The sequence below is a fragment of the Coturnix japonica genome, chromosome Z, assembly GCF_054131305.1.
Source record: "Coturnix japonica strain WE chromosome Z, WE-NBRP24, whole genome shotgun sequence".
Lineage (NCBI taxonomy): Eukaryota > Metazoa > Chordata > Aves > Galliformes > Phasianidae > Coturnix > Coturnix japonica.
This window is the reverse complement of record NC_140702.1, coordinates 44,180,350-44,292,437: the sequence shown is the minus strand read 5'-3', so window position 1 is coordinate 44,292,437 and position 112,088 is coordinate 44,180,350. Positions and strand designations below refer to the sequence as shown.

At 37.5% G+C, this 112,088-nt stretch overlaps 1 protein-coding gene and 1 non-coding gene across 2 annotated transcripts; both read right to left on the bottom strand.

Annotated features, from left to right (window-relative positions):
- Positions 1–5,626: 5,626 nt before the first annotated feature.
- Positions 5,627–75,647, bottom strand: LOC146753955 (uncharacterized). The gene is given in 7 exon segments (XM_085530069.1): positions 5,627–5,767; positions 69,045–69,156; positions 73,883–74,032; positions 74,034–74,085; positions 74,088–74,246; positions 74,249–74,408; positions 75,621–75,647. Coding segments are annotated over 7 exon segments (801 nt in total).
- Positions 11,480–11,555, bottom strand: LOC146753956 (small nucleolar RNA SNORD36). The gene has a single exon (XR_014940135.1). It is a non-coding gene; the product is annotated as a small nucleolar RNA SNORD36 (small nucleolar RNA).
- Positions 75,648–112,088: the final 36,441 nt, after the last annotated feature.

Sequence of the window (112,088 nt, the reverse complement as noted above, 5' to 3'; positions counted from 1 at the left end):
AATAACTAGTGAGATTGTATCTTTCCCTAATAAATTTAAGTTGAAGCTCAATTTTAATTAAAAAACCCAGGAGAATTAGGACCAATTCATTCTTGTTCTGCATGTGGTCGAGCTGATCACAGTCCAGGAAATGGAATGAGTCTGAACAAAGGACTACAAAATAAACGTGTGCAGGCAGCTTTGGATTATCCATGGTTAGATTACCAGTGCCGAGTGCCACTAATAAGAAAGGTGCTCAATTCTCTTCGGCTCTGCTCTCCATGTTACTTCTTACTCAGTCATTGTTCTAGACAGGAATCAGTTTAAAAGCTCTTCTTTTTCCCCTGAAGCTGATATATCAAATACGTATTTTTATCCTAATTTACATACACTTTGTATGATATATGCCTCTGTTTTTAAAAAGCTTTCTCTATTTCAACCTCAACCATATTCTTTAGAATGATTGAGTTCACTGTTCCTTTTTCAGAACTCTTACAATTAGCTTTTATTTACAGTCCATTAGCAAATGGCTTTAGACTGCATATATGAAAATCTCTTTCTTAGTCCTAGCTACCATCCACGTTGGTTTCCCTGAAAGTTGGCAGGAGCATTCTGTGCTACTTAAAAAAACAGGAGAGAACTCACTTTGCTGTGTTGTAGGTGTAGGACTACCATGCATCTTGTACTTTTTTCTGCTTGGTCTGTGTAAATAAATTAAGGCCAAATCTACTCAGGTTAAAGAAGATAAATTAACATAGACAAGAGAAACATGGTCTCTATGCACAGTTTGTTCTCCTCCTGCATCAAAAGCATGCCATAGTTATTTAATTCCTCATCATTACTAGAAAATGGTGTGAAAGTAGATAGCATTGGTGTAACACATCACTAATCACATCAAATCTGATGAGCAGAACAGAAGAAAGAAGTTGATAGCTGTCTGCCAATGCCAGAGAGATTCATTCCAGAGGCAGCACATGTGGATCCTTCAGCTGCCAAGCTTGTAGTGACTGCTTCCAATCCTGTGGTAATCAAAGGTGAAGTAACAAAAGCAGTGCCATCTCACTTTGATTAGTGATATGGAAAAAATAGTTAATATTTACGAGGGTACTTTGGTTTTTTGTTTGTTTGTTTGTTTTCTCAGCATCCTTAAATTTGTTTTTTTACTAACATGAGAATATCCAAACATCTCAAACATCTAGAAATCAGAATGATGAAGAATATTTTTTCATATTTTTTTTTTTCTAGACCATTTTCAGTTAGAAGAAAACAGGAAACCTCATTATCTGTCTGACATAACTCCATTGCTGGACATGGTATGAATATGTTTCCTTTTCTCTTCCCCCTTGGTTTTTCTCATTTCCTTATACTTTGAAAAGCACTAATGAAATCTCACACATTTCAATTTAAAAATCAACATTATTCAGCAAAAGTTAATAGCTAAAATTTGAGTAAGAATTAAAAAATATTTAGTTCCCTTAATTACCATTAAATAAAAAGCTAATGCCAAAGAGATGAGTTTGTGAAAACTGATTACCAGTTTCCATAGAGTATCTTCTGTTTTGTACCTGTTATAAAAATCAAGTCAAATCATCAGAAATATCTAGCAACTTTTTTTAGTGAAGACTTTGAATGTTGGGATTGGAAACAGGAGGCTAGAGGGGAACTCAAAAGATCATTGAGTCCAACCTCCCTGCTATTAGCAGATTCTCTACAATAGGTCATAAGTTCCAGTGCTCTGTCACCCTCACCATAAAGTTCATCCTCAGGTATGTATGGAACTTCCTATGTACAAATTTTAGTCCATTGCTCCTTGTCTTATACCTACATACCATTGAAAAGAGCATGGTATCATCCATTTGCCTCCTAGCTCCCTTTAGATATTTATAAACATTAATCAGATTTCCCCTCAGTATGGTTTTCCCCAAGAAGACCCAGATTACTCAACCTTCTGTAATATGGGAGATGCTCCAGGCCCTTCATCATCTCTGTGGCTCTCTTCTGGACTTCTTCTAGGACATCTCTGTCTTTTTTGAACTGGGGAGCCAAGAACTGGACATAGTTGGCTTCACCAGGGCAGACTAGAGGGGGAGGATCACCTCCTTCGACTTGCTATGTTCTTTTTAATGCACCTCAGAATGCCATTGGCCTTCTTGGCCATAAGGGAACACTGCTGGCTCATGGCCAACCTGTTGTTCACCAGAATACCCAGGTCATTCTCCATAGAGCTTCTCTCAAGCAGGTTATTCCCTAAGCTGTACTGATGAATGTGGTTATTCCTCCCCATGTGCTAGACTCAATGCTTGCTCTAGTTAAACCTCATCAGCTCACCAGTCTGTCCAGTCTTGCTTAATTATGGCACAGCCTTCTAGTGACAGCCACTTTTCCCAGTTTATATCATCAGCAAACTTGCTGAGGATGCACTCTGTCCCTTCATCCAAGTACTTTAGGAGGATATTGAACAAGACCGGACCCAGCACTGACTGCTGGGGAACACTGCAAGTTACAGGCCTCCAACCAGACTGCACTGCTTATGACAACCCTCGGAGCTCTGCCAGTCAGCCAGTTCTGAATCCACCTCACCATCCACTTACATACTTCACATGTTCTATGTTTCATAACAAGGATTTTGTAGGAGACAGTGTTGGATGCCTTGCTGAAGTCAAGGTACACAACATCCACTGCTCTTTTGCTGTCTGCCCAGCCAGTGATGGGGGGCTACCAGGTTGATCAATCATGATTTCTCTACGTTGAATCCATTCTGACTACTCTTGGAGACAGTATCCAGAACAAACAGTTCCATCACCTTTCCAGGGACAGAGGTGAGGCTGACTGGTCTATAGTTTCCTGGATCGTCCTTCTTTCCCTTTTCAAAGACTGAAGTGGCATTGACTATCTTCCAGTCTTCAGACACCTCTACCATTTGGCAGTACCTTTCAAAGATGATAGTAGTTCACCTATCCCATCTGCCTTTTCTTTCAGCACATGTGAGTGCATCCCATTGGGGCCCACAGACTTGTGAACTGATTTTAGGCTGATACTCTCTGATCCAATCCTCCTTGATGAATGGGGAGTCTTCCTTTTCCCAGACTCCCTCTATTAATTCCAGGATCAGGGATTCCCGAGGGCTTGTCTTAGCATTAAAGACTGAAGCAAGTAAGGTATTCAGAATCTCCACCTTCACAGTGTCTCCTGTTACCAGCCCACCCACCTCATTTATGAGGGGACCCACACTTTTTCCGCAGGCTTCCTTTTACTGCTGACATACGTAAAAAAAACTTCCTTATCCTTTGCCTTCTTTGCAAGGTTTATTTCTAAGAGTGTCTAGCCTACCTCACTGTATCTCTGCAAGCCCTGAAAACATTACTATGTTCTTAACAGATGGACAGGTCCTTTTTCGACATTTCATGGATTGTCTTTTCTCCTTTTAGTTTATCCATGAGTTTCTTGTTCATCTAAGCAGGCCTCCTGCCACCTTTCCCTAATATCTTATTCTTAGAAATGCACTGATCCTGGTCTCAGAAGAAGTGGCATTATAGAGCCAGCCAGTTCTCATGGGCCTCTTACCTTCTAACTCTGTAGCCCACAGGATACCTCCAAGTAGGTCTTTAAAGAGGTCAAAGTCAGCTCTCCTGAAGGCCAGGGTAGCAATCCCACTTACAGCTTTGCCTCTTCCAGACAAGATCTTGAGCTCCACAATCTCATGGTCATTGCATCCCCAGCTGTCTCCAACCTTCACACCTGCAGTTAGCCCTTCCTTGTTAGTAAGATTACACTTACTGCATCTAGCTGTGCTTGTATCTTTGCAGGGGTCTTACTTTACACAGTTACATCTATTGTGTCCCTACATATATGCTGAATAATACTTAGCATTTTTAGCATACTTTAGGGGCATTAATTAACCCTTACACTGCCAGCGCATGCAGTGTATGGATGCAAGTATTCGAAATGAAGACACTGACATCGACTAGAAAGCACTACAGAGTCCTGACCTAATTTAATCAGGGCTTTGTACTAACACAGTGGATATGACAATAATGCTGACAATAGACATAGAATTATGGTAATTTAACTTTATACAAGTAGAAATTAAGAAATATTTTCAGGCTGCTATATGTACATATGCAGTGTGCATTTCATCCCAGTTTATTTCATTTCACTGAACTGAATTCCAGTATTCAAGAGCATAGTAATTATGAATCAGCTTTATTCTCACCACAGATACTTGTTGTAGGGAAGTGCTGTCCTTATTTAAGAATAAATGTGGATAAACTATTTGGCAGAGGGGTTGGACTTGATGATCTCTAGAAGTCCCTTCCAACCCCTACAATTCTGTGATATGATGTATCACAGACTAGACAGCATCATTGGCATAAAGTGGAGATTTTGTATCTTCAGATTCTCAATTCAACAGTTTTGCTAGACCAAAGACCACTTAGGAAATTTTGTTCTTATTTTTTTGGGTTTTTTTGTTTTGTTTTTTTTGTTTGTTTGTTTGTTTGTTTGTTTATGAATTCAACCACTATATGAGCAATTTTCTATAATAGCTCTAGTTAATAGCTACTGTAAAACCTGGAGTGGACAATGCTTGTATTGATCATAGCTTAAGGAGAGGAGTACTTAAAATGGAGGAGCATCTCAAAAACTGCTTAATCAGAAAACATGGTAGAGGTAAAACAAAGACATACTAGAGAACTAGAAATACAGAGTGGGTACTATGTGTTTCTGGACTGCTTGTAGTTTGGACTAAAAAGCCTGATCAAAAAGGCAATTACAGCAGCTGAGATCAAGCAAAAACAGTCTATGAGCTCCTTTAGATAACAGATATTGCGATTTAGCAACATGACGCTGGGTTCTCCTGCCAGGAAGATTTCCTTATTGCTGTGATGGTCATGATCATGATGTGTATCTGCATCACCTTGTGTATTCCAGCTTATTCTTCTAAGCAAGCCTTTAATGTTCTAACACATGTATTCAGAACATTTCTACTAATCATCAATTGGCTAGAAAGTAAGCAAGTTCCATAACGTATCTTCAGAATCAGCAGAGTTTATTTTATTCTTAGGTACGAAACACACCTATTTATTCAGAATTGTGTCTCCTTTCCAGAAATTCATTATCAGCAAGTCGACATTCGATGAGGCCAAGCTGACCTCTCCATCTCTCACACCTCCCCCTTCTTTACTAATGAAAAGGGTGTGATTTAAAGCACTTTCTATCATCTTCTGAACACACTGCAATAAGCAAGGAATGCATACTGAGACACTGAGAAAGCAAAAACTATTTTAACACTCCCAGGTTTAATTACACCAAGCAGAGCGATCCCCATAAGCAGCAAAACTAGAACTGACACAGTGACCTAATGATTAATTCTTTCCACTATAGTTAAAATACAAACAATAATCCATTTTAACCAAACCCAACAGTTCCACAACAGTGGCTGGGTCATCTTCGAGATGGCAGGATTCAGCGGTGTTGCTGCTGCAGGTGTCAAGTGTCGTGGTGATAAGTCCGAATCCCGTTTCAATAATCTGAAGAGGAGGTGAAGATCCTTTGTAGAAATTCCCACTAGGAGTCATGTTCAATTTATGTCATCTAATATCTTCTGCAGATCATTTCAGGTGCTGACTTTGGTACCCAAAGTTGGAGTCTAGGCTGGATTTGGGTCTGCTAAATCCTCCAGCCCAGACATAGCCAAGGTGCCTGTCTTTCGGACTTTGTCCTGAGCAGTCTGCAATCTTGCCTGAGTTGCTGCTGTTATGGTCACTGACACAACTTCACTGTCACCTCCCTTGGTGTGGCAACCAGAATATCATCCATGTAGTGATACATGCAGACACCAGGAAACCTTTGGTATACAGGAGATAAAACACCAGCAACAAATTTTTGACAAATGGTCAGGCTGTTCTTCATGCCCTGAGGTAACACAGTCCAATGGTATTGATGATGGGTTCCCCATTATCAGTGGAGGGAACTGAAAATGCAAAATATGATCATAGTATCATAGTCTCATACGCGTTGGAAGGGACCTTAGAGATCATCGAGTCCAACCCCCCGGGATTCAAGCCTCTGTGTAGCAGAGCGGCGCTTCTACCACTTGCGCCACAGGGGATTCAAACCCAGGGCCTCCAGTGTTGCAGTGCGGCATTCCTACCACTTGCGCCACCAGGGCACACATGTTGATGTTGATGCATCAACAGAGCACAGTGGGATGTTAAAAATCAGTCTTTTAAATGTATTACTATTAGCAACTAGAGCTGTGGAAGCATAGTGGAGGAAGGCAGCCCTGGTTGTAAAGAGCCCATATGTTCAGTAGCAGTGTTAATCTTTCTGAGATATGTAACTGTCTCTATTTCCCTGATCTTTTTTTTTATCACAAACACAGGGGAATTCCATGGGCTTGTAGTTGGTACTTTATGTCTGGTACAGAGTTGTTCTTGAACAAGGATATTTAATTGCAGCAGTTTTTCTCAGGATAGGGGCCTCTGGTCCACCACAGGATCAAAGGGATTGTTGAGGCCCTCAGGAGGGGAGGCATTAAGCCCCCATCCCCCATGGCAGTGGTAATGAGGGAGCTGCTGGCACAGCAGGTGAATCTGAGGGTCCTTCATTGTCAGGCAGACTGGGAGTAACAGGTGATGAGCCTGCATGACTTTTTAAAGCTTCAAAAAAATTTTCTCAGTTTTATGCAACCTGGATGTCATTGTATCACCTTTAGTGGATGCATCCCACAATTTCACCCCAATCCCTTTCCAAGTCTCTGGATCTTAAACTGTCTGACTGGTGATGGAGGGATCCTTCCTGGTTGCCCATGCAAGTATTTGCTGCAGATCAGGAGAGGATACTGATGCTCCCCATCATTTAAGGATAGATTGAAAGGTAGCTAGGACATTTTTTGGTTCTGAGGTCATTTTGTTCTTCATAGTGTGCACATTTACCTTTGCTTAGTGAGAGGCAATCGAAGTGGTAAGGAATGATGAATCCTCACTCTGCCATGTTTGTCTCAGTGCTCCCCTGTACAGGTTTTCCATGTTTTTCTCAATGTCTGCCATGTTCTTCTCAAAGCATTATTGCGCTCTGCAGTTATTTCAATGCCTGCTGAGTTTATCTCAATGCGTTCTGGACAGGTCAGTCTTCAAGTTAGGCCGAGTCTCTGGTTGAGTCCCTGTCCATGGCCCATGTGCGTGGTCCCCGTTCAGGCGCCAGTTGTTGTGAGTTAGCAACACGACGTAGGGTTCTCATGCCAGGTAGATTGCTTTGTTGCTGTGATGGTCTCGATCATGATGTGTATCTGCATCATCTTGTGTATTCCTATCATCTTGTGTATTCTTGCTTATTCTTCTAAGCAAGCCTTTTATATTCTAACATGTGTATTCAGTACATTTCCACTAACAATCCATTGGCTAGAAAGCAAGCAAGTTCCATAACAAGTCTTCATAATCATCAGAGAGTTTATCTTATGCCAAGGTGCAAAACATCCCTGTTTATTCAGACCTTCTGTCTCTTTCCCAGAGCACTGTTAGCAGTTAGCCGACATTCAGTGAGACCGAGCTGACCTCTCCATCTCCCACAGACAGGTGCTAGGACTGGGTTATCTTGTTTTCATCAGTGTAATATTCATATACAGCACATTACTTGGGGGTAAAAAACTTGCACATGGTAGGATGTGGGTTTTTTTTCCTACTAATCATAGTACATTAAAGAATGTTGACCATGGAACTTCTAGCCAATGGTCCCTACTTATTTCTGAAACTTTAATATCTGTAAAGACATTGATTTTGGGACCAAGCACCCTGAAAGAGAAGACCAATACTGTCTCAGATATTACCTTCCAGTTCTCCACATTCATACTGTAAGTCATAATTGTGCCAGTTCTGACTGCTTTCTTTATCTCCTACCAGACATTTATTTTTCCTACATAAAAGATATGACTTTATCAAAATCTGAAGAACATGAGGAAGTCAATGTTTAGAATAAACACCGGTTGTTCCTATTATTTGGTCCAAAACAATGAAAGACATCCTCCAGGGGATCAGTCACACTATTATTTTAATCTACTGTACTGGAGAAACATCACTGCTGGAGGCAGTTCTAGTCCCATCTTCACTCATGGTTATATATGCAGTTGACATTCATTCACAAATGAAATACTACTGGCAATAGCCTGACAGCAAATATTTTCAGCTACCTTTCCCAACAACATAGCATGAAGGAAAATGTAGCTAATTAGTCTCCATGGTTTCTTGTCTGCTTCTAAGGCCAACTGCCTAACCCACTTTATTAACAGTTATTTTTCCCTGTATCAATATTTTGCTGTTTCTTTCTTTTAATAGTTGTTAAAGACAGTGTCCTTACTGCTGCAGGCAAATAAGCAAAATACAGATTATTTTGAAAAGGTGGCATTTGAAGAAGATAGATAGTTTAAACCCATGTGTTCATTTCATCGTTGACTGCTTTAAATAATCATATTCTACATGAAGGCCACCACCTTCCTTCACAGACTCTGAAGCAGCTCCCACCCATTGTGTATCTGTACCAGAGCAGTGTCACAGTTTCAAATGACAAGAAAGTTGTCTTTTGCCTTATTTCCTGTTATATTGTTGATTTTACTACATTACCCTATAGATTACATCTTAAACTATTCTTATGATGAAAACATTGTATATGAAAGTAAACTGCTTCATTTTTGCACTGAATTATATATGCTTTGTTTTTCATGAACATAAACATAATCTTTTCCTCTTTTTTTAACAGAAACTGATGCAGATATGACATAATAAATTTGTATCTTTCGTATTCCATGTATTATCACAATTACTTTTTAACTGCTGAGGGTCTTTATTTAATACAGTAAAGTAATTTAATTGCAGCAAAAACAGATTTATTTTTCAAGTTCTCTTTACAGACGTTTTCTTTTTAGAGTAGCCAGTCATCACTGGCTACAAATGATATACATATTCAATAATCAAATATTATCTTCTGCTCTGTGAAAAAATGTGTAGGTATTCAGCTGATTTCAAACAGAATGAAACTCAAAAAATGTTAGAGGGACTGCTTTCATCACATTGCTTACGAGAGCAAACTCCATATTTATAAGTATTTGGTGAGGACAGTTTAGGACATTCACTTATCCTTCTAAGTCTCTGTGATTGTAGTGAACAAAGAAAACCTCTGTGTACTTCAAATACATGTGTGACATTAAATCAGCTCCATAGAGTTGGCTTATTATTCCTTGTTGCCCAGCAGTGACTTTCAGACAGCAATGCATAAAACCAAAATGGTGTCGAAAATCAATGGCTTTGCTGTAGCAATATTCCACAAGATGTTGTGCAATATTCCTACCCCTTTTCTTTGACAAGGCAGGGAGCTTAGACTGACTCACAAGGACATCTAATCTGAAACAGATTTCCTTGCTGTTCAACACTCATTGTAGAATGAGCTCACAAGAAAATTACTCATTAGTTCCAGCAACCTGCTTTTACTTTTATTTCTGTCCCTAGTCACCTTCTTTTCCATCATGTCATTACTCCCTGTAGCAAGTTATGCTGCCTGGAACACACTGCAAGTTTTAGCAATGCCAGCATGACATACCAGAACAACCAAAAGTGTAGCTTGAATTTATCACCAGCACAAAATGTAGCAAGTGACATTCTTGCTGGTATAAAACTTTCACAAGGTTTGGAGTATCTATCTTGTTTTAGATAGCCAGCACTCTTTACACTGATGGTTTGCTTTTATTTTTTTAAAGCTAAATTTAAAATTTAAAGAAAGAATACTTATTGGATTTCAGTTATTCCAGTTCTGTCTTCAGTGTCAGCTTTTAGGACTTGGAAAGGAATTTGCTGTTTTAAGTATGCACAGTAAACTCTATAAGACATTTTTAGAAAGCAGAACAAACAAAAAATGTTGTAAATTTAGGACTGCACATGCAAAACAATACTTCTCACGAGATACTTCAATCGTTTTGAATTTTAAGATCTGTCAAATAAATAAATAAATAAATAAGAGTCTCTAGTGCTAATTAATAACTGCCCAAAATATATTTTTCTTTATCTGTAGGGAGACTCTTCCAAATTTCAACAACTGTTCTGGGAATTTTCTGTCTTAAATGTGTTCAGTAGATGGTGCAGGGGATGCGATCTCTGGCTTGATTAGTGAAGGCTTTTACCTTTTAGCAAAACTGTTTAGGTGTGTACTATTACATTTACCTTGAGGCGTGTAAATATCACACCCAGTTCCTTTGCAACCTGAGCCTTAACTGAAAAAGAAATAAAACACCCTTCAAGAAGGAAGAGGGATGGATTTTTACTTGAAAGTAATATCTTCAGGGAACTACACGTATAAGTAACTTTCCATTCTCAAGGCAAGTGCAGTCTCCATTTGACTACATGTGAATAAAAAGACTCTTGAATCAAAGCAGTCATTACATTTTGAATTTTCCTCTTAAATGTTTGAAAATTGAACCTGATGGAAGACTTGCATTCCTTAATTTAACCTTTCTCAGTGTACTAAGGAACTGTTTTGGTCTACCAGCTTTCTTGATATGTGCTTAAGAAAAACATTTATGCAAGCATTTATTCTTGAACCCAGTGTTCAGTTCGTGCAAATGATGATGTGTGTATTTTCTGTTTCTAGATGGGAGACTTTCATCTCATGAGCAGAAACAGTGACAAAAAAAAAAAAAAAAAATAAAAAAAAATAAGAAAAATAAAAGAAGAAATCTTGAGAGAGAAAAGAGAAGAAAACGCTCTTGAAAAGGAAAGATCAGTCAATAAAACAGTCCAGCAAATTTTTGGTACTTAAAATCTTTTTCCTGTACATTTTTAAACAGGAAGAGGTTTTATATTCGCCTATATACAAGAATGCCAGGTTTAAAAATACTTGATCGCTTTCCCAACAAGAGAAAGATATAAACCAGATTTATTAGCTGCTTAATAGAGTTTATGTTCTCTTTTCTCATCACATTCCAATGGAATAAATTGGGAATATGAAGATTAGATACAACTAGGAACTTAAAAATAACAGAAAATACCTGTATTTTCCTTGATAAATTTTCAAGGACAGCACAGGTTTCATTTTTACCTCAGCATTTCAGAGAAGAATGAATTCTTTGGGGCTGTTTTTTGGCTTTTTTTTTTTCTTTTTTTTTTTCCTGTTGTTTTTTAGCTTGCTTTTGGGTGCGTTTTTTTTTTTTTAACTTTTTAAAATAATATTTCTGGGCTTATATTCAAGCACTAATTTATTAGTTTGGGCAGTTAAGTATGCAGCCTAATTTAAAATGTTATAAGCATCTATAAGTTGTGATGACATAAATGAATTCTCTAAGCACTCAGAACAATTAGTGGTTAACTGTAAGCATCTACATTTACAAAAGTTGACCTGTTTCCATATGGCAGGTTTAAATACAGCATCAGTCACATGTTCTTAAAATATTTACTGAATACTAAATGTCTGCTAAATATAAATTAAATACCAGAACATTCAGAAAATGTATTCTGTAGATTTTTCTCAGTGTTAAAACTGTTTACTTTTCTCAACATGTGACTATCGGGGGAAAAAAAGCAACAACATTACTGAGAAGCCATCAAGTATGTATAACTATCATTATAGAGTATTTTCCTAAGGATTTGAATGTGTGAAAATCAGCAGTGTGAAAGAAAACAGCAACACTGCTAGCTTCAGGACAAACAGGTCAAGCCTCTCTGTCCCTAAAAATCATGAGAATGGCTTAATTGTCTGTAGATAAAATAACACTTTTCCTGCAGCAGCTTATATTTCATTATATGATATTTTATACCTCTTTTTTTTTAACAATATAAATAATTTTTTATTTCTTTAAGTCACTTTTTTAGCCATCTATATTCATTCATTGAGGAATACTCCTCAAATACTAAGGATGCCTTGTAAATTTCCCATCCTGATAGACAGACACTGTAATTCACATTTTTAATTCACATTTTCTCAATATTTCCTAATGCTGATTCCTCAGTTTTAGTGGCCCATGCTTCAGACAAATCCAGGCTGATGAATCTGCCTTGATGCCATTCTGATATCACATTCACTGGAAAAAGAACCTGTCAGTTTTTATTTCTTCTTTAGTTCAGAAGTCGAGGGGAAAAATATGTTCAAAGGAGCTGTGAAAGTTGTATTTCCACTTGTACTTCAAAAGTAACACACACTGTTACCCACCAATGTGCCTGTCATGTCAGCATCACACCAAATACATTTGCAGCAGTCAGGCTGTTCTTTCACTGCAGCAACAGCATCAGCTAATCCTGGTTATTCTGTAGCACTTGTAGAGATTATGCAAGTTTGCTAATATCTCATCCTTGACTGATATTTTCATCTCACTTCTATTTTTTGTATAGACATATTTTTGATACAGTTTGCATCCTACAGGATTTCTCTGGTTGCTTCATTTCATACTTAGGCCACTTACGTTATTAAAAGCTACTTATAACTGAGTACTGATTTCTATTGACTATGATGACAACTGTAAAAATTTTGCATCTGGAATGATAGCTGCTGATTTGCTATTGTGATCTGCAAGAAGGGTTATCATTTCAATATATTAGGGACAAGCGTCACCAATAATCAGCACATGGTCAAGGTAGATGTAAAACTATCTACTGTACTCCTACTTCAAGCAGTTGTTTTTGTTTTGGGCTCCTTTAAGAACCCAAGATCCACTGAACTTGCAACAAAATAGAATTCAGTTAGCGTGCATGCACAAGTTTCCTTTCTTTCTTTCTTTCCTTTTTTTTTTTTTTTTTTTTAATTAAGCACTCAGACTTACTTCAAAAGTAGCACAAATATGCAAGTCAACCTTATGATTAATTACTTCAGACTCAAATGCTTTTATTCTTGGTCTTCATGGAGAATCTACTATTTCCACTGAGATTTTTTCAACAACTTTAGCTGTATTTAAAGTTAATGAGCTTTTTCAATTAAAGCTTCAGATATTTAGCCTTTGGATAACATTTAGAAGAGCCAGGGTGTATCTAATTACGTTGGGTGAATTCTTAAAAGGTTCTGCATGTATTTCATTCATAGTGAGCACATTTTAAGTTCCAGCCACATACTGGACTGGACTTCACTCTAGACTGAGTGCAAATTTCTCTTGTGAAAACATTATTACCAGTGGGACTGAGAGTCCAAGGAATGACTGCACCAGCAAATGCCCTTGAGAGCAGGTACAATATCAGCTATTCTTTGAGGCAGAGATGTCAGGACTACCATTAGGTTAAAAACTAGACAAGGAAAAGAAGGTTGTGTAAAGTGTAAGAACTTCATCTAAACTGAACAAAGCAAGTCAGAATAGAATACTGAAAATACGCTGCTTGCGTACAGAAAATAGCAGTGAAGTCAACAGAGGGATTGAGCTAAAAAAACCTCCACTCTACTATGAGCAGCAGAAAAAAAAAAAAAAGAAAAGAAAAAAAAAAAAGTTAGATATGTGATTTTCGAACAGCGTCCTTTGGTCCAGATGCACATAGGGAGGAAGTCTGTCAGAGCTGATTTCTGCTTTCCTGTGGGAGCCCTTTGTTTCTAATCGCACTTCCAGGCTCCTGAGGAGCAGAAGTCAGCACTAGAGAAACCTGACTGGCTCAGTATAAAGTGACACATCAGATTACATTACAGATTACTTACATTCAGGGTAGCTATTTCAAAGTGTTTTGTATCTTGTATGACTTTGAGAAGATCACTCATGCTAGCCCATCCCTTAAGTCCTGTAAAAGGAGGATGCCGTTCTTCCCCTATCCAAAAAGGCAACTGTGAGTATGTGTGCTGAAGCAAAGAACTGGCCATAAGGACAGACTGAAATAAACACCTAAGTAAGTAATAAACAGCATTAAACTGAAAAGTACATCTACAGAATGGAATTATAAGAATTTTAAACCAAGGAATCCTGACCACATATTCTACATAATGATATGAAACAGAGAAGCGATGGGAACGTAAAATCTGAGTTCAGGTCTCTACTACTCATACAGTGTAGAAGTGCCTTCACAGAGTATCTTTGTAAAAACACAGCTCACTTCTATGTTTAAAATTTGCAGATAAAAACCTCTCGATACCATTTGCTTAGTTTGATGTTCCAAACATATGCTTTTCTCTGTTCTGCTACGTTTCTGTTTCCAATTTGTTTATCCAGGCTTAACTCATGCTGTAGGAAATTCATAGTTGTCTTGGACTTGACCAGTTGGTTGTGCAGCCTCTTGCTATAGAAAGAGGACCGAACTGCAATTGTTTACCCTTCTGAGGGCTCTGATTTTAATTCCATCTTCCCCATCCTGCTGCCAGTTTTCAGAAAAGTCAGTGATGGTATAATAACCTTGATTCAATGAAGCTGACCACTCACTACACAACTGTTACAGGCAATGACACAAACAAGCAGAATGGTGTGGCTCCATAGAGCTTTATTTTCAAGCAATTTTGACTAAGAGAATGTAAAGGCAGGGAAGAAATTTCAAAAGCTACAGTAGATTATATGATTTAAAAAACAGTCACTAAAGGTCATGGTCTCATTTTTCTCCTTCTCCCCATTCTGTTTCATGCAAAACACAAAGAAGAAAATGCAGTATTGAATAGCTCTGAAGTCAACACTTGCACTGCATCTTTCTGACACTGTATTTATTGCAGTGACAGATAAAAAGGAAATTGCTCTTTTTGTGACTAAGATCTCAGTCTAAATCAGGACATAACAAAGCTGACAGCTGCTTCTTCAGGATTGTTCTGAGGATATATCTGACTTGAAAGAAAACTCCACCTTTCTCCCTAGTAAACTGTGGCATTAAAGGGGAAAAGTGGCAAAATTCCAACCATAGCTTGCCAAAACTGTGAATTTTAAGGTATTTGTCTGAAGAATAAAAATATCCACCATGTTCCCAGCACTGAAGTATGGCTGTTTTCCATCCATCCAAATTTCCTGTGTTTTTTATTAAAAACAATGTAGAAAAACCATACAGAGACCACAAAAATGCAACTTCATATCATTGTTTGCTTTGAGAATTTTCTCCACATAGAATTATTCAAATAGAACCTCACACTTCACTGAAACTTTCTTGCTCATTGTTTTCAGATTGACAGAGCCTATTTCATTACAGCTGACTTTTCATTTACCAGGTAGGTAAGTCACTTTTTCCTTGTCTGGTATGAGTCATCCCCATGGACAGCCTGATGCATAAGAGGGGTATGTACCATGCAGATGACCATTCTGGCCAGTTAAGACTCAAGAAGTAGCTGAGAGTACACACTGGCCACTGGACTGGGCTTAGCTGTTGGACAGAAATTCCTCATGCAATTATTTTGAGGAGGCCAGGCCTTTATTTGTACCTTTAGTCATAATCACCAGTTTGGCTTTTTGAAACAGTTCATGTGATTTGATTGCTTATAGTAGCTACTTGGCTTTGACTGGTACATATACTGAAAACACAAATATGTTAAAACAGCAAGCATAGTTGGAGCTAAAACAAATTTAAGAAGGTGCTTTAAGAACTTACCAAGATACCTTTGTCGCTCTTTTTTGGGCTCCTGTCCCAGTGACTTCATCTTGAAAGCATTAAAATGAGTTCTTTATACATGCTTTGCAGGTGAGTGTTCATTTCTTTTCTTTCTCTTCTCTTCTTTTTTTTCTTTTTTTTTTTTTTCTTCTTTTTTTTTCCTTTTTATTTTAAGCTTTAATTTGCTGTTTGATTCGCCCCGGGATTTTCAGGTGTTGCATGAAGGAGTAAAGTACAGAAAGTACCTCGGTTCTTGGTTGTCAGCCATTGGATGATGGCCACAGTATTATTAAACCATCCAAGCATGCTGGGTCTCAACCACAAAATTTAATTTTCCCTACTGCAGGGACTAATCAACTACCAGAAGCTCTAAGTCCTGAGGAGACTTTTTATCTGTTTTTTTTTTTTTTACTTCTAAAAACTGAAGCATAGTTAATTTTACAGTTTTGTCTATCCTCAGGCTTACAAACAATGACAGAAATGCAGCTTGATGAGAAACAGATAAAATGTGGAATTTATGCTTACACTATGACATAAATTAAAGAAAGATGAAAGGTCTGAGTAATTAATTGCACCTCCATAAGTTGGATAGAAGGACCCCACATTCCCTTGAGTGAAGGGGAAGAAAAAATATCATAAAAAGGAAAAAAATCAGCAGCTACTTCTTGCTGTGTGTAAACAAACAAACAAACAAAAAACAAACAAAACAAACAAACAAACAAAGCCTCAAGGAGAAAAGTAAATTCTTACTGCAATTACCCATTTCCACAAAACTATTTTTGTGGACAAACTGAATTCCCATTTTTGAGACTTCCCAAAACATTTACAATACATTCGTATCATAAATTTAGTATACAGAGGAACAATCAGTCATCGGATTCATCACGTAGTAACTCTTGAGATTCTTGAGCAATTCCTAGCACAATACTTTTTTTCAGGAGTTCCATGTGTGTGTTCTCTACCCTAGAAATGTGAGTAGGCAGTCAAGCCATGTAAGTTTCAGTTACGGAGAAGCATAAGGTCTGATGCTAAGAGGAAAAAGCAGAGAGGGAAGAAAGAAGAGAAAGGAAATAAATACTACAGCTCAGCACCAATGCAATATTCATCTACCTTATTTTTAATTGGAGAGGCTGTTTCTTGGAGTTCTCCCAAGAAAGACAAAGGGGGAAAAACTCCACAATGAAATAATGGTACCTCAAACTCACCAATACTGAAGATAAAGGCAGTACTGTGCACATGTTAAATTTTATCAGAAAAAGATGGTCACAACCAGCAGTTCACATGACTAAGACAGAATTCTTTCAAAATGACGGCTGTTCAGGGTTCATAGGAAACATTATCTTTACAGATATTTGGAAATAGAAGAAAGTTTCAACCAAAGAAAACAATTATAAATATTCTTAATTGCCTGGAAATAATTTGTCATACAAAATTGGACTGAGATACGTTTATACAAAAGTTTCAGATGCGTTGATGTTGTAATGTCTTTTAAGAGCCCAGCGTGTTTTTGCACAGAGTGTTCCAATAACACATTAAAGAAAAGGATATGACTTTCACTTTTATCCTCCACCTCCCTTCCTCACTCCATTCTCTCCTGCACTTCTTTCTCTTTAGTTTCTTTTTTTTTCCTTTTCTTTATTTCTTTTCTTTTTTCTTTCTTTTTCTTTTTTCTTTTTTTCTTTTTCCTCTGCACAGCAGAAGAGAGCATAAAATAACTGGAAGACTCTGTAACTGCTACTCTATTCATTTTGTTATTTCAGGAATTCTTTCCAAGTTGGGTTGCAATTACATTTAAAACTAGAGAATAATGGGCTATTGACATGTATATGGTTTTAGAAATATAAGGCCTCATTTTCTCAGCTGGAATTTCCCTGCAATGTGCATTTGCATTACATTAAAGATGCCCTTTTTAAAAAGAGCATAGCCTGCATTCAGACGTTTGACATTATCTGGGTCAGAGGCAATGTTTAAAAGCAATAGCTTTACATCTACTGTGAATCTCTTGCAGGCACACACAGTGCATTAGTGAAAATGGGGGAAACACTGAGAAGGCCCTCCATATTAAGCCATAGTTTATGACACACCTGCCTGCACCAGACATTAATCTGCAGGAAATGGATTGTCATGGTCATGGTCACTTGCTCCACTCCAAATGCATATACATTACTTAAACTGAAATCTGCACTTCACACCCTATGCAGTTTGATGTGACCAGAAGTAGTAGGATCCATAATCTAGCAGTTTTCATGGTACGTATAACTGTTGCTATTTTCAACATATTTACCTACACATATAGCAGCTGCAGTCTTTCCCTTTTGTCTTAACAATGATAGCATTATTTCCCTCTTGCTTAGCTGAGGTCTAACTAGCTTGTCAGGCTCAAAATCACGTGGCAGTGGTTAGGTATGTAAGCAATTCAGTACCTTTCTTGTTCCCAGAAGTGCCTACGACATAATGAAAAAGGAATGCAGAAGTTTTTCACCTGTTATAATTGTCCTATAAAGCCCTATACAATGAACTCTTTGTCATCTTCCAAGAATGGGTCATTTATGAATGGTAATACTTACTAAAGTGTGTTTTATGAATAGAAAGTGTAACTGGTGTGATAATGCAAATGAAATCCAGGGAGGTTGCACAAGATGTCTATAACTTTCTAATTCACCACTTGCAAGATTTTCAGATATCAGAGGTTTAATTTATCCTGCAGTAACATTCTACATTATAAATGAAAAGTGCTCCAAATTAGTACCATCCCACTGTAATTACTGAGAAATGAAAGTCAGCATATATGTTTCTAGGTTTTTTTATTATTATTATTATTCTTTCCTCTTTTCCGGTCTCATTTCTAACATTTCTCCCCACTCCCGCTGCCTACCACCACCATAAATTTCTCTCATTTCAAGTCCCCTGTATTAATGCCCTCTTTCTCCCCTTCTCACCAACCTGGTGTAACCTTTGCTGCTCACTTAACTCTTCATTTTTCCTAAACCTGCACAGTATCTCCTATACAATATGGCTCTCTTGGTATATTTTCTGCTTCCTTTAGCATTTCCCACAGGTTTATGGAATGCCTTGAGTTGGAAGGACAAAAACTTCTCCTTTCAAAGCCTTCCCTCACTTGTCCATTCTGTTCTGTATTCAAATCAGCAGACCACATTCTCCTGTCCCTTTCCCTCTAACTTTCCTTCTAAGTTTTTCTAATTTTCTTTGATAAACAAACCGTTCTCGATGACCTTTCCTCACCTCTCTTCCTCCAGCTGGCAACATCAAAAAGACATACATGATTGTGTTTGAATTTCCAGGCCAAGCTTTTCTAGACCTATTGAGTCAGGGCTTGCAACTCTGTTAACAATGCTGTGCATTTCAGTGACTTTTTGACCAAAAAATAAAAATAATTAAAAAATCCCTTCCACTCCAAATTTTAAACATATTTTACAGTTTCAGCACAGTCATTTGTGTCCAAAATAGTAAATCTGATTTAAATAATATTGCAAGAAAAAAAAAAAAAAAAAAAAAAAAAGAAGACTCAAAGATGGAAAGATGCAAGAAATTGTGTTGGTTGCTAAAAGCTACTGGGAATGAAGCAGGAATTGGGGGCAAGCAATAGTCAGAAGCTTTAGAAATAGCACTGCTTTATCTACTTTTGCAAAAGTTTTTGTCCTCTAAAAGAGAGTATATTTGCTTTTGAAACTTTTTAAAGGCAAAACAAAGTAGAAAGTTGTGTTATATATAATGCAATAGGAGAGAAATACCTCTGCAACTCAACATCTATTAAGTAAAGAAATACTCTCTCATATTTCTAGGATGAAGAAATATCAAAACCAAGCAAATGGTTTTTGATTTGCTGATAAGCAGCAGAAGCTGGTGTTTCCCTACAAATCTGTGATTCTGTAATGGATGAGGCCAGGCTTTTCTCAGTGGTGTGTAGCAATGGGACAAGAAGCAATGGCCTAAAACTTGTGCATAGGAAGTTCCATACAAACATGCAAAAGAACTTCCTCACAATAATGGTGACAGAGCACTGGAGCAGAGAGGTTGTGGAGTCTCCTTCTGTGGAGATATTCAAGTTCCATCTGACACCCACCTGTGTGGTTTATGGTAGGGTACCTGCTTTAGCACGGGGGGCTGAACTCAATGATTTCTTGAAGTCCCTCTCAGTCCCTGCAATTCTGTGATTCTATTATTCTGACAGCTGTATTGTAAATCCATAAATATTTAAACAAACCTGTAATGCTAGCACTTTTGCCTGATGAACCAAAGAGACTAGTTTACAGTTGAATATGACTTGCTAATGTAGAAAGTGAGTACTTTGGCACATCTACTGCCTAGTGTAGCAACACGGGTATTTCAGCAGTGCTTCACACAAGCACTGTGAGAACAAAACTTTAGCCATGCTGAAAGTGAACCATGACACTGAATTAATTTATAGGGCAAGCAAATAATTTGTTTAGACATTAAAACCTAGTATGATGAAGTTTGCTGTCTGTCTTGAGCCTGAATCTGTGCTCTGGAAACTCTGGACTTACACTTGAGTCTAGTTACATCAGAACTTTAAAACAGAACTTGTCATACCTCTACATGCAAACGTTGCTGAGGCATGTTTGTCTCCTAAGTGGCCCAGCTGCATGTCTGGATCATAAATAGTGGACAATTTACCAAGAGGATCTACTGGGAAATTAAGTCTGGAAAATGGTGAAGAAATCAGATAGCAGATGAAATCCAGTGCTGGGAAAGAGGCAATGGAATCAGTGTTTTCTTTATTGCTGACTGAGTTATTACAAAAACATTTTATATCTCTAAAGAGATACACATACTAACATGGAAGAATAATCACCAGTATTTGTTCCTATTAAACTGATAGAACTCCAGTATGGCCAGACTTTAACATTTTGCCAGGAAGTTCTTCATCAAAACAAATATGAAAAGTGTGTTCTATTGCATTAATATAAATTGTAACAACAAACTGAAAGTACTAACAATTTCTGAAGGCTATAGTTTTATCACATTTATTTAGAGCATTTAATTTTGCATTATAGACTTCAACCAATCTTGTAAGTTCTGCTTGAAACACTTGCAGACATTGGCTTCCAAGCTCTGGCTAAAATTGCCTTTTGCATTATAATAGGCTCCATGCTATTTCTTGGGGATTATAGTTGAGTAAAATATTTGCAGACACTTCAGCAAAGGAGATGTTCTTCCTACAAAGTGTGGTTTTGCAAGTATTCAGAATCCATAGTCAAACACTGTTGCTTTCTTCCATGCGCCTGCCTTCCCCAGGACTGCATGGTTCCTTCTAAATATAATAAATGCAACCTGAAAATTATTTTTAAAGACCAAATCAATCAAAATTTTCAGGCTACACATAGGGATACACATATTGTATATGTCTGTATCTACATATTTTTGCCTATATCTGTAAGTATGTACATCTGCACACCCACAATCACAGGGAGCAGAGAAGAGTACTGTTTGTGCTTTGGAAAACGTCCTACAACTCTCAGTTCTTGCATATTATTCCACAACAGTAGCAGCTCCCGAAACTGCAAGGAGAAACAGGCTCATTTGATAACAATCACCCTGTGAAGTATTAAATTGTAAAACTCCCCATGCAACCAGATGTGAAATCATCTTTAACTACCTCTAATTTTTAAACAGTAAGTTGCAACGAAAAGATACTTTATGTCAGATTGTTTACTATATATCTTACAAAGCTGAATGCTTGAGCATTTTAAATGTTGACTAAATAGGGAGTTGAAGACTTAGGAGACTTATACAACACCACTGAGATTGTTCCCTGATGTTGGCACACGGTTAGAAACCAACAGTACCTTCAAAAGAAATATATAGAATACAATTTTGCTAATATTTTTGAGTAATTAAGAAGGGTTCAAACAAGTTTACCTGAAATCCCTTTTTCAAGAAATACTGTGCATTAACTTATACTCCTGCCACCTGTGAGATGGTTTCACTTCCATTTGTCTGCTCCAACACCACTACTGCGGTAAAGGGAATAATCAACAGGAATCATAAATATTCTGTTGATTTATTTGGTTAGCACTTCTAAATGCATTTTTATAAAGAGTTCGGGTATTTCATAAAAGAATAGAGAATATCAGGCACACCACAGCAAAGCCATAAGGGGAATCTCTATACTTAGATTAAGAATTGGATCTAAAATATATAGAATCATTTAGGTTGGAAAAGAATTTTAAAGATCAACAAGTTCAACTATTCTAAGATCAACAAATCTGTTCTAGTCTGCTTCATATTCATGAACTAGTTTTCTGCAATCGAGTGGAAGACTTCCCTTATCAAATAACATCTTAAGAATTAAATCTTCAGGAGAAAACTATATCTGCCAAGCTTTTGTAAGCACTGTGCACTAGGCATTCCTTAGATTGTCTTGTGTATGAGGGATAGAATCAGATTGGTGAATGAGACCAGGTATGCAGTTACAAAAAGTATTAAAAATAAATAAAAAAAATAAAAAATAAGCTAGCAACTATGGCTCAGAAGGGGACTCACAGAGTAAGGGCTAACAGCAAAAAGGGATCTCCAGCCAAGACTGATGATCTGGGCCCAGAATGAGGTTTCAGGTGAAGATGTGGTTTCAGCAAATGATCTACAATGAATGCTTCAGATTTGCTTATCCGACTGAGAAAGTAAACTCAGAACAGATTAAAGCAGGAGTTGAATCAGGCAGAGGATACCAGACAATCATTAAAAAAGAGACGTTATAAGCAGATGTGGTTCAGGTGTGGGTTTGTAAGATACAGATTTACAGTCAAGTATGAGACCAGATGAACAAGCAGGAGGGGACTTTGGATATGAAGTTAAGCAGCAATAATAGATTTACCTTACCACAAAGGGTAGCATCTGGGGTTCACTTGAACTTGACACTGCATGATCCACCTAATAGTCTGTTTTACAGATATGACAGGAGCTGGGCTAGGTCTAGTCCAGTTCCTGGAAGGTGCCTTTGGCTGAATTTTATGGTTGCTGTCAATATAAGTGAATCAGCATTCACAACGCATTTTTCCTGCAAACTCAGCAGAAAATGTGTAGCAACTGTAGAGCATGATCTGTGCATTGCGGGACTCTGCTCATTGGTCTTGAAGTGTTGTGCCACAGTCACCCTAGCCCAGTGAAGATTCATGCCAATTATTCTTTTATAAATGAAGATTATTCTTTTATAAATGATAAAAGATTATTCTTTTATAAATGAAAGGAAGTATACATGAAAAACTGAATATATTACACATAGTCCAGGTAACCAAATAGCTAAACTAGCAAAATTCACAACAATTACTATTGCAGTTATTATAATAACTGTCCTTTTCTGCCTGAGTATGCTAGCTCTTCTGCTTACCTAAGAGCAGAGATGCAGTATGTAACTTGGGGTACAGCCAACTAGGTGTTAGCTATGAATACTCAGAAAACAGAGAGATCACAGAGGTATTAGGCCTTGAGCCTTTCTCCAAGAGTTCTTTATCTCAACCATTGCCTTCTATGACATGCCTAAGAGAATATGCCACTGCTGAGTCACCTGGAAGACAGATCTTGGCATAGTTTCTCCTTTCCTACCCCACATTTCATTATTTTAAAAATAAATAAATAAATGTTTTGAAGTGACACTTCTGCATACTTCTGATACTCATTTTCCCAAAGCAAAACTGTGTTTTCATAGGTAAATAAACATGCTGTTCAAATTAGGACACCATTTTTTGAGGACATGGAATGGGAAGGTAAGGTCAGAGGGAAAAGTGCCACAAGATATTTTTCTGTTTTGAGAAAAGATGGGAAAACAGCATTTGCTTCAGTGCAGCATTTGTTTCAAAATAAGAACACTATGTTTGTTGTCAAAGCCTAGGGAATTTGCAAACATAACTACATCTTTGAAGTGCTATGGAGTTCCACAATAAGAAAAAGATGTACAGATAGTCAGAAATGGAGAAAGCCCTTGTATACACACAGTGAGTGAATGCAAGTGAAATGCAGGAAACACAAAGCAGGAAGAAGGAAGGGAGAAAGTTGCATGGGAACTATATAACTGCTCCCTCAGCAGAGCTGCAACCACGTGGTGTGGGAGGGACAAGGATGACATGCTAGTATGGTTGAGCTAGATGATGCCCATTCAGCAAAACAGGCTGGTTTGTTTGCTTGCTTGTTTGTTTGTTTGTTTCTGAAGTAGTTTTAATCTACTGATTACCTTTTTTGGCAGCAAATGCTGTAGAACCACTTCTTGAAGGACATCATAGGCTGGATTAGTGCAAAATCTGAGGCCATCCCTAAATTAATAAAAGTTTTCTGTATTTTCAACAGGACCAAAATTTGCTCTGGTATAATGAAAAAGATAATTCCAGAATAGCATTAACAATTTATTCTCTTGCAGTTCTGGGTTTTTAATGCTTCTTCCTTTATGTTTTGGCTGGAAATGACTTAATTTTCCAGCTCTGTTGCAGCTATTGCTGCTGTATCTCTGCACCTTTCCTGCTGCTGTGCTGTGGGGACTTTTCTTTCTGTGAGAGGTTTTCCCTGGATTCATCAATTGGCTTTTTCTTATCAAGACATCTGGACCAATGTTTCTCTAGTGGACTGTTTTCTTTATAACTTTAAGAGCTCTTTGTAAAGCACTCTCTGTTCTTGCCTCTGGTGGGAAGGTGAATACAAGATAAGCCTTGCCCCTTTCCAGACCTCTCAGATGGAACTGGCTCCTGGCTGTTTAACTTCATTATGTAATTTAGCTTTTAGCAATAATTTCAATTTGGATGAAGTTCATATTTTTCATGAGTTATTACCTAACTTCAAAAGCAATATCTTCATAGTTGCATCAAGACACAAGGTCTTATACAAATACAGAAGCTATCACAGTGGAGACAAGACATCTTACAATTGCCATCTCTTAAGTTTGCTGTTCTCGTTTGTTCACAGTTTTTCTTCAATAAGGGCAAAACTTTCTCTTATTCATTTATCATATTATAAATTATGATTAATTTATGGTTAATATCACCTGAGGAACAAGTAGTTCTTTTTTTTTATGAACAAGGCAGCCTGTAAAAGGGCTTGATGATTAACAGTACAGAATGGTTCTATTAGAGAAAGACTGTGAATACTGAGGGCTTTGGCACCAGTACTGCCATCACACAGTATCCCTTGCCATTACCCCCCCGTGGTGGGTGTACTGTCCAGTCCACTGTGACCTGATGCCCTATGGTTGTTGAGTTTATCTGGTCTGTTCAGATCTCTAATGGTCCACAACTCACCCCAGCCATGGTCACTGCTGTGGGTAAAGTGGAACTCTTTCCCTTGAATCATGAGATCTGAATAGTTATGTATTCAGGTTGTCCTGGTTGTAGAAACACAACCCTACCAATTCACAGCTTTTGTGATTCTTGTACTGATGGGCTGTAACCTTCAGATCCCAGTTACTCTTTGTGGTGACATCAGAGTCTTTCTGCTTCATGACTCAAAACTTTTTCCTTTCCCCCCCCACCCCCCCCTTTTTTTTTTTTTTTTTTTTAATTTTGCTTTAAATCTTCAGATTTAAAGCTTGTTCAGCAAAAAGAACATCCAAACTTATCAATATCAATCATTAAATATGCTAATTTATTTTGTCTCCATTCCAAAAAATAATATTCTTGTCACAAAATCACTTCAAATGTTGCTCTTAATATTTTTCTCATGTGAAGAGAAATGTGAAAGACCACAGGCAGTGAAGGGTCATTTCACTGTAAGCAGTCCTTAAAAACTGAGCTTCACAAATACTTGACAGAATTCTGGTGCTTTAGTACCTCTGCTATACCCAGTTTTTGAATATGTGATAGATGTCAGTCTCTGAGTGTTTTGGTTTCTGAATTTTGTAAGAATAAAAGATATTTTAAAACTTGTGTTTGTGTAAACTTAAGTTCATTTTTCTTTACCCTGTATTTCTGTGTGCTATCATTGAAGACACACAGCCTTTGTAACTTTTCTCCCCAAATCCATCCATTATCCATTCTTGGTATATACAGCCCAGCTTTTGCTTGGCATTCCAGTGCTTTGGCAAAGAACACCTGTAGACTGGATGACTTCTATCATTCCTAGAAAGAAGACATTTACAGAAGTGTTCTCCCTAAAGTTTCCAAAATGTCTAGGTCTGTGAAAGGGGGATGGAGAGAATTCTTGGAGCAGTCTGCAGAAAAATGAAAATGCAAAATATTTGAGTATTTACATGAACCCATGTGTATTTATCCCCTGATAGGATCATCTCAGTGTGTTTTAGTATTTTTGCATGTAAAACAAATATTCAGTCTAGTGAGAAGTTAATGGGCGTTCTACCTGAATCTCACTAGTTAAATGAAGTCTTTAAAGCTTGTGAGAGGGATTTGTTTACCTGTTCCCATGAAGTTATATATTTCCTTCAACACATACTCAGTTTCAGTGTCTGTTATTAATATACGCTCTGTAGAAGTAATTTTCTTTTCAAAACTATTAGTGCCAGGTCTATATGATGTTTCTTTAGTGGTATTCCCAGAACAACAAGATGTTGTAATACAACAATCTTTATGGAAACTTGCAAAATACACAAATACCTGGCTATATTTTCAGCAGAAGCACCACGCTGCAGATAATAACTGAGGGCAGTCCTTGACATGCAGAATAGGTAGAAAAATAAAAGTTCAGATCCTCAGCTGAATGTATGTCTGTGGAAACTCTGAATGAAAATCTTATTCAGTTTATGTAACTACTAGCTACCTAGCTCTGTGCAGCTGGTTAATATTCCTATATGCACACATATATACAAATGATTCTACTTTTTCCATTATGAAATTCCCTTCGACAGAGCTTAATAACTGGGCTCTACACTCACTACTATTTAAACTGTAGTCAAATACAATTTATCTTCAGAGATTTGTGTTGCTGTTTGGTTTCTGTTGGATAAGATGTGATTGAAATTGATTTGAATAGTTTTCTTAACAAGAGAAAAGCCAAAATAAATTTTATTCTAAGCAAATTTTGGACATGACTTTTTCAACTGACTTAAAAAAAAAATCTTCATTAAGAGAAAAGGATTGTTAAAAGATCTCAATAAAGAATAAGGTCAATTTATTATAAAAAAATAAATTAATCTAATGACCATGCAAATTAACTTTTTTTCAAGATTTATTTTATGCTCAGCTGATGTATCAAGCAACTAAAGTCCAAATTCGTCAATTTTTTTGATGCTGTCTATTTTCCTGTTGATGGTACCAATTATAAACTGAACATGCAAAATCCTACAATTTGTGATTTTGTAATGAATAAAGTTATGATACTGTGTACCACTGTCCATTTACATTATACTGAGAATCTGATCCAACGCCTGTGTAACCCCATAAGAATGTCTCCACTGACCACAGTGAAGTACATAACTACCACAGTATCAAATCCAAACGCCCTAAGCTTTGAAGAAGGTTAGAACTTTATCCAAACTTTTGATTCAAATACATCTGTGGTTAAGCTACAAAGTAAATTCTTTACTTCATCCTAGACTGCAATGTGTATTCTAATTGTGCAGAATTTTAGCAAAGAAATTAGACTCATAATGACGTATAAGGAGCTGCTTGTCTGCCAGTGAAAATACTCCAGCCAGTATTTTCATTGGCAACCTATTAGAAAGCCTATTGCTATGTTTTGACATCAGTGGATGTTTCATTTCAAATTTATTATTTATAGTGCTATTCACATACACAGTGGTTATTTTTTGTCCATTTTGCTTTTGTTTATTTATTAAAAATATATATATTATGAAGTTTTTACCCTTCTGAAAAATAACTGTAATATCTGTGCTTTTATCATCAATAAATGTGCTTATTTGGTAGATTTAGACTCACATTATCTTAAATTAGGGACAGAAAGCAATGTTTTGAAGCTTCTACCAGCCATGCAGTATCATCAAACTTGACAAAAAGAGAGACTTTGGTGTAGATTCTCTTCTTTCTAATTGTCTAAAAATTCCTAGTAGGTTCACATAAGCAAGGAAAAGCATGAAGTACCTGTCAAAATAAAAACCAGGATAGAATTTGTTTTACAGACCATTATTATAAAGATGTCTGAGAAATCTTAGTAATCAGATCACAGTTTAAATTTTGAAGGGAACAACTGTCATTGCTGTTGTTTGGATTGTATATTTTTTCTTGACAGCTCAAGATACAATCTCACCATAATTTGCTGGGATACTTTCAAAAAATTCTTGCTTATTACAGAATAATTTTTCTGAATCACTTTTTAATTGTTCTGGCTTTGAAATAATCATATAAATATGATTATAAATTATAAAATTTCTATGCATGCATATCTTCCAGTATCACAGTCTTGAGCATATTCATACTTTATGTAAGAAGACAAAACCATTTTTAAATTTAACCTTCCTTGACCAATTTAAACTTGGTATGTCTTTCAGGAAGCAGAAATTTGTTGAAAGTGAGTGTATACAAGATCAAGTGAATCTTGAATTCATAATTTTGTAAAATCTCACTTTTGCCAACAAACACAGCTCTTCAACACAGTAAATAAGCATGTGGCAGAGCAAAAATATTTTTAAGCCTATTTTTTACTTAAGTATGTCTTCAAATAAGTGAAAATGACCACCAGTTTTGTTTCTAAAAAGAACTTGTGGTTCGTGCAAAATGCCAGATCCATGGCCACAATTTAATCCATGCACTTAGTTTGTATTTCTGAAAATATAGGAAGTCCAGTGATTTTGTCCTCATTGAACCTATTCAAAATCCAGTTGCATATAGAAATTTTAATTTTGTGGCAGTAGCCTACCTCTCCTTTTCATCATCTATCAAAAACTCCTGAACATCCATTTGTGAATAGATGAAAAGTGTTTTGAAATCGATATATGCAGTAAATGTAAGGGGGTTTACTCTTGTCCTGTCAATTTGTTGTTTGTGATCTTGTAAATTTGGCATGAAAAGTAATTATGTCTGTTCCTGTTTTCATTTAAAACTTACTGTTTTTGCGCATCCATGCATTATGAACTGCTATGCATCTACTGCACAGTCCAAAGCCAGCTGAAATGCTGTGCAATCTCATTCTCAGAACAGCACTTCTTAGAAATCTGGACAATACATAGAATACTTCTCTAGATGCCCTAAGATAAATGTTGCCTAAATGAAAGAAATCCTTGGTTCCTCTTCATTGCAGTGAGAAAATTAGTATGGTTAGGAGAATCTGGAAGACTGTCAGAAATAAACCATTATGGTCTGCTTTGAAACACATCAGTGAATTAAAAGAAAATCTTTGCCTCGGGAATGTTTTGTTGTTGTTAGGTAGGTTGGTTGTTTTGTTGTTTTGTTTTTTTTTTTTTGGGGGGGGGAGGGGGTGTGCAAAAAAACCAAGATGTGGAAATACTACCAAACACCGTTATATTGTTATATTAAATATATTGATTTCAGAATGCATCTACCTTGCAATACAACTCAGTTTTCATCTTTTCCTCAGATCAAAGGCATATTTTTCAGTATTTTAGTACAAAATGATTAGAATTATTCAGATCAATCTTGATCTGAATAGCACAAAATTTAGAGGTTCACCCAAACTGAACAGGGGATCCTTACTTATCACTAGTGACAGGTAGTTTCTCTAGACTGATACTCAGGTGGTCAGAGTTGTTACAGAAATATCAACAAAACTCTTAGTGGAGCTGGACATGCTTACTTCTTATTTTCCCATACACAGGGTTAGCATAATGACTCTCTAGTAAGAAGCTTTGATTTGCCGATGAAATGTGCCGTGTATTAATATTATTTATTTCAAAAAAACTCGAAAGAATCCAAACTGAGCACCTCCCAAACTCTGAGAGAATTCTGGAACCATATCTGAAATTGTGGTTTTAACTCGGCTGTAATTTACAAATTACATTTGACACTGAGCAGAAGAAGTACAAAGAGCAATGATATATTCTACTCAGCACCCAAACTGAAAAATGTGTTTTCTTTGAACTACACAACTCTTCCCCACAAAACAAATCAAATCAAAACAAAACAAAACAAAAACAAAAAGAGTGAGAGACAGTAAGAGGTTTGGGATTATTTGTTCCCTTCAGATAAAAAAAAAAAAAAAGACACTGACTTCAAGAAATAAAGCTTGCCATACTCTGTGGGACAATGTCCTTCTAAAATTTCAAAATAAACTGAAAAAGCTGATAAATGACAGTTCTGATTACAGCAACTGAGCAGAATTAACAAGTGAATTCTTTCTAGTGAATTCTAGAGTGAATTCTAAAGTGAATTCTTTCTAGTGAAAGAAAAAGGATCCAGGCACTAAAAATTGTGGAAGCCAGTTCTTAAAGACTCTTACAGCTTTAAAAGTCTCTCTATAAGTGAATCCATACTTTTTCCTATGCCAGTTTATCAGTTTAATCTTATTAATGACAATTGTTTGATGCACAGGTCATGAAAATTAGGAGGCAGATTTGCAACTGCTGGGTGACCTCACTTCCAATTGAGCTCAGTGTAAATGACACCTTGGATGGTACTTTGACAAATCAGGGTATTGAGAAAAGCATTAGAGAGCATTATTAATGGCTGGAAACAGATTCCCAGCGAAACAAAGAAACAAACAAAAACAATAAAACAATAAAACAATGAAAGAAAAAGGAAAGAAGGAAGGAAGGAAGGAAGGAAGGAAGGAAGGAAGGAAGGAAGGAAGGAAGGAAGGAAGGAAGGAAGGAAGGAAGGAAGGAAGGAAGGAAGGAAGGAAGGAAGGAAGGAAGGAAGGAAGGAAGGAAGGAAGGAAGGAAGGAAGGAAGGAAGGAAGGAAGGAAGGAAGGAAGGAAGGAAGGAAGGAAGGAAGGAAGGAAGGAAGGAAGGAAGGAAGGAAGGAAGGAAGGAAGGAAGGAAGGAAGGAAGGAAGGAAGGAAGGAAGGAAGGAAGGAAGGAAGGAAGGAAGGAAGGAAGGAAGGAAGGAAGGAAGGAAGGAAGGAAGGAAGGAAGGAAGGAAGGAAGGAAGGAAGGAAGGAAGGAAGGAAGGAAGGAAGGAAGGAAGGAAGGAAGGAAGAACTGGAATTCAGAGCCTAAGCATAAATTTTCTATGAAAATTCATAAAAACAATGATTTCATATGTCATACGGAGAAGTATCACTATAACTAAATATAATAAAACAAAGTATATACTAGATGCACAGCAAGCATATCGATACTTCATAATATCAGTTCTTCTCTACACAGAACACGACTGGAAAAGATGTTCATATCATAGGAGAAAAGAATTGTTTTCTGTGGCTTAAGCAGTTCATTCAGATCGAACTTCAGATAAAAGAAGCTGTACAACAAACCGAAACCATTATGTTGCCAAGAAGGGAGCAAATTTGAATGGACATGAGTAATGATGAAAGAAAGATGTTGTGGAGAAGAAATAGAACATGAAGACAGTGTACTGTCTGGGGCAAAGAAAAAAATGTTTTAAGTGAATTTATTTTTTACCCATTGCCAACTTGAGCATAAGTGGTGGCCTGCTTGAGCTGGACTTTGGTAGTCTGTACAAGAGAAGGTGTGTGTGTTTGAACAAGGTCATACCTTTCTCTTCAGACATCCACATTTCATTCCTCTTGGCTAGAATACGTATAGGGTAAAGTTACAAAAACCCATCCATGCCTAAATGCAGAATCACTTCCAAATATCTAGGCAAATGTATGGAATATAAGTGCATATAACTTTTCAGGTTTATTTATGAGCAGTGAAGAGCTATGAAACCTTTCAATTTCAATTACCACTTTAATTAATATAATAACTTAAAGTAGAATTATTTATTTCATTTTGGCTTCCCCCCAAGTCAAAACCACAACACTCATTCTATAGATCTTGCTTGGCTAACAAAGATCCTGGCTTTTCAGTTTTTATGTCTCGTTTGCGTTCTTTCAGTTTGCTGCTAGACTTCCTGTTTGCTTATATGAGACACCCTCCTCCATTTGCGATGTCATAACTATATGAAATGTAATAATTATGAGGTCCAGATGAAGTGTCACAGGCTTTGAGAAAGAAATACTAAATTTTAACATTGTAGGACTTGCAGAAATAGCCGTAAGAGAAGATACAGGAAATAAATCAGAAAGATGATGTGGTCAAAATTGCATAGAATTAGAACAGCTTTTTTGATTGGTTTCAAGCATAGAGAACAGAAACATACTTTAGAAGTTTACTACTGAAGGCATTCATTATGAATTTATTGTGTCCTGCCATTCACAAGAGTGAATAAACACTTTACAGGCTACTTAAATAACAGTGTATTTTCCCCACTGAAAAAAAAAAAAAAAAAAAAAAAAAAGTCATAGTACGAAGACACTGAAAAGAGTGCTGAAAAGGGAAATGAAACAAGTGCTTTGTCATTTTTATGTTACAAAGGAACAGTCCTGTTGCAAAACACCAGTATAAAAGAAGAAAATCTTAAAGTAAAACTTTGATTTTATTCATTCAAAGTGCACCAGAAAATAATTTCAAAACTAATAAGGTGTTTTGTTACAGAAACTGGGCACAAATACTTGAAGATCCTAACCTGGCAGGTGTTATTTCTGGAGCATTACAGAACTTCAGAATCACTTAAGTTGAAAAAAATACTTATGGATGTTCAGGTTCTTCAGGTGATCATGAACCTGGATCTTCGTTTACAGCAGGAGGGATGTTGCTTCCTAGTTTCCACCTTCTGATCTGTCATCTCACTCCTCATTAGTATCTTCCAACACAGGGTGCTGGCTTCCCTGGAAACAACTGACACCACTTATGAAGACTACAGAAAAATAAATAAAGTACCTCGGCCTGGAGATTCTCCTTTTCCTGTTGATGTATTTATGAAAGCAATTTTGATTTGTCTTTTACTGCACCAGCTATACTGAACTAGCTGTATTTCGGTCCTTCTAATTTTCTCCCCATGCAGATTCCTGACACCTCTATAGTGCCCTCCCTATCTTTCTGGAGTCACTAAACTCTCCTATTCTTCCCGAATTCCTGAAGAAGCTCTGTTCAGCCATGATGTCTTCTCTTACACCAGCTTGAATTTGGGTGCATTGATAAGGCCTGCTCCCCCGCCTTCAAAATTTCATTATTGAAGAAGGCCCAGACTTTCTGACTCTTTTGCCTTTCCAAACCACATCCCATGGTATTACATCGGTCAGGTGAGTCAAGATGCCAAAGTCTGTTCTCTGGAAATCCAGCTGCTTTCTTTAATTCACCATGGGTCAAAAACTTAGCTGAATAGAAAACAAGAAAATCTTGGAGTAAGGTTTTGATTTTATATTTTCAAAAGACATCAGAAACTAATGATAACCTAATATAGTTTTTATAAGAGAAACCGAGTCCCAGATACAGTTCACAAGATCAAGATCACAACCTTGAAAGTGCTGAGTATTCCTGGAATATTGCTAGCACTCACCCAGAACAATATTCAGAACAGTTCTAATGACAGTGATTTTTTTTTATTTTTTTTTCTGGTACTTAATCTAGTTATCAGTAAAGCCAAACTAGTCTGGCCTTCAGATATGTATTCTCATTATTATTATGTTTTTAGGCACAATATTTCTGGCCCATCAAAGAAGCACATTATAAATGTAAAGATCATTATTAAGTGCAGCACTGCACTAAACAAAAATAGTATAATTTAGGGACTAAGAAACAACATGCATACATACAGTCCTGTGATCCTCAAGGTGCGCTGGATTACTTCATTTTTATACACAGATCATGATGAACATGGAAATATAAAATAGTATATTTTAGGTCAGAGAAAACATATTTCCTGCAGAGCAAAATGGAAAGGAAAAATTACAGTCCCGACATTGCCAAACACTGAACTTCAGCAAAAGGGTTAGAAAATTAAAAGCAAGAAATGTCATTTTCCATAAGCAACATGATACAGTATGTGATATATTTACAGTAGGATGTGAATATTTGAGGCTGTAAGTTTGTGATGGGGAGACCATTTCTCCTTCTCCACTGATATAATATTTCAAACAGTGGATTATAATTTTTGGATGCTGTTCAAAATGTACAAAATTCAAAGACTGGTGACATAAGTTCACTTCTTCTATGGTTTCATTTAATAGACCTTGGCTGTATTATTTTTTATAACTATACTATTTTCTGCTTTATTGCTGAATCTTTCAGCTAGCTCACTTTATAGAAAATGTACAAGTTTCATGACTTTATAAATGAGCTATAGTGTTGTTGCTAGAGTGGCTGCATCTCTGTGTATGTACCTATCTATCTATACCTAGAAATATATATAACTATCTCAGAATACTCATTGTTTTAAACTTTTATCATGGATAAAAACTGTAAATTGCTCAGAGTTCAAAATGCCTCCTTGAGTGCGACAGAAATAAAATTAGAGTAGTTTTTGCAGAGTTTAGGATGGATCAACTGCTTAAAGGTACAGTGTTCCACTTTGCTGTGATAATCCCTGGAAATATAGCTTCTCTTCCAAACAAACTAAACTCTCCTAAAAAAGACTTTAGGAGTGTGTCAGCCTGTAGCACTGAACATTTTCCCTGATGCCATACTTCCCACCGTACATCAGAGTAGACCATGAATGCATTTCCTTGCTTTTGACGCTGTATTTAACTCTCACAGACTGAAGTGCACATCCAGGAAGCTTCCTCAAGGACTCGAATTCCCACACTTATCTTTCAGCCTGGCCCATCTTGAAAATGAAGAGACATAGGACAACTTCTCTTTGGCATCTAACAAGAACTGCTGATTTGCCAAAACTCCACATGCATAGCTAAAGAGACAGTGAAGAACTCAGTAAAATACTGTGGGCTGTGTAAGACAAAATGTGGAATTCAATTCCACACCTTTGCTTTATACCCACTTCCATGTCAGGTGCCATTCTGACAGACTGCCCCTCTGCTGCCATCTGTCACATGGCAACAACATGGAATGGAATATTCTCTGGAAGGTTCAACATCTACTGCTGTACCTCCAATACCCACCTTTGACTTTGTGGACCAACATAATAAAATAGGATACATTTCAGAGCAGCCTGTATAGTTTCAGCAGGGTAAAAGATTCATAAGGAGGGGGAAAAAAAAATAAAACAAGCAACAACAACAACAACAAAACAAACAAAAACCCACATTGTTTTGTGATTTAAATTAAGAATGTTTAGAATGTGGAAAATTATTTTAAAACACAATGATCAAAGAATCAGTTGCATACAGAGACTTCTTTTAATCTTACCAAGTGTGTCTATTGTAATTTCTTTAACAGGAGAAGCAAAGCAGAAAGGAATATATTTATCTGAGCATAGCAGGAATGTTTTAAAGGACAGAAAACAGCAGAGAAGCTGAAATTCCAGGCTCTCCCTAGAAGGTGGTATGATTTTCTACAACCTGTTGGAACACTAATTGCTAAATAATTAAAGTTCTTAACGAAGCACTGAAGAAAAGCTTACCTTCTTCTCCCATGCTTTTCAAGATTTTAGTCTGTTGCTATTGTAAAAAGTTTTCTTTATTGTTTCAGCCTTGCTTTCCTTATTATTAGGAAATATATTATCTCTCTGAGATATCTCAGTGGTAACCATGATCTCTTACAACATTTCTTGCAAAACTTGCCATGATCTTGGACTCCAAGCAGTAATGAACCTATAGCTGTCATTTCTTACCTTTTTTATATAGAAGACTATTTTTCAAAATCTTAAGTGGCACACTGCATTAGTGTTTAAAGTATGTGAATCTTTAGTAATTCATGCTTCCTGTCATGCATCTCATCAGACAGCAGCATAATAAGGTCCTAAACTGGTGACATGGTACACTGTAGACAGGGACTTGAGCTGGGGAAACAGCTCTCCATCTAGGCCCTAGACTAACAGAAGTGAGAGTCTGTAAAACGTGGCTTGCTTGGGGGCAACCTTTTCTAAGAAGAAAATGCTCTGAACATCTACAGGAAAGCTGGTATAATCAGTATACAGTGTTCTCTCAGACAATCTTAGGCTTTACAGTGGAAGGAAAAACAAAAAACAGCACCGCAACAGAAATCTTTTAACTCAGTGCATAATGTAAGAGGATTTTCAGACTCGGTAGGCAGAACTTTATCACACTAAAAATTATTATTCACATAAAGTAAAGCTTTGTTTTGTTTTCGGTGAAAGCAACCAAATTTTAACAACAGAAGTTCTGTTCTTCACTTTTTTTATCCCCCTTTCCACATTCAGTTCCTCTGTCCCTGCACCTGCTTCCAGATTTGGCTTCTTGGCAGTTATGCTTAAAAAGACATCAGCTGGCAGTGGCCAACTGTTAAAAGCTCCCCTGCAATGCAGCTTTGCAAGTGCCAGCCATTTATTCTCTGGTGCATTCCGGCTTAACGCAAGGTTTCTCTCCCTATCTTTTCTCTGCTCTCAGATTTCACTTCCAAATAACAGCAAAAGATGGCCTACTCTTTTTGAGAATGGGTGAAATGTGGTGGTTTCTGTTTGTTGTCATATTTTGATCTAATAGGTGTTGCAGAGAATTTCAATTACAACACCATGTCATCAGTGCGGGCATAGCTGTTGGACCACAAGTTTTGTTCTCTTTAAATGGTTTCTCCTTTCAGACAGATGGCAGGATAGCTAAGCAGCAGAGAGTTTTTATTTTCTTGCCTTTGTGTGTTTCCTCTTCTGCTTCTCCAAGTCCAGAGTACTGTCCTTGAAAAAGAAATACACATAAAGCAGGAAACAAAGACAGTAGAAGGCAGAATAAGTATTCAATACAGACAGATTGTTCTCATGCTGCCTTGGAGATCACAGTTCAGTCTGATCTCCAATGTACTAGAATAAATTTAGAGCTATTAACAACATCAGATTCATTAGACTGGCTCCAGAATTCCATGCATGGAGGGATAAAAAATTGGCACCAACAAGACATTTTTCAATTCACTAGATTATTTCAGCACAGAATGAGAAAGTGCCACGGATGTGTGAGAATTCCACAGTATATTTTCTTTGGAAATTTTGAACTTATCTATGTTGTGTGTTGTCTGAATTCTCTTTCTAGGCCATCTGGGGAGATAATAAAGAATGTGATTTTCACAGTCTGAACTTCCAGTGTTTCTTGCTGTATCTCAGACTCTCTGGAGATAATTCTGTGTGGGAAAGGATTGCTCCAATGCTCCCAGTATAGGTAGGGTTTGTTGTTGTTGTTTTGTTTGCTTGCTTGGTTTTTTTGTTTGTTTGTTTGTTTGTTTTCTGCAGCAGCAGTTTATCATGAGGGATGTATAGGAAGCATTAAGGATCTATTCAGCTCTGTTCCACTTTCAATAAACCCTAAGCCTATTCATGTATTCCTGATAATTTGAATATTTCGATTGACTATAACCAAGTTTGAACCATGTTCTTCCTTGCTGAAAGCTTCATAGAAGCAAGGAACAGGGTGGGATGAAAATATCCGTAAATGAAAAGTGTTTCTTTGGAATAGAGAAAAGGGATATTCCAGAACAGTTACAGTAAAGCCAGGGTAGAAATCAGTGTTGAGTTTTGGAAAATACATAACTCAGAGAGATAGAGCCAGTAGGAACAATATCCAGTTCAAAATGATTTGCTAGATTTTATTTCTTAATTGTGAAATGTTTAGATGCAATCCACAAAGTGTAGGTCAAGAATAGACACATTTCAAACCTCTGAGGATGCCTCTGTCAATTGACATATAAAACAATTGCATCCTTATGCTAGTTTGTGTTTGAGGAATTGTGGCTCTGAGAACTGATGCTTAGGATCTAAATGTATTGGCTTGGGAAGGAATGCCCACATGTATCCTGATCCATAGGAATACTGAGAGAATGAAAATAAGTTTAAGCATTATATAGTATGAGGTGAAATATTTTAAGTTGTGAGCAACTTAACTGTCTTCCGTTTGGTTCATCTATATTCAGGGGAAGGTAAATTCTCTCTTCTTTATAAATGAGAAAGATTGCATCAAAGGTGCATGACTCTAAATCATGGACTGACTTCCAATAACGTGATTTTTTTTTTGCTACATGCTTGGGTCAAAAAGGGAGGGAGGTAGCATGATATCATTAAGCACGTTTTTGCTTGCAACTCTGAATCTGAATCCAAATCTTTCTTTCATTAACCCCAGGATTGCCAGGAAACTAAGAAAAAGAAGGAGAAATCTACAAACACTTGGAAACTTCATATAACCCTCTAACTAAACAGCATGGAGTTGAATTGCTCAAGCACCACTTTCACTTATGTCTGTTCCAAAACTGCAGCTGCCCAAAAAGAGTGCAGTAATATAAATCAGGTTTTGTAAAGTTGATTTTGTAAGATACAGAAAGTGGATAATTCTTTCACTGCCTTGAAATGGAAGAATTGTTTTCACTGTAAAATATGAGCTTGGATCAAATTTGGTTTTCTTTCAGAATTACTTGATTATATATTGAATGTCCTTGATATAACAGATCATTCTGTAGTTTCTCAAAGCATTAAAACTTTTTTAAAGCCAGAGGCATCATGGAAAACTGAAAGAACTGACTGGCTTTGTTAACAAACAAAGCTTGTCCTGAAGGCCTGGAACAGCTTAAAATGCAGAGAGAAAATTGCAGGACTCTGAAACCTTGTGAACAGCTGACTAAAAACAACTTGAGCAAACTTCACGTTCCCTAAGTTGATATTATTATCAACTCTTTTGTCCTAACCTGGTCTAAAATAGCCATACTATCTATATACATGAAAATACAGCCTTCTTTACCTAATATTTAACCTGGAAGCATTTACTGCAGTAAAACAGAGTGGAGCTGAGGGTAAAAATATCTCTGATGTTCTATTTTTATTAATATTCTATTTTTTATTAATGCCAATTAATCTCAATGGAACTAGGAATAATTCACCTGATAGAAAATCCTCTAAAATGGAAAAGCCAAAAGTGTGAGTTGGTTCCAGTGTTATAGGCTAAAGAACAAAATAACTTTAAGAAAGGAAAAATTATTAAAATAAGAATGAGACTACACAGACACAATCCACAGAAAAATGACATGGAAATGGAATGTTATTTTCCACTGTCTTGATTTTGGTCTCATAATGTACAAGTCAGTAGAAAGTTTTATTGGGAAAACAAAAATCAGAAATGTGCATGCGGATGCACATGAATGTACAAACACTTGACAAAAAAATTCTGAAAAACTTTCAAACATCTTTCCCAAAAAAAAAATCTTTTTTGTTACTCAGGTTATTACTGCATTGGGTAAACCAGTTCTCCAGGGCCTCCCATTTATTCACTTCAGCTAACGTACAAAAACTATAAAACAAATTCATGGCCATAATTTTGAATGCAATGAAAACTTTGGGAGAAATGCTGAGTGTGTAATCCTCAAGTGCTACAATGAATTAAAGGATAGAGAAGTGGGAACAGCATCCAGATCAACACTGAGATCCCAAAATGCCTTGAAAGGATGGAATCCATAGTAACAGTTAGCCTTAATAGATAATAACATTTTACATCTGAGAGGCAATGTGCTGGAAGAGTGGAATTTAAAGGAACAGGCATATATAGAAATAATCATTTCTCCTTTCTACTCAAAGTCAGATGTCTTCAAGCAGGTGGAAACTGGGGATACTGGAAAGGAATGAAAGCTTAAATAATCTGTGAGAAAAGCAGCAACATTGTACAAGATTAGAAAATCCTCAAATCTGGTCTTTAATATCTTCTAATATAAAACACTGTTTTGAAAACAAAGCTTTCACAAGGAAGGAAAGACTAAACCAATATAGAATGTTTTCTACCTTTTAGGTCTGCAGTGAAGTCACTTAGCTCTGAATTAAAATCCACATGTCAGTGATAACAATAGAATAAGGATTCATTTCTTATTTCTTGGTCAAATATTATCATAAGTAGTAAGATTTAATCTAAAATCCTATTGCAGTATAAATAAACATGTTGTGCTATTAATCTCTCCTAATACACAAGGAAAAGTTAACTAGGCATTTCTAAACAGCTGTCATATTTTGCTCAAGAGGCTCAGGACCTCATACAACCTGCTGTAGGGAGCCTGCTTTAGCAGGGGGTTGGACTAAGTGATCTCCAGGCGTCCCTTCCAACCCCAATGATTCATAGACTCTGAATTTTGGTAACTGGCATAAAAGTGGAACATACTACTTAACACAATGTTTATTTTTAAAAATACTATTTTTAGAAGGCTCGTGAAGCATCACACAGTAGGGAGATGCCTTGCCTCTACCTAGCTGAGTACCTTACACAGATACAAAATCGCTTGAATAGCTTGGCAATAGATATATCCCTGATATTTGTAAATTTGTTCAGAGTATGTTGATTAACCACATTCCACATTTTCGAGTAAGAACATGTTGATCTCATTCTAAACACATTCATACTATTTAATCAATACTTGTCCCACACTTACATAGCCTTAACCTAGAAGGACTCTGAAGTACTTTGTAAACTTCAGAACAACTCCTTGTGAGGGAAACCTCCAAATCAGTCTCATGTTTTCTGCATGGAGAAGGAGGACAAAGGATGTAATCTAGATGTGAGGTACTGCTTTTCCTCTCTGAAACTCTGAAGAGTTTCTGCTTCTAAAGGGCCACTCTTAGGAAGTGTAATGAGAACCTGTATTCTGTTCCACTAATACCCACTTTTGCTGTCACATATGCTGTGTGGGGTTTTAGATACAAAATCTGCCCTGATTTCTATCTCATGTCCCTTTTTCCTTTGCACTCAGTGCTTCCTTTTGCAGTTATTTTCTGAGTAGGATAGTAGATGAGAACAGCCAGGATTCCCTTAAGCTGGCAACAGTGGGGCACAGAAGGTCCCTCAGGTGCACCTCCAGAAAGGTGGGGCCCCCTGAATACAAACAGGGCCATTTCCACCCTCACAGGTTTTCTGGGAATGCATCTAGAAATATAAAAATGTGCATTGAGTAGAAACTTCCTAGATCATATACCTTCTCCAGCTGGATGTTACTGGTTTTCCAGACCAATGGCTGTAACCCTCAAAAAAATGATGGAGCACAAATCGGACATTATAAAAACTTTCAGACTAAACAGTGTATAGCAGCATCCCGTGGCTTCTGTGAAGCCTCACTTTGCACATGGCTGGATTCTCAAGGCAATTTGCATTTCCTCTGTTTTTCTCCTCAAGGATGTCAACAGAGGCTGCAAAAACGTCATCTCTTCTGGTGCATGTTTTAAAAGAAGAATGTATCACCCTTTTTACTAGGGTCCAAAAATAATATTCTTTTAGTATACATTCTATTTAGTTTGGTGAATTGTATTTCTGTGTCAGCAACTGACCATTCCACATCTTTTTCTTTTAAATTTAACTTTCAAGCACAGTTGGAAATTCAGCTCAGTTCAGTCATAAACAAACAATCCATCATTTTTCATGTAACTAAAACAAAGTAATGCTCACTGAATAAATGCTCCTTTAATCAAGATCTCCATCTTTCTGCAAGTGTGTAGTCTCTTCTGTGTTTACAGCATGCAGTTAATACATTCAATTATTTATTCTGATCCTTTTACATTTGAGAACTTCAGATAAGTTAAATTCTACAGTGTCTTGTTTACTGCTGATATTTTCTGATGCAATACTGTTCACCAAAGAAAAAACTGATCTTGCACTCTTCTTAAAAAAAACAACTCTATATTTATATATATGCAGATATATACACTCAGTAGACACACAAATGTATACTGCCTAATAGGAAGGCTTGACCTCTACAACATACAGAAATATGTAGGTCACTCCAAAAGTAATGCTTCATATTTATTTGCATGGAAACTGCAATAGATACAAAGAGCATAAAAACACTATTTTATAGATAAAATTCTCAGCTACAAAATGTTGTTTTTCAACAACACCATCATCAGTACCAATGCATGTTTGAAGAGCACGCAGCACTTGTAAACATTTTCATCAGTGGAGGTGATCCACTATCACTATCACCATTACTGAAATGCACCACTCACTGCCTCACTGTGCTAACATTCACTGTTTGGTCTTCCTAAATGTTCAGCAAGTGGTGATGAATGCCAGCGACTGAAATTGATAAGAATCTTTCCATGGGTGGGAGTGAATTACTGGGAATGAAATTAAATGTTTAATCCTCTCCTTTTAGAACAAAAACTTCACTTTAAAGAATAGTATGCAAGAAACAAAACAAAATACTGATCTTGATTACATGTAATAATGGAAAGAATTACAATTCAGTTCTCAAAGTAAAGAAAATAAAGAATTCTTTGAGAAGTTATCCACCTCCCTTTCTTATACTATCTGATTGCTACCATGTTTACTTCCCCGGGTTTCTAGACTCACAGAAAGACCCTACCAAACCTACCTCAGACAAAGTACGCAGAGAATACTGATACTCCTTTCTCGGGGGGAAGGCTGGGACTGCCAATATCTGGCACACTGAACTCCTTAAATGTTGGGAAGGAATGGGAAGGCAAAGGAAGGAAAAGGAAAGGGAAAGAGAATATTATGTCTCCAGGATTCCCTATGTTTATGTTGGCAGAGTTCCTTGTTCATGGTGCAGGTCTGCAGGAGACCTCCATGTCATCGCCACAGCAACCTGCCCTTCTAATCTGCTGAATATATGTATTAAATAAATAAATAAATAAATAAATAAATAAACGAGAGAAAACAAAACAAAAACAGCGCAGAAAAAGAAAAGCCGTACACCCCCCTTCCTGCTCCACCCAGGAGACCAAAAAAAGGATATAGTCTCCAAGCATTCCTTATATTTCCCTAGCCATTTCCCAGGCAACAGCCACCAGGAGTTGGCGGGCCCTGTGGAGAGAAAGCCTTGCCTGTCTGAAGCATCACACAACCAGCTGCAGGCACCACCCTCCCCCTCCACAGGTCTCCCTGCTCCTTTTCCCTGTACTCAGACACGGACTGCATGTGCAGACTGGCACACAGCATGCTGGCCTGAGCATCTTATCCAGGCCTTCTACAGTGCAGCAGGGCAGGATATGAACACACACATTTCATCACCCTTGACTTTGCCTGACCTCCTGTCCCAGAATGCACACCTGAAAAGTCTGATGGAACATTTACGAAACTGTCATCACCCCTGCATTTATTCTGAAGTGACCCTGCATCCCTTCTGTTGTGGCTGTCTCAGTGTTCACTGTTGCCAGTAACAGGACCTAACTTTGTAAAGTTCAGTCTCCCATGAGAAAAATCTAAGAAGTTTTATGTTACGTGCTAATTGTTGAGCTCATATGATTGAACAGTCAGAGACTACAGCCATAAATTCTTCTGAAATGCCAGATGGAGACTCAGCATCAGCATTTGAGAGAGGTTATAAGAAGAGGGTTTTGGAAACCTTTGAAGATATTTAAATCTCCAGTCACCTTGCAGACGAGCTGTGGCGCTTGAAGTGTGTTTATCAGGTAGAGAAAGGGCTGGTGAGAGAATTCTCCTTATCAAAGCTGGTAGTTTAAAAAGCAAAGCCTTGCAGTTTCAGTTATGACAGCTGTTTCTGGGATGTGAAGAGGTTTTTTAGAACTGTGGGCTCACTATCCCGTGTATCCAGCAGTGAAAGCTCTCATTTGTCTTCCCACCATCGTGTTGATGCAGCTGGGTTTGACACTGCTTACCTCAGCACTTTTTTTGTTAAAAGGCAGAAGGCTTACTTATGATCCCAGCCTTTTCCTATCAAATGACACTCAGCTAGTGGTTTTGGTGACTTATTTACTGGCACTAGTCCAGCAAAAACAAAAATGGACATTCACAACTAATAAATCCTTGAGCCCAGATAGCTTCAGCTACATTGGTACAGTTACATCAAATTGTGCAGACTGATACTAGCACTCCCTGGGAAGCTAAATCTTTGCAATTGCAGGGGATGCTTCTTTCTATTGTGTCCTCTATGCTTTCACATATGCTGTACTTTGATCTTGGGGCATACTTTACATTTATATGCACAGTGCAAGAAAGAATGTGTCTTAAAAAAGAGGTTATTACTTCTTGCTTGTTGGATATATTGGGACAATTGTAGTATAAACTATACTGTGTATGGGTATAAGTAGCCTATGTAACACAACAGCATAAAGTCCACAAGAGTGACTAGACAGATGGGAAGAATGTTTCAACCTTTCTCAACAGCACTAAAGAAAACTATTTTATTACAGACAAAGGGTCAAAAAAGTTTAGCAGCTATAAAAAGTTTAATGCAACTGTATGCTGTGCACTGCTGCATACCATCTGAGGTCACCCCATCCATAACACCATAGGAAGTGAAAGCATTCCTCCAGAGCACTGGTGATAACATTGTTTAGCATTGCATTCATCTTTCCGATCACTGCAGCTTCCTTATAGAGCCAAAATACAGCATTACTATTTGTGGCAGGGCTTTGCTTTCCAAATACACAATGTAGCTCCCTGCAAAAACTTTTCACATTGTAATTCAGGAGAAATAATTTTGAGCAATTGTTTCTACAGTAATTCCCAATTAGATCTGAAGAATGATTCATTTAACAATGCACTGGGGAACTCTAAGTTTGCTAGACTAGGATGAAGGACTCCATCACATGAGCCTTGGTTTAAGATCAGGAGCTGAACTCTCTTTCTTGTGATAATATTTAATCAGAAAGTAACTACCAGATCATCCTGGCTTTTTTGCTTTCCAGCAAGATTTACCATATCCTCATGTTTTTTCCTTTAGTAGTGGCAAGGAGGGAAAAAAGCAAGATTACCCTGTATAGAGTTTAAATACTGTGGAATACTGTGGTGTTGAAGCTCTCTCTATAAAAATAATAAATAAATGATAAGAATAATAATCCATTGTAGCACAGAGAAAGTCCATCTTAAAGTTGTAACATATGCTGAGTGAAGGACAAAGTCTGAAAGTTAGACCTGCTACCACAGCAAGGAATCTAGGAAAATAGTGGGGAGAAAAAATGAGGGGGTTATTTGATGCTAAACTATCATCTAGAACAGCTGTGTGGGTGGTATGTGCGTGTACTCTATCTCTGACACGTTTTTTTAATGAAAAGTGCTTGATAAAGCATGCACTCTGCCACCCTATGACATCCACTTTACATGAAAGAGTTAAGAAGAGAGAAGCTGTCATGAAAAGAATAATGGTTCTGCAGTTAAGCCTGGCAGCCAGGAGGCCACAATTCAGTGCCAATAGTTGCCACAAGTTCCCTGCATGACCCTGGGCATGTCAAATTATTTAATTTTGTATTGACTCAATTTCCCATCAGTAAAGTATGAACTATTCTAATCCAGACTGTATTTGTTTTTTCTTTGAGACTATAAATTCAGCCTTTATTCAGACTCCTGGACAATGATTCATGCTCAAGTATCTGCATAGCTCAGTATAGCTTAGAATTCTAATTTTCAGTGGAATCACAGAATCATAGGGGCTGGGAGGGACCTCTAGAGACCACCTAGTCCAACCCCTGTACCAAAGCAAGCTCTCTAAACCAGGCTGCACGGGTAGGAGTCCATGTGAGTCTTGAACATCTCCAGAGAAGGAGACTCCACAACTTTCCCAGGCAGCCTGTTCCAGTCAGTGCTCCATTTCCCCTACTGTGCATTTCTTACACACATTTCAGCAGAACTTCCCATGCTTCAGTTTTTGGCCATTTCCCCTTGTCCTGTCACCACACATCATCGAAAAGTGACTGGCCTTATCCCCTTGCCTCCTGCATCTTAGATATTTATAGACATTGATTAGATCCCTTCTGAGTCTTCTCCACAGCAACCTGGGTCTGTTCAGTCTTTCCTCAAAAGAGAGGTGCTCAAGTCCTTTTATCACCTTTGTGGCCTTCCACAGGACTCTCTCCAGGAGATTCCTATCTTTTTTTTGTAACAGGGTGCCCAGAACTGGACACAAGTTCAGGTGAGGTTCTCCCCAGGTGAGGCCTCACCAGGGCAGAGCAGAAGAGGAGAATCCCCTCCCTTAACCTGCTGGCCATGTCCTTTGTAATGCACCCCAGTATGCCATTGCCTTTCTTGGCCTTCCTGGCCACACTGCTGGCTCCACAGTCAACCTGTCATCCACCAGGACCTCCAGGTCCCTCTCCACAGGGTTTCTCTCCAGCAGGTAATCACCCAACCTGTACCGGGTCATTTCTCCCCATGTGCAAGATTCTACACTTGCTCTAATTAAAACTCATCAGGCCTTTCTCTGAGCAACTATCCAGTCTATCCAGGTCTCACTGAATGGCAGCACAGCCTTCTAGTGTGTCAGTCTTTCCTCACAGCTTCATATCATCAGCAAACTTGCAGAAGGTGGATATTATCCCTTCATAAAGGTCATAGATGAAGATATTGAACAAGACCAGACCCAGCACCGACCGCTGAGGAACCGCCATTAAATACAGGCCTTCGACTGGACTTTGTCTGGCCAGTCACAACTCTCTGAGCTCTGCCAGTCAGCAAGTTCTCAACCTACCTCAGCGCCCACTCATCTATTTCACACTTCCTCAGCATCATTGTAAGGATGTTGTGGCAGACAGTGCCACATGCCTTGCTGAAATCAAGATAGACTACATCCACTGCTCTTCTCCATCCACCCAGCCAACCTACCAGGTTGGCTGAGTATGACCTCCCCCCAGTGAACCCATGCTGACTACTCATGACCTTCCAGTTTCCTGGAGATGGCAGCACCTGGAACAAGCTGTTCCATCACCTTTCCAGGGACAGAGGTGAGGCTGACTGGCCTGTGGTTTCCTACTTCTTGCCCTATTTGAAGACCAGAGTGACTTTTTGCTGCAGAGACTAGTTTCAGAGCAGGTAAGACTGTACTGGGCAAAAGACCTGGAGTAAAAAAGGCCAACAGAAAAGCTCTTCTTCAGGCTGCAGGAGGGAGGGTAAGTGAATCCTTGAGATGAAAAAAAAAAAAAAAAAAAAAAAAGCACTAATTTTACAAGTTTTTCAAATATATGAGAAACATTCTTATCAGAATCTGCAAAATATCATATGGAGCCTACCAAAGGCCCAAACTGATACAACTTTTAAACAAAGGCCCCAAATCTAACCTCCTCTGTTGTCCAGGCACAGCATGGAGCATTTCATTCAAAAAGGTTTTGCCTCTAATTGTTGTGGACCTGACTTTTTCCTCTAATGCAAAGGAAGCTCTTGTTCAAATTCAAGAAGAAAGCTTGTGCTTTATTTTCTAACTTCATTACAGCTCTTGCCCTGTCTCCTGTCTTACTTTGTAATTAGTTATGCTTCTAAACGTTCACCAGAAGTAGAACTAATATAATATCTTAAAAATCAGATAAAATACAAAATATCTTCTACTAAAACAACCTGCACCTGCACAATTATTCATTAATTAGATGTAAACATGAACACCAGTAAATCACAGCAGAGTAAGACAGGAGAGAAAAGCTGTATAATCTCACCTGCACTTTGTAATAGTATATGCTAATAAAATTGAAGGAGACATTCCACAGGCAAGTTGATACATTCTTGATTTGCTTGATATTACTTCTTTAATTATTACTGTGCTATATATCCATTATTCTCATGCAGGAGCAAGAATAGGTAAAACAAACAAACAACACAAAACTTCAGTCATCTCACTCTACCATTAAAACAGTTTACAAGTCAAATGAAAACAAATTTTCTTCCTGAAGGTTAGTGACATAATACTTCTGTTTCATCACATATTCCCTAAAATTGTCTGAAAAGCTGTAGTAGCAGACTGCTAATATCTCCCATGCAAGACAATTCACAGCTCATGCTCTCCTCTGAGCATATGACATTTGGAATACAGCTCAGATTACTAAATTTAAAGTTAACATTTGGCAGGTTCTGCAAGGCTCAAGTTTGGCAAGCATTCTGTAATTAACAAAGTGGCATTATTTTTCATCATATTTAAAAATATAATTCCCTGGAGATTAAAAGGTGCTTAGGGAAAGAGGCTATTAGAGGCTATTTGTTCTTTATTTTTTTTAATTTTTCTTTTTTTTTTTCTGTTTTTTTTTTTTTTTCTTTTTCTAGGAGAACACCCAATTTATACAAATTCTGCTTTAACGAGAGAGGCAGCAACACTTGTTTTTTTTTTTTTTTGACTCTTGCTTTTAATTGTTTGCAACTCCCTTTGCTAAAAGTGCTAAAAAGAAAATTCCAAAGAACAGAAAGAAAAGGGCCTAGTCAGTTATTTTGCTTTGAGTATGAGCTTTTCCAGACAGACTCTGCAGAGCTGACCACAGGGGAGCCAGTTGTCGAGCTATTATTACTTGAATGGTTTTCAGCTACAGTGTGTTCCCAAGGTTAACAAGACAGTTCAGTTAAAAATAACCTTATATACAAAGCGGGGGTAGGGGAATTAAATATATTAAAAACAACAACATCAAAAACTTCAAGGACTGGCTTGCACAGGGAATGCCCAGGACAACCTAAATTAAGATTAGAGCTTCAACTCCAATAAAATCATTTTGAAAGACAAATAAAAACACAGTAGGACAATTTAAGGAGAATGTAGGCATTGTACATTGATTTTCTGGCTTAAACTACCCTTTATCATAGCCTTAATGCTCCTAAGCAGAACTACTAATGGCAGAATGGAATGGAGCAGCTACTTTGTTTATATACAAAGATTTCACTTTATAGTGAATAATTCCAAAAATCCATGCAAGTAAAAGCTTCAGTGGTCCTGTACAGAGATACAGTTGGGACAGACTTCTACAGTTGACGTAAATGCTGTCTTCAGATAATATTATGTTACACCTGACTCAAGGTTGAAGGGCCTTTTATGGGTTTTCAAAGACTGAAATTGGCAACTGGTTTGTTACTCTCCACTGCACAAGCAGCAAGTACACTCTCAACATAAGGGCATGTCAGATCACACTCTTCAGGCATAGTTGAGATGCACTCACTTCTGCTTGAATGAGCTCTTTCCTAAATCTTTCATTCTCAGCAATGTTAACAAGTTCTCTATGAAACACACCTTAGCCCAAAATGTATTAGTCCAAGGGAAAGTTAACATTAGGACTCCTATATATACGTTTTCTGTGGTTTCTGTTATTATTCACTAAATAAGCTCTCATTAAGGTTTAAGCAAAATTTCCCAATATATACAGGGCAAGAGGCATTTTTAAATATGAAGTTGTTTAATCACAAATGCAAAATATTTAGGTTAGATCCAAGAATACATGATTCTAATATGGATGCTGCCTGTCAGCATGGCTCAGCCAAGAATGAAGGGCAAGATCTTGAGCGTAAAGGCAGCTCCTGAGCTCATAGTGAGAGTCCTCAGTATCTGAGTAGTATTAAGTGTCTGTGTTGAATAATAAATATCTTATTTCAAGTGCCACAACTAAGCAGTGCCATTGTTTTTGGAAGAAAGAACTGTGAATCTAGTAGCCTTCCATTATCTAGGCATCCAGGGTGTATCACTCAAAAGTAAGGCTGAAACCTGATCTATATAAGTATAATGTTAGCCATAACCACAGTGCACCACAGTTTCTTCGGCAGAAATTACACGTGAGACTGAAGATCCTTCTACTCTGGTCTTTTAGTCTGCTTCAGTTAAACATATCACAAAGCTTCCTGTTCAGGGGCCATATAACTTTTTAATCTTTGTAGATACTTTATCCCTTGTATACTCATTCTCTGCACTTCCTTCATGTATGTGTGCATTACGCTTTGCCTCTGTGCAACTTACAGAACTTACAGAACACTATCTCAGGCCTGTTGCTGAGTTGTATGGAGATGTTTTCCTTTCAGAATCATGACTCCTTCTCTCCCCTAGCAGTACTTCTCTCTATGCTATCATACCACATAAGCATAGAATGTCTTGGGTTGAAATAGCCCTTAAAGATCATCCAGTTGATGATCAACCCTGGCCAGGGTTGCCACTCAGAAATCAGGCTGTTCAGGATTATTAATTATAAATAGCAGGCAGACCAACTTTTTACACAGTCTGGAAGTGGCAGGAAAAGTGGGCATGGTTTTAAATTAAAAGATGAGAGATTTAAATTAGACTTCAGGGGGAAATCAACAAAGAAATGAAAGCACATATCATGCCTGAATTCTAAAATCATGGGGACTTTCCCTAGTATTCTTTTCATTTTCCTGGGCTACTATAAATACTCCATTGTCTTCAGGATTACATACTTGGTAGATTTTGCTTTTAAGTAAACTGGTATTCTGGTTAATGTGCAATTAAACCCATGCAGTAGCAAATTCCCGGTCTAGTTGCTAGAACAGTCATTAAAGCTTGAAAGAAAGTTATCTATTGCTTCAGATCTCCCTGGTTAATACTACTGATTGAAAACATAGTTACTGGTATGAACTCCTATTTTTGTTGTTGATATCATGTTGCTTTAATTAACCTTTGGCTTTAAGCGGAAATCTTCTGTTATAGGATTCAACCAAGAGGCTATTGGAAAACAGTTCATCAGGGAGCCTGATAGCTTCTTAGCTCCATAACAGTCACATCTATTGGAACAAAAAGTAAATAAGATGGTAGCCATCCTAAAAAAGTGATAAAAAAATTACATATTAGAATAGTTCAATTATCAAGAGCAGGATATGCATAAACAGAGTCATCCCATCCGCAACAGGACCTGAATGGGATCATGCCTTCTTGTTGATTCAGTCAACCAAGAATGACCATAAACTGATGTAAATTTGCAGAGTAATGCCACTGGCTTAGGGTCACACTCATATCTTGCTTTGCACTGCTTTAGCTTTGCTGTGTTCTTTGTAATTCTTCAATCTTATGATTTCTACAAAGTAATAGATAGAACTTTGGACAGGGCAGGAGGTTTGCTTACCTTCCTTTATGTTCTCATTCCATAATTTTTATACTAATTTTGATAAAAGAAACTAATCTAACAGATAAAATTAAAAACTGAGATTTTTTTGATTTTGCAGTATTAAATCATTACACAGTGCAGTGGGAGTGACAAACCCAGGACTTTTCCAAAATTATTAAGATCAAATGAATAAACAACAAAGAAACCAACAAAACAGGCTCCACTTTATCTTATGATAAAGGCAATAAATAAATAAATAAATAAAAGGAAACAAAAATCAATCAGATTGCACTCTACTTCATGAAAACTGCAGGATTCAAAGAAATTATTTTTTTTTAATTTTTCTTTTGCATTTCCTAAATTCCTTTGCCACAGAAATTTTTTGAGCAAGAAAATATGTGTAGTTAGGAGAAAAAGCCTCTTCTGATTCTGATTGTATGATGATTCTAAAATCATATCTAGCTATATGTTCTGGCAAAATTCCAAAAAATGCTCAAACTCTAAAATAACAATATACAGGATGCTCTTTCTTTGCTGCTGCAGCACCACCAAACCTGTGGAACAACACTGAGAGGAAGTACTCACCAAAACAGACTTTCAAAACAATGAAGTTTAGGGCACAGACCCAAATCTGCTTAAAAATTATCACAGAGGGAAATATCAGCACAACCATGCAACCATACTGATGTTTCCTTGGGAGACATTAGACATGACAGTGGTCATGAAGTTGTTCTAAGCTCAGACAAAATGACAAAACATGAGCTGCTGGCTCAGGGCATCATAGCAAGCATCACTTTTCCCTTTATCCCATGGCCAATGAACTCCAGTAGACTGTCTGGTTTACAGTATATAAAATGTAAGTGAAAAAATATAAAAGCTAAGGAAGCTAGAAACATCAGAAGATTTGTGAAGAGCCGATGTTTTAATGAGTGTACATTCAATCATCTTCTTTTTCTTTTTTCTTTCTTTTTTTTCTTCTTCTACACACACACACACACCATGTTTGTATATTTCATGGGAAGTAGGAGTATTTTTATTTAAAATGAGTAATCTCCATTTGATCTGTCACAACCTGCTTATGTGAGCCTACTGCATTCTGCTGACAAAGGACTTGATAAATGCTGATAAAATGTAACATCCATTGTCCTACAGTACAGAAAGAAACTGGAAAAGATTATTTAAAAGCTGGGGTTGTTGCCCACTGTTTTGATGTAATTTACTCCAGTCGTATCCTTTTTACTCCTCAAGTTCTGAAACATAATTTCATGCAGAGATGCCATCACTATATGTGGAATAAGATGCCCGAACCCAGCAGCCTCAGTTCATAGACATTTCATCATGCTAAATAGCATCTTGGGGAAGCATTTTCCTTAGAGGAAAAGAGTATAAGAGAGAAAAAACAAGACACAAACAAACAAAAAATTATGAAGCAGCAGATAGTGCACTTATCCAATCAGCTCAAATCAACTATTTTTTTTTTTTTTTTTATTTACTCCATTACCTTCAGCTATAGAATGTTGGAGGATGAAGGCACAACGAGAATGTTAAAGAGAGAGGGAATTAACTTTAAGTAAAATATTTGATGGAAAAAATATTGAGAACTTGCGTTCTTAAAATTCTGATAAACTTCCCCAACTTTCCTTTTAATCTCTAGAATTAGAAACAGATATGAGAAAATACTGTGAAAAACACTGAACTTCCATGTTAAAAATAGGAAAAAAAGGCAAAACAACTAGTGAGAAGAGCCTGGATAACAAGACTGTGAGAATAATTTTGAAGAACTGAGAGGTTTGGACAAATTTCAGAGGTGCTTCTCAAATTTCAAGGGCTTGTCTGAACAAAATCAGGCCTTCAAATCTCAAGGTACACACCTTGCAACCCTTATCTTATTGCTAAAAGCCATTGTATGATTAAGGAGGAAGCAATTTTTCCAAAATTAGCATTCTGCACATATTCTCAAATAAATGAGTGTCAACTGTTTTTTTTTTTCATCTCAATCCAAGTAAATTTCACAGCTTAAAGAGGAATAAATTCCTCTACCATCACTACTGCTGCTCAGCTTGTAGAACTAAGTCAATCCACAAAAGAAAAGAGGACCAAAATAGGAGAAAATTTTCCATCAAAACATACTTAACTACATCTGGATTTCAGGGGAGAAAAATAGACACGCTGCAGACAATTTCAACAGGAAGACCCAAATCCCATTCCCCTGTGGGAAGATCAACAGTTTAAAAAAAGATACAGTGAACCTAGCTTAAATACTGCTTCTAAAGGTAAGCACTAAATTTCAAGAAGAGGCACATTTGTTTAGTTTTCCTATTCAGTGCTGGAGTTGCTGTGTCAGGCAATTTTTATACGGTATTTGTTTAACTCATAGACATCCCAACATTTTTACTTGCCTGGACCACAGTGAGTGAAGAGGTATTGTCTTGGAGCACAAATAAAATATAAAATGTAGTTAATGTATTTAAGTTAAAAACAAACAAACAAAAAACATTTTAAGATATTTTTATTAAATTAAAAAGTGAGTAAGAAAAACATGAAACTAGTGAGTTATTTTACTTTTCATGAAAATGAAGTATCAGCTTCACTCAATGAAAATGGTTGCTATTCTCATTGAGTTCTCAAGGTGTTTGTTCATCAGAGATTTTGATGAAATCTTACTCTTCCTGTGCTTCATCCTCAAAACTGTCTAGATCTAACCTAACCTAAGACACCTGTCTTTAAGATACTTCGAAGTGTAGGTAAGATCTCCTCTCAATTTTCTCTGTGCTTTTTCCTTGTACTGGAGATCACAGTATCACAGTATCACAGTCTCGTGCGGGTTGGAAGGCACCTTAGAGATCATCAAGTCCAACCTCCCGGGATTCGAGGGGGGTAGCAGAGCGGCACTTCTACCACTTGTGCCACAGGGGGGATTTGAACCCGGGCCGGTGTTGCAAAGCGGCATTCCTACCACTGCGCCACCAGGCACACAAGATTTTCCAGGCTTCTTATTATCTTTGCAGCCTTTCATGAGACAGCCTCTAGAAATTCCCTGTCTTTCCTGCACTGAGTTACTCGGAAGTGGACACAGTACTCCAGATGCAGCTTCACCAAGACAGCTTGCAGGGAGAATCACAGAATCACATAATTGTAGGGGTTGGAAGGGACCTCTAGAGATCATCGAGTCCAACCCCCCTGCCAAAGCAGGCTCCCTACACCACTTATTAAAGAATTAATTAAATTATTAAAAGAATTATTAAAATTATTAAATTATTAAAATAATTAATTAAAGAGAGGAGAACTTTCATAGTGTAGGCCACATTCTTGTTGATGCACCCCAAAGTACCACTGGTTTTCTGAGAGATCTAAAGGTCATATTGCCAGCTAATGATCAACTTGTTGTCTACCAGGATACCTAGACCCTTCTCTGAAGAACTCCTTTCCAGCAGCTTAGCCCATAAGCTATACTAGTGCATGCAATTGCATAGAACTCTACTCTTGCCCTCATCAAACCCCATAATGTTCTCCTACACAAGTCTCCAGCCTATCCAGATCTTCCTGTACAGCAGCACAGCCTTGTGGCGTGCATCAGCCAGTCCTCCGAGCTTTGTCTTTTCAGCAAATTTGCTGAGGGCAGACTCTGTCCCTTCAACTAAATGACTAGTGAAAATGTTACACAAGATCCGACTCAATATTGACCCCCAGAGAGCACCTCTAAATAGAGACTTACAACTACACTATACACAAATGGATGCAACCCATCGGGGCCTATGGATTTTGTGTGGATTAAATTTACCCAGATGATCTCTAACCAGATCCTCCATGACCAAGGGGAAGTCTTCCTTTCTCCAGACTCTTTCTCCTACTGAAAGGGTCTTGGATTTTCAAGGGATAATCTTTGCAGTAAAGACCAAAACAAAGACAGAATTTAGTAACATCACCTTCAGAGTATCCTTCATCACCAAGAAACCTTTCTCATACAGTAGAGGGCCCACATTTTCCCTAGTCCCTAGTCCCTAGTCCCTAGTTCCTAGTCCCTTACTATTGACATACTTAAGGAAGCTCTTGTTTCCTTTGACCCCCCTTGCTGGATATAATTCCAAGTGGGACTTAGCCCTCCTCATCCCATACCTCCATGCCCTGAAATCTATTTTCTTCCTAAGTAACCAAACCTTATTTCCACATTCCATAAATTTTCTTCTTCCATTTGAGTTTTTTCATGAGCTCTTTGCTCATCCATGCATGTCTCCTGACATATTTGCCTGATATCTTACTGTAATGGATACATTCATCTTGAGCTTGGAAAAAGCTCAGGGTTGCAACCTACTTATGGTCTTGTCCACTCATTCATCATTCATCCCTAAATGGAGCTCAATATGTTCCGATTGCTCCCTCACATAAACAGCATTTTCAACACCTCACCTTGCTGGCCTGCATTTCCTGAAACGTAGATACTTATTTATATCAGCATTCCAGTCATGTGAGCTGTCGTCCCATCATGTCTCTGTGATCACAATGAACTCATGGCTCTGTAACCTCACACAGTTCTCTAGTTCTTCCTGTTTATTCCCCGTGCTGTGAGCATTGGTATACAGACACTTCAGAGAAGAAGGGAGACAAGAGGATGCAGGTTTCCCTAGAGAGATAAAAGAGTATCCCCAATAGCCAGACATACCCTTGAGGTAGTCAGCCTTTTGGCTCATGTCATGGGAGGCATCTAAGGAACACTTGTATCTTCTGGTTGGCCTGGCTTATTCCTCAGTTGCACAGGTATGAGCATTCCCCCCCACCCCACCTCAGAAATCATAGTATCATAGAATGGCTTCAGTATGAAGGGACCACAAGGATCATCATGGTCCAATCCCACTGTCACAAACAGCGTTGCTTCCTGCTAAATCATTGATTCAATCAGATTGTCCAGGATCCCATCAAACCCAGCCTTAAACACCTCCAGGGACAAGGCATCCATAGTGTTAGCTAAATAAGCTAAATAAGCCCAAATCTGTAAGACTTCCTTCATAGGAGAAGTGCTCCAGTTCTCTGATCTTCTTTGTGGCCCTCATCTGGATCCACTCCAACAGATCCATGTCCTTCCTGTGTTGAGGGGCCTTGGGTCTGAACACAGTATTCCAGATGGGGTCTCACAAGGGCAGAGTAGATGGGGACAATCATCTACTACATGTAATATTCCAGTAGAAATATGCAAAATATCATCAGAAAAAATGCAGCAGTTCCTCCATAATTCTCACACTCAATAAAAAACCCTGAATTCTCTTTCCCTCTTTTACCAGAAAAGCACGAACTGTGATCAGGAGAATACACAGAGAACAACAGGATGCAAAAGCACCTAGAAACTGTCAACACAAAAGACAAGTAAAAGCAAGCATTTGCACACAAATGCCCTGGCCTGGGTCTGCACTCACTGTATAGCTGTCAAAGTAATTTAGACTGCCATGTAATACAGCTTTCTAAAGCTTTCTAAAGCACTGCTTTTCAGCAGTGAAGAAATGAAACTGGGGAAGAGATTTAAAGTTTTACTTATTTACATTTGTATTTTAGAAACAATTAATCAATCAGTGAAAAATCAAAACTGCTAAAAGGTTCTAAGAAAAAGATTCTAGAAACTAAAGAGTTCACTAAGAGTTTTGTTGTTGTTGTTGTTGTTTGTTGTTTTCAGAAATTCTCACTTCATTAAGAACATTAAAAAATAAAACAACAACAACAACAACACCCTTGAAATTGCTGAATTACCTTCAGCTATTGTAAGTCTGTTTGTTTCCAGCTGCAGGCTTGCAAGCTGTATAGAAATGAACAGTCCAAAACTTGGAAATTATTAAAAAGTGGTTAACAACAATGTGGATTCGAGCCAACTCAAAAGAAAATAGAAGCCTATTAAACTCAAAAATACTGTTATTCTGACCTCTCTCAGCACCATAATTTCCATCTGCTTATTTACAGAGACCTTAAAGAGACATGAAATATGAAAGTTTGTGCTGTGGTACTGCTGTCAACTGTGCTCATTTGAAGAACAGATATATGTTGGGGAATATTTATCTCTCATGATCGTCACCTGGTGTGGAAAAGTCACCTCATCCCCAGACTCCTCACTTTTGTAGTGAGTGGTGGTAGCAAAGGAGCTAGGGCAGAGATAAAACAGGGAGGAGGGAAGATGAAAATCACTTACCCTTTTGTTTAAATATATAGTGTGTATATTTTGCAACTTTAATGAGTTTAACTGGGGGAGCATAGGAATTATAAACCAGTTTTATAGATCCAGAGCCTCTATCTAATAAAATTCCAGTTTGGCAGTATCTTCTTGGAACAAGCTCTACTACTGAAAGCTTGAAAAGTCAAGATATTTAGGAATCTTTTTGACTAAAATGCTCATTATATTTATTAACAGGCCCAATCCTGTAGAACAGGGGATATTTTCAATTCCATCTAAGCTCACATTTTATTTCTTTTTCTGCAATTTTACTGAAAACTAATAAGATTTCTCAAAGTTAGTTATTCTACTTAGTTAATTGCTCCAAATATGATTTCTTCCATTCAGAGATAAGCCAATAGTATAATTAATTATTCGCTACACATAACAGCTGATTTGGATACACTTTCAAAAAACATGTAGAGACTAGAATTAATATGTAAGATTCCCTAAACTGCAGGTCTTCCCTAAGACATTCACATGTATACATGCTTTTTCCTTACTATAATTAATGTTTTGCAATCTATAATCTATACCACAAATAGAAGAGAGAAAACATGATTAATGTTACTTTTGGAATCCTAACTTCAGCATTTTTTGACCATGGGACTCAGTCCATTACTTGAGGCTAACGCAGTTTCTGTAACCTACTTATGCTATTGCACATAACAGGAGGAGTGTTTCAACTATAATGTTTTAAATTAATTTTTAGATTTAAATATATGAAATATGCCCAGCTGAAAATTCTCCCACATTGTCAACGGCTTTCCTTTCTTTTCCTTACCACATCATACAGAACCTGCAGAACATACGGAATTCCAGAAGGTTTTACTTTTCTTGTCCTAGATCTGCTTTCTTCTATTTTTTATTTTTCTATTCTGCATGTATTAACTCTCAGTTTAACTCATCAATTACTTTATTTTTCCCACAACTCTTTAAATGTTCTTCCTTGCTTAGCACTACTCAACACTGATGGGACAGCATGTGGAGTACTGTTTTCAGCTGAGATCTTCATCATCTAAAAGACATGGACAGATGTTGATGAACTGGAGAATCTTTTATACACAGAGAGGCTGAGACAGCTGGAGCTGTTCAGACTGGAGGAGTCTCAGGGGGATCTTCTGAATGTTTATAAATACCTAAATTATTCTGTAACATATTCCAGTTCAATATACTAGCCTTTTATTTTTACTTTCCTCCTTTTTTTGTTGTTTTCTTTTTTCTTTTTTCTTTTTCTTTTTCTTTTTTTTTTTTTTTTAAATCTTATAATTAACCATTTATTCTTATATTGAAAACTGCACATAAAAAGTGAACTTGGTTGCCAACTTCATATTTTCCTTTTAAATCCTCAGATAGATTAGAGTCACAGAACCATAGAGTATCTTCTGTTGGACAGGACACACAAGGTCCTCCATGGGCTGCACATGGACATCTGCTCCATGTGATGTGTCATGGGCTGCAGGGGGATGGATTGTTCATGTGCCCCTCTGAGAGGTGCAACCAGTGTTGCTCATGACTCAGCCCAGGCCATCAGGATATCTCTTTGGAGCATCTGGAATTGGCTCTGATCTGATGTGGGGGTGCTTCTGGATTCCTCTCACACAGGTCACTACTGCAGCTTCCCTCCCTCCTTGCCTTCTGCTACCAAAACCTTTATGAGTAAATGAAACACAACATCCAGGGTTGCAGCATTCCAGCTGCAGAATTTGTTATTTGTTCTTGAATTGCATAGCATTGGTGCATTCTCAGTGCTCTAGTCTATCAAGATCTCTCTATTAGGCCTACCTACCCCCACTGACTTCTCTGTCCAGGTCATTGATTAAGTATCACCTGTGTTCCCAATGGCTTTAGTAATCTCCCCAGACCTCTGAAGACTGTATTGATCGCCCTCGGACTTCCCATTATGACTTCATTACTGCCCACACGAGCAAGAAAGAGCAGATAATCTGAGGGCTATGCCAGACCAGGATGTTTCCTTAACCCAAGTCCCAGAGAAGCAATAAACTTCCCTACCAGGTGGGTTAGGTTAGCATGACAGACCTTCTGTTACTTCAGAAAGGAAATACCTATGACAGGGACCCATTTTCTCTTTTCACAAAGGTGGGCACAAGAGGATCAAGCCTAACCAGGATACATTCATGAAGGGCAGGTTCTGTTTGACCACCTCCTGGCTGATGAGGGAAAGGCTCATCTGTACTTCGGTAAAGCCTTTGATTGTCATCCACAGTATTCTGGAGAAGCTGTCAGCCTGTGGCTTGTAAAGGTGTACTCTTCACTGCGTGTTAAACTGGCTGGATGGCCAGGTCCACTGAGTTGTAGTGAATGGAGTGAAATCTTCTTGGTGATCCAACACTGTGGTATTCCTCAGGGGTCAGTAGTGAGGCCTTTCTTGTTTAATATTTTTATTGATAATCTGATCAAGGGGATTGTGTGCACCCTCAGTAAGTTTGCAGCTAATACCAAGCTGGGAGGAAGCGTTGATCTGTGTCCGAGTAGAAAGGTCCTGCAGAGGGATCCAGACAGGCTACATCAATGGGCTGCTGTATGAGCTTTAACAAGACCAAATGCCAGGTCCTGCACTTTGATCAAAACAATCCCGTGTATTACCACAGGCCTGGGTGGCTTGAAAGCTGTGCAGAAGATGGATATGGGATGCTGGTCAACTTGGTATATTGGCTATATATATTGGTATATTGGCTGAACATAAGCTATCAGTATGCCCACATGGCCAAGAAGGCCAAAGGGATCCTGGCATTTATTAGAAACAGTACAGTCAACAGAAGCATGAAGGTGATTGTCTTTTTGTACTCTGCATTGGTGAGGCCACACCTCCAGAAATTTGCTAGGTTTTGGGCTCCTCACTATAAGATTGACATGCCCTGGAGCATGTTCAGGGAAGGGCAACAAAGTTGTGAAGGGTCTAAAGCACAGGTCTTATGAGGAACAGCTGAGGGTGCTGGGATTGTTTTGTCTGAAGAAGAGGCTCAGGGGAGACTTTATAGCTCTCTGCAGCTACTTGAATGAGGCTGTAGTGAGGTGGAAGTCAGCCTTTTCTCCCAGGTAACTGGTGACAGGACAAAAGATAATATCCTTAAGTTGTACCAGGGAAGGCTCAGGTTGAATATTATGACAAGTATCTTCTAAGAATAGTAGTAGATATAGAAAAAGGCTGCCTAGGGAAGTGGTGGAATCACTGTCCCTGAGCGTTTTCAAGAAACATGTAGATGTGGCACTGACAGACACAATTTAATGTGTATAGAAGTGAAGGTCTGATAGTTGAATTAGATGGTCTTGAAGATCTTTTTCCAGCCGTGGTGGTTCTATGACTCAATGCTGCTTTACTGCATCATAACAAATTATGTTGTAAAAAAGTGCTTCTGGTTCTTTACTTTAGTCGTTAGACAACCCTGATTCAGAAAGTCTACATAGACATGTTTAACTCAGTATGGGCTTAGTTATGTCCACTCACAAGAGTACAATTGAAGAGACGATTGTTCTGTAACAAGTGGTGCTCCCCAGGAGTAAATACTGAGTATTGCTCAAGATCTTCATCAATAACCTGATGAAAGGAACAGAGACCACCCTCAGCAAGGTTGCTGAGATACAAACCCAGGAAGAGTGTCTGACTCACATTATAAGGCTGTGCTGCCACTCAGGAAGACTAGGAGAGGCTGGTATGTTAGGTGGAGAGGAACCTAATGAGCTTCAGTGAGGGCAAGGGTGAGGTCCCAAACCCAGGGAGGAATAACTGCATGCACCAGTGCAGTTCATGGGCTAACCTTCTGGAATTGAGTTGTGCAGAGAAGGAATTAGGAGTCTTGGTGGATAACAGGTTGACCATGAATCAGCATGGCTCTGATTCTGACCCTGATTTTGACCCTTCATAAAGCCAGTGGAATGCATCAAGAATGTAGCCTGCACATTGATCAAAGTTATCCTCCCCCCTCTAAGTTGTCCTGGTAAAGTACTGTGTCCAATTCCGGAGTACTGTGTCTTAGACTTCTGAGTTCCCCAGTGCAAGAAAGACAGGGAACTTCTAGAGAAAGACCAGTGAAAGGCTTCAGAGATCATCAAGGGCCTGGAGAATCTACAGTACAAGGAGAGGCTGAGAGACTTGGGACTCTTTAGACTAGAGAAGATTGAAAGGCAATGTTAGGCCCATTTACAAATATCTAAAGGGCAGGTATCAGGAGGGTGAGGCCAGACTCGTTTTGGTGATGCCCAGTGACAGGGCAAGGGGGTAATGAGTGCAAATTGGATTACAGGAGTTCCATCTGAATGTGAGAAATAACTTGTTTACTCCAAGGGTGACAGAGACTGGAACAAATTGCCAAAGTAGGTTGTGTAGTTTTCTTCACTGGAGATAATGAAGATCCACATGAATGCCTTCCCATGTAATCTGTTCTAGGGAACCAGATTTAGCAAGGGGGTTGGACTAGATGATCTCGAGAGATCTCTTTCTCTTATATACTCTTACATTATCTCCAGAAGAGATGCTGTACAAAAAAAAGGTTGATCAGTTTCCACAGTAACAAAAAAATTTGACTGGTTTATGCAAAAGTGTAAGTGGGCAATAAATCTTATTATGAGGAAAATATGCTGCAAGTGGAAATCACTTCACTTAGCACTGTTTCTAAATAAAAAACAGCTAAGTGTTTCAGTGCCGTAATACAAGTATTTAAACTTCATTTCGCATACATGCCATTCTTAGAACTTAAGTGGTCAGTTAAATTTAGCGACTAAAAGTTTTTTTTTTTTCCCTTTCACTGTAGAAAGATCTTGAAAAATATTCAATTTAGTTTAGATAGACTATGCACAACCTATGCATTTCATGGTTTGTTTTTTTTTTGGTTTTTTTTTTTTGCATTTCCCTTGTAGATTAAACATATAGTAAGCACAAAATTATGCTTGAGTATGTGCTTCTAAGTATGTATTGTTGCTCAAAGCTGTGAGTTTCAGTATCATAAAACTGCATTCTCTGCTTTGCATCCAGAGCTTCTGGTACAGTGTCGACAGCCATAAAATAAGTTTTGTCACTTGGCCTTGCCTGTGACTTAGACTATACCATTGCACATGTCCACACCACTCTCGCTGGGAGTGGGAGACATTAGCTCATTTAGTTTTGTTGCTCTGTATTAAATATGTCAGTTTTATAATTCAGATTTTAGTCCACTAAGAAGTGGAGATGAGGCAAAAATTCTGTTCTCATGAGCTCTGCAAAATGTTACTTCCTGTGCTAGATACAGGCAAACGTGAGATAAAAATGGAATTGAAGGGAATGTCAATATAGTTTAAATTGGTCATGCAGCAAAATTCAGAGAAGAAAGGACTACGGATATATTCCGATCCCCACCACCCACCCTTGAAATTTCATTCCAAACCATACTGCTGTTTTAAATGAAAAGCATATTTTCTCATCAAGATTGGTACATTACTATTAAGTTGTTTATCAAATTCACTACTAATCAAAACATTTTGGAACCTGCTGTTGTCCCTAGGGTAGCCTGAAGCATTCTATTCCAGGATGTTTCAGGAATGCTGGCCGGCTGCAAAACTGCAGAGGGAGAGGAAACTTCTGGCATGCCTGCATATACCACAGGATTTTCTCCCCAGAGAAGCTGTTTAAGGACATGGTGTATTTTAAAAGCAATGCCACAAGTGCTGTGAAATATAACTTTTAATTAAGGGCCATCCATTGGATTTCTTTGTTAAATATTATGTAGCATTTCTTGAATAAAGACAATTGCTTTTTCCAGTTGTGAAACAAAATATGTACTAATGTATAACAAGTGTCCTCACTGGCAGTCATTATGCTATATGATAATTTGAGTATGTTGAAACTGTGAAACATCACATCAAAATCCAAGATACTAAAAATCACAAGCCAAAACAAAATCACAGAATCATAGGATCACAAAATAGCCTGGGTTGAAAAGGACCACAATGCTCATCTAGTTTCAACCCCTCTGCTGTGTGCAGGGTCGCCAACCTGCATCTTCACTTGTTTGAATGTAAATATCTAAGTAGAATCTCTAAGTCTAAGAGGTTCACCTAACGTATCCTTACTAGCTAGGTTTTTATGCCAGAAAAGACAAAAAGTCTGGGAATAAGATAGAGAATTTTGCTACTTCCTAAGTCTGAGTAGTAAGATAGCACGAAGAGAATAAAACTTTCTTCAAAGGACTTGGGTACATTAAAAGGAGCGTGTCCAGCAGGTCGAGGAAGGTGATCCTCCCTGTCCTTTACTTTGCCCTGGTAAGGCCTCATCTGGAGTACTGGGTCCAGTTCTGGGCTCCCCAGTACAAAAAAGACAGGGATCTCTTGGAAAGAGTCCTGTGGAGGGTCACAAAAATGGTGAAGGGCCTGGAACATCTCCCCTATGAAGAAAGGCTAAGTGAACTGGGTCTGTTTAGCCTTGAGAAAAGACAACTGAGAGGGGATCTAATCCAGGTTTATAAATATCTGAGGTATGGGGGCCATAGTGGTGAGGCCAGTCTCTTCAGTGGTACGTGGAGACAGGACAAGAGGAAATGGACATAAGCTGGAGCATAGGAAGTTCCACACAAATGTGTGCAAGAACTTCTTTACGATGAGGGTGATGGAGCACTGGAACAGGCTGCCCAGGGGGGTTGTGGAGTCTCCTTCTCTGGAGATATTCAAGTCCCGCTTGGATGCCTACCTGTGCAACCTGGTGTAGGGAACCTGCTTTGGCAGGGGGGTTGGACTTGATGATCTCTAGACGTCCCTTCCAACCCCTACAATTCTGTGATTCTGGGATTCTGTGATTTTGACACTTAGAGATCCAGTGCAAGCCAGAGAATAAAATAAGAAAGAGGATAGAACATTAAAGACACTTCTATTTAAGACTGCATTCCTTTGGTCTCTGATAAAGTAAAATTTGTACTTTAAAATATATGCAAATTGCATGTATGTAGTACATGACTGGTTTCTAAGATCTTTTCTCTTTACCAGCAATTTCGCCCCAAACGAATCCCTTATTCTATTCTGCTTTATCATAAAAAGATCGTACAATTTAGGAACTAACAATCCCATAGCACATATATGAAGGGAACTGGCCTTTTAAAATCTATATGGTACTGCTTCAAGATATGAAGTGCTAGACTGTCAGACTAGTATGAATATAGCCAGCAAAATTCTAGTCTAGTGTCAAATTATATGAGACATAGCCAATCAGGTGCTGTTTCCTCTGATATACTTAGTATTGTTGTGGCTTCACCTTTAATATTGCATACAGTTCTAAACTCCAAAGTGTAAAAAGGATATTAAGGTACTTAAAAGTGTCCAGAGGGTGGCACAAAAGCTGGCACCAGGGCAGGAAAGCACATCCAATGGTGCGAGGCTGATTGCACCCAGGAGGCTCAATCTGGAGAAGTGGAGAACAAGAAGCAGCTAGACCAATGTCTGCAGAGGGAGGTGCCAGGCTGTGCTCTGGGAAACCTACATCTTCCTAGATTAACTTTCTGCCTTTCTGAATGGTAAAAATAATAAATAAATAAATAAAGCTGATATTTTGTCTTTTTATCCAACAGGAACTGTGATAGTTTCTAGAATGCCAAAACATCTACAGGAAGAAATTAAAAAAAAAAAAAAATGGAGGAAAAATATAACCTTCCATCTCACCTTGCTTGATGTTCTGTAGTACCAGCCTTTCATAAATTATCATATATAAACTAAGTACAATAATCTGTATTCATTGAGCAGAGTCTCAAATTATCATCCACCAGGACTGCTTTTTTATGCATAACAGTCAACACATTTTATTCCTCCCATTCTTCTTCCTGACTCATCAGCACAGTATTTCTTACCTTGTTCTTTGCTCACATGTTACCTTTTAGGAACTCTGAATATTTTAGAAGGAAAAAATAAAGAAGGAAATAAGAGTGGTTTTGGTTGTATGCCAACTAAAACTGAGAGCAGATCGTGTTTTGTCAATCTGATGTCTGGATTTTGGTATTCCATCAAAACACCTCAACAGAAGGCTCTATAGGTGTATGCTGAGCAAAAGGATTGTGCTGAAAGAAGAGTATGTTTGCTTTCCCTCTCAACCTATTCCTGGAATCCAGACTCAATTGTTATCATCTTTTCTCATAGCAAAATTTCTTGAATCAACAGCTCTCACTCATGTCCCTAAAGAGTAATTGTCTTCTGGCAACTACTCCTAAGAAGTAGAAATAACAGCAGATTTCTGAACACACACACGCAAAATGGCAAAAACGCATTAAGAGCAGAAGACAGAGAAAGCTAGCTTTCATTTCCTCAGTTCCTGACTCAGAATCCTGAAGACCAAATCAGAGTCCTTGCATATGGCCTATTTAAATATCTGTGTATTTAGCATGAAGGAAAATCTCACCTTGTTTCATGTCTACATATGGGGAACATTCAGGTGCAAGATGGGTATCTGTAATCCAGTATGAATGTGAAATAAGTTTTATTCAAGGTGACTGTGTAAACTCTGTTCCATCCTGAAAAATCTTGTCTTTTCTGAAAGATATTCTGAAACGTATTTTCAGAAAAGACAGAAATGTTATTTGAATGTTTTAAAAACTAACCGATATATCTAGCTAATCTGCCAACACAGAGGAAGCAAGTTGGGCTATATTTTCTATCTGAAAGAAGCAGCTGTTCAGACCTGTGTGTCTAATATGTTTAGCATGTTTGTAAATGTATTTGCATGTAGACATATATACATTTGTGTAGTCTGTCATTTAAGATTAACAATGACATCTACAAAATCACTGATATAGCAGCTTCTCAACTTTTTGAAAAGGCTGTATACTCATGTGTGTTTATTCTAGAGGCAGTAAAGAATATCATTTTCTATTTTCTACTACTATTAAATCAAGGCCTGGCTTTGGAGCTATTTTACTGAAAAAAAAAAGTGCAGAAGGAAAAATATTTCTCTATCTTCCTCACATGACACCCACTGGTAACTCTGGGTCATGATTATATGACATAATGTTACAATTAAGGAAAAAATACATTTTCAGAAAGCAAGGAGAAAACAGTTTGCTGCCTCTTCCTTCTGAGAAATCTTTGTTCCTTACACCCCTCTCAGTCTAAAAGTTTTTTGGTTTTTTTTTATAGCTTCCACTCACCAATTTATCTGATTTCCTACACAGAGAGTTCCTAAGCTGAATAGTTAACTATTACTCAGGTGCAGCTTTACAGCAGCATAGTGTAAATATTTCAGTTGTGCCTTTTTCTTTTCAGCACTTAGATGTACATGCTTGCTCTTTAACTTAGCTTGCCTAGCCATTTTGCCAAATATAACCTTTTCCTTTGTGATTCGCTGCTGACAAGACTTTATAACATATTTTGATAACTACTGTTAATAATTATATACAAAAATGTGGCAGTATAATGCTTCTGATATAAATTATTTTCACTAGTAGCTGGTAATAGGTTGCTGCTTTTAAGCATTGTGTTCTTTACAGATCATCTTTTGTCTGAACCTTTTTACTTCTCGTTGCTTCAATCAGCATCTTTGTGTCTTTGATGGTTCACATGATAATCACTGATTCTCATGTCTAGTCAATTTGCCCATTGGTTATGTGAAAGTTTCCTGTTTCATTTTTCACTTTCTTCCCCACCCCTCCAGCTCCCCCATCTAACTTGATTCCTTGCTGATTGTCATTTTCACAGATTTACTCTACAATTATATAATGATCTTAAGTGGCTATCTAGATACACAAATATTTAAGACTTCAATCTGCCCATACTGAAATCGCTAGAAAATTTGCACTGACTTTACTGTAAACATGAATTTCATCTTTGAAGTATTATCTGAAAATCTCAGGTATCCAGATTTCACAGTCACAGAATTTATTTCTGACTTCAGGTGGCCACATTTTCCAATCTTCTCTCTGCAACTTAGTTTTCTTATGCCAGCATCCTACTTTTTTTGCCCTGCACAGTCCTGTAGGAGGGAAGCAAGACAAAAACAAACTCTAAGTTATAATTTCCAAAGGACTTTTCTATGAAGACAGTAATCAGTGTTCTGGTATGCTACCTGGATGGCATTGTCTATCTTTTGAATGGAAATTGTTCCTCAGGGAACATATAAAGGCACTGTGACACTGTGAAGAGATGGCTGTAGGTGCTGTGCTCACTGGAGTCACTAATTGATTTTAAATGACCACCTAGAGGGCAAATACAGATCAGAAACACATATGTTATTCAAGTAGAACCAATATATCATCTAGGCACCACTGTAGTACAGCAGAAGATGAGAGATAGGATACAGCTGTATTCCTATAAAGTAGTGTTATCACTTAAGCTGGATCCAGTACTGTGTTGTTATTGTGTTCTTATATATAAATGAAAATATCATTTACTTGCAAATATCATTTACTTTACAAAATCTCATGCTGTCTGTTGTCCCTTAAAAACTAGAATATTACCTAATGGGTAAAACATTATATAAGTAATAAAATTCTTTCACCTCAGAAGTTAATTATATCTGAACATCCCTAGTGTAATGATATAAACAAATAATCATCAGCAATTGATGTGTTTCACTGATTTTGACAGCACCAACTATTCTACTGGTAGATTGTTCACCATCCTAGAGATCTTCAGGAAGAATCTGCTTCTCTGGACATCTGGATTTAATTTGCGTCTTTTATTCCCTCCTAGAATAGTCCTGCATTTGGGTGATATGAATTAAATTTGTGTGTGTGTGACTAATGAGTAACTATAACAAATGTGTATGGGAAACCTAGAATAAGTATTGGCCCGCACCTAGTTAAAATTCAAGTGCAACAGCAATTTAATAAAAACAACTCCTCCAGAATGTGGCCATAAGGAAAGAGTTTACACAATCTGTTCATCTGCATAATTAGTAACTGAGGACCTGAGAACAGTTGGAACATTGCTGTGGGCAACCTAGGTCAGATTACTGATAATGTAAATAAAAAAGATTCAGATTTCCAAAAATTGCAAGCATCAGAATGTAGCTAACAACAACCCTAACAAGAGCACACAAAACAAACCACAAGAGGGACAATTTGGAGAGCTACGAGAGGCCATAAGGCTACTGTAAAAATCAAGCGGTATGATACAGTTTCATCTAAGGCATGAAAGAACATGAAAAGAGAATATGGGGAAAGAATTTAGAAAACACATATGTATCAGTAATGTATTATGCTTATCATTTATGTAACAGTACAAGGATATGAAGTTTATTTTTTCCAGACACATACTTGCAAATATTAATCTTGAACAACGGAGAAAGTAATCAGTCATTTTATTTATACTCATGTAGAACCATAACTAAGCATCGTCAGGAACCAAAATTCCTGTAGTCACAATGTAATCCTTAACTTTCTCATGAGTATTTTGAAAACAATGACAACAACAAAACAAAAAACACCAACAAAACAGAATGTTGAAGGCACAGCACAGATAGGTGATCTGTTTGCAATAATACTGCAAGGCTTATGATGCAGTAGTTAGATGAACACTGATCCTTTCCAGTGATTAGGTTGCTGCATCTTCCTTAGAGGCAGGCATATTTCAGGACACTAGGCCAGTATAGGATAGATCTAAACTTTAACAAAGTACCTTCAGTTTGTGAGCTTCTAGGTTTCATTTCACTGAGTCACTGAATATCCCAAGTTGGAAAAAACCCACACACAGATCTTTGAGTTCAACTCCTGGCTCCACACAGGACCACCTAAAATTGAAACCCTATGTCTAAGAGCTGATCTCTATTGCCAGCAATCATGTCAGATATGTCTGTGACAGGAGAAGGCCAGTCTTGGTAAAGACAGAACAGAATGTCTCTACACTCAGCTGCTGCACTCAGCTCCAACAGCTGTCGCCATTTTTCTGTTCTTGCCTTTGACCTGCAGTGCACTACTGCTGATGAGCATACAGATATGTGCTGCCTTTTGTTCCTTCAGTTTGTATTCTTGCTGGTTAATAGATAGCCACCTGTATACACATACACTCATGTTCTCAGAGCTCCAGTTCAGCTGGCAATTTGAGTTTTATAAGCACTTCACTCTGCCACTGTGCAGAGTCTGAGCAGATCACTTCAGTGTTATCACATTATTATGCTGCCTAGTATGTTTCCAAATGATAATCTCACACAGTTCAGCATACCAAGTTCTAGATGGCTGAGACCAGCTAAGTGTTATGAGTTCCTTTTTCTGGTTAGTATAATTATGGTTTAATGCTAATAGACCTGCAGTATGTCCTTATTCTGTGATAGGGGAATCTTTCCCCAGAAAAATAACCTCTCAAGAAAGTGTGAGTTCTCGAAATGGATGCTCATGTATTCCTTTTCCAAGGGGAGTACTTACTGCTTCCAGAGGTGCATTTACTAGCATAGTATATGGCTTGAGTGAGTCTTTATACACATCTATGACAATCACAACTGTATATGATTTAACTATGGTCTCTTATAGTCTACTAAGCTTCATATAGTTTGGGCTAGGAATAGCAGGCTAGTAGCCTTGAATAAAAGAAAGTTGCAGGGAAATAAGCCACAGTCCACCCTTGGCATTCTGAGGTAGAATTTTATCTCTGCCTAAGATAGGTCCTATGACAGTTGAGTCTGGTTGTGGTAACCACTTACCCACCTCATGGACATGGGTGGGACTGTCAGGAACTGGGTGAATAATCAGTTCTGAACAATATGATATGAATACGATTGCTGCATCTTTGATACAACATACATAGGTTAAATTTGTACCCATTTTGCAAGCTGTAATTGCAGCAAAAAACAGTGCTTCCATGTATTCTTGACATCCTCTAACCATGCCTATACAGCTGCCCTTACCTCTGTGCTATTTTCTGGTTGAAGCAGAGATAATGTTTCATCCCAGTTGAAAAATATTCCCCATACTTTAGAAAGCACATTCAGTGCAGTGACTGTCATATTATGGCTAGAAGGCCATAGATGCAGACAAGACCATCTCAGCCAACATGCCAACATTGACAGCACCTTGTCCCTTCCAGAGAATGTGTCTTCTGACATGAAATGAACTGGCTATCAATATGTGTTTATGTGCATGTATTTATTTCACTCTCATGGCTGATCTAAAATAATGATACAGAACTCTTCCTATTGGTACTTGAAGAAGACCAGAGAGTATTGCCACCTCAGCCAGAGTTGCTGGTTTGTTTTTTTTTCCAGAACAAATGTGAAGTGAATTTATCTCTTTGAGTGATTTATTCCACTAGTGTTTATATGTAGGGTAGTGTGGCATGAATTCTGATTTTGCTTGACCACCTTGATAGTCTTCTGTGTTAAAGACTTCCCTCTCCTAGAGGGGGACAGCCCTAAGTACCTGTCTATGTTGGAGGTCACCCTGACAGAAAGCACTTTGGCAGAAGAGGACCTAGGGGTCAAGTCAGTGTGCCTTGTTGACTAAAATAAAGTCAATGGTATCATGGACTGCATTAGACAAGGAGTTATAAGCAAGTCAAGAGGGGCAGTTCCTCCTCTCTACTCAGCATTTGTAAAGACACATCTGAAGTGTTACGTATAGTTCTAGTTCTCTCCAAGAAAAGAGAGACATGGACACACTGGAAGCAATCCAGCAAAGTGCCATGAAGATAATGAAGGAACTCTTTTATGGAGGAAAACTGGAAGAGCTGAGACTGTTTAGCATGCATAAGTCTCCATGGGGGATCTTATCAGTGTATATAAATACCTGATGGGAGATTGCAAACAGGGTGGAATCAAGCTCTTTTCAGTATTGTCAAGTGCCAGGACAAGAGGCAATGGTCACACTCTGAAGCACAGGAAATTCTCTCTTTTTGTGGTTTAACTGTGGTAGACAGTTAAGTACCACAAGAAGTTTTCTTGCTTTCTCTGAGTAGGATCAGGGAGAGAACTGGAAGAGTAAAAATGTGAAAAAAATATGGGTTGAGATAAAGACAGTTTAATAGGGAAAGCACAAGCTGCAGATGCAAGAAAGCAGAACAAGGAATTCATTCATTGCTTCTCATCAGCAGGCAGACTTTCAACCATTTCCAGGAAACTAGGGCTTATTTGTAACAGTTTCTTGGAAAGACAAATGTCATTACTCTGAATATCCTATCCTAACCCTGCCTTCTTTCTCCCCTAGCTTTTACTGCTGAGCATAACCACTAATTGATTAGTGGCAGAAAGTCTAGTTTGAGGCTAGAAATGAGCTTTGTATCCCAAGGGTCAATACTGGGTACAGTCCAGTTTAATATCTTCATTAATGATCTGGATAATGGGGTAGAGTTCACCCTACACAAATTTGTAGATGATACAGAACAGGGAGGAGTTACTGAAAAGCCAGAGTGTCATGTTGCCACATGGGGGAACCACTGCAACCAGGAGAAAAATGGTCTGATGAAGTTCAACAAGGGGAAGTATAAAGATCTGTGCTTGATCAGGAACAGCCTCACACTGGGGCTACCCAGGTGAAAAAATAACCAGCAAGAAGTTACCTCAGATTCCTGGTGGACAGTAAGTTGAGCATAAGCTAGCAGTGTGCCTTTGCAGCAAAGAAGGTAAATAGTATCCTGGGCATTAGGCAAAAGATTGTCAGCAGGTCAAAGGAGGTAATGCTTTTCCTCTTTGCTTTGCACCTGTGGGGCCACGACTACTTTTCAGGGCTTTCTGGGACAAGAGAGACACAGACATATTGGAGACAGTCCAGAAAGTGTCACAAAGTACTGGCATACCTTGCCTATAAGAAAAGACTGAGAGAGCCAGGACTCTTCAACCTAAATAAGAAAAAGATTTTGTTATCAGTATCTGAAGGGAGAGTGTAAAGAGGCAAGAAACAAGTTTTCATTTCAGTTGTATCTAGGCAAGAGATAATAGGCACAAACTGAAGCACAGGATGTCCCATCTGAATGTGAGAACTGGCACTAGGCTGCTCAAAGAGGCTGGGAAATCTTCCTGCTTGGAATTATTCAAAAGCCATCTAGACAAGGTCCTGGGCAAGTAGCAGTAGGTATCCTGGCTTAAGCATGGGGCCTTGGTCCAGATGACTGCCAGAGCTCACCTTCAACCTCAGCCATTCTGTGATGTGGTGGTGCTTCGAACTGTGAAGAATGACTTGTAGTCTGATGAGCATATGTAACTTGTAAACTGAGAGAGCAGATAGTGTGAATCTCTATGACAAAGGGAGCACTGCAGAAACAACAACGACAACAAAACAGTAATCAGATGAGCACAATGGATTTAAATTCTGCAAGAAAGTGACATGGTAGCCTATCCACACACAGGAAGAAGTTTCAAAACTGTATTTTATTGGGAAACACACATCCTTAACTTGAATTATGCTAATTTATTCATCATTATTCGGGGACACAAAATATTTTACTGATGGTAGTATTGCAAAAACATCTGCATCCCAAAATATGTCTGTCTAATAGAGTAGGTGAAGACTGGAGATGGAAGATGGCATTTTTTGTACAGACATAAATAGCTTTTTTGGACACTTGTCCAAAAAGCCCTATCTGAAAGGCTGAGAATATCACACTAGAAACTAGAGCTTTTATTCAGATGTAGTGCAAGTAAGATTGTATGCAGTCCTTTAGATGTCAAAGGCTAAATACAATCTAAGATATATCCCATTTGAGCATGTTAGAGGAATTACAAAATTAGCTGTGTCTTTCATACACTTAATTTTGCTTGAATTCCATTAGCATTTTATGACTCTATTCCCAAGTACTCAAGGATAGTCTCTACTTCCTTCAATGGCATGCTTCACTTAACTAGAATAAACTGAACTTAGCACTTTTATTCATGAAAACAATTATTGTTCTGGTTTTAGTTTTGGAGATCATTTCTTACAATTCTGCCAGATCCAGTAATCTCTGATCACAAAAAAAACATCTATCTGGAGGTCTGGATATAATGGCACACACATATATCTTATCAAGACCCATATGTGTGCATTACACATAGTAGAGAACGTGAACTAGCTTACTGTTAATTCATAACATACTCAATTGCTGAGTCCAAGCCCAGGCAGGACAGAAAACAAATGAGAAGATGTGACTAATGCACTTTACATAACTTCTCTTTCAATTCTCTTTCAATCACCATATTTTGTTTTTCTTTCATTGTTCCTTCATTGTGGTCCACAGTCTTCAATAAAGAAAACTTAGAGGAAAAAAGTCAGTGAACAAAAAAAAAAAAAAAAAAAAAAAAAAGATGTTTTCTGGTTATGAAGCATCTGATGAATGATCAGAACAATGCAGATGTGCAGAAAGTCATAAAATAATAGAATCATAGGATGGCTTGAGTTGGAAGGAGCCAACTTCCCTGTCACAGGCAGTGCTGCAACTCACTAGATGATATTCTCCATCTAACTTGGACTTGAATGCCTCCAGAGATGGGGAATCCACAACTTACCTAGGCAACATGTGTCAGTGCCTCACCACCCTCTGAGAAAAAAAATTCTATCTCACATCTAATTGAAATCACCCCTGGCTTAGTTTAAAGCCAATCCCCCTTCTCCTGTCACTACCAGACCATTTAGAAAGTTGTTCTCTCTCCTTTTTATAAACTTCTCTCAAGTACTGGAAGCTGCACTGAGGTCTCACTAGAGACCTAGAGACTTATCTTCTTGTTGACTGATTCTGGAGACAGAATTCTCCCTTTGCAGACTTTCACTGGCCATTCTGAGCTTCCAGTTAGTGCCTGTCTCTCCTCATGATAGAACATAGCCCTAAGAGACAGAGTTTTAAAAATGCCTGGGACAACATGCTACTGAGATTACTAAACCTGGAGCAGGAAAATAGGTAGCTCTGCTTAGAGAGACAGCATTTCAAGAAAGAAATTTATCGCATAGGGTTCTAGAGAAGGTAGTCTCAGCACACAGTGAGGACCAGAGGGCACAAACTGAAGGACTGAAGCAGCACTGAAACCAACTTATTTTCTTTAACCATGTTTGATTAACACATATTAGCTCACATAAAATTGACTGGAAGGAATTCCTTTAGAATCACAGAACCATAGAATAGATTTCTTTAGTGGGCACAGCGTGAATCGCATTTACAAGTTTGCGCTGTTTTGGAGAAATGATTCTGATATACAAGGAAGACAAATTAATGTTAAATGCATTAGGCGTTGGAAGCAGACTAGATGAGCTTGGGCTCATTAGTCTTATTGGTGATGCTGTATAACTGTACTATTCTTTTCAGAGACTTCGCATTGGAAGGAACAAGGGTTCATTACATGGCCTTGCACTGTGTGTTGCTTATGTAGCAGTGTTTGGGGGAGGGAATAGAGGAGGGGCAGTGATGGAGGGCAGGAGTGGCCTCAGTGAGCATAGCACAACACTTACCCCAGGTCAGATCAGAATCATTTCCAGCAAGCTCTGAGTGGAACCTGCTGCTGGCCAAAGCAAAAACAGTGAGGCATTAGTTGCACCTATGTAAAAGGCAACTTTAAGACAAAGAAAACATGCTGTACAACAGCAGCTGGGAGAAAGGAGTGAGAAACTGCAGACCCCAAAGTCAGTGCAGGAGGAAGCAGGGGGTATTCCAGGTGCAGAGCAGGAGCTTCCTGCAGCCCAGAAGAGGATCACTGAGGAGCAGGCTATCCCCCTGCAGCCCATGGGCATCACGTGGAGCAGATCTCCTTGTGTATTCACAGAGAAACTCACAGTGCATCTGTGGATGATGCCTAAAGGAAGTACAGCCCATAAAGAATCCCTGTGAGGAGCACACCAGGCTGGAACTGCAGCCCATGAGGAGCAGTCTGCAGTAGAGCAGGAGGGCTGGGGGAGCTGCTGCCTGTGGGAACTCATATGGAGCAGTGCCTGAAGGGTGGACCCTGTGATATGGAGCCATGCTGGAGCAGCTCTTGGTGAATTGCTGTCTTAGGGAAGTCCATGCAGGATCAGTCTGCGAAGGATGGCATCCCATGGGAGGAACTCCCCATGGAGCAGGGGCAGAGTAACCACGGGGGAGTGGGAGAGATGGAGCAGTAGGGACTAGCCACAGCCCCTATTCCCTTCTCCTTTGTTCGGTTTGGGGGAGGAGATGGAAGGCGAATGGGAGGAAGGTACTTTTAGTTTGCTTGTAGTTCTCACTGCTCTAGTCTGTTATTAAAAGTCAAAAAATTATATTTAACTCCTTTATACTGAGTATATTTTGTCCATGATAATGAATGGTGAGTGATCTCTTTGTTCTTATCTCAATGTCTGAGTCCATTTTCACTGCATTTTTCCTCTGTTCATTTGAGGAGGAGCAAGAGAGGAGTGTGCTGGAGTTTAGCTGCACATTGGGTGAAACCAACACAATAATGCAGATAATGCCCAAAACACCAGAGAGACTTAACAATCTTTTTGAAATAGAGAAGACATTTTGTCACACCCATCAGCAAGTAATTTTAGAACTCAACACAGATTTGAGCACCTATGATTGCTAAAATCCTCTAGCACCTATTCCAGGAATGAAGACTGTTAGCTACAGTGTCCTGGCCAGCTTTCAACACGGTTAATTATACTATGCCAACATAATTTGCCTTGAAACTGCAGTTGGAGCTGTTACTTTTCACTTCCCTCTCCTAAAAACAGTGTTTTGTTTTTTCTGGAGTAGAGGAGTCACTGAGTTCCACCTCAGAGATGATTGCATTGAAGTGCTGGTAGGATGGATCTTTAAGTGCATTCAGCTAGCATGACATTTGGAGTCCTTTCTGAACTAGAAATCTTGTTCTAAGTATAGTGTACTCTTAAGAAGGTAGCCCAAGACATGATTTATACATCAATATCTGAGTCAATTCATACTCAATTTGAGTAGACCATCTGCTGAATTTTATTAATGTAAAACCTTATTTTGGCTCTGAATAGTTACTACAGTTTTCCATGAAGTTTTTTTGGTTGGTTTTTGTGGTGTTTTTGTTTGTTTGTTTGTTTTGTTGTCGTTGTTGTTGTTTGTTTTTTGTGGGTTTTTTTTGCTTCTGTGAGGGAAGATGCTACATTTCACTTCATAAAAAGTGTTTCAATTCAGTACTCTCTCTTATCTTCATGAAATGCATCTACCTATCTTCCTTCCTCCTGCTTCTCACAAATGCAAACACTTTGAATTAAGTAAGAATGACCTCTTTGATTTAAGAAACAGACTTGGTGGGTGGCAGTTTTTTAAGTAGCTTAGCACAAAACACACAACATAACTATAAAATGTGCTCTGGTTACACTGTTTGGCACTTAATGGTTTGGATCCATCCCAAAGCCAAGCCACGAAAAAATCCTCCCACTCCAAAGGCTGCACAAGGTGACAACGCCTCCTCTAAAAACGTAAACTTTACTCACATGGTTTGGCATGCCAGTAGCTCTCATCTAGTAAATCACTTATTCTTCAAATGTGCATTGGGACTAGCGGGGGGAGGAGGTGTGAAAAGTTAAACTGTGTGGCTGATGAGAAAAGAGCTGTCTCTTTGAACAAGTAGGCTGAGCACAAAATACAGTAAGCACTCCTTCAATATTTTACTCATTTTAACAAGCAGCACCAGAAAAAATAATTTACCAATTAGTCAGCAGGTTTCAGCATCATTAGCTTCTATATCAGATTTGCTACCATTCAGAAATGCATCAGGATACAAAGCAGGAAGAGTTAAGTATCTTTACTGGAATCTGAGGTCTGTAAGGAGGTGAAATTAGATTAGCTCCATGGAAAATGGGGACGGTTTACATTACCAGAGGGGCCCAACCTGTCTCTAGGCTTAACAATGAACAACATCTTTAGTATATGGCATTACAATAGATTAGTGGTCAAGAGCAATTAAACCTAATATCTCCTCTCCTGAACCTCAGTAACTCGTTAGTTGGAGGGGGGAGAAGGAAAAAAATACAAAACATAATTCTACTGCCCTCAAAGTGTCAGGTAAAACTTGTGTTTAAGGTAGGGCTACCACATGGATCTGTGCCTCCATCTGGTGATTCCCTTTTGTGATATTCAAACAGAGGGTGCTTTAAGGAGGCTTTTATAGCAGGCAACAACTGCCACCAATCTTCCTCTCTAAAAACTCATAATTGAGGGTTGGTTTTACAGTATGACTTGAATCTTAACCTTGGGAATTCAACAGTACATGCAAATCTGGGAGTGATATTGTAATTCAAAAACAGCATTTTGGCTTTTGGTTTGGAGTGAAGTGGTTAGAGAAAATTGTGGTTCACTAATTGTAACCAGTCACATGGTAGCTTCCTCCTTTTCAGATGGATTAATAGAAGTGTCATCTCAAAATTAAATATCCAAGCTGATGGTGACCATATGTCCCCATTCAGACCCTTGCATATCAGTGATACAGCTAAACTAAAAGGAGCTCTGAGTACAGAATGCTAATATTTTCTTGGTTTTGATTTTATGACCCCTTATAATGTATATCTATATATCTTTGATATATCTATATTCAAAAATGGGGTAAAGCTGAACCAACCCCTCTAGAGAAATAAACTTGTTGAAATGCATGAAAAGCAGTGTCTATCTTTCACTATCTGGCACTTATTTGTAAATTTTGTACCTGTTGATATGTATTTGTGGGTTCTTCACTGATTACACAGATTATTTTATTAAATTATTGTATTAAAGTGTATATAATGCCTTTCTGTAGTACTTCATGTAATCAAAGTCATGGCACAGTCACTGTTACTTCCTGTTCTTTAGAAGTTGCTAACTTCCCTTCTTCAGAAATGAATTCTTACCTTAATTACTTGAGTAATTAAGGAGTGTCATGGCACTATGGCAGGATCATTTTGTCCAGCTTGCAGTCAACATCACTCCTACTTCTGTGCTTCCTGCAAAACACTAATCTCCCAGTGGCAGAAATATGGAGTTCCTATACTATTACATGGGTGCTGATAAATCTATACCTTTCTTGTTCCACATTCTGTACACTTCTGCTCAGAAGTTCAAGGATAAATCCTTTTCCAGTTAAGTTGGATTCCAGAGAGTGAACATGTTATCTGGCACAATTTTGAATAAACATGTTTCAGAAAGTCTGCTGTGGGACAGGGAAGAGGGAAATGTGCCACTGAAAAATCTTCAAGATCATGGAAATAAATTTTAACCATGCATTATCTTCAACAATCTTGCAATAACTGCTATGACAGCAGTAGTGTGATAGTAATGCTATAATGTTTGACAGTCATTTTATTCCAAAGTAAAGGACTGTGTTTTGCATCATGCCTTCGAGTCGTAACCTGAGCACAATTTTGCCTGAAGAGTGCAGCAGTCTTTCACACCATACCCTTGGGAATGAACAAGATGAAGGATTTGGCTTCACCTCGCAGTTCACACTTTCACTACCCAGCTAAATTAGCTTCACATGTATACATTGCACAGCACTCTCCACATGTGCACAGTATGAGATGACTGGGAACTATCTGTACAAACAGAAGTGCTGGATGCTATTCTTAGAGCTTCCGAGTTCAGTCAAATCAAAGACCGTTTTTCTCTTCAAGCCCCCACTGTCCCTTCCACTGAAACTGTTTTCATGCCAAATGTTTGTGGCAGAAATATGTAATTTCCCCAATACACATACAGCTCTCTCTTTTGATGCATCTTCTTTTCAGAAATATCAGAGTCTGGAGAGCAAAGGCAATAGGCAGAGTTTTGAGGAAGAAAAAAAAAAATTCCTTTCCTTTCCCTTTCCTTTGACTTTCTTTTCCCTTCCTTTCAATCTTCTTTCCCATCCCTTTCCCTCTTCCTTTACCTCCTCCATTTCCTTTCCATTCCTAACCCCCACTCTCTTCCCTTCCTTTCCCCATGCTCTCAACTTTTTAATTTTGGCACTCAACAGCTAATAGTAGTGCTCATCAAACCACAGTCCAGAAAATAAGATTTTATCATTATCTTCATTGTATATTTTATATTAGGTATACTTTGCTGTAAAAATGCCAAGTCTTTGGATGTTAATTCATTATCCTTAAAACGGGATAGCAGATAATTATTCCCCAGGTCAGTGTAACATTTAAGTTTCCTTTCATAAAACAAATAAAGGCAGGAATTACTTTGAATAAAACCAATTTCTGTGATATGTTGCCCAAAAGGCAAGAATCTGCATAGCTTTAGTGCTGGATTCAGCCTGAACCCTCAGTAATAGGAAGTTAGCCAACTACGCCATGGAGCAAAGCAAATTACTTTCACAAGGCTCATAACATGTCATTCATTAAGATGACTCTCCTGGCATCCAGTGTGGGTGTCCGCTCACTTTACCATACAGCCTGAGGGAATATGAAAGTTGCCAAGCCACTAAAATAGCTGAGCAATGGAAGCCACTGTGGTCACAGGGCTAATGCCAACACCAAAGGCATGTACCAACCAAACTGCAGATGTTAACTCTAGCTATATAACTCAGTATGTGGGCCTTCCAGATTAAATAAGCTAAAAAATTACAAAAGTTTCATCCTCTTGCTTGTGTGCTTATGCCTAAGTAAGCCTATAATTCACTTCTGCTCAATATTATCTTGATTTTTTTTCCCCTTCACATTAATTCTTTTTACTCAACATCCTTTAGTGAAGCACATATTTTTTTTTACTGGCTATTGTGAATTCCATAAACTTTGAATTAGGAATAATATCCTGTTTATATAAGGAAGTACTCTAGTGCACTGATAGGTAAAAATCTATAAGCGTGATCCATTATGATCAGCAGTGAAAATGCACCAATATTTTTTAAATCTTCATGTGTGAAGCACTTCAGACTTGCTGAAAAATATCTTCTGAATGGAGCCTGAAGAAACTGAAAAACTGAAATGTATGGAAATTAGCATACTACCAGTCTTTCAAGCTGTTGAAAAGCAAGAGAATTTCTCCTAAAACCACTGGATGGTATCAAAATAAAAGCTGAATGAGATAAACCAACTCCTTGATCTAGAGTTTCACCAAGGAGTTCTTAAAAATCCTTGGATCAGTTGATCAGTTTTTAACCAGTTATGTGAGCCTACAAATGTGGGAAAAGGGAGAGAAGGGATAAGAAGTTTATGGAAAGATTTTTGTTTTACTGCAGTTCAGCACAAGCTCATCAGTTAAATTTGTTAGGAAGCACTACAAAGGCTGATTCTGTTCTTTGACTGTCTGAATGCACCTACATGCCTATTATCAAATATCTGTTATGTGAATTCAGAGCTCAGTTTGTCTAAGTACAACTGTTTCTATGTAAGCCTGAAACCTGATTGCATATATGCTGACTAGAAGTGAACCTAGAGAAGTTTTTGACTATTGGACAGCTCACTTTGAATAAATGACAGCCTAGAAAGAAACCATGCCATGCTATTAAAGCAGAAGTAGAGGTAGGCCATCAAATTCTGATACACAAAGTTTACGCTGAAGGGTGAACAAAGTCTGCAGGGTAAGTATCTGGTGTTCCCTGCTTACAAACTAAGAGCTGCAACCTGGCAATATTGTATTCAAGGCTGAACACTGAAGCTGGTTCTGAATCCAGACTGAAATGATTTGATGTAGAATGCCTGCACATACAAAAGTTTTCAGACCCAGAAAACTCCTCTGCAATCTAGTATCCACAGCCTCAGTGCTTCAGAAACCAATGTGTCCTGTTCTATGCTTCTCCATTTGCAGTGAACTGCTATGCTGAGAAGGATATAAGCTGCTGGTAGAATTAATCCTACTAACCTTGCCTTGCCTCCCACAGTTTTATTATGAACACTGTAGTGTCTGTTCTTAATTAATGTTTGATATGATACTATAATTATTGACTTTGTATGTCCTAATTTTCCTTTATTCAAAATGTCAGCCATGGTCTGTTGCTGTTAATGAGGCCACGTTTAAGATGTTCTTCCTACTTTGCAGCTTCATGAATAGTCATGGAACTGCACTTCCTAGAGATGGGCACCAGCTCCCTCTGCTTTCAGCTTTGGTGTGTCTGGGACCAGCTGAGGCTAACCACAGAGGAGCTAGCATCTGCCTCTTCACAGGAAGCCAAATAAGAGGCAGATGATGAAAACAGCTGGCAGGAGTATTCAAGCACAGAAGGAATACTTTGAAGAATGTTGAAAATTGGGAGCAGAGAGAAGGGAGTCAAAGAATATAGCACCAGGATAGCATGCTATATCACCACATTTCCTGAAGGACTTAAACCTTCAGACCTTACTCCAGAGTTCCTCTCTTTTCCACCTCTTGATTTCTGCGTAACACTGTCAAAGTACACTAGTGCTGCACCAGGCAAGTAGATAAAGAAAAAAATCATCTATTAACAGCTCCTAGGATCCCCTGTTAAATTTAACAAGAAGCAACATGAGGTGGAATCATGCCACTGTTCCCGAGGACTCTCCAGATGTATCACCCTCCTGATTTTAGAAAGGACAAAGGAAAAGGGATGAGTGAATTAAATCCACTTTTCATTTTAATTTCTGCAAGGAATGACTGGAAAAAGAAAAAAAAAAAAAAGAAAAAAACCAAAAAAAAACCAAAAAAAAAAACCGAATGAGACTGTAATAGTAGGCTGGGTAATATCTACAGTGTCAGTAACCTGCAATTTCTACAAGTCTATTACAGAGATTTTATATTTTCTTCCTGTAATTCCTTTCTATTCTTGAAATAGAAAACATTCTAGAAACTAATATCAGATGACTTATACCTGGGCATTTCGGAATGCCCATTAATTTGATATAATTCTTTTTTTCTTTATTCCCTTCACTGTGTTCGTTCATAAATAATGTTACATTACCACTTTGTGCTTGTTTTCTTGCTGCTTGTCCTGTTGCAGTTTCTGTTCCCCACCTGTCTCATGCTGTATCAAGGCATTTTCTTGCCTCAAAAAGGTGGCTTTCCCAACTGGCCCTGGATGTTTTCCCCAGATGGCACAGGGAAGAATTTTCCCAGAGTTAAGTGATAAAGTTGCATTTTTATTTCCAGTGGCAAGCATCCAACACAAGCACAAGACTGAAAGCAAGAGTCATAGGGCCATCAAAGCTCTGTACAGTTGACTTACTGCATGCAGTAGTACAGCTGAAAAGAGTTTTGTCACTGTTGTGCTCTGCGTCTGTGGTTGGACTTGAATTCCTCAAAATGTCACTGAAAAATATTTGCATTTTAGATGCAATATCCAACATGAATTACACTTCACTATTCATCTTCAGCAGTGAAAAGCTCCAGACCCTAGCTGGAGAACCCAAATCCAGATGGCAAAGTGTTTCCTCTTTCTAATGAGAAGCACACAGTCAGTGCAAACAAATCTCTCCTCAAACCTGTCTTAATGTTTATTATGTTTGTGGGTGGGAGAGAAGGGGGAGGGCTGGGGGCTGCTCGTTGTTTTGGGAGATTTTTTTTCAGTGGGGCAGGGAGAGAGAGGCAGCTGAGGAAGGTCCTCAGAGGGGCTCATGAGTCTGCCCATGCACCAAGGATTAGATTAGCCCAAATGATGAGGGCCATGTCTACAAATTCAGTAAGTTCAAGTTAAGATCCTGAAATAAATTTTGTGTTGTACGTGGATGCCGCACATGCCACCCCAGTCTTCATTCCTTTTGAGTGCTGATACGTCAGTGGCTCACCATAAGGAATTAGTTTTCATGCAAGGTCAATTAGAAAACAAACTAATAAGAACCAGTAGTGAAAAAAACAAACTCTCATCTCCAGCATTGTTTTTCCTTTCTTTTTATAAACATTTTTATTTATACTTAGGCCACTTTGAAGAAAAGTACTGATACAAGAAGGAAGAAAGTCTTATCAAATGCCAAATATAAAATCTATCTGAACAGATTTTGGGAGAAACATATCCTCTTTCTCCCTTTCAGTATATAGTAGAATGAAACAAGCTTTTGTGGACAATGAGACTATGAAGAATGTGATAACTGTGACATTACTTCTACTTTAATGTCTTGCAGATCCCTCTCATCCTAGCCATCATATGTCCCTTATCACCACCACATCGAAACTTCTCTCTGCTTTTAACAATCACATGATATCTACATGTAGAAAGAGCTGGCAGGACAGGAGGGGAGGCACCAGGGCAGTGGGTTTGGAGTCCCTGCCGTGTGAGGTGAGGCTAGGAGAAGGGTGGCTTGTGGGGTGCCCAGCTGCAGCACTGACAAGAGGAGATGGAGGATTCACGGCTGGGCTCTGAACTTAGTGTCTGGAGGGAGGAAAAAAGGCTGTGGTGTGAGCTGTTATTTTCTTAAAGAGAGTAGTGCCTAGAGTACTGAAAAGATTGAAACACTCTCTATTCCCTCTTGATGTCCAATTATTTGTGTTGTCTGTGGAAGTCAATTTTGTGGAAGAATGTATGTAAAAATACTGCTGGTAGAAATTGTTTACTCAAGTGGCCAAAGCAATTAATGTGAGGAATGTCTGTTTCTATTATTAGACTGCATTTGCTTCATGTAACCTGTCTGACTGAAGCTGTTTAAGAATAAGGGATTACTGCATTCAAAATATACATTTTCCTTCAGTGAAGTTGAGTAAAACATTATTTTATTTTTAATTCTCCTCATTACTTGCGTCAAGTTAGCACAGAGTATTTTGAGAAATAGAGGCAAGACCTTGTACTACTGAATTATAAAATTTCATTATGTAAGCCAACACTGAAGAGCACAGGACAGCAGTCAGTTTTTACATGTGACTTACCAACTGAATTCAATTTGATTAGAAATGGAACTGGATGTAACAGTGCACAGAGTTAAGAAACCCACAACATAAAACTCCCAAAACTCTATGCTCAAATCAAAGGGTAGGGATTCAAAATTACAGAGGAATATGGAAATGAGGGAATGACAGTGTAAGAGGAGACTTAGGAGCTGTGACAGAGGTGGTTGATGTAAATGGAGAAGATATTCAGCAGAGGATCTGATCGAAGGGAAGGGAAAGGGAAAGGGAAAGGGAAAGGGAAAGGGAAAGGGAAAGGAAAAGGGAAAGGGAAAGGGAAAGGGAAAGGGAAAGGGAAAGGCTTAGGACTGCACTGAGATTTCCGAGAACTAAAAATCTAAGGGAATGCTACTTGCTCAATACCAATGTGAAAACTAGATTTCTAAAACAAAAACAAAAACAAAAACAAACAAAAAAACCTAACAGTTTGTTCCATATAGACACTTTCCTCCAGCATTGAGTCATAGGCTTCCCAGAAATTATGTTAACATCTGGGATTTATATACAGAGTTCATAAAAATATTTGGATGCATCTACACCTTGGGCTTTTCTTTCAGTCCCAAGGAATATAGAAAGGTTAGTATTCTTAGGGACTTTGTAAATATCAGCACACTGTAGTGGCTGTGTTCTTTTTCATTGACAGTTCCATTTTTTCAAAGGTTATTATTTTGTTCCAGCTAGTTATTAGACCTATTGGTAAGACAAAACCAACATGTTATTTTCATGAAACAGTTCGTATTTTCATTTCAAGTTTTACCACCAGTCTGCAAAGCAATTTTTGTTTTCAGATTTATTCCAGAACAGTGTAAGATTGAAGACAATCTTATGCTCTGACTCTGTGGCTTCCTCAGATCAGCTGAACAAAATGTTTTTAGAAGTCTGTCCTTTCAGATACACCAGCTAGCATCATGTGCACTGATAGTAGTGACAATATGTGTACAGACAGAGGAAAATAAAGAAATCCTGATATCACATGGCAGTGGCATCAGAGAATTTTCTTTGATAGAAGATTGTGTAACTATTCTCATTTTGCAATCCAGTGTTAGAAAATACATCTGTAGTAGTTGAATAGTTTAATTCTCAAGCTGTCACACTTTGCATTCATTCTGAAAGAATAATTAACCTTTATCCAATAGTACAGCAAATGGTAGAGTTTCCATTAGGATATAAATGAGCAGAGGCAAAGGAAAAAGTTGCATTAAAAAATGATTGGTCATCTCCTCTCTCATATCCATCCCCCACATGACCAATGAATTGTTAATCTCAGATCTAGTGACCTCATAGAGCTGCAGATTACAGCCAAGATGGTGGCATTTTTGGAGCTTTCATCCTCCATTTGGCTGTGATCCACTTGCCTTAGGAAAGGAGATAAGAATTTATATTCTTATCAGCCACCAGATGGCTTTTAAAACCAGAGGCTGTCTGCAAGGATTTAAGTTAATGAACAAAAGTGCTTTTATGAACTACTGGTATGTAAAGTCAAAGATTTAATTCTGTTTTTTCATGACAGTCCAAGAGAATAGATCCTACCGTATTTAACAACTTAATCTAGAAATTGTGTAACAACATTTCAGACTCATTTTGTAAGAACTGTAACTTTCTAAACTAACAAAAATGGCTTAGCCAGAGCACGTTAGAGCTTTTTGAACTGTGTAGAGTTCAGATTGAAATAGAATTTTAGTCCTTGTCAGTGAAAGTTCATACAGTATTTTATGATTACAAATGTTTTTTAAAGAAAAATAAAGTCAATAGTATGATATCTCCCTGCCAAGGAGAGAAAACTTCATTTCCTATCCTCACTAAAAAGAGGTATGATGCTAATTTTGGGAAGACAATGCTGCAAATATAGCAGTAAAGTAATGCATTAAGAAGATCTTATTTTATAGAAATAATACTAGCAAACATTATGCCAGCAATTCAGACAGAACCAACTCCTAGCAGTCAGCGCCATGCTGAAAGTCAAAGGAGGAACTGAAGAAAAAAAAAAAAAAAAAAAAAGCTGCAGAAATATTTTCTGGAGCTCTTCCCTTTGTACAGGTTTGGTGGAATTTGTTAAGACCATATGTTAGTCATATTGAGGGAGGCACAGTTTAACTTTATGAATTCTGGAGTTTTCCCAGCAAACTCTCAAGGTTTCATGTCTCTTAGGTTTGTGAATTGCTCATGTGATTGCAGGCTGAGTTGCAGGTTAAAGAAAAAGAACTGATAGCACAAGTTGAAGTCACTCCCATTTAAGCTCGCTATCATCTTCAGTTATAAATCCGGTTAGTTCTTTTATTGCAGTGACTAACAAAATGAGCTTGATGCTGCAGTTTCCAGGTGTACTCTGAAAGAAAAGCACAGTTTTTATGCAGAGACTGAAGAAACTCTGACTGGCCTTATTTATGTGCAAGCTTCAACAGAACAAGACTGTTTCACTAGTCTCTTTTTCTTCCTGCAATCATAATAACATGTAACTATTCATCAAAATGGTGCATGTTTTTGAACTGCCTTTGAAATGTATCAGTAAATCTTATTTTAAAAGAAGCTATAGCTAAGCATCAGTTCCTCAGAAAGTTTTACGGACTAGCTGAAATCATAGAACTCACTAATAAGCTCAAAAAAATCCATAAGCATTTCCTATCCAGGGATTCAAGATGTTTTCCTTTAACATAATAGGTGAGGTTTATTCTTTTTAAGTTTTGTTTTAGGACACGGTACCAGAATTTTATAATTCTACGGAAAAAATAAAAGAAGAACTTTGTCAAGATACATAGGTAACCTGAATAATAGCAGCTTTTTCTTATAATAGCAACAGCCCACCATGGCTCTTTACAAAGTGTGCTTTTGGCTCTTAAGTCTCCCAATTCATCAGTTTAAATAAAGAACACTGATATGGAGAACTAAAATAAAATGCACGTTTTCATCTCAGTGCTAATTTGATTTTATACTGAAATGCTTTTCACAGTAAAATGATGCATATTATAGTTTAAAGATTTCATCTGTGCTGTCTAAAAATCCCTATGATTAGACAGTTTGACTGGAATTGCAGCATAGTAAATATATGCATAGGTACTGTAACACAATTAGGCCTTCAGCTTTGTGCTGAGGAGCACACCAGGAATTATTGCTCACTAATCTATATCTTGTTGCTTAATTAGCTTACAGGTAGCAGTATTTTATTTTATTTTACATCAGCAAATAGAATTCCTACAGCATAAAGTGCATTACAATAATTCCTAGTGCAGGTTGAGAAAGATGACAAAATAATGTCATTCCTAAAATTAAATTTAAAGTGAAATCCGAATATAAATGTTTGAGCTAGCCTAACCCAATCCATGCATTTTATGCTTGCATTATAAATTCTCACTTATGTATCTTATTTTTGGAGAAAGAAGAATTTAGAAGTAGATATAAATTGTCTGCACTAATGATACCAAAGAGAGTTGAATTTTGGAGACTCCTACACCCAGAACTTTATCATTGTGGTAACAAGAGCTCCACATTCTGGAATACAAACATTTGCTTAACTTAATTGTCAAAAACTTTTTTCAAAGGCAAAATGTAAATCCAGGCATAATCAGTTAGTAGAGTTTACATTAGAGTTCATACCTTCACGTTAACTTATATGTACTTCTCCATTAAGTTTACAAACCTTAGCTCTATTTCTTCACATGAAAATGTCAGTTTTCTATCTACTTTATCATTCAGCCTCCTTGAGATAACCTATATATCTTTGAACTAAGCATCATGAAAGTGAGAGACAAACCTGCCAGGCAGTTGTTAACTTATCTGTTGTTCCTAAAATATATTTGAATACAGCATCTGTATTCAAGTATTAAATAGCAGGACAGTTTATGAGGTGAGCCATATATCATGGAGTGACACCTTATTCCACAGAGGCCACTTCATGATATGATCAAGATGAAGAGAGGAAGTGGCTGAAATATTCAGCCTGTGGTATCCTTAAACCAGTTGCTGCTACCAGACATACTTAATTCTGTTAATTACTAATGAAATCTATACCTCAAATTCCTGGCCCTTTTTTTTTTTTTTTTTTTTTTTTTTGTAGCCATGGCTACACTAAAAGTAAATATTTCTATTTTGTTTTACCAGAAAAAAAAATTAAAAATAAATAAATAAAATAAAATAATAATAATAATAATAATAATAAATGATAAACTTAGTTTTTATTTAGTTCAGATGAGGACAGAAAAATTGATTTGGGTTCAGAAATGTTTCAGACAGTTACATAGTCCTAAAGACAGAGTGGTACTATTTGGCAGCACTTAATTTTACACATGATGGTGTGAAGGGTGTTAATGTTTTTCACTTCAGTCCTACTGTTGTCCATTTTCAAGGAGAACTGTGCCATGTGCTCAGTAGGGTACTACTGAAACTATAGATAAGGTGCATTCAGCTTATATTATATAAATATAAATAAACACATGTACACAAATGTAGTATTTACAATGCACAGCCAAGTAATTGAAGTATTTATACACACTCTTGCTCAGGTTAGAATTCTTAATATAACATAATACAAAGACTACTAAAATTTATACTTTGTCAGCTGAGTAGATGAAGAAAGACTCTCCTAAACATTAAAAGAAAAGGCATATTTTTTAAGCTTTCCTATTACATGTTCAAGTTAGAACACATCTTCCACTTCTTTTAAAAGATCTGTTTTAAGTTCTGCAGGTGTGGTTCAGAGAGGGCAGACATCCGTGGCTTGTGGCAGAAAACAGAGGGGAATCTATGCAAAACTGGCAGATAATATCAATTGTTAGCAAGTAACAACCATTGCACTGCCTTGTAAATTTTCACAAATTAAAGATGTGCAGCTCAAATACTACTGAACTTTTCCAGCTGAAAATTATTCTTCTTCTGCAATCTGCAGTAGACATAAGCTGCCCATTATTTAATTTCCAAATGAAGAATTACCTGTAGTCTCCAGCACGCTCTTCATTTACTGTTCAGTGCAATCTCTGTGATATAAGTTTCTGTTCTCTCAAAGAAATTCAAATGTTCTTATGCTAGAACAAACTTTTGATACTAGTAACACCAGGAATTTTTTTTGTATGGTCTTATATGCCTTTATATCTACTTTTTCACTTCAAATACACTTAAATATCATGTGGGCTGTATAAGCGACCGGATTTCAGAATCCCTTAATTGAACATAGTTAATTGCACTGTGAGCTGTTCTGGAAGAGCTACAAACAACTTTGCTTCTGAATAATCTGTGTGAATATTAGCATTTCAATACTCTTGAACTAAACCAGCAAAAGGGCATGACATTTTAGAAACACAGTGTTTGTTGTGCTATGTGAAGTGTTCAGTATCTGAAAACTGGAACAGAGTGGGATTTTGGAGCGGAAAGTTGTTGTTGTGAGTGTTGATTGCAGACTTTTGGGAGCACTATATAAACTTTCATAGCCAGACTTATCAGAAGTTTTACGCTCATCAGTCACACATATCTAGGTAATGCTGAAGTCTTTGGTTCCACTTCTTGCCCTTCCCTCTGTGTGAGGAAGAATTCTCTACTAATTACTGTAAAGTAAGTCTTTTTTCATTAAACCAGTTAATTAGTGAATATTCAACTTATTTCAATTCCTATGCAGTATAAATCGCACATGGAAATACATTTTACCTTATTGAGACTCAACACATAATTTTCTTTGTAGAAAGTTAATTTTTGCAGAAAACACAGGAAGAGTGATGAAGCTATGGTCATTAAGGTGTTAACAGCTTTGACATTAATGTATGTGAAATAAGACCAATTTCAAAAACAGATAAGGAAATAAGCTGTAAATTGAAATAAAAATCCTTTGAAGCACTAGAGTTCATTGATCTCCATAAAGCCAAGTGAAACTGGCCTTAAAGATTCTCCGTAGTTTTATTGCGAAGTTTTAGCTCTTAATCCATCTTTTTAGAAAAGAACGGAAGATTAAAAAGCTTACTCTGATGATTACATGTAAAGTGCCAAATCTGTCTATTTGCAGTAGACTGAGCTTGGAAAACTCAATATGTTTGTACAAGTTTCACTGAATCTATCCAGTTTCAATGTAGAACTCCATAGCTGCATACCTAACAGATCCCAGTGAAGAACAGACACTGCTTTACGGAAGATAAGAGTCACTATGTTACTGTGTGCTGCAGTTTTTGTAATAGCTTGCTAAAATATAAAAACAAGCTGCAAAACTTTCCTATCCTTTTTACTACAGCTGAGTATTCACATGCCTCTGATCTTTGCAAGTTGTTCACGTATTCATATTCATACCCATATTGTATTTGTAGACATTCGCTGAACCATTTCTATTTCTCTATGTAACACTGAACTTCAGTGTTTAAGTAATTAATGATTACAAGTGTACAGTTTGCTCTACAGCTGACTGCCAGTTGGAAGGTTGGAGTACTTGGCTTATCATTGGAACTCCATGGAGTCTCTATGGCTTTGATCCAGTTACTGCCTTATTTCTTCAGAGCACCTCCTGTTACAAAGATTGCAGATGATCTGCAATCAATCTCTTAAGACAAGAGGTACACTGGAGTAGTTAGTAGTGATTTGGAGCTGCTTTCAAAGTCAAACAGATGCATATTGCCAAGTCCACTGTGGTCAGTAACTTCAAGAACTCAGTGGAGAGCACTGCAATTTTTCATGGAAAAATAGCCATTGAGAAAGTCAAAGCACTAAGAGCATCTTGTGGACATTCGCTGTGAATTCATGCTATCAGCTTTGCCACCCAGCAAAGAAAGACAGTCATTGTTATAACCATTTTACAACACAGTTAGACAGATTTTTAATAAACAGAACAAATCCAGACAGTCACTACAGGGTAACCTTCCTCAGAGTATGCTGATGCTCCAGCAGTATTTAGTCTCAAAATATCAAAAACCACATTCTCCTTTACTTTTCATAGTAATATGAAGCCTTTGAAATCCCTTTCAATTTCTCAAATTCCTCTTTTTTTTTTTTTTTTTTTTTTAGCATCAGGCACATATTAAAAGAAATTCTGTTTGCAACAGATAAAAACATCAAAGTTTTAAACAGCCTACCAGTTTTAAAATTAATGAGAATTTTATGTTGTCATCAGGTAGAAAGCATGGGCTGTGTACTTGAAGGGAGCTTACAAGCAGAAGGGGAATCAACTTTTTTACACAGAGTAATTGTGATGGGACAAGGAAAATGGACATGACATGGAACTGCTTTAAACCGAAATAGGGAAGATATAAATTAGATGTTAAGAATATATATATATTTTTTCCACTAGGAGTGGTGAGGCGCTTATTCCCCAGAGAAGTTGTAGATGTCCCATCCTTGGAGGTATTCCAAGGTCAAGCTGGGTGGCACCCTGTGCAGCCTGATCTATGGGGTGGCAAACCTATACAATGCAGGGAGGCTGGAGCTAGATGATCATTAAGGTCTTTTCCAACCTAAGCCATTCTGTAATTTGGTGGTTGTATGTCTTTCTCTGTCTATGTCTTTACATGATTCTATATCTACGGTGATTCTAATGTCTATGATTTTGTGTAGGTCTATGATTCTATGAATGCAACTCTGCTGATATCAAGTCATATCTGAAATATTTCTGTTATCACTTGGAAGTCAGTTGAAAATGTGCAAAGCAAGAAGTATTTATTTCCATCACATTTTACTCTTTACTAAGCAATTGTAACTAAATGCATTACAGCAGACTTCCAGGCATTTACCTTCTTCTATGATCTTTTCAACCTATGATGATTTGGAGTGTTTTGTCTGTCTGTTTGTTTATTTTGTTTTGTTTTTGTCTGTTCTGTGGTTTGGTTTTGTAGGTGTAGAGAAAAAGCATCTGCATAGACTTATTATATTTTCTAATAAACACTTTCCTTGCACTCAAGGTCAACCAGAACACCTGCACTAAATGAGAAGCAGTGCACCATTCAGATCTCATATTGCACCTATCTTTGATATTAATTACATTCTCAGTATGAACAGAAGTGTCATTTGAGTATTTCTTTAAACCACATACAGTAATTTTTGAAATACTGTATGGTTAGAATAGCAGCTACTTCAAACAACATGTAATTCAAGAAACCTTTGCCTAGAAGACAATATGACATCATATTTATCCATTTTCTTATCACTGTAAAATGATACTAGCTTTTCATTTTTTTGTACTTCTGTGACCTATGTCTTACATCTAGATTTGAGAGAATGAACCTTATTCTAGTGAAAACATCAGTAAAAGAGTGTTTATACTTAAGTTAAGCAGTAGACCAGATGGTATTTGGGGATATAAGAGTAAACTAGAAAAGCTTGGCTTTCAGAATCTTGGTTGAGTTTCCAGAGAATTAAATTAGGGGGCAGAATATAGAATTTGGGAATTTGTTTTGTAGTGTCATATTTCTTTTTAATAGAGCATAGTTGATATTATACTTGCTAGAAAACTTTCTTTCATTAGAAATTCACCGTTTCCATTCTTGCTTTTTATATACTGCATGCGTATGTATTTTTAGTGGTATTTCTTTAGTGGTTTTTCTGGTGTCTTGTCTTCAAAAACACAGATAACTGAGCTCAAGTATCAGTGAACCTTCAGAGGTGCTTTGCACTTCTACTGATTCACATTTGGTGAAATTCTAACATGTCTAAAGTTAATCCCACAGATATATGACAGATTTCTCCCATAACTAGACATTTTCCTAAATACTTGACCATTTATGTATTTCTATGTCCTTATGTGTACAAGGATCACAAAACTTTCTTACTTATGAATCAGAAAGCTGCATATAATAGATGATCTTAAATTTCACCTCACTTTAGAAATGAGATGTTATATAAGATGGCAAGTGCTGCAAAAACAGGAACACTAGAAGAATGAAAGCCTTATAAGTAAAACTGTTATATACTGATTTTATGAATGAAATTGGACTAAATTTTAAGATAATCCATACAAAGTAACACTTCGAAGTCTGAAAACATGCATTCTAACTATCACAGTCTAAATCAGAGTGTGAATTTAATTCTTATATCAGCATTTATTTTATATTTCTATCATAACTCAACTTGCAGAAATATAAACTGTACAAAAGTGCCAACATGATAAATAAATGAATAAACAATAAAAGGCAAGCACATCATTTGTGGTGTTCATGAATTTATGCAGTGAAAGCTTTCCCCACTCCTGCCCTGTACCTAATGTCCCACAGTAATGTTCACATTTAGTAACAGCCAGAATCTAGTGACTGAAGATAATTTCCCCTATGCATCATTAGTCCACATGATCCAGTGAATCTCGCACTATTCCATATGTGCCTCTTTTTTGATTGTTTCCCAAGAACGTTGCTCTGTTTCACTCTATGTTTTACCAAGATGTTGAGACACAAAATAAAATGTCAGCACTTCTGGAGTATCTTTTCCCTAAAGAGATTCCAAGTTGACAGATTCCACAATCATGAATTCACATGTTCGTCTGCATTTCCAAATAAAGAGAAAGAAAAACAATAGGATTGACTCTAACTTTTAACTTCAAAGTAGTTTTTACCTCAACAAATCAGGGACACTTATAGGTTGTCAGCTTTATGGAGCTTGAAGACTTTGGCCATCTCCTAGTTTGACTAAATTAAATTCTTTCCCTGGAACATGAGCCCAGAAAGTCTGTGTTTTTTTCCCTCTTCGTTTTCCATAAGAAGAGCAGAAGCGTTTACAGTATGTGTTTGCAGAAAACATTTACTTTTGCATTTTCAGTATTTCTAATCTGCTGTCCAGTGAGAGAGGAAGAGCTTGAACATGCATCTTCTCTTCAACTGAAAGCATATTAAATATCACTTGATAAAACTGAAATGCAGAAATTGTGACCTAGGGTAGATCTTTTCTCAGATTTTTACCAAACTTTATAAAATATTACAGGAATGGTCTTCAGGAGGCTTCACATGCTCTGAAGTTACCTCATCTTCAACAAATGGAATAATCACTGAGCATTTTATTTTACTTCTGCCATGACAGTCCATATCTAGACAGAACAGTAGTGGAGCCAAATGTATCTCTAGTTTAAGTCTGGTATGACTTATCAGCATTATTCTACCAAAGAGTTTGGTCTTAGAGGTGTCAGTTGAATTTGTTAGTTAGTTAGTTAAACTAATGTGAGTTAAGTAAACTCTGTATATAAAATCATCCCTGACAACAAAATTACTCATTCACATTATTTTGTGGCTCCTTGGAAAAAGCAAGGATTTCTATACTTTTTACAGATTTTCCCTAATAAAACAATAATAATGGAGTTTGTAATTCCTTTTCCCTTCTGTTTTTAAATAAGCTGATTGGTATCTAGGCAAAAAAAAAAATAAAAATTAAAAAAAATGCTATCTGAACTAAGCTTAGGTACGTCTGCACAGCTCTAGCTCTCTCATGGCAACCACACTCAGATTTCAGACTACACTGCAGTCAAATATTCTTTCCACACGCCACATGTACCTCACTATAAAACAGAACCATCAACTCCCAGAGCAGAGCAGCGCAGAGCAGAGCAGAGCTTTTTCAAGTGAAAACTGTCTGTGTATGAGGAAATCTGTGCCATGTTTTTATGTTTGTTTTTTTTTTTTATGTTTTAGCTGCCTAGTGAGGAATCATGCTGTTAAAGAAAAGCACAAAAACATACACAACAAAATTCAACTCATGATTTTTCTATCATAGCATAATCATTTTTTAAAAGAAGGAAAGGAGAAAGATAAAGAGAGAGCCATGAACCTCCTTAATACTGTATAGCAGGAACACAGATCCTGCCATATGAGCCTCACTGGGGAAATTTAAAGAAGGAGCTCTAGCAATGTAACGTGATTTGGCAGGAGATGAATTTGAATGTGGTTGTGAGGTCCTCACAAGCAACATATGCTTTTACTAAGCTGCAGTATTTATTTCTTTCTTAGTCTGAGCTTTTAAACTATTACTTTGTATTCTCTAAGATTATATTTTTCTCCTCCAAACCAGAGCTGTTAGCTCTGGATAAAACCATCATATTAAGAAATTACAGCTCATCCAGAGAAAGAGAAAAGGAGGATATTTAATTTTGACCTCTTGAACAAATTTTTTTAAAAAAAAAAAAAAAGGAGAAAAAAAGGAGGGAGGGGCAGAAAGCGAAGGAGGAAAGGGAAAGAGATGGCTGCTTATGATTATAAGGTGAACTTCAAACTTTTTCTATTCCTTCAGCAGGGGATATCTGATTTTTCTTTGAAATACATCACCACAGTTAAAATTTGAAGTATTCATACAAAACATTTGCTCACATTGCTACAGAAAAATATAAATTAAAATAGGAAAAAAAAAATTACTTCCAGACAACTGGAGATTGAAACATGCCTAAAAGTCAAGCTGCCAGTCTGGAATTTGGAAACAAAGAATGTTATTTAATTTTTTGCTTCCCACCTGATGAGTGAGATGACAGTGCAGCCTAGAGAAGTTCAGACACGACCTAAAATTGTTCTGCATATTTCCTGTTCTTTTTGTCATGTGAAAGCTGACAAACTTTCCTTTAAAAATCACATTATTTTAATGATACTAATAATATCATCCTTGTTTTTCTGGCATTATTATTAATATCACCTCATAAGCAGGTCAGGACAGGAAGAACATCTCTTGCGCATGAGCTCCCAGAGCTTACAGCTAGACCAAGAGAACAAGAATACCTCTTCCTTTCATCTTGGGATTGCTCCCGGGGGGAAGACATGCATTTCTAAGGCTGAAAGAGTAAAAGTTTACCATGAATCACCCATATCATACTTTGGAAATGGCTGCCACTGGGATAATGCAGTAAGACAGGACCAGCATCCTGCAGTAGGGCATATCCTGCCTCAGGGCTTTGCTAGGTGGGTGGCCTGTTATACTTCCAGGGACACAGCAGCCCTGCCCAGGGCAAGTGGGCAACTGGGTGATCTTTAAGGTTTCTTCCAACTCAAGCCATTCTGTGATAGCATAAGATCTATTTATTGTTATGAATGGGTATGCTGGAATATGTGATTGTATGTCAGAATAATTGAAAACACTGATAAAATTCAAATCCTTCATAGATTCAGCCTGACATATTCCTCATAACAAGAAAAATCGAACAAACCCAAGTCTTTGGGAAGTTCAGATCCAATTCAAAAGCTGGCAGCTGGAATTCTTTGCCATGTGTAGTGCTGGAACTTACCCCTTAGTCTCCAAGCTAACTATCTCCTAAAAACAAATTAAGACAGTTATCAACAAACTCAAAAATCACAAACAATCCTCTAAGTAAATGCCAGAAAGTAAAAAAAAAAAAAATAAATAAAAAAAAAATAAAAAAAATTAGAAAAACAAAACAAATAAAGAAAGAAAACTAGAAAACTGTTAATCAATCCTCAGGGTACTCAGGGTACTGTACACTTCACAGATTTCTGTTGTGTCTAATGCCTGTGTAATCAGTTATGTCTTGCATAGTATCCTGGTTGTCAGAAAAGAAAGAGTGATTTCCTATTTAAGGCAAGTTTTCAAAAATATTTCCACCAAAAAAAGTAGTTATGTGTTTCTCAGATAATGTTTCTAAATCTCACTCTATATGCAGCAGGTGTATTAATTTAGCTAATTTACAGTTCAGTCCTCTTTCAGTAAAGAAAAGGAAGAAAGATAGTTACATGGAAGACTGTCACATTTGTAAACATCCTTTCTTTCTTCAGATTTTGCTATATGCTGCTTATTAGTATGGGTGATTACAGGATAAGTGAAATACATTTAAAGATCAGATTTTTTTTCTATAGCTTCCATAATAATTGCAGCTGTAGAGAAAAAACATGCAACAACAATACAGTGATGGCAGAAGAGTTTCTCTAACATGCTACACTGCTGAAATTGTCTGGGAACAGTTCTTCACAAGTTTCTGTGATGTGCTGTAGTTGATTAACCCACTGAAATGGCTGGCAGAGTAAGGACTGTGTTTGTGCATGGATCCTAAAAACATTATTAAACACAGTTTTGCATATAGCTTCCTTACCTGTTTTCAAAGTTTGAAAATAATGTTTCTTTGAAATGAAATTAAAAGGGTGCGCCTTTCTTACTAGCCTAGAATAATTTAACAATTTACTGGAGGGTGTTTTTATTACGTTTTCTTAATTGCTAATACTGCTTGCTAATTTCAGCTGCTCTTCACATTTCTGCTTTTGGCAGATCTTATTCTAGATAAAACAATAGTTTTGATAGGCTTTGGTTTTTAATACTTAACAAGAAGCCAAGGCAGAAATTAGTTTGGGTAGTTTTGAGTGGATTTTTTATAATCAAAAAGAGATTAATAAAATTTCTTCTTCTGTATTGTAGCTTTCATTCCATGTTGGCCTAAAGAATCCCAGCCAATGTATTCTTTATTCTATTCTGTAATTTCATGCCATGATAACTTTCTCACTTTGCATGACAAATTCTTGCTACTTTTCATATGTTCTCTCAAATCTCATTCCTATAAACAATGCTTCAGAAATTAATCACTGTGTAACTTCACTGACTTGTGTTTTTGTTGTTTTTTTTTTCTGTTGTTATAGAAGATCTACAAGTAAGAAAAGATATCCTTTACGTGATAAAGAACACATGCTGCTAACATGCTTTGCTGTTAACTCTCATTCACTGATACACTTGTTTACTTTAGGATCTTATATTTTTAATGCAGAACAATAGTAGAATAATACAACAGAGTATAATCTATACTTTGCCCTTTGTAATGTATACAGTGTGAGAACGAGTCTTTGAAATATTTGTGTGTGCTAAGGTAACTGGAACCCATTTTTTTCAGTTGTGTTGTATAAATGTGCCAATCACAAATTTAATTCCCCTCTCCACAGAATTTATGAGATTAGGAAGTCAAACTTTGTGTTCTGCACTTCAAAATACCTCTTCTACTATCAGACTGAGATGAACTGGCAATTTGGTTATGCAAGTAGCAGTAGAGAATCTAATTCCTATTTCCATACTCAGCTCCTTGACTGCAGCAGGACTTGAAGTGCTAAGATAAAGAAAGGAGTACTCAAATGTTCTGTCATTGTAGAGGCATTGAATCGTGACCCCATTGTTTTCTGGTTATACCAAAACTGAGGATGGAATGGGTAAGGAAAGCAAGAAAATTCCCAGCCACAAAGATATTTAGGTAAGATGTTAGACTTTACATTCTTTCTTTAAACTCCATCTACTCTTTAATTAAAAATGAACATGATTCACCCAGTCTATACCACTGCTGAGCATTTAGTATTTCGGTAGGTGGAAAAAGGAAACCTCATGTGCAACCAGAAACCACTCACAGCCATAATGAATGGTTAAGGAGCAAGATGGAGACAAGAAAATCACACTGAAGTCAACTGCTAACATTTCTCTCTCCCTTTCCCTCCCTTTCTGTTTCTTTCTCACTACCCCATCCCCCAACTTTTTAAAACCTGGTCCAAGTTACAGATATCTAATCTTAGCTGCTGTACCTCATTCCAACAAAACAAAAACAAATGAAGCATGGATAATAGCCCTTCCTCCCCCTGAACACACACATCCACTTGCCAGTAAATTTGAGGCTTCTGTTTAGATCCAAGTCTTTGTCTTTCTCCTTGCACTGCCAAGTAAAATACATTTGGTAACACTTAATTAAGGTTCCTATTCAGATCATATACTCTCAATGCTATGAACAAGGCTTTAGCTGCCCAACTCCCAGTAGCATGGTTAAAGCCACTAATATCAAATTGGGAATATAACCCTTCATTTAGATTTAATGTGGAGTGTTACTGTAAGCTAAATAATTATCAAGTGATTATTAAACCTTACCTAAAGATTAACAAGCATTATTAATTGCATAGCTGTTAACTCTCTATAATTATGTCCTTTGTAATCAGTTGGAATTTATTCATTAGTCTTACAGAGTGCTGTCATGGCTTTGAACGTTATGCATCTGTTTTATCCTCATTAGAGATATTTCAATAATATTTAGTTATTTGCATTATGAGAACCAGCCACCTTAATTAATTCACATTTTATGCTCTTTTGAAAACAAAAATACTGCCTAATGGCCATTTCAAAGGATGAAGAGTCATACTGGGCCTAGCCATACATTTATATATTTTCCATTCCACAAAATAATACAAACACATTTTTTTTCTTTTTTCTCCTTGTTTTTTAACTTTTGATATGGGAAAATATTTTACAAGCAAAAGCTCCAATTTATATGACATGAAACAGTGAATCATCTTGAAAGCAACATGTGGTATTCCAGAATTTAATGCTTTAGACTTCATTCTGCAGAGCACGTGCATAGGGTGCTATAGCCATTGTTGTAAGTGTGGTTATATGACCAGTAGAACAGGAAGCAAGGCAGTCTGATCCCATATCAATGAAAGGACTGTGGAACAGCTACTCAGGGACTGCTGACTGAAAAAAGAAGTGTTCAAATAAGCATCACTTAGTTTACTGGCTGATAATCACATATAACAGAATCACAGAATTGCAAGGGTTGGAAGAGACCTCTAGAGATCATTGAGACCAACCCCCCTGCCAAAGCAGGTTCCCTAACCCTGGTCACCTTTCTGTCTTGCCATATTATATACAGTGTTTTTCCTACTAACTTTTAGACACCTGAGTCATCATAGTAACTTTTTCTCCTTATACAATTGTCATTGCTTCATTATACAACTGTACACAGAGGATTTGTTTGTTTGTATTTCCATAGGACACAACCATTTTCAAATCCAGCAATGTGGACACTGTGTGACTGAAAGTGAGAAAGACTGGGTTTCCTTTTTTTTTAATTTACTTTTCTGTTATCTACATATCTACAATTAATAGACGGACGTCCAACTTTCTGGGTTGTTGAGATCACATTGAGTTATGAGGAATTATCTTGTTCCACATACAAAATATATAATATATGTGTAAGTATATATGTGTGTGTGTGTGTGTGTGTGTAAGTATATGTAAGTATATGTAAGTATGTATACTTATTTTTAATACTTTGTTTTAATACTTTTTTGTTGTTGTTGTTTTATGTAAAGAACAGTTACAAAAACATAAAACAAATGAGATATTTTATCTTGTTTTTGCCTGGTTCACTGGAAGCGGTTGCAAGTCTCAAGGAGTTCACAAGGTGTTCATCAGATACTTTTGACAAAATATTACGCATCATGTGATTCATCTTTGAAAACAGTGGTTCACAAATGTTCATACATCCAATAAGTGATGACATGAAGACATGACTGTGGAGCAACAAATATATTTCTGTATCATCTTATAGAAGTCTACCATAGAGATGTGATTGGATTTTTCTTTGAGTGGAATGCCTGAAAGTAATGCTCTCCATTTCATGTGAAAAATGTGCAGGTTATTTACATATGCCAACTGAAAATAGAGTCATGAATATACAAATTTAAAAAAAAAATTAAAAAGTTGTTTTCAAAAATATTGAAAACTATTCTCTAATTCCTTAATTAAAACTGAAAAGAAAAGAAAGGTTTCATATTACTCACTGTTTAGACAGCACATCAAAATGCATGGAAGTATTTGCCAGATCTTGAGCTTGTCATAATTTAAGTTTCATTTAAAATATTGCTATAGTTTCAAACATTGTAGTATAGATAAGTTAATTTTCACCTTGAAGGTGCACATTTAACTTATTTAAATGAGAGGTCAAATCCACCAAAAATGTTACAACTACAAGCCATTTTTCATTTCTCACCTTCCCTTCTATTACAAGGTTTCCTTTTGATTCTATAAATGTCTTGATTTCCTTTCACAAAATAAAACATTTTTCGCATAAAATATTTTTAGCATTTTACCCCAACTTAGCCACACTCCTTCAGTTACATAAATGTCATTCTCATAGTCAGCATCCATACTTTTAAGGAACTCCTGGAAATGGTGATGATTCAGTCCATGGGGCTTTATGAAATTCACCATTATGATGAAGAGCTGCATGACATTATTCATTTTTAAAGGTTTTGCACATTAAATTTCTTGTTGCACAATGCAGTGATATCAAAGTTGAGCTGCCAGTGGCAACTGCACTGTCAGTACTTTCATCTATCACCGAAGGTTGAGATTAGCAGCTTTACCATCCACATTTCTTTCAAGAGACTTTCCTGTATCTTCAGTTCACCTGGTTAAAGCATGGTGAGAAAAACTGATTTTAGAAAAATCCATATTTTATGAAAATCGGGGCAATTTATATCTGTCATGCTTTCCAAACATTGCTTAATAAACTCACCATCAATAAACAGCTCTGATCTTTTTTGCAATCAGATTTACTACCACATGACAAGTTTTTATTGCAGTCTGTTTGAGTTTTAGATTTTCATTTGTTTAGAAGACAGGCTTTTTTCAGTTCCACTATTTTGTCTTTACACATCATACCTTGATATGTACTGAATTTGGCAGCATATTTTTGCATGTCTTTTCAAATTTTAATCTTTCAAAAATGACTCAGATTCTTTATAGTTGTTAGTTTAGTGCCATATTAAAAAAAAAAAGTGCCATATTTAAAAAAGAAAGAAAGAAAGAAAGAAAGAAAGAAAGAAAGAAAGAAAGAAAGAAAGAAAGAAAGAAAGAAAGAAAGAAAGAAAGAAAGAAAGAAAATTACTAATTGCTCCATTTTTTGTTGAACACTTTTTCTTCATCCATGCTATGATGAGGTAGGTTGAAATATTATTATTGGCAATTATTTCACTGTTCTCAGCAAGTGGACATACACAAGCCACATGTAGTACATGTGGTACTTGATGCAATTGAGTGTGTGTGACAGGTGTCAGAGTCAGCACTGCGCTGTGCCCTCCCATTCCACTGTTTACAGCCCAGACAGTGCTGATGGCACATGAATAGACTGGCTGCTGCTGCATGATGGTTTTGCACCTGAGTCAGAGTTCCCCAGTGGCGGCACAGGGCATGGAGTGGCTTCAGTGAGAGCTGGACATGCCTTAACTAATCTGTCCCATACTGTACCAGTACTTTCACCCCAAATGAATGACTTGTAGCTTGATGGAAACAGTCAGACCTGTCTGTAAAAGGGTGAAGAAAGGAAAGGGAAAGAAGGCAAGTATGAGAGTTTGTCATAGTAAAGATTGAGACAACACAGAGACATGTAACCTCACTACACTCCTCAGTGCATATCAGAATATTTACCACTCACTTCACAGGACTTGAAGCACTGCAGTCTCTGGAGTATCACTTGAGTGGGATGTTCTAGACCTTTTCCTTACACACTATGAAGATATTAATACTTGTCAAAGACATAGTGATGATCCAAGCATATTTCATTACAAGTGCATTGTAAAAGTCCAATTTTTTCCTGGCACAAATGAAAAATCAATAATATATGGTCCTTTCATTTAGGCACTCAGAGCATCTTCAATCATATCCGTAGCTTCATCACAACTGTCACCTCTTGTGATGTGCAATTCAAAAAGAATGACAGTCCTATTTTTGTTTGGATTTTTAAACCCTAATTTACAGTACAGGGTTTGGTTTATCTGTAATCATCTGAACAAAGGTTACCTATACAGTACCATGCAATCTTTAAAGCTCAGACTGACAGTACCATGGTTCTTCCTGGTCATTCTCTGAAAATCTTAGTTGCTTTCTGATAGGTATCCAATCCAATTGACAGCTTGGGGCTGCATGTACAGAAATGACACTGACTTGTGATGTACAGAAGGTAAGCCAGGATGATCTACTCATCCTCCCTGGCCTATTAAGTAAGACTCAGGAAAACAAATTTCGTTAAGTGCACCTTCAGGGATATTTTTTCCTCCCTTCTATTGCTAATTTGGCAACATTTCTGTGCACAAATAAGTATCTCAGACTGACAAAAGCCATTGGAGTTTCTATCACTGGCTCACCCTTAAACGGACTGATGCAGTCATGTGGCACCAGCTCAAGCTAAAGTATTTCCATTTTATCTGCTGTCAAATATTAGTTCCTTATATAAGCAATAGGAATATAAAGAGTCTGCAAACAAGCTGTCCCTGCCCAATCATTTTGTTACAAACTAATGAAATTACATCACTGGGGAATGACAGACCCAGACCTTCACAGAGACAGCATTAAACCCTGAAGCAGTTCAGCTCCTCTCTCACAACTGTCTCTGACTATGGGTAGTGACAGTTTGGAAGATTTAAAGAGTGGAAAATGCCTCTGCTTTTACTTGGTATTGAAAGAAAATGAGACCAATTATATTTATTGGAAAAAAAAAGAAAAAAAAGAAAAAAAAAAGAAAGAAAGAAAGAAAGAAAGAAAGAAAGAAAGAAAGAAAGAAAGAAAGAAAGAAAGAGAGAAAGAAAGAGAGAAAGAAAGAGAGAAAGAAACAGAGAAAGAAAGAGAGAAAAGAAAAAAAAAACCTGAAAGTTTCTTGTTTGTAAAGACTTTCCATGCAGAGTTAGCTGACTGATTAACGGGCATCATTAAATTACTATATTTTAAATGTTGCAATGTACTCGTGTTGGCTTGCTCTCCTCCAAGTCCAAGGATATGAAACACATTTGCAACTCTATAAAGGCTTCTAAAAGAGAAAGTCACAAAGAACACATGGCTTTTTCCTCTAGTGAAGTAAGCTGGTATGTCTCTAGTGCCTTCAGCAGAGCAGATGTTATTTATTCCAGCAGAGGATGAAGCCCACACTATCTATTTTTCCTCACTGTCTTTGTGTGTTCACAGATATTCAGTAAACTAGAAAAGAATGGTAAAATGCGCCAGGTCTACTAAACATGAGAAGTACCTGTAGTAGTCACTCTGGGAGTATAATTAAAGATCACACTTGCACACACTGATGAGCTCAATTCCCTGCAAGTGAGTGTGAAACCGTATTTGCACCTCCCATAAAGGATTATGGAACTTATCCAGGTAGGGAGGTCTCATCTAATATGGAGTAACCCAGGCTAAAACATTCACATAGACTGTGGATAAATGGAACTGACCAAAAACAATTAACACCTCCATTTGTAAATTTAGCCTCTAGCAGACTGAAGGCCTGAAATCTCTTATTGCACAACATGTAGATTTTCTACAGAACTCAACAAGTATCTTTCAACGTATTTCCAAGGTCATTGTGAGGTTAGTACATAAAATAGACCACCTACATAGGGAAATTGCCATGCTTCTTTGCAATTCACTTTGTCAGAGAAGGACAATGGAACTGTTTTAATGAGGTGTTTTTCAGTTGTCTTTTGTTTCATATTTTACACAGGAAAATGGAAAATATTTCTCCAGTTCAAGGCATCTGAATCATATTTCCAATGGGACAGGCACTTTCAGGACAGTAAGTTCTGAGGTATAAATAACCCTCAGCAAATTGAGCTGTAGTCATTTAGTTTTATTCATATGTGGAAATTCACAGCTTTCAAAAGTTCTGTTGCAGTTCTTCTGCAGCTAAGTGTTATAGCTATTTTTAAAGTAAATATATTTTGGCACATTACAGCTCAGCATTAATGGCAAGATGATACAGTACATCACATATTGATGAGAAACTCAGCTGTTTAAATAGATGCAAACGTATTTGAGCAAACTTCTGCAAGCTTTCTGTATACAGTCAATATCCTTGGTCTAAAAATGGCACAAAACTCTCTCCCTGGCATGGAAAATCATGTCTGACAGTTAAGTACTAGCTGGTAAAAAGGGGAAATGGGGGACACAAAAAAGAAACCTTTGAAATTGACTACTCATGTATTGATCCTTTCCTCAGAACCAGCACACATTCACCATTGCTACAGTGTGCTCACTTCAGCTTTCACCTCAAAGGGGTATTTTAAATAGAGTAGCACACATTTTATCTCAACGGTGAAACTAATCAGGCAATTATGTTTCATTTCTTTCTTCAGATTTTCATTAAGGTTAACCTTAGCTTAATAGTTAGGAAAATGTAAAATGTGAGTATACAGTTTATTTATTACAGTTCAGCCTGTAGTTTTTTATCTATTTGACAGGAGTGGAGCTTGGCTTTATCTAGGCTAACTTTTTTTAGAAGTTTTTTAAAGCATGGGAAACAAACAGGAGGAGCTATAAGCCATCATTTTGCAGGCAAACTGTGACTTAGTTGCCATCACTGAAGCATGGTTAGGATGTCTCCCATAGCTGAAATGTTGCAGTGGATAGCTATAAACTCCTCAGAAGGGATAGGAAAGGAAGGAGAAGCAGTGGCATGAGTCTCTCCTTTAGAGAGTATTTCAGTGTTGTTGAACTCAGGGCTGGGAATCATAAGGTTGAACCTCTGTGGATAAGGATGGAGGGAGGAAGGGAGAAGGGCAACAAGGCAGACATCATGGTGGGGGTCTGTTATAGACCACCTAACCAAGACGAGGAGACAGACAAGGCATTCTATGAGGAGGTGACAGAAATTGTGTGATTGCCAGCCCTTGTCTTTGTGGGGGACTTCAACTTCCCTGATATATACTGGAAATTTAATACAGTGCAGAAGAAGCAGTCTAGGAGGTTTCTAAAGTGTCTATAAGATAAATTCCTGACACAGCTGGAAAGAGCCTATCAAGAGAGATGCCCTACTAGACCTGCTGTTCACAAACAGAGAAGGACTGGTGGGAGATGTGAAGGTTGGCAGCTGTTCTGGACAGGGTGACCACAAAATGGTAGAATTCTTGATTCTTGAAGTCAGAGGGACTGAGGGCAGTGTCAGCAAAAATTCTAACTTAGAATTCTGGAGGGTAGATGTTGAACTATTGAATGTGGGAAAGACTATTGACATAGTCTACCTAGACTTCAGCAAAGCCTTTGACAGTCTCTCCCACAGTATTCTCCTGGGAAAGCTAGCAGATCATGGCTTGGGCGGGTACACTCTACTGGGTAAATAACTGGCTGGAAGACTAGGCCCAGAGAGTGGTGAATGGGGTTAAACTCAGCTGGTGACTGATCACAAGAGGTGTTCCCAGTGGTTTGGTACTGGGGCTTGTCCTGTTCAGTATCTTTACTAGCAATCTGGATATAGGGATTGAATGCACCCTCAGTAAGTCTGCAGATGCACCAAGGTGGAAGGGTTGATCTGCCAGGGGGTAGCAAGGCCCTGTAGAGGGATCTGGACAGGCTGGATCACTGGGCTGAGGCCAGTGGGACAGAGTTCAATAAGAACAAGTGCTGGGTCCTGCAATTTGGTTACAACTCCATGCATTTTTGCAGGCTTGAGGCAGAGCAGCTGGAAAACTACAGAAGAAATAGACATAGTTGTGCTGGTTGATGCTTGTCTGAACATGAGCCAACAGCATGCTCAATTAGCCAAGAAGGCCAATGACATTGCCAGCAGGAGCAGGAAGGTGAGTATCTTCCTCTACTGGTGAGGGCATATTTCAAGTACTGTGTTCAGTTCCAGACACCTCACTATAAGTCACCAAGTCCTTTGAGCATGTCCAGAGAATGGCAGTGAAGCTGGTGAAGGGTCTGGAGTATCTTTGGAGGAGCAACTGGGAGTGTTTAGTCTGATGGGGAGGTCTCTATGATTACCTGAAAGGAGGCTGTGGCAAGGTGGGGTCAGCCTCTTTTCCCGTGTGATGGGACTAGAAGGAATGGCCTCAAGTTGCACCAGAGGATAATCAGATTGGATATTTGTAAAAAATTATTCTACAATAGGGTGGTCAGGCTCTGTAATGAGACACTCAGGGAGGCCACTCAGGGAGGTGGTGAAGTCTCTGTCTCTGTAGGTGTAGGAAAAACTTTCAGATGTTGTACTAAGGGACATGGTTTAGTGGGGAAATGTTGGTAGTAAGTGAACAGTTGGACAGGATGATCTTGGAGGTCTATTTCAATCTTGGAGATTCTATGAATCTATATTTATTTATTTATTTAATTTTTGATCTTGTGACTTTCCTGTCTTATACCTTTAATTCTCTGGATCTGTATCAGGCAGCTCAGTCATGGTCCTGGAGTTTCTGCCTGTTTTCTGGGGAGAAATGGACACAATTATGCTATTAAAAGGCTATTTTGATTCTTTTAATTAACTAGCCTGAAATCATGTTGCTGGATACTGAGATTTTGACGTGTTTAACAGCAGTCTATTACTCAACAGCAGTACAAGCCAGAGAAGTTTGAAATACATAACAGTCTGTCCATTAAATACAGATCAGAAAGAGTATTTTACAACATGTACAAAACAAAAGCAGTCTTCAGGTCAAGCCTGGATCACCACTTCTACCATGAGAAATTCTAAACTAAAGAGCAGTCAAACTGCATATTTGAAATCCATGGCAAGACCATAACTCAAAAATGCTCTATGTGTTTGTACAGTAACAGACAGACATGCTTCTCCATATGGCAATTATATTTACTATAGTAAATGAAAATAATTAATAATAATAATAATCAAATTACCTCCTTAGGACTTAGCTCATGAACTTTGTTCAAACTGAAAAACAATATATTTAGAGATAATCAAATATGTTGTTATTTCTTTGTCTACAATAAATCACTCCAGGATTCTATGAACAATAAGTCATACTTGGATGCTGGGACAGTGTTCAGAGCCTAGACCAGTCTTCCTCTGCTACCAGCATTTCACAGTACTGCCAGTGCTCATGCTCTCTCACATTTCATTGTTTAATGAAAGCAAAGTGGCACATCATCTAGAAGAGAATGCAGTTTGTCTGGTTTTCATTGCTTATTTGTAAGCAGAGAATGACCTAGTATTCAAATAACAGCAGAAGTGAAACACTAACCTAGTCATACAAATCCATTCAATATGAAATGTGCTACAAAAGTCAAAATGATGTATCTTGTTCAAAAGCTGAATTTCTAGCTATTTCTAGCACAGAAATAGAGGGGGAGGAGAAGAGGAAGAGTTACTATTTCTCACACAGTTCTTTCAGCACCAACAACAGTGTCAGAAAACTATTCATGCTACCTCAGAGTCAGTGACCTGAACTGGACAACATTACAGGTCCAGTTAGAAGGCACATTTTAAAGTCTTACATGTTAAAACTCGCTGAATTTCTAAGCTGTTGACTGTATGGTAAAGACTGTGGATGTGCCTCACTACCCCAGAAAATTTAAGATTATTGGCTCTATCTCAAATAAACTGAATAAAGCAGAGAGGCTGTCTCTTTTCTAAGTTACCAAAGCATTTCCTATTAAACCATCACTACTTTCCATGTCAGAATAAATAGTTATTCTGAATAAGAAGCATCCACAATTAAAGGATCAGCCAGCTAAGTGTGTGTTTATGATAAGTAAATGGACATAATTGATAAAACATAACAGAATTTTCAAGTTTTTCATGCATTATTTTTATTTTTATCTTTATTTTTAATTTTATTTTTATTTTTATTATTTTTATTTTTATTATTATTATTATTATTATTATTTTATTATTATTTTATTTTTATTTTTATTTTTTCTCTTAAGTACTGCTATGAGTTGGTTGAGAATGTGAAAATTCACATAGGGAAGAGGTCTGAGATTACTCCAATTACTAAACTTTGATGTGAACCAGGTATTAGAAAACTACTAAATTTAACCAAAATATCTTAGGAAAAGGAGAGGACAAGGAAATAAGGGAAATTGACTTTCAATGGAATGAGGTAAACTGAGCAGGACTGGTGGGTAGTTTTGGCTAGACAGCTCCCAGAGGTCCCTTCCAACATCAGCTATCCTGTATTTCTGTGATTTTAATAATGCCCAAACTTGATATGAAATTCATGTATATTTACCTAGGTATCTTATATGCAAATATGGCTTCTTTGAGATATGCAGGATCCTCAAACTCCAAGTACATATGAACATGACCCAGGTTGCCTTTGCTGCTTAGCATTAGTGTTCATCCATATCCTTTGATAATAATGGGGTGAAGCCTGCACAAGACATTTGTGGTGAAAAGGAGGGCTGTACATACACAGTTCATGCAACTGAATGCTTTGTGGAGGATCCCCTCAGTTTGTAATGTCTGGTGCCTTCAGTTCCTAACACTGCATACTAAAACATCTCATTGATAATCAGCTTAGCCAAGAGTCTCTCTAGGGCAGCCAATGATCAAAAGTACAGTGAAACTGAGCTTATATGAGATCCTTCTAAAATGATACTGAAGTGCATTGTTGATATGTCTCAAGATAAAGAATTTTTTGTAAATAATCAGGAGAGCTGATTTTCCAGAAGTTTGCTTCTGGCAAAAAAAATTTTACATTCACTACATGAAAATTGATAAGTTAAATAGAAAAGATCTAAATGAGGGGATGATACAGAATAAATATTGAAACGAAGCAGCAATAAAGTATGTGCTAGCAAGCACAGTCAAAACTTATGATGATTTTTAAGTAGTGATATATATTTTCATGAAGCAAAAATGCACCCAAGTAATACAAGAATTTCAACAACCATAGCAGTCAAAATGGCTCCCCCATCACTATTCCTTTTCTTTGTCTTAGTTTTTTTTAACTTAACCTCAGTAATGAGTAACTTGGTTTCACACAAAGGTTTTGCTGCAAGGAACAGTGATCCCATCCTGCAATGGGGTTGGAGGCTTTGCCAAACATTTTCAGGTAAAAGCCTTGAAATGCAGATTTTCTTAAAGCCAATTATGCACTGTTCTTCAGTGGATTTCTAGTGTAAGCTTAGAAATTCATCATAGGTGTATTCAGCTTAGAGATCAAATGCTAATTAACAGTTTTGCTGTGAGTTTTTACCTAAAATAAATAAATAAATGATAATTTTATTTTTGGGTCAGAAGACCAAAGAATTTTTCAGCTACAAGCACTTAACTAAAAACTTTGGTCTTTGGAACTGTTCATCAGTCTCAAAATTACTAAGTTCCTTCTTGAGATGAACAGCAGTGCAGTTTCAGATAAGCTTAGATGGCAGAACAGAACCCACGTACTGGTTTGTTCACCACTTTATTAGATGTAAAAGCCCCTCAAAAATAACAGATGTTAAGAACATTCCATCTACACAGTGATCCTTACATTCAGTTCTGTAAAACTGATATATATTCCTGAGCTAATCTCAGAGCAGTTTGATGATAACAGATTCATTAAGAAAGATTATGGAAGGCAAGCACAGACAGGTGACAAGCTAGAAACTGGTCTCACTGCAAACCCTGACATGAACAAGAATGACTGAGAATTTTTATAACACTTTTCATCTTCAGTTGATAGGTGCTTTCACACCTGGAGAAACTGAGACTCATGATTAGATAAACTGCCAAGTTACAAGGAGGAGCAGCCAAATAAAGGGAGGAAAGAAGATTAAATGGGAAGTAGTTAAGGCAAGATTTGACTTCAACCCCCAGAAGCCTTCATATTTTGTAGAGTTTTCCTTGTTCTTGAGGAATCCACTGGGGAAAAACTAAAGAACACTGACTGCAAAAGTAGCCAAAGCAAGATCCCTCAGTAATATAAAATGACCTGATTGACACAGCTCCCCTATCCTCTCCATCCTAACTACACTTGTTCATCCATTCTTTCCTTATTTTCCTTATTTTAGACTCACTGTTTCATTCTTCCTTTTCTTTATGCCATTTACTTCAACTAATCTTCCTCTTCTCAAGTTTTGCCTTCCCGTATACATTAGACAAGTATTGTATAGTTTTTTGTGGCATCGCTCACTGTGTTTGAGCTCTTTCACTGTCCTGTTGTTCCTCAACTCTGCAACAGACTCTTCAGAGCAATTCTATGACAAGCTCTTTTGTTTTAATCCACAGCCTCAATCATTATCAAAAGTTATTACATTTATGCAAAGAGACAGCAGCCAAGATTAGGAATCCCACCTTTCCATTCTTAAGTTAAAATCATCCCATTTTGTCAATGCATTTTTACATTTAGATAGACCATCTACATCAAGCTAGTTGCAATAAAATCTTCTATGCTTCTTTGGTTTGTGTATTTTGCTTTCTTTCCAGAAGAATTACTGTGCATACTCTTTAGCTGGCAAAGCTGATCAGGCTAGATACTTCCTCTATCTTCAATTAATTTAATAGCATAATAGTCAGATCCTGTACTGAGATAAATTAACTCAAAGTGCTACCATGAGAAAATCTCGCCCATAAATTTTAAATGGTTATTATCCCCCTAACATTCATCCCTAACCACAATTTAAAATAGTGACCAAAGAAAAGGCAAATGAATGTTCTCCTTTTTGTGTATGTAAAGAGGGAAAATCCCTAACATCTTTTTGTAGCCTCCCAAAGATATGTTTAGAAGTACTGTTCACTGTGCTTAGAAATAACTGTTAAACACAGCCAAGCAGGAAAAATAGATGTATCTTGTAATTAAGATAAATCAGTAAATGTTTCTGCTCCTTGCAGTTTTACCTATAGGCTATGTGCTTTGCACTGATTTGGGCCACCCATTGAAGCAATCAAACTCAATGGTGGCAGCTGTTTGTTCAGAATCCCACAAGAATAAAACACTTCCACATCTCAATGAATAGTGTGAAAAGGCATAATTGTTTCGTCTCAAATAACTTAACACTTTCCTACTCAACCTGAAAAAAGGAGAAAAGAGTTTTGGTCTGTTTTTTGCTTTTCCTCTTCATGCTTTTGACATTAGATTAAATATGACAACCCTTATCAGTCATTAAAGTGAAACAAACTCACTAAGAAGCCTTGGTGATTAGGGCTTTCTTTAATCATATTCACACTGATTATGTGGATTTCAGCTACATATGATAATATAGTTCAGCATTAACTATTGCATTCAACAGCTCATGAGGGGAAAAAATATATGTTATGGTCCCTTTGTGAAGAGGACTAGCGTAAATCATGAAAATCTGTTTACCCTTCAATTCAGTCATTCAAGGAACCTAAAGAGATTTCTTGTATGCCTAAAGATACACCCATTGCAATTTACAAGTGTACTACAAGCAAATTGCAATTTCAGTTTGCAAAATCTCTAAGGCTGCAGAATGACAAGATCGCCTCTTTATGTATCACAAGCATAGGATTTGCGTAGAAAGATGAGAACTGCACAGCAGTCAGAAAAAGACAGATTGATGGTTAAAGCTGTCTTAATTTTGCGGAGGCAACATATCAGTAAATAGCAAACTCCCTGAGATTTGGTGCACAAAGCTTAGCAAAAATGTTTCTTTGCTTAAAGAACCTTGGATTTGTATGAATTCCATAATTATTTCTTGTACAATATACAGTGCAATAGTATCAAAAGAAACTGAGAGTTCAAATGATTTAGAACAGCTTCTCTTCAACAAAGCTGCAGTTCTGATGGCCCTCAACTCTTTGTCCCTGAGAAAAACTGAGCAATCAGATTAAAACTTATGCACTATAGGAGATGCCTAGACTGCAAATAATAATAATAATAATAATAATAATAATAAAAAGATGCCTACACATGGATATGTTTAGCATATTAGCAGGAGCACAGATGAATGTGCACAAATGTCAGCATTGTCTTCCAGTCTGATATTTCAGTGACCATGCATTGTCACTGACTGTTTATGCTGAAGGCTATACAGTTCCACACCTTCACTGATATATGCATTGCTATAATGTCTTATTATATCTTAAATTCAAGATAAATTAGATGAGTTCTAGAATGTTTATATTATCCTTCAATAGAAAGCTAAATAAAGCAAGAGACATGTTTTCTTCCAAATTAATTTAAAACCTGGCATCACTTTGTGGGAGAGTAATGGGCTGTGCATTTGAAATCATTCTTCCCTCATTGTGGTCAATGCAATGAAATTTCATCCAGATGGTTGCTGCATTTTACTGGTGGTTAAGTATTAAGTTCATGAGAATCATAGATCATTGAATGGTTTGGGTTGGAAGGGACTTTTAAGATCATCTAGTTCCCACCCTCTGCTATAGGCAAGGATGCCTCCCTCTATACCAGGTTGCTCAAAACCCCATCCAACCTGGCACTGAATACCTTCAGGAAGGGGGCATACAGAGCCTCTCTGGGCAGCATATTCCCATGTGTCACCTCCCTCACAGCAAAGAATTTCTTCCTAGTATTTAGTCTAAATCTACCCTCTTCCATTTTTAAGCCATATCCCCCTTCTTGCCACAAGCTTTGGCCATAAGGAGAACTAGAATGTAAAAAGCAGAGTAAGTTTTTCTGAATAAAAGGCATTATATAAACACAGATTAAATTGTGTGGCACCCTCTCTAAAGTAGGTTTCTATTTCCATCTTTTGAAATAAAAATGAATCAGAAAAATTTATCACAAAAATTAAAGGTGAGTTGAATCTCCAGGTTTACAGTGTAGACAGAGTGGGAACTGATAAGAGAAAGGCTAGTCAAGAGAATAGAAGAATCAAAGCCTTTTTTCTGAAAA